General features: G+C 43.1%; 18 protein-coding genes, 1 long non-coding RNA gene and 1 other non-coding gene across 28 annotated transcripts in view; 9 read left to right on the forward strand and 11 right to left on the reverse strand.

Moving 5' to 3' along the window:
- The window catches only part of LOC8061798 (uncharacterized protein At5g39865), a 1,176-nt gene extending 684 nt beyond the window's left edge, over positions 1–492 (reverse strand). The window contains exon 1 of the mRNA XM_002441202.2: positions 1–492. This exon is cut by the window's left edge and continues 684 nt beyond it. Within this exon, the coding sequence (XP_002441247.1) occupies positions 1–369 (369 nt within the window). The 5' untranslated portion in view covers positions 370–492.
- Positions 477–3,267, forward strand: LOC110430302. 7 transcript variants are annotated; one of them, XM_021447784.1, is made up of 4 exons: positions 477–837; positions 963–1,021; positions 1,375–1,504; positions 2,096–3,059. In XM_021447784.1, the coding sequence occupies exons 1-4, from the start codon at positions 541–543 to the stop codon at positions 2,108–2,110; spliced, it is 501 nt and encodes a 166-aa protein (XP_021303459.1). In that variant the 5' UTR covers positions 477–540; the 3' UTR covers positions 2,111–3,059. The 7 variants fall into 7 exon arrangements, 6 of the variants coding, with proteins under 6 accessions (XP_021303459.1, XP_021303457.1, XP_021303458.1 ...); XM_021447782.1 differs by lacking the exon at positions 1,375–1,504 and having other exon boundaries at positions 478–837; positions 2,096–2,238; positions 2,586–3,267; XM_021447783.1 differs by having other exon boundaries at positions 478–837; positions 2,001–3,059.
- On the reverse strand, positions 4,672–4,743 carry TRNAG-UCC. Its single transcript has one exon. It is a non-coding gene; the product is annotated as a tRNA-Gly (tRNA).
- LOC8061799 (protein G1-like7) lies at positions 22,231–23,714 on the reverse strand. The gene has a single exon (XM_021447124.1). The coding sequence runs from the start codon at positions 23,434–23,436 to the stop codon at positions 22,663–22,665; it is 774 nt and encodes a 257-aa protein (XP_021302799.1). The 5' UTR covers positions 23,437–23,714; the 3' UTR covers positions 22,231–22,662.
- Positions 30,619–36,830, reverse strand: LOC8061800 (translation initiation factor IF-2, chloroplastic). Of its 2 annotated transcripts, none has more exons than XM_021447222.1 (13): positions 36,653–36,830; positions 34,550–36,006; positions 34,435–34,467; positions 34,199–34,312; positions 33,942–34,091; positions 33,753–33,851; positions 33,603–33,665; positions 33,368–33,523; positions 33,172–33,237; positions 32,313–32,549; positions 31,959–32,234; positions 31,526–31,714; positions 30,619–31,277 (listed from the first exon to the last, which is right to left on the reverse strand). In XM_021447222.1, the coding sequence occupies exons 2-13, from the start codon at positions 35,930–35,932 to the stop codon at positions 31,116–31,118; spliced, it is 2,928 nt and encodes a 975-aa protein (XP_021302897.1). In that variant the 5' UTR covers positions 35,933–36,006; positions 36,653–36,830; the 3' UTR covers positions 30,619–31,115. The 2 variants fall into 2 exon arrangements, with proteins under 2 accessions (XP_021302897.1, XP_021302898.1); XM_021447223.1 differs by lacking the exon at positions 36,653–36,830 and adding an exon at positions 36,161–36,234 and having other exon boundaries at positions 30,672–31,277.
- LOC8061801 (probable methyltransferase PMT23) lies at positions 39,153–43,672 on the reverse strand. The gene is made up of 8 exons (XM_021447435.1): positions 42,743–43,672; positions 42,023–42,172; positions 41,404–41,674; positions 41,156–41,266; positions 40,863–41,034; positions 40,455–40,712; positions 39,784–39,978; positions 39,153–39,695 (listed from the first exon to the last, which is right to left on the reverse strand). The coding sequence occupies exons 1-8, from the start codon at positions 43,412–43,414 to the stop codon at positions 39,488–39,490; spliced, it is 2,037 nt and encodes a 678-aa protein (XP_021303110.1). The 5' UTR covers positions 43,415–43,672; the 3' UTR covers positions 39,153–39,487.
- LOC8061802 lies at positions 44,131–49,192 on the reverse strand. 2 transcript variants are annotated; one of them, XM_002441206.2, is made up of 9 exons: positions 48,758–49,192; positions 47,342–47,583; positions 47,198–47,248; positions 47,027–47,100; positions 46,669–46,931; positions 46,360–46,428; positions 45,117–45,175; positions 44,940–45,041; positions 44,131–44,519 (listed from the first exon to the last, which is right to left on the reverse strand). In XM_002441206.2, the coding sequence occupies exons 2-9, from the start codon at positions 47,553–47,555 to the stop codon at positions 44,383–44,385; spliced, it is 969 nt and encodes a 322-aa protein (XP_002441251.1). In that variant the 5' UTR covers positions 47,556–47,583; positions 48,758–49,192; the 3' UTR covers positions 44,131–44,382. The 2 variants fall into 2 exon arrangements, with proteins under 2 accessions (XP_002441251.1, XP_021303111.1); XM_021447436.1 differs by lacking the exon at positions 48,758–49,192 and adding an exon at positions 48,010–48,032.
- LOC8061803 (zinc transporter 5) lies at positions 54,457–57,387 on the forward strand. Its single transcript, XM_002439899.2, has 3 exons — positions 54,457–55,240; positions 55,335–55,484; positions 55,928–57,387. Exons 1-3 carry the CDS (start codon positions 54,566–54,568, stop codon positions 56,231–56,233), a joined length of 1,131 nt encoding a protein of 376 aa, XP_002439944.1. The 5' UTR covers positions 54,457–54,565; the 3' UTR covers positions 56,234–57,387.
- LOC8076986 (protein FAR1-RELATED SEQUENCE 5) lies at positions 64,951–69,212 on the forward strand. The gene is made up of 8 exons (XM_002439900.2): positions 64,951–65,010; positions 65,222–65,287; positions 65,365–65,466; positions 65,891–65,950; positions 66,042–66,125; positions 66,209–66,280; positions 66,375–68,868; positions 69,112–69,212. The coding sequence occupies exons 1-8, from the start codon at positions 64,951–64,953 to the stop codon at positions 69,210–69,212; spliced, it is 3,039 nt and encodes a 1,012-aa protein (XP_002439945.2).
- LOC8076987 lies at positions 69,256–71,413 on the reverse strand. Its single transcript, XM_021448181.1, has 9 exons — positions 71,405–71,413; positions 71,182–71,316; positions 70,702–71,087; positions 70,426–70,603; positions 70,261–70,359; positions 70,033–70,164; positions 69,847–69,953; positions 69,563–69,746; positions 69,256–69,482 (listed from the first exon to the last, which is right to left on the reverse strand). The coding sequence occupies exons 1-9, from the start codon at positions 71,411–71,413 to the stop codon at positions 69,465–69,467; spliced, it is 1,248 nt and encodes a 415-aa protein (XP_021303856.1). The 3' UTR covers positions 69,256–69,464.
- On the reverse strand, positions 71,546–72,320 carry LOC110430141. The gene is made up of 4 exons (XR_002447405.1): positions 72,257–72,320; positions 72,109–72,183; positions 71,983–72,028; positions 71,546–71,747 (listed from the first exon to the last, which is right to left on the reverse strand). It is a non-coding gene; the product is annotated as an uncharacterized LOC110430141 (long non-coding RNA).
- LOC8061804 (abscisic acid receptor PYL4) lies at positions 83,383–84,755 on the reverse strand. Its single transcript, XM_002441208.2, has one exon. The coding sequence runs from the start codon at positions 84,293–84,295 to the stop codon at positions 83,645–83,647; it is 651 nt and encodes a 216-aa protein (XP_002441253.1). The 5' UTR covers positions 84,296–84,755; the 3' UTR covers positions 83,383–83,644.
- Positions 89,897–92,195, forward strand: LOC8061805 (dehydration-responsive element-binding protein 2D). Its single transcript, XM_002439901.2, has 2 exons — positions 89,897–90,193; positions 91,318–92,195. Exons 1-2 carry the CDS (start codon positions 90,114–90,116, stop codon positions 91,952–91,954), a joined length of 717 nt encoding a protein of 238 aa, XP_002439946.1. The 5' UTR covers positions 89,897–90,113; the 3' UTR covers positions 91,955–92,195.
- Positions 92,961–95,553, forward strand: LOC8076988 (cation/H(+) antiporter 15). Its single transcript, XM_021447732.1, has 2 exons — positions 92,961–93,948; positions 94,080–95,553. The coding sequence occupies exons 1-2, from the start codon at positions 92,980–92,982 to the stop codon at positions 95,382–95,384; spliced, it is 2,274 nt and encodes a 757-aa protein (XP_021303407.1). The 5' UTR covers positions 92,961–92,979; the 3' UTR covers positions 95,385–95,553.
- Positions 97,737–100,237, reverse strand: LOC8076989 (exocyst complex component EXO70B1). The gene has a single exon (XM_002441209.2). It carries the CDS (start codon positions 100,067–100,069, stop codon positions 98,066–98,068), a length of 2,004 nt encoding a protein of 667 aa, XP_002441254.1. The 5' UTR covers positions 100,070–100,237; the 3' UTR covers positions 97,737–98,065.
- Positions 107,327–108,506, forward strand: LOC110430312 (PRA1 family protein B2-like). Its single transcript, XM_021447813.1, has 2 exons — positions 107,327–108,184; positions 108,293–108,506. The coding sequence occupies exon 1, from the start codon at positions 107,510–107,512 to the stop codon at positions 108,161–108,163; it is 654 nt and encodes a 217-aa protein (XP_021303488.1). The 5' UTR covers positions 107,327–107,509; the 3' UTR covers positions 108,164–108,184; positions 108,293–108,506.
- Positions 112,217–124,878, forward strand: LOC8076990 (protein RETICULATA-RELATED 5, chloroplastic). Its single transcript, XM_021447816.1, has 12 exons — positions 112,217–113,309; positions 113,461–113,670; positions 113,764–114,024; positions 115,529–115,615; positions 115,737–115,793; positions 116,935–117,164; positions 120,323–120,452; positions 121,187–121,717; positions 122,178–122,285; positions 122,472–123,017; positions 123,552–123,674; positions 124,417–124,878. The coding sequence occupies exons 1-12, from the start codon at positions 112,416–112,418 to the stop codon at positions 124,585–124,587; spliced, it is 3,348 nt and encodes a 1,115-aa protein (XP_021303491.1). The 5' UTR covers positions 112,217–112,415; the 3' UTR covers positions 124,588–124,878.
- On the forward strand, positions 125,014–128,373 carry LOC110430313 (aldose reductase). The gene is made up of 9 exons (XM_021447814.1): positions 125,014–125,494; positions 126,122–126,172; positions 126,260–126,333; positions 126,432–126,519; positions 126,777–126,983; positions 127,082–127,153; positions 127,308–127,367; positions 127,477–127,653; positions 128,031–128,373. The coding sequence occupies exons 1-9, from the start codon at positions 125,354–125,356 to the stop codon at positions 128,118–128,120; spliced, it is 960 nt and encodes a 319-aa protein (XP_021303489.1). The 5' UTR covers positions 125,014–125,353; the 3' UTR covers positions 128,121–128,373.
- Positions 135,385–136,622, forward strand: LOC8076991. The gene has a single exon (XM_002439905.2). It carries the CDS (start codon positions 135,747–135,749, stop codon positions 136,305–136,307), a length of 561 nt encoding a protein of 186 aa, XP_002439950.1. The 5' UTR covers positions 135,385–135,746; the 3' UTR covers positions 136,308–136,622.
- Positions 137,688–139,943, reverse strand: part of LOC8076992 (WRKY transcription factor WRKY24) — a 2,940-nt gene continuing 684 nt past the window's right edge. Inside the window, exons 2-5 of the mRNA XM_002441210.2 lie at positions 139,909–139,943; positions 138,840–139,471; positions 138,583–138,753; positions 137,688–138,493 (exon numbers count right to left, since the gene is read on the reverse strand). The exon at positions 139,909–139,943 is cut by the window's right edge and continues 187 nt beyond it. Coding sequence (XP_002441255.1) covers positions 138,019–138,493; positions 138,583–138,753; positions 138,840–139,471; positions 139,909–139,943 — 1,313 coding nt within the window. The 3' untranslated portion in view covers positions 137,688–138,018. The remainder of the gene's footprint in view (positions 138,494–138,582; positions 138,754–138,839; positions 139,472–139,908) is intronic.

Raw genomic sequence — 139,943 nt, forward strand, 5'->3', positions numbered from 1 at the left:
CACCGCGCGGCAGTCCTCGTAGGTGCCGCGGACCACGCGGAGGGAGGTGAAGTACAGCACCACCCGCCCGCCGCCCGGTGCTAGCTCCTTGCCGGCGGCGGGCGGGGAGGACGGGGAGTGCTGGAGCGTGCGGAGGACGCGGAGCGCGGAGGCGGCGACGCGGATGCGGTGGAAGACGCGCGGCGACGGGGAGACGGCGGACGGCAGGGCGGCGGCGGCGGAGTCCGGCGCGAGCAGGGACCGGAGGTCCTTGAGAGACGGGTTGGGGATGGAGAGGCGCGGCGACGCGCCGGCGGCGGGGACGAGGGCGGTGGAGGTGGAGGCGGCAGCGGGGTCAGAGCTGCGCGTCTTGACCCACGACGGCCACATGGGGAGATGCGGTGCGGTTGCGCGGACTCAGGCGGGAAGCGCGTCGGAGACGGACACGGTGGGGAGTGATGCGCTGCTTTGTGTTGCTCGCCTCGGCTCGGCTTGTGTCGTGTCGTGTCGTGCGGTGGGGGTGGGGCGTGGGTTTTATGAGCAGAAGCCAGAAGAGATGGGATGGGCTTCCGTCCAACCAAAGCCCACCGAAACAGTACAGTTGTTATCCATTCGACTCGTTATTCTCGGTCGCTTCCACACCGCCGCATCGCTGCGGCCTCCGGTCTTAGCGGTGCCTCCCCAGTCCCCGGCGGCCGGCGCTGCGTCCTCTCGGCTTCATCTCTTTCAGCGCCCCTCTTCGCAGGTCATGTCCTCGTACTTCGTTGGATTAGCGACACCGGCGCAGAGAAGGTGTCGCTGGTGCGCTGCAGAGGAGCAGCCACCAGATCAGAAGAGGACGAGAGCCAGAGCCCAGAGGTGAACCTCGCGGCCACTCCTCATCTTTATCTGAATTATAGTAAGCCCCCATTCTCTATTCTCTGATTTCCACTCTGACTGTCTTCTAAATTGGTGAACGATCTGTGTGTTTTTGTGCGATGTAGATCATACAAATGAAAAAAGAAAGAGGTGGATCTGAAATCCTTATGACAAAAATCTTCAGGTGCTTGCATGACCACAATGATTCAAATGGATTGGAACTTTGGAAGTCCCTTGGGCCGTGGCTTAGTTATGAGCTAATAGAGGACCATTATTTCATATAGTCTGCCCACCTCAGTATTGCACTTCAACTTTTAGTTTTATCTTCAGTTCTTCATTTCCTGTATTAGCAAGATGCATGCTTCTATAATTTTGGCTATACATAGACATAGATACATAGTTCCAATTACCCAGAAATAAACATAGCTCCATTTCACATCATAAAATCACGTATAGATTATGCAAACCCCATCTGTTACTGTGAGTGCTCAGCAAACTAAATTTATTCACATCTCCTACATTGCAACACCGGGACAGGTGGAGGAGGGTGGGAGGTGGGGGAATCTACAATGCGGGAGGAATACAGAACAGGCAAGCATATGTGACCCATGACTTCATGAGGGAACAATCTGGCCTGAGGAAAAAGAAGAAGAAAAGAGGAGAGCTGGTAGATCTTGATCCGATGGCTAACATTTGTTGCCTGAAAAGAAAACTTGAAAAATAGGCATCTGAATTTGAGTAACTCCCAAATTTATTTTCCCTACAGTCTCATATTGCAAAGAACTTACCAGCTTTATAACTGTAGTGATCGTCTATTCTATTTCTACGATCAGGAGTAGTTTCTATGGCAGTGATCTTTTATTTCTGCATCTATAATCAGAAGTAGTAGTGTGCTGTCTATGTGATGTATATCCTGTCGACCTGTCCTGTATGTCTCTATTCACTTCTGCTATCATCCTCACTTTTGGTGCTTACTTATTTTACTTTTACTGACTTTAGAGTTTAAACAATCATATTTGATTGCTGATTCATGTCTATAGTATTAGTTTAACAATCCCGTTCTTATTACTGCAGTCCTGAACAAAGTTTCTCTTTTATTATTATCCATAACATCTTTTTGTAAACAGACAACAGACATACAACTTGGTTTTGCTGTTTTCCAGTGCACAATGTGTTGAACCGCTCGCTTAACTTCTCAACGCCACTGTGCAAGTCCATCTGGTATTCTGAATTCTGATGGCAGTGACACAATGACTAGGTTGATCAGCTCTAGCTACATGATGAAGCACCAGCAGCTTAAGGTGTTCCTTTCCATGCTGGTTACCACAGGCACTGGTGTTCGAGTAGCCATCTATCAGTCTACGTGGTTGTTTTCCTACAAACGAAGATTGCATCTGCATGGTATGAAATGCTCGAGACAGCATGAATTCAAATACCTCCTGTCCATGAGATTTCTTGCTTTTCCATTGCATTTTGAGAAATTTAGGCTAGAGCTTCAGTCCTGTATTGTCCATTCAATTTGTTGTTATTTTCTCTTGCCATGCCTTTATGCTTCTTGGACTTGGATATTGATACAGTTATAACTAACTACTGACACTGACCTTGGAAGCCATTTTGAACTAAAGATGCAGGTTTAGTTTATAATTACTGCAACTAACCAGTTTATAACATCTGAAGTTTATTCATAGACTCCTCTGTTGCAGTTTATAACATCTGAAGTTTAATTTATAGACTTCTCTGTTCAACAGAGCATCGATGGCATCTGAGTATTTGTCTATGATTCTGATCGTGAAACTAATGGTGCCTATTGGTGAAGACAGTTGCTAGTGATGATAACTCCATCATAAACTACTTGTCTCCAGCTTGAGTATTGACTACGGATAACTTGAGTAAGGGAAGAAAAGTAGAAGATCCCAGTTGTTTGTTTTGCTATGAAACAGAGTCTAGTTAACCTCTCTTTTTTGATAGTGTAGTGGCTAAACAGCTTTGGGCTACTAAATCCAAGCTGCTTAAAGTAGAGGTTGGTTGTAGGTTTGATTCTATTGGCAAGATGTGGTTTAATAACAAGAAACTCCTGATTCAAAATTGCATTTCCTCTGGAGCTTTGGAAAGTTAGAACTGGACTTTTACCAACATATTGTTGGTCTTGCACAAAACTAGCTAAATTTGTGTCTAGTCGACAAAACAATGGGACCTTTCCTTGGCAAACTCTTTGGTTATAAGATGCGGTGCGCTCCAAAGTGTGTGGGCTTCATTGCGTAGAATGGTGTGATGGAGAAGTTGAAGGAGGTATTTTGGGAGGGTTTCAAAACAAAGTTGCTGGGGATGCTCTGTTTATGCTCTTGTTTCATTTTACCTTGTTGGCTGGCTTGTAAGCTGTTCGACAGCCTTACGTACGTTTGCTGCTGTAAGGGTCTTTGCTTTGTACTAGATGTTAAGTTGTTTGAGGCTTGCTGTTCTGGTAGGCCCTGTGTTTACTTTGACGCTGGTTAAAGGTTTGAACCATAAACCGTTATGGTTTTTTGACATTAACTGAAAAAATAGTTCATGTCCTCCTATCTCCCCAATCTCCTTCCAGTCATGTACTCTTGTATCCAAACTAGCCTTAATTTTATTTCCATAAACCTTTTGTTTGATCTCAAACCTTGAGCCTCGTTGGTATGAAAATGGCAACAACAGAATAGAGGCATGGTTTATTGTCACATGAAAAAGGAGAAGTCGGATCCCAACGGTTTGTAGATAGACGGAGGCAGATCACCTGTACAGCTGCAGCCTCCGAGGACCTTTTCGGACATTTGCGAGGCTTTGTTTAGTTCCCAAAAAATTTGCAATTTTTCAGATTCCCCGTCACATCGAATCTTTAGATGAAGTATTAAATATAGACAAAAATAAAAACTAATTACACAGTTTGGTCGGAATTGACGAGACGAATCTTTTGAACCTAGTTACTCTATGATTGGACAATATTTGTCAAATACAAACGAAATTGGTACTATTCACATTTTGCAAAATATTTTGGAACTAAACAAGGCAACATATCTGGGCTGTGATACCTTCGGGACCAGTATCATAACCTAAAATCCTGAAACACTAATTTTGAGTGCAGCTTTGTTCAATAGTACAAATATCAGGCCATGCCCTATTCATGCTTCAGCAAATTGCAAGGCCACGAAACCATAAGGCCTGTTTAGTTCACCTCGAAAACTAAAAATTTTTAAGATTCTCCGTCATATCGAATCTTTCGACACATGCATGAAGCATTAAATATAGACAAAAATAAAAATTAAAAGCACAGTTTACCTATAAATCGCGAGACGAATCTTTTGATCCTAGTTAGTCTATAATTGAACAATATTTGTCACAAACAAATGAAAAAGCTACAGTAGCGAAATTCAAAATCCTTTCGCATCAAAACAAGGCCAGATCTTCAGAACGGGAGCAGGTTCCTGCTAAACATACACTTCTCCTATTGAAGCACTTCGTGGATACACAGAGTTGCAGACGACCGTGATTAGTTCAATCTTTCTCATTTGGCTACACGCAGAATCCAGTACAACTTTTTTTTTTTTGAAAAAGGATGAAACAAGAAAGTTTTTTTTTTTTGAAAAAGGATAAAACAAGAAAGTTGAGTGACTTGCTGGAAAACAAAAAGGGATTGCCTGAAACACAGGGCCATAATGGTTCTGGCCCAGTTAGTATATTACATATCTTTCAGCCCTCTCTCGTCCGTTTGCACGCAGCTAATGGGAACCCATGGAGCCTGCTTGGAGGCCCGTGAAATGGAAATGGGCTGGGCTAACCTACACGCTCTTTCAATGCGCGAAAAAAAAAGATTGCGTTTGCCGGGAGTCGAACCCGGGTCTATTGCTTGGAAGGCAATTATCCTAACCGTTGGACTACAAACGCTTTTGTGTTATCTTGGCTTACAGACTCTTAATTGTCACTACAACAGTAGAAGCAGTAACGTCTGCTAAGCTTTAGGATCGCCACTTTTTTTACACAGAAGATGCCAGAACCAAAAGCAGACAGTGTAGACTTGTGAAAAAAGCACGCAGCTTTTGAGAATATATGGAGGGAGCCTTTCACTGTTGGAAAAGAAACCTGCCGGCTCCTAAAAGAAATTCCCCTCTAAATGCTGCTGCTTTCATGTACTTCCGCAGTTGGGCTTCAGCAGTAGCTTTACGTCCGCCGTCGGCCTCGAATGGAAACTGTTGATACCACCCTTCCAGGCCTCCCCTCCTCTGCTATCCCATCTTTGGCGCGCCCCTCTCGGATCTAATTTAGTTCCGAATTTTTTTTTTTGAATTTGATTATTGTAATGCTTTCTTTTTTATTTAAGAATTGTTGTTCAATCATAGACTAACTAAGTTTAAAAGACTCATCTGGTAAATTATAGATAAAATATATAATCAGTTATTTTTTATTTATATTTTACATTATATATATATGACGAGAAATTTTAATTTTTTTTGGATTTTAAGGTAAACAAGCCTCAATCATTCGAGGGTGAACCCACCTGCGCCGCTGCACGGAGATGCCCAGGCCGTTGCACGTCCAGTCGTCAAGCAAAGCACGCCGGCAACGGCAAAGCACCCCCGGGCCCAGATCAGGTGGCCACGGGGCCACCATCGATCCCAGGGCCCGCCGCCTCGCTACAGCGTGATTCCAATTCCGTAGTCCACTAGCATAGCATCACCTGAGCTGCTGCTGAATGAAAACCGTGGGTGCATGCAGAAAACAGGAAACCTCTTCTCAAGAATAGTAGATGGGACCCCTCGATCAGATTTTATTATTTTGCTGTGTTGCTGTCCCAGTCACCTGGCTGATACCCGAATTCGATTGGAGCCGTCGTCATCCGTGGCAGATCGCACACCAAGTGCCGTTCCTGCTGTAGAATGTTTCGACTAAAACAGTGGACAACACTATCTTGCTCTTTTAGCAGATTGTTGTGAGGAATGTATGATAGATATATATGTGCATGGAGTGGACAGTTTCGCCTGTTGTTTGAGACCCTAGCTTGTTGTCAAGTCGCTTGGGCGATGTGATTTAATTTGCAATCTAGATTCGGGATTAACACTGGCGCCAGTAATTTTTATTTTTATTTTTTGATCTGACATGCATGGAACCCTATCGGCATTTCTCGATGCTTGAAAAGGCAGTGGCGATTACCGCGCGCTGGTAATGTCGCTGTATAGCAAACTGCATATGCATAATATTGTTATTTATTTTTGCAACGCGTGCATTCTCGTGTGGAATTAGTAAAATAGCAGCCTCTGTCTTTCCAAACCTAGCTCGACGACCTCATCGAAAGTGGTCTTGAATCACACGGCCGGGCTGCCGTCAGTACTCTCTGACGTTCGATCCGTGACTGGACGGGATCACGATCGCTAGCAGTACAGTACGTAGTACTGACCTGTGGCTCATGTCAGTGGGTATGCAGACACTCCTCCCACACGGCCTCACCGACGCGTACGTACAACGTACCCCGTACCGCCGTACGTACAACTGCACGTTTCACGCTCGGCACGCGCGCGTGTTCCACGTACACTTGCATGCGGTACTACGGTGCACCAGCAGCAGCACGCCGGTCCAGTCAGATCACCTGAGGTTGAGAAACTGGTGCCCGTGCCGACGGCGACGGCGTACCGTGTGTGTTTCCGGCCGGTCTGTTCGATCGCCTGTGTCCGTACGTGTGCCGGGTGCGCGCCTCGATCGCCGGCATGATTGTCCTGCTGTTGTCCTTCTGTGCGTATCACTATGCTGCACCGCATGCTGCTTGAGAGAGAATGTGGGGGTAATTGTGTGGCTGTCCTATTAATCACTCCCAATTTTTTTTAAAAAAAACATAGATATCGTCTTTTTAGCAGTTGGCCAGTTTTAAAAACAATAATTTTGTTTTAATTTTTTAAGTATAAACACTCTTTCCATTCGCAAAAGAATGCAATTATGGGATCCACGTTAGTCAAACTAACTCAATTTTGACCAAACTTACAGTAAATAGTATTAGCATTTATGTTTCCAAATAAATTTATTATAAAAATATATTCTATAACTAATCTAATGATACTTGTTTTGTATTATGAATGTTAGTAATTTTTTATATATATTTTGTCAAAGTTCAAACTGTTTAATTACTCAAAAAAATGAGAATTGTATTCTTTTGTAGACGGAGAGTATATGATATGATTAATAATATTTATTATTTTGGTAATATTATGTTTTTTTCAATATACATTTGACTTCTCAAGAGATAAGATTTACAATTGAATTTTTCCAAAGGGTTGTCTTTTTGTTTTTGAAGTTTTGACATAGTGTGTTGTGGGGCATTATAATATGAATGGATGGTTGGCACGGCTCGATCCATGCGCGCAACTCCATCATGAAAGCTCCAAAGAGTGTTCTCAATTGCACATCATTAATAACAGGACGGAGTATAACCGTCGAATGTGCAATTGCTACTCTTCATAATCCCAGGTGGCTCTTTTTCTCTAGTTTGATCATTGCACAGAAATGAGAAGCTAGTTAGAGTAATTTGTTGAGCTACGAGTGGCTACCAGAGGCAGAGGGCCGGTGAAGGCGGTGATCAAGATGTGTTGATCACTCAGACCAGGTGTTCTGATATGCCATAGCACTAGAGTAGCTTCCACAGTATAGCCGACCAATAGAGTAGTGGAAGTTGAGCAGTCTATACATACTCCCTCTGCCCTATATAGTATAAAAACATGAGAACTCTAGTTTAAACATCAAGAAACGTATTTAATTCTTTTTCAACACACTAGTACCACTACATCGATGTACGTGTATTTAGAGAGAACATATCTAGTTGGGACATAAAGAAAAACTAGTAGTTAGGTCTTATATATTAGGACGAATGGAGTAGCACTATGTCTTAGCTAGCTACTCCTTGATTCTTTGTTCTTTGCTTTGGGATGATGCTGTTTGGAAGACGACCCTGGCCAAAGCCATCATGAATCATGATCCATCACAATGCCAGCGCTCCGACGGCATCACTGGTGGTGAATCATCTTCCATAGGAGGTCTGATGAGCTTGACTCAATGTCGTCGTTCCCATTCGGCTAAAGTCTTGTTTACTTCCACCTCAAAATCTAAAAATTTTCAAGATTCTCCATCACATCGAATCTTTAGACGCATGAATCGAGTATTAAATATAGACAAAAATAAAAACTAATTGCACAGTTTAGTCAAAATTTACGATACAAATTTTTTGAGCTTAGTTAGTCCATGGTTGGACAATAATTACCACAAACAAATAAAAATGCTACAGTGTCGCGATTTTTTTTAACACGGCCTAAAAAGAGCTCCGATGAGATCAAAAGAAAATGGGTTCCGATCTTTCTTTTTTTCGTTAACCTCCTCGTTCAAGCCAGTCTCAATGCATGTTTCATGATAGTATTATACACATTAAATAAGGTGCCACATAAGCAAAATTGTTGACTTGACAGGGTCATTAAATGAAGGAGTTTCATCACTATGAAACTCATGTGACTCGGTTACCTAGTTTATAATCTTGGTAACTGTGCCATAAAACTATACATTAAGGTCAGTCTCAATGTATGTTTCATAAGAGTGTCATACACATTAAATAGGGTGCCACACATAAGCAAAATTGCTGACTTGGCAGGGTCATTAAATTAATGAGTTTCATCAGATGAGAGAGAAGTTTCATCCTCATAAAACTCATGTAGCTCAGTTACCTAGTTTATAGTCTTGGTAATTGTACCATAAAACTATGCATTGAGACTGGCCTAAGACTTACTGTCAATCCTTTCTGAGGTGACGCATTTATAAGAGGAATTAGCAAGTACTCCCTCCATACCTAAATTTTGACGTCCTAGACTTAAGATGTGTTTTCGTAAAAGCTGTCGTCGTACGTCCGCCGTTATTTTTAGGACACGATTGCCCTTGCCCTTGACCACCTGTAGCGCTCGCCAACGAGGCCAACTCCTCGTTTCGCTCACAATTAATTGCTCGCGTCAAAGTTCCATGCATCAGACCTTTGGAATCCCTGCGCCACCGTAAAAAAAAGTACCCCAAAACGCGCGCCACGCCCAGACCCAGCCGAAACGCATGCAGGCAAACAATGCCAACAAAACCAAAACCAAACCAAAACCTGCAAAATACGTGGCCACAAGGATTCGAACACTGTTGGCCTGACTAACACCTCAAAGTACTGACCATATGAGTTAAGTAACTTTCTCATATGAAATGCACCCGATAACATATTTAATAGGGGTAGACAAGGAAAAATACACTCTAATTAATGACTCTTTGGTAAGCATAATAATGTCCTAAACGTCAATTAATCTAAGTACGGAGGGAGTGCAACCACACGTCCTTTTCTGAAGGGAAATTAATGGTAGGAGTAGTACTTAGCATACCACCGGTACACGTTGATTCGACTAGACGGGTAATATCTCGATCGATCATCGTCCAATCGACGATTAAAAGGATTCATTACAGTATTCATACATACACCATGCAACTGCAAGAGATATGGTTGTACAGTAGTACGTACGTACTGTATATCTGTATCTCTCGACAGTGTTGAATGTGCTGTCGCAACTGTGTGATTGACCAGCAGGTTTATTCGTGGGAGTCGTGTTGTTATCGGATTGGCTAGCTGCGGCCGTACCCCAGGGGTCCTTTCATCAGCACTAAAACGTGGCAATGTCTCTCGCCAACATTTCGTGTCGAGCTAGGACAGGATCCAATTTACTGTATGTGTCGTCGTAACAATGGACGACATATATAGCCATAAAACACAAGCTGTACGTGCATGCATGCACCGGGAATCTAGCTAGGAATAGCCCAGCCAGCGTATAATCTCTGTAATAACTGTGCAAACGAGTGCAAAAAAAGGTTGTTTTCTTACAGCAGGTGCTAGTCATAACTTGCCAGCCATCAGATTTCAGAAACAACGACAACCCGTCGTAGTCTCTACATATATAGAGATCGAGAGACGAGACAACACGACGGACGGGTCGTTATTCATGTGTATATTATATGGATGCATGGACGCGTACCAATTTTTAGCGCCGACAGGATAATGCCATTTACCGACAAAAAAATAGTTTTTTATTTTTCCTGTCGGGACCCGACAGAAAAACTTCGACAGGCCTAGCACGACAGGGAATAAATGTTTTCCTGTCGGGCAAACTATTTTCCTGTCGGTTTGTTATTTGCCTTGTCGGTTGACCACCCACAGAAAAAATTCGTTGTCGACAGGTTTAGAATCATTTTTTTGTCGAAAGGTGACGACAAGGAAAAACAAAAACCGACAAGGAAATACATTCTCTGTCGGATGGGGAACGACAAAAAAACAAAACTTACACCGACAGGAGAACACTTATTTTTTCCGTCGACCTTAGCCCGACAGAAAATAAAAATTTCCCATGTCGACTCTCCACCGACAGGAGAATTCAAACAAACTGACAAAAAATAAAAATTTTCCATGTCGACTCTCCACCGACAGGATAATTCAAACAGACTGACAGAAAATATGTTATTTGTAATTGCATTCACCACACCAGAAAAGAATCTTATTCACAATTCCATACTATTCAGCTAGAACACAAATATATTGCATCAATTTGTCATCATTCACATGACATACAGATTAGAAGCCCACAACTAGCATCAATAGCTACAATTAAGATGCTCATAGTTTTTGCATCCACAGCTACATAATAAGATGTCCTAGGTCTTGCATCAACAGCCACACAAATAAGATGTCCATAGGTCTTGCATCTAATATTTTTACAAAAGCAGTAGTTGATTTCTCTTCCCAAAAACTGGCATCAACTACTTGGCTGCACCTTTACTATCTAAAGGTTAGCAGTGGCATGTACCAACAGCTTCTACAAACATTTGTAGGAATACCATTCTTTCACAGCAAAGATTAAAGTATTACTCAACCAAGTGAAAGAAAAATGCTCCAGTATGGGACCCTTGTTCTTATAAAATAGTATCTTTGTGAAAAAGAAAATGCTACACCAATATGGACACCCAAGAGCATTTCCATAAATCACATGGTAGGCATACAGATTATAACATTTCATTACTTGAATGCAACAAAAGATGAAAAAAGGGATAACTAGCTTAGCTTTCAGTTTCTTGGTTCAACCATTCCATCAGACATGGGAATAAATACAAATTAATAAGCAAATTAAGCATAACACATGGAGAAAGAAACAAGATTTACCTTCTAGGAGGAAAGAGAAAGCTGCTCCGGCTCCTTCGTTGTAGGTTACTCGCACTCCTTGTTGTGGCCTCCTCCACCTACGCCTCTATCACGAGGTCCTTCAGCTGCGGGCTCCTCCAGCTGCAGATTTCCCGTCGCGTTTATACCGACAGGAAATTTTCAGTTTCCAGTAGTGGCGTTTATTTATTAATTAATTAACCCAGACATGAATATTTTGCTAACATGCATTCGTCAGTTCGTCACACCACATCTAGATCTTAGTTTTCGCCCGTCCATGCCACCGGTACGCTCACGGTGCAAGTCATTGCTCGTCAACACACGCTTACCCGGCCGGCCGCCGCTATGACGGATAGGTACACAACGCAGCCATCAAAAGCGAAACCTCGCACGACGACGACGCGCGACTACACGTCTACAGCACCAAGTCTAACCAAAAGAAAAACGCCTGTTCATATGAATAGGCCCTGTTCAGTTCACCTCAAAAACTAAAAATTTTTAAAAATTTTTCATCACATCAAATTTTGTGACACATGTATAGAGTATTAAATATAGACGAAAATAAAAATTAATTATACAGTTTACATGTAAATCGCGAGATGAATTTTTTAAATCTAATTAGTTTATAATTGGATAATATTGTTAAATAAAAACGAAAATACTATAATATTTAAAACCAAAAAAATTTCAAAGCTAACCAAGGCCTATATCAAACAGCAGAAAAGCTGCCGGCGGTGAGCGAGGACGATCGCGCGGCACGAGACGTGATCAGCTTCGTAGCCACTCTATCTCACCTTCCCACCTGGCCACACCTGGGACGGCACGGGCACGTGGCACACCCGGGGCCAGCCGCGACGACGTCCCCGTCGTCGAACGAGACACAGACAACGCGCGGGACATGGGGCTCGAGCGACTCGGGTCGGTCGGTCGCCAGGCCCATGCGCCCGGTGGCCCACCAGCGCTGATCATCATCTCCCACGTTTCGACTTCGGCTTCGACGTCCAGACAGCTTTGTGAGCAGCCAGTCTCAGAGTCACAGTCCACAGTCCACACTAAGGACAAACTGCAAACACGGTAGCTTAAAAAAAAGGTTCACATTATCTTCCTTATTAACTCTTACAAAAGTCCTTTTTTCTTCCTAAACTCCAAAATCAGGTAAAACAACTTCCCTAACCCTGTTATAAGCGGGTTTTAAAGGTGGTTTTATTTTTTTCTTTTTAATTTATTCTGGCTGAATCTTTAAAAAATCATAGCGAATCATAGAAAAATCATAAATATAGAAAATCTAATTTTGTTGGATTCCACACAAATAGATCTACACGTTGAATATATAATATGATATGTTTTAGTATAAAGTTTTTGCTACGGCTTTAGATCTATATTTTTTTGTAATCAAATGAAATAATTCATACCTGCAGTTTCTACGGTCTAATTGTGTTGAAATTTTTATAGTGGACTAATTATTGTATGCTTAAACTTTATTAAAAATTTCATACCCGATGAATCATGTACTAGTTTAGTTATAGGTTTATGCTTATTAAATATAAAAGTTGTTTTGCGTGATTAATTGGATGAGTTAAAGTACAACCATACAAAGCCTAACCATGTTGCCTGCTGATGCTGATGGAAATTAAAGTAGTGCGCGTGGAAATTAAAATCCGAGCACCTTCCGCCTGTCCGGTGACGTATGTGGTCGGGCTCCGGGGAGAGAGAAGCGCGCCAAGAACACTACTGAAGGTGAAACGGCGGTCGCACCCGCCGCCGCCGCCTAGGCTCTTGCCCGTGGTTGCCGCCAGCCATTTGCATGTATGCGCACGGCCTACAGCTGAGGAAAAACACACCCGCAGGACGTATGTACCTACACCTGTTCGCTGGTACGAAAAACCATAACTAAAAATAATGTTTATTAATTTATTGTGAGAGAAAAATATTTTTAAGCCAACGGGTGCACCCAGCCACCTCCCACCAGCGCTGGAGACCAGCACGTTCTCGCGAGTGGTTCGCAGCGGGCGGCCATCCATGCACTGCACGGTGCACGCACGGACGACGACGCACGGGCACGGCACTTCCGTCCGTGCACTACGTACGTACGTACCTATGATCACCTGCATGCCCCATCAGGTTACCGTGGACCGTACTGCGCTCCAACGAGTGTCGCCACGGCCGAGTCCGTCCCATATCGACCGGCCGGTGTGTACGAGCGAGAGCCGGCCGTAGTGAATAGTTGTGTGGTTCGGCAAAGCCGTCCTTAAATTCTGAACTGATGGGGTACTGATGAATACGCATGATCGTAAACTAAAAAATTCCTCCCGGTGAGAAATCGATAGAAAAATAGTATATACCGACAGAAAATGAGAAAATTAATTTTCCTCTCGTATACGAACAGAAAAACACCGACAAAAATAAAGCAACAGAGAAATAAAGTTTTTCTGTCGGTGAATGAATTTCTCTGCTATTTTTTTTTGTCGGTGTGACAGTGTGAGGTCGACGTAAAATTATATACAGGAAAATTCCATGCCACCAGCTCTAGAATTATTTTCCCTATCATCACTGACCGACAGAGAAACTGATGTCCACCGTCAGAGAAAATAACATTAGTTGTGTTGGTTCATATATTTTCTATAAAACAATGCACTAGCTAGCCAGTCGACCAATTTAAATCCATAAAACAATCTCAAATTTAATAACAATCTCAAATCTAAAATAACATTAGACGTCTTTCACCATTGTGAAATCTAGGGCACATCAAGATCCAGGTGCACCGGTATTTTGCACACGGTTAGAGTAGCCTAAGCAGCAATGCGCACACACACACACTCTATATCGAACGTCCCTCCGTCCTAAATTATAAGCCATTTCAATGTTTTTAAAGAATCAAAATATGTTAAATTTAAACAAATTATATAATAAAACAGTAACATTTATGATACCAAATATAGAATCCTTATTAATTATATTTTCATAGTATTATTTATATCTTTATAATTTTTTTATAACTTTTGGTCAAATTAAACTTGATATTTTGACTCTTCAAGAAAGTTATAATGATTTATAATTTAGGACGGGAGAGTATATTTCTTTTAACAAAAGAGCAAAGTGTGCAACGCGTGAATAAATAAGTATATATGTTCGCTAACGTCGGTTTTCGTTACAAGCAAATTCTTTTTTTATTTCACTTTTTGTTCTTACTAGCAAAATATGCCCGTGCGTTGCTACGGGAGCAAATAGACATTTGTAGAAAAATGAGCACTTTGTTATATTTATTTGTGTTTTATCCTTTGTATTAAAATTGACAACTTTTAAGCTTTTACAACTGACTTTGAAGCAGACTGTCTATATATAGTTTATATACATACTCTCTCATTGAAAGGAGCCTAATAAACTTTTGAATTATAATTTTTAGATTTGATTTTGATTTTATATAGATTGTATAAGTTTCTGTCAATTTGTGCATTGTTCGTGAAAAGACAAGAAGCTAATAACAATACACTTTTTATTGGTAAGCCGAAGTCTATATATATCTTGAGATTGATTTTTATTGTGCGTTGCAACGGGGGGAAAGCATCAAATGGCCATAGAAAGTTATGACATAATGTTACATTCTATTTATGTTTATGTTTTTTATAAAATTTAAAGTCTATAATTTATTTTATTGATAACCATGACATCTATGGTATTAAATAGTTGATATTTAAAATAATATGTAGCTTAGAGACATATTTATTTAATAGTAAAAATAGAAATTAGTCAAACCTTCTCTTACTTTAATATTACCTCTTCATATACCTTAGTATTATATTAAAAATAAGAAGTTTGTTGGTAGCTTTATTTTTTATTTAGATTAGGATTTCTATAAAATATGATATATTAGTTAAATGTATGTAGATTATAAACACATGGACTTATAAAGTGTTCACATAACATAACAACACATCATGCAAAGGTAGTGTAAGCATCCTCAAGCATAAATTTAGTTAAATTAGTAAATTATTGAGATATACAGGAATTATGCTAAAACTTTTACCACAAATCAAGAATCACATTAAATAGGCTATTATAAAATTTTCATAATAATTAGAGCAAGATAACTACAATTTTAGTTTTACACTAAAAAGCATAGGCAAGCATCTACCAACAGAAAAATATACTAAAATTTATGATTTTTTTTTTGTTTACTATATGGATCTAAATATATGGAGCTAAACAAAATTTGTTTTACAATTTTTTAGATTTTTCTATGAATTACTATATATTTATTAATTTTATAGAAGATTTTGCATTAGGAACCCTAAAAAAACTTCTATTCTTTTTCCTCTTCTAGTCTATTAGGATTTCTATAAAATATGATATATCAGTTAAATGTATGTAGATTATAAACACATGGACTTATAAAGTGTTCACATAACATAACAACACATCATGCAAAGGTAGTGTAAGCATCCTCAAGCATAAATTTAGTTAAATTAGTAAATCAGTGAGATATACAGGAATTATGCTAAAACTTTTACCACAAATCAAGCATCACATTAAATAGGCTATTATAAAATTTTCATAATAATTAGAGCAAGATAACTACAATTTTAGTTTTACACTAAAAAGCATAGGCAAGCATCTACCAACAGAAAAATATACTAAAATTTATGATTTTTGTTTACTATATGGATCTAAATATATGAAGCTAAACAAAAATTGTTTTACAATTTTTTAGATTTTTCTATGAATTACTATATGTTTATTAATTTTATAGAAGATTTTGCATTAGGAACCCTAAAAAAACTTCTATTCTTTTTCCTCTTCTAGTCTATTAGGATTTCTATAAAATATAATATATCAGTTAAATGTATGTAGATTATAAACACATGGACTTATAAAGTGTTCACATAACATAACAACACATCATGCAAAGGTAGTGTAAGCATCCTCAAGCATAAATTTAGTTAAATTAGTAAATCAGTGAGATATACAGGAATTATGCTAAAACTTTTACCACAAATCAAGCATCACATTAAATAGGCAAATGTATGTAGATTATAAACACATGGACTTATAAAGTGTTCACATAACATAACAACACATCATGCAAAGGTAGTGTAAGCATCCTCAAGCATAAATTTAGTTAAATTAGTAAATCAGTGAGATATATAGGAATTATGCTAAAACTTTTACCACAAATCAAGCATCACATTAAATAGGCTATTATAAAATTTTCATAATAATTAGAGCAAGATAACTACAATTTTAGTTTTACACTAAAAGGCATAGGCAAGCATCTACCAACAGAAAAATATACTAAAATTTATGATTTTTTTGTTTACTATATGGATCTAAATATATGGAGCTGAACAAAATTTGTTTTACAATTTTTTAGATTTTTCTATGAATTACTATATATTTATTAAATTTATAGAAGATTTTGTATTAGGAACCCTAAAAAAACTTCTATTCTTTTTCCTCTTCTAGTCTATCTATGGGCCGATTGTGGATGAGGCTCTTCCAAGAGTCTATCTATAGATTGGCTGATGAATTTGCACTTAAGCCCCTGTACTTTCTTTAATTTTAATATGTTCTAATATGTATAGGAGATTTTGTATTAGGAACCCTAGAAAATTTCTATTCTTTTTTTTCATCCTCTACTAATTCCAGACGGAAACGGACATATGGAGTGCGGATAGGTTGGCAGAAAAAAATAGGGCAGACTAAAATTTTCTCCTTTTATAAATAGGTATAGATTAGGCAGTGAGAACAAAGGTCACACGACCATGGGGTGTATATATATAGATATGCCGCGCTAACGCTGACACAAATTCTTCTAGAGTTCCTATTCCTATATATATGCTCCCATAAAGCGTCCGTACCATGTTATCATAGCGCATAATTTCAGAAAAATAATTAGAAATGATCGGTGACATGGTCGGAGACCCCACAATTAAATTCGCTCCTGAAATGTATATGAGTGCTCGCTGCACTGGAGAAAGAATCATTCTGCCCCAACCCTGCTAAACTTTGGGCCAATGGCTATTATTCTATAGTCTTGTATATCTCTCTCTCGTATAGGAAGCTATCATATGTGTATACTATATAGTACAGTACTCGCGACATATAAATAAAATCAATAAAAAATAAAATAGTACACACAACATGCATTATTATTATCCTGTACTGTTTCCTATATATGTGCTAAGGAATTTACAGGGAACCTACAATACAAAAAAAAAGCGTGACAGTACACAGTAGTCTATTAATTTGAAAGGATAGTAATGGGCGATCAACCAGTACCACTAATAAATTCCTACTCGTTAATAATTTATTGGATTACACATCTCTGTCAAATCTTAGGGGAAAACAATAGAGCCAATGAACCACTAGATAGATTGAAGTAGAAACCAGAAGCATAATGGAATGCATATAAGCATGCATTATTACTAGTTGGATTTGCACATACATGCATGTGCAGTGGTTTATTATTGTACGTGACAACAAACAAAAAAGTAGAGAATGATGCGTAGTCATCAGCGGTGCGCGCAGTACTCAGTTCCTACACTATATATTTGGCTCATCTCAATGGATTATATTTGTGATAAAGAAAATAGTGGAAAACGTAACTGAATAAAGTGTTTGCACCTTAGAAGAAAATAGCCAAGGGCATATTTGTTCCCAAATTAACAGATCTGATTATTATTTAACTTTTGAACCTTAATGGTTGTTAATCATGATTCACGCCAAAGTGTGATGTGCACTGTTTTTGCTTGATTTTTATATGGATTTTTTGAGCAACGAGCGCGAAAGCCATTGCATGCATTTTTCTTGTTTGATTTTCCATGCATATTCCTTTTTGTAAGGCCTTGTTTAGTTGGTGAAAAATTTTGGGTTTGACTACTGTAGCACTTTCGTTTATATTTGATAATTATTGTTCAATCATAGACTAACTAAGTTCAAAAAATTCGTCTCGTAAACTATAGGTAAACTGGATAATTAGTTATTATTTTATCTATATTTAATGCTTCATACATGTGCCTAAAGATTCGATATGACAGAGAATCTTGAACAAGGCCTAAACATACTTGATCCAAATACTTGAGATTAGCATCAAATTATATGTTAAAAGTAAATAAACAAGTAAGAAGGTGTTTATGAAATCATTTTTCTCTTGTCGAGCGCATATAAAAATACCTCCCTTCTTTTGTATTGTATGAATATGTATTTATGGAGCATTTCGAAGACAAATCTCATGTAATATAGCTATATTCTGGATAATTTTGAATACATTAGTAGTCAGAATTTGAAAATAGTTTGATGTCACGGATTTTAGATCATCAGAGCAACAATGAATAATAAAGAATTACTAGTATTCTTCTCCTTATAGGTGCTACGGTTGATGGTATCTATCTATCTTATATTAAAATAAGCAGATACGATCTTGTCTTATATTATAATAAGCGTAAGATAGCTGCTCAGTCTCACCTGCATCTCTCTCTCTCTCTCTCTCTCCAAGCAACATAGTACAGCGGAATGAATAAACTAACAAAAAGGCAATCTAGCTACCAACAAAATCCAATCAGCTAAGGAATCAAGTGGCTGCAAATACCATGGGGCTTCAAAAATCACAGTTCGTTCCTAATAGTGCCTGATGTAATAAGGCCTTGTTTAGATGTGAAAAAATTTCAGATTTTGCTACTGTAGCACTTTTGTTTGTTTGTGGTTAATATTGTCCAATTATAGACTAACTAAGGTTAAAAGATTTGTCTCGCGATTTACAGTCAAACTGTGTGCAGTGATTAGTTTTTATTTTCTTCTATATTTAATGCTTCATGCATGTGCCGCAAGATTCGATGTGACAGGGAATCTTGAAAACTTTTTGGATTCCAGGGTGAACTAAACAAAGCCTAAACTATAGCAACGTAACTGATCTCAACTCATGAAAGAAGCATCATGATATGTAGGGTCAGCAGACTGCTGTCATCCTCGAATTCATGAAGAAAAAAAAAACGGTCACACAGGCATTTCGTGTAGTAGGATATGCACTGTAGTTGGTTGGGTCCATATTGCCGCACAGAAAGCTGTGTGCATGTGTATACCCATGCAAGCTCCAACACAGTACCTCATTGTACTGTTTGCACCACAATCTCCACACGCTAGCTGCTGGTTCTGAAAAATAAGACGGCAGCAGAATGTGGAAGCGTTACCAAGCTTTTGCGCGCGGTTCCCATTCATACAAGAAATGAAGAAACCCATACGATCGATACTTCCTTGCCTGCTGCATATGTCCATATATATATATATATATATATATATATATATATATATATATATATATATATATATATATATATATATATATATATAAGTCAGCAACCACGCGACAGGCTAGCTAATAGCGTATACCATGCTGATCCATATGATTCAATCACCAGTAAAAGATGCAGCTAGCACTGCCATCGGTCGACATTGCACTATAATACTATATATATAAATAATGTAATTAATCGCGTCTAGTATATGTTGCTTCACTAAACAAGCAAACTAACAAATTCGACTAGCTAGGAGTACCTCACTAGCTAATACTAATCAGTTTGCTAGTAGCAGTAATCATTTTATAAGGGAAAAAATATACAAAGAGATGGAAGGACAGGAAAGAACAAAAGCGAGGAAGGGGGTGGCTTGTACGTTAGCCCTATATATGCGCAGCGAATTGTACGGGCGCAAATTTTTATGTCACGGCCCAATCATCACAGATCGAGAATCCAATGATGCCTGTCGTCACTGCCTCCAAGAACAATTCCTCTAGCTAGGCTCTAGCTAGCGTCCGTACACTCCACTGTGCCGTATAGTAACAAAAAGCTATATATATAGAGTACTCAAAGATACTACTAGAGTATATATATTCAGTCGAACGTTGCAGCCACGGGCCGGATCAAATCAGAGGAAACAAAAGCACAAGCAACTCAGAGGTTCCTCAACCTCTTCTCAAAGGAAAGATCTCAAATCCTAAAGATCCCCAGAAATAGGAATTCTAAGGCTCATGAGCTAGCTAGATCTGCTCTCAGATTACAAAATGCTTGTAACTTAGAGATCCTATGTACAAATGACAATCATGGAAGCAGCTACCCGCTGAAGCAGGAGCTGTGCAATGTAACTTGGGAGAACATCTCCTTTCTAGCAGCTTATTGCTGCCAATAATAAAATTGAGATCTTGTCAAAAAAAAACTTGTTTTGCCACTCCTTATATATATCTAGTCTAGCTATATACCTATATATATAGCTAGCTGCTTACACTTTTAATTATTGGATGAATAATAACAGGCAGCCAAGATTTAAAACTCTGTCGAGCTTCCGATCGATCGCGATCGATCGATTGATCAACAAGTGTGGTCTACCACGCATTGATTCCAGACAAGACTCGGCATGCGAGAGAATTGAAAGCAATGACACGGGTTTCTGTGAGCATATAGCAGGCAACAAGCTTGCACGGTGGTGGGTCATCTCTCGAATTGAAGCGAGCTAGATATGCATATATGTTTCGTGAAAAAAAAATGGGCCGAGGAGGCCAAGTGCAAGCACAGTGCTCAGCCACAGTGGCGGCGATCGAGCTGGAGAGCTGGTCACAGAGGCCAACGGCCGACGGCGGCGGCTGCTGAATGCTGACGAGGAGGGGGCCACGCGTGCATGCAAAAGACAAGGGTGAGGGATTCATTCGCTTCCTTTTCCTCGCATCAGGCACTCGATGATCAGCAGGCAGGGCTAGCAAGCATAGCGTGGGGGCCGGCGCTGCTGCTGGCTGCTGGCCCACGCCGCGCGCGCGTGAGAAAGTCACAGGGAGAGGGGGAAAAGGCTAGCTACTGTTCTTCTTCCTTCCTCTCTCGGCTCTGTACGTCTTCACTCCATCTCTTTCTCCTCGAAAAAGAAACATGGCTGCAACAGACCGGGGAGGGGAATAATAGTCGAGCTGAGAACGGCAACCGGAAAAAAAGGGCTGCAGGAATGAGGTAGATCGGGGCCAGATCGGGAACGAATGCGATCGGCCTTCATCAGCAGGGGTTCAGACTTCAGACTTCAGAGAGGGAGAGAGAAGATATGCATATATATATGCATCTTGAATTCTTAATACTCGGATATGTATTTTTTCCTTCTCTCACAAGAGTTTGTTTGGATATGTATCCACCTCAATCCATGTAAAAATTTAATCTGAAAAAAAAGAGGAGAAGCATCAGCTGAGACAGTGAGACAGCAGTGTGCTGGGCTAGCTATAGCTGCTGACCGTGTGTGTGCGTGTGCATGCATGATTTGGTGATCAGTGGGGAGTGAGATCTTGCAGAGAGAGAGAGAGACTGAGAGAGAGAGATAGTATAGCGGTGGACGACGCGCGCGCGTGCGCACGTGTGGTCAGCGCCATGGGCCTGAGCATGCAGTCCAATCGGGCGGGGGACCAGCAGTGCGCGTCGCAGATCTTCTTCCTCTCCAATCCATCCGATCGAGCTCGCGCCCTGTTTTATTTAAGACCACGTACAACGCCGCCGCCGCCAGGAGGACACACAAGCCAAGCCCCACGGTCCACCACCCCAGCTAGCGTGCTGAGAACTGATCGACCCCTGCCTGCGTGCATGGCCACTTGGCAGCAGCAAGCTAGCTCCGATCCGTACTTCTGGGCTTCTGGCCATGGCGACTCCACCATCATATCATTCATCAACGCCAACCAACCGCCTTATCCTACTGACTCTAGCTACTGTCAAGTGAGCTCTGAGAGCATGTGTATTAAGGTAGAAATGCATGCAGATGCAGGCTAGCTAACGAGAGGGACTGGATATTTTTGGGATAGAAATTAATTGCTGGCAACAGTGTGGATGGATGTGTATTCAGCAGTGTTGCTAGCTAAAGCTTTGCAACTGAGGGCACACACCATTGATGCAAGCCTTAAATTTGCACCTATTATTTGCACAGTATAAGCACAACACGGAGTTAAGTAAGATGCATGAGGTGAGTACCATTACTTTGTACTGCATCTCGACACTGCATGCATGTTTATTTATTATGTAACTATCTATATCTGCTCCGATCCGTATGTAGCAAGAACTATAGAGAAATAGTAATCGGTCAAAGAAGCTAGATGGATGGATATATAAATCCTGTGCTAGCTCATCAAACATGTACATGAAGATCTCAAGTTTGCAATTAGCCTCAAATAAAAATCTTGCTCTTTTAATTATCTCACTCACCATGGGTACGCATGAGAGAGACATGGGCAAGCAACAAGAGTACAAGACCTCTCTCTCTATATATATTAATTCATTCACTTCCTCCGATCCTGGATAGATACTACAAACTTTTGCCAATTGACATGTATTATTATTACTGACTGACCATAGTAGCCGTCTAATTCAGCATAGTGAAAATGGCTCGAGTAGAGAGCATGCAGCAAGAAATCCAGCAAATTAAACAAAAGGGAGAAAAAAAAGCATGAGCCCAGGCCCAGATGCGGTTTGTAAAGAGCAAGAACGATGGTGAAACCAAATGGCAGAAGAAATATATAGCTCAAATGTTGCAAATTAAAGCTCGAGGTATAGCGAGAGACGTACAGAAGCAAATAGACATGGTTTGCAAAAGTGATTCTACTATACTCGGGATGTGCTGGTCGGTGCAGCAGCAGCAGCAGCAGTGGTGCCGCTTCCCTGGCCGGTGGTCGGTGCAGCTTTCGTCGCCGCCGCGCTGCCACCGGACCCGTCCCCGGCGGCACCAGCCTCCCGTGCTGCTGCTGCGGCCGAAGACGACGACGCCTCCCCTGAGCCCGCCGCCGGCTGCTTGCGCTTGCGGCTCTTCTTCTCGTAGGGTATGCCCCTTGCCTTGGCCTGCGCGTCGCGGACGTCGCGGAGGTAGATCCGCACGGCGCGTGCCGCGAAAGGGTTGGACTCCGGCGCGTGTCCGCTCTCCTCGTACGCGGCGCGGAGGCGGCCGATGAGCGCGTCGAGGGATCCCCAGGCCTGGCGCAGCGGGCACGGGCACGGCGCCGGCGGGTTAGGCTGGCCGAAGTAGGCGCACCCGGCGGCGTGCACCTTGGTCTTGCCGAACTGGTCCAGGTACTTGAGGAACTCGATGACGTGCGCGCCGCTGCAGCGCGCCAGCGTCAGCGGCGGCCGGTGGTTCCGCAGGTACTGCAGGAACGTGTTCCAGTCCCGACGCTTCTGCGACTCGTACCTGCTGAGCTGCTGCTGCGGCGGCGGCGGCGCCTGGTGGGGCTGGGCGGCGGCGGCCTGCTGCGGCTGCGCCTGAGCCAGCGGCTGGACCTGATGGTGCTGCTGCTGAGGCGGCGGCGGCGCGTGCGCGTCGTCGTCGCCACCGCCCCTCGCCGCCGAGGACGACGGCCCGGCGGCTGGCCCCGAGGGATCCATGCACACGCCGGCCGACGCAGCTGCTGAGATGCTTGCTGCTCTCCCGGCCCGGGGCCGGGGCCGGGGCGCGGGCGTGCTAGCTAGCGCGCGATCGTGCGGATCAGTGGAGACGCGCACCGCACCGGCCGTGTCCGGGGCGGGCGCGGGGTTGGGTCGCGATGGGATGCGGGGGAGAGCGACGGGCAGTGGAGTGGAGAAAGGGAGGTGAACTGAACGACGCTGCTGCTGCTGCTGCTGCTGGCCTGCTATACGAGGGAGGAGGAGAGGGAGCCGAGTGAAGTGAAGGGGCCGGGACGGGGACGGAGGCGTGATGGCGACAGGCGGAGGCGCGTGGAGGGTGGGGGCCGGCGGCCATTCACGTGGTGGCCCCCCGCCCAGAACACAATTCCGTTCCTTCCGCGTCTCTCTCTCTCTCTCTCTCTCTCTCTGCGGGCGTAGTAGTAGGGTACGTACGCGGCGTATAGGTTTGGGGGATTCATGGGATCACGCGCGTACGGCCGCGCGTATGGGTGAGCAGTGCGCCGGCAGTCCCGTCCCGTGGCTTCCGCCGCATGTACTGTATACTACTACCGGTCTGGCGGTCTCTGCCGAGTCGCCGGCGGCCCCGGTACGGTGGCATGATTCGAGCGCGTCGTCAGATGTGGCTAGCGTTCATAGGTCCCCGGCCGGTGTGGTGGTGTCTGCTGTGTGTACCGTGTCATCAGTGTAATCCAGAGCGCTTGTCGGACGAGCATAACTATGATGATGAGCCCTGTACTGTTCCCAGCTTCGCCTACCTACACTACACACTACACATTCTTCTAAAACCTTTTTCTCTTTTATTACAAACTGCTACTACAGCAAGCAGCAGGACGTTGTTTCAAGCTTTGTATTATTTCATTCCTTTTTTTTTCCTTATTTGCACTTTACTACCTTCCAAATGGAAATCTTTTTAAATTTATTACAATGATGCGCACGCTAGCCTTCCGATATTTTTATTTTTTTAGATTTAGATTTCAAATTTTAGCTAACCGGCCGGTGTTTTGCGCAAGTTGGATTCTGCGAGCAAACGACCATCAGGTTGTACAGGGAAAAAAATGTTGTTTGTACACACTACACAGACGCTAGCTGCTCACGCGCTATATATCCTGTTTATTTTAACTCCGCGATCCATCTAAATCTTTTGCGTGTCTCTGTTTATCAAACATCTTCGCGCTAGACTTCAGGTGTCACTTTCCGAGACCAAGTTTTTGCAATTTGATATATCTGAGCAGGGATCTGTTGCTGTTAAAAAGTAGAGGCTCGTGACAGTAACAGAACTATACTATACCTGTGCACGATAAACGTTGCTTTCTTCTGAAAGCGAGTACAAGATACGAGTGATATTGCTTGCTACTTTGATTAATAATATAGGGCATTTTGATTTGATATCATCTTTCTGTAGATCCATTGTGATTTGAGCTTTTCTAGCGGTGAATATAGTATATTGCCCATTTTTATTGCTGAAATACTTTAACTACGAGTAACTGTGAAGGTACTCCGGCCCGCCATCCAAAAAAATTTATCATTCTAATTCAAAATTTGTCCTACAGAAAATTCTCATTGTATCCTCTAGACAACTACTCCCTCCATTTTTATTGAGAGGTCCATCATATATCCACAGCTGGTGTTGTTCGCCTTGTTGCCTCTCTTGCTTTCTCCTTAATGAAATACGTGCCTTGCACGATCTAAAAAAAAATATTCTCCATTCCGATGGCTGCATGTGGGATCCTTATTATAGCTACATACACAATTAACTAAGCTAAGAGCATCTCCAAGAGACTTTGTATATTCTTCCTAAATGCTAGGAATAGCAATTTTGGTGAAAAACTACCCTCCAACAGCTTCTCTAAATGGTCATCCAAATATAGCCATTGTCTATTCCGGGGTTTTCGCTAGCCAAATATAGAAGACGAGAATGACTCTCTAGAGTGCGCATGAGATTTAGCAAAACTGTTGGAAAGTAAAAAAATATAGAAAGCATTTTTTATGCAAATGGCTCTCTAAATAATAATTTAGAGAGTGAGATTTAGAAAGGCTCTTGGAGATGCTCTGAGCATCTCCAAGAGACTCTCCATATCCTTCCTAAATGATAGAAATAGATATTTTGGTATTAAAAAAAAATCCTCCAACAGCTTCTCTAGCTAGATGGTCATCCAAATATACTCATTTTTTTATTTCGTATTTTTACACTAGCCAAAGATAGAAGACAAGAATGACTCTCTAAACTATGCATGAGATATAAAAAAACTGTTGAAGAGTGAAAAGATATAGAAAGTGATTTTTATGCAAATAACTCTCCAAATGATGATTTAGAGAATGAGATTTAGAAAGGCTCTTGGAGACGTCTAATAAATACAAGTTCCATGGTCATTTGTGTTATTACACAGTCTGTCAACACACAGTCTGTCTATAGTTTTCTACGAAAAGTTTTTTAGGACCGCAGAAGTACCACAAGTATGAATTGGTCTTATATCTCCTATTTCATTTAATCTTTTTCTAGATTACTATGTTTTTTCTTAATAAAAAGGCTCATTCTAGCCACAATGTATCTTCTCCTTTTCCTAGGTGAACATGAGTTCAAGGCCTTGTTTAGCAATGCTGCATCTCAGAGCTCAAGTGTACTATAATCTAGCAAAAAGCCACCAACCATAAAAAAACCAAACTCTAAACAATTAGGAGCCGGTGAAGCTATTTTTTTTCTTTCTTCACCGACTCCTAAAGCCATTGCTACAATATGTGCTATAGTGGAATAATGGATAAGCTAGATCCACCACTACTGGTTGAATTGAGACGTTTTCTATCATTTGGTTCTGGGACAAGGTAGGATATGGGACATGACCATCCAAGCTTTTAAGAATAGGATGATCCCCACTTGTTTGTATAGTTAATGGAATGGGATAATCTTAGTTTTTTGTTTGATAGGAGGGACAAGGAGAGATGGAACATACTCCCTTCATCCAAAATAGTTGATGCTTTTGCTATCAATCTAGGCATACATTTTGTCCAAATTCATAGCTAAGTGTCAACTATTTTTGGACACAGGAGTAATGTGTTTCTTGAATCTGTCTGACATTGTTAGCCTTCCTAGTGCTAGAACTACCGACCATGGACAATGACACAAGCATTTGATCATCAAGCAACTCACATCCATGATTCAGCCTGAGTGGCAAGAGCTGCATGAGTTGCTTGTATAGCCGATTGGTGAGCAGCCTTCAAGGGCTGAGTCAGATTACTAGTAGTGGCAACCGCACCTTCCATGCTTGTTGGAGAAATCTATCGGCCACGGTGAGTTCTAGATCAATAACTGACATTCAAAGGTTTCTTGATCTCTTGCAAACCTATTTGCTTACCCATATTCACAAATCCATAGCATGAATGACTGGAACCAAAGTGGAGAGAGATAGAGAGATGAAGATTATGTTCATCAAGACCTCAACCTCAAGCATCAATGGTGCGCATATTCATGGTGCTCGAAACCTCAATCAAGATAGAGCGCATTAAGTGCACGTAGTGGTCGCATCCAAATAGGAGAAGCAATAGACCTCGATGGAGATGTATTATAAGACCATGAAGAAGTGGTAGGTTTGCTTATGTAGATGTAGTGGAGGAGGCGCTCGGTGATTGAGCTAGGTGGGCACAAAAAGGGAATCTAGAAACAAACGCTCACACTGTCTAAGTGGGACAAACTGGTCTACTGTTTATCTGGGGATGAGCTCATGCGATGAAGGAAAGGGAGTATTCCCTATAAGGGGTAGATCCATCCTAGAAGACCTAGTACCGAATACCATTATGAAGGAGGACATCCCCACTTATCCCTATCCTGCTATATAACACCTAAGCCATAGGGCGAGTAGCCTTAGCATGTTAACACACAAATCTTAAGGCCTTGTTTGGATGTAGTCGTATTCACATCAATCCACATGTGTTGAGGTGGATTGGAGTGGAACTTGAACTAAATTCCACTCCAATCCACGCTAACACACATGGATTGAAGTAAATACGACAACATCCAAACAAGGCCTAAAGGATATCATATCCAAAAAAACATCGAGTGTTGAAACCAACACTAAAGCCCTAGTGAAGAGCATGATTTTATAAATAATTACTAAAAAATACTAACTAAAAAATATACCAATAGGAGCACTTTAAGGACACAAAGAACCAAATATCTAATTCCTCTAACTATTTTATCTAACTAAACTTCCTAGCCAACATTGCAGTGAACAATTAAATTGTCCCTTTATAAATACTAATACTTAACCCTAAACTGTAGAATCCTAAAAACCTACTCATTTCATCATTACATTCATGCATCACCCACTCATTAATTCATCTACCATTTCATGTGAAAAGGAGGGAGGGGTTTGGGTGCACTCATGGCATGGTAGTACAAGTAGAGGATGATCTAACCCGATAGTGGTGGAAGTCAGGAATGATCCATTAGTGGTGGATTAGAGAAGATTCGATCGTTGTAGAGGAGGAACATACGATGGTGGTGGTGGCCGCAACATCATAGGAAAACAAGGCCGTCACAGTGAAGGAACAAGGCCGATATGGCATAGCCAAATAAGGTGGCAAGGCCATAAGGCATCAGTGTGGTGACGTGGCATCACAGAAATGTGGCCTATTTCAGGGACAGGGTGGTAGGTGGCAAGTAAGGTGCTAGACTTAGTGTTTTGAAATGGAAGAGACAAATATAAGGTTCTCTAATGTAGGGTTGAGTTAAAAGTGATGGAGTGATATGAAAAATCCAGCACTTGTGACATTAAAGAGTTTTGTGTTATAATGAGAACCATCACTTTTGACATAGTAAAAGGTGATGCCTTTCGTTAAAGATCATCACCAGCTTACAAGATAGTCTGATTTTGAACCTTGAACTACGAAACTAGGTAACAGGTGCCTTCAACTATCAAAATCGGATGAATTTGTCCCTTTTTGTTAGTTTTAAAGGTGATTTCGATTTTCTAAAAAAATAAAAATACAGTTTGACCTCTAAAAATTCATAATTAATTTATTGTAATTTAGAAAAATATGAAACTAGTACCAATTTTGTTCCAAAAGGATTATGTATGGTGCTCTATTTAGAATTATTTGGATCTTAGTTCTATGATGAAAAATCAGACTATCATGCATGTAAGTTGGAGGTTGAAAATGCATTTTACCCTTTATTTTTTATCGGTGACGTTTCAAAAGGGCCCGTCAGGCCGTCACTATGTATTTTATTTAAGCTTAACGATATCCGTGTACAGTGACTGCTCCACGTATAAGTTGACTGATAGCCTTTTTTAAGAGTTAAAGGGACGACGCCCCAGTGCATTGCATATATATATATTATGCATTTCAACAAGACCAGAAAATAAGTAGGCTGAGTGGCTGGTGGATCAGACTCGAGTATAGCCCATTGTAATGCCAGTCAGTGCAGCAAATTGGACTCTCTGCACTACGAAATGGAAGTGCTAGCTTCTGCTACATACTGTTGAGTGCCATTTTCCTTCGAAGTTAAGACAGGGACCGCTGCTAATCTGGATCTAATCTGGGAGAACCTCGCTGAGAAAGAACGATTACCTGGGAGCAAAAAAAGTTGCTGAAATACAGACATTTTGTCAACGCATTCACCGCACGAGGGTGTACCATCTCAGTTTAGCAGCCTCTCGCAAATCCAGCAGCATGTTCTCAACGAAGAGACGTGCGGTTTCGCTTTGTTTCCATGGCAGCCAACAAACCATGGTTTTAAACAGGAAAAATGGGAATTGTTGGCGTCAGATCTGGACATAGTGTGCTATTCTCTCCCTCCTTTTCCATAGGATGACAGTAACTGCATTGGATTATTAGTGGAACACTGCCAACTCGATGGTGTCCTTTCCTTAATAAAGTAGTCAAACAGTTGAAATATTAGGCGAGACGTCCATGTCTGCATTTTTAGTCCTTAACATTCTCGACAATACTCAAGAGCCTATCTCACCTGGGAGCTGGGGCTAGCTGAAACATTTCCATGAACTTCAGTTCCACACATGCGCACACGTGTCTGGCTGAAATCTCTTGCTTCGTCTCCTTTTCGGTCATCTCCGTCGAACAAGCAGAGGGCACGCCCGTGTACTGAGCTAGCTAAACCACTCAAGGCTAGTTAATTAATTTATCTGATGGTTCATTCACGCAGGTTATTAGTCGAGAGACAAGAGCCTAGATATATGTTGTTCATTCATCACTACTCCAGGAGCTGATTCATCACATGAAAGTTCACCAGATAGCAGCGAGATTCCATCAGCATGAGTGTATGCATATGCATGTACATGCATGCATCTCCTAGGCTAATATATATAGCGCCCTTTGCGGCGCCAACAAAGGGTTTTCCTGTTCAGCGTTTCAAACGTGAACCTTGCTGGCCATCATAAGCAAAACAACAGTACTTGGTGCGTGCCTGCTCTTGGAGACGTCAGTCAAATACCTACGACGGACGGACGATTCCCCTAGCTAGGTTAACCTCACCTTTCTATCCTGAAGCGACGAGGACGACGACGACGACGATGGATGGAAAGCTAATATGCTGGCTGGCTAATATTTGCAGTGTCCCGATTGCGATTTGCGCGTACGTCATAGATCCTCCGAGATCAGTTGGGCCGGATGGCGATCACTAGCTTTAGTCTGCTTTCTCTGAGCACTAGCTTGATTGATGCTTATTTTACTTCGCAAATACGTACGGCTTCTTAACCCATCTGGACTGTAAATAAGGGGAGAAAAGAAAACCTCTGCCAACGCTGATGGACAAGTCTCCCCCCTGATTACGACCGCGCGCGCGTGGCAGGAATGCGCGTTGTTCAATTCTCCATCAGGTGCCGTCGCCGTTCGAGAGGGGGGCGGCGGCGCGGGCGCGACACACCGGCCGCCGCCGCCCGTCGGGTTCCGGAGGCGGAATAGATTTGAGTTTGACCGTGAGCACTGAGCAGTGAGCTAGCTAACCTGCGTCCTAACTGCAGACTGCTGCCTGACGGCTAACGCTATGCACACCGAGGCCTGACGTCAGGCAGTCGGGATGTGTAGCGCTGAGCGTCAGAAGCATATATAGCCATATAAATACTACAAAACTAAGCTTAATTGGCTCGAAGATTGTAGCAAGGAACGAGAAAAGTGACAATAATAGTGCTCCAAAAGTTCAAGAATATATATGTACTGTAAACTTTTAGTGGACTGTTGAAGGCAGATTCTGTAGTAACAAATTAGTAGGGCAACCTCGTTCCCATTTCTATTAACTCTATATATCTATCATGAAGAGTATGAATGACGGTTCAACAATGGCGGCGGTGTCGCCGTTGCAGTTACATCTTGTGTAAAATAAAATCAATAGTTGCAAAACTAGACACCCGTTATCTACCTGTCACTATTAGAGGCAAACTAAAAAGGGTAAAACAGCTGATCCCATCTTCTCTATGTACATCAACTTTCAGCAGCAGATGCAGCTCTGGCAGGCGCGAGATGGTCGTCGAGCTCAGACACCGGTGCTGTAGAATTGATCTTCATATATGTTAAGTCTGTACAGCAACATGCTTGTTATTCTTCAGAACTTCGACCAGTGCCCTCCAGATTCGTTGCCAAAAAAATTGTTGGCCACAGGCTGCTGCTGCAACTGTTAAACCACTTCTTTCTTATCAGCGTTGCCAATTCTACAGCTGGACACCTGCATCCTTGAGCGCGGCAGTCACGGTTGCAGAGGCCTCCTCGAGTGTTCTTGCCTTCTTCACAGTATTGAATGCCTCTACGATGTCACCTTCCTGCCATTCATCGAAGTCATCTACCCCAATACCACACTCTAGCCCAGCACCAACCTAGTGGAAAAGGAAAATTCCAGTTCACATTGTTAGCACTGGTTGTAGTCTCACAGTACAAACAGAGGATGCATGAACATAACAAAGTAATTCTGTATCACTAAGATAATTAGTTTTCCCAGTTCAGAAAGTAATTTTTGTTTGTTCAATAGTCAATACAAGATCAAATGTGCATCTTTGATTAACTTATTAACCAGGAAGTGAACTGCAGTATGAAGATTTGAAGACTCGGAGTGTAAATTCCATACCTCCTTTACAGCTTCTTTCACCCTTCTCAAGGAATCAAGCGAACCCACATATACTTCTTTCCCTTTGCGAAGAACCCGAACATTACAATCTTGAACAACTTTTCCTGTAGTAATCATGCAGCCTGCCACCTTTCCACTGCCACTACTAAAAACAGCTCGAACTTTTGCAGAACCAATTGGTACTTCCTCCTGGAGAAGAAACATGTATTCAGGATAAACAGAAAAGTAGCTCACTAAAGTTACTCAGCCTTTACAAAACAGAAAAACTCCCAGTTAGAATCCTAATGGAGAAATTAATGAATACTCATTTAATTGAAGGATGAAGAATCTATCAACTTTGGAAAGATGTTGAACTACAATTAATGATGACAGCCCATTGACTTTATGGACTTCTTTCGGTCAACTGATTTAAAATCCCAAAAGTATCTGTTACCTCAGCAGGTTCAAGAAGACCTTCCATGGCATTCCGTAAATCATCAATCAAATCGTAGATCACTTTGTACAGACGAATTTCAACACTTTTCTTCTTAGCATAGTTTTTAACTGATCCTGGTGCTCTGACATTAAAGCCAAATATAATTCCTTCTGAAGCAACAGCCAGATCAACATCGCTAACACTCACATCTCCTGGAGCTTGAAGGAGGAACCTCAGAGAGACATTTTCTTGTGGTAGAGCTTGGATGGCTTGCCTAATGGCCTCGATTGTACCCTATTGATCAATCCTTAGTATTTTCAGAAAGAAAGAACCATTATTAGAAACAAAATGTTTACATATATCACCCACTACCTGAAAATCAACTTTAAGGATAACATTTAGCTCATGTGTATCAATTCCAGTTTGCTTCGCAGATGAAACCGATGCTGCAATAGATGAAAGCGTGACTTTTCCTTCCCCAGCTTTTGCAGATATCCTTTCTAGCCGCAGTGCTTCAGCACGCTCATTCGCCCTTTCACGTGCAACATCAAGGTTGTCAACAACCTCAAATTCATCACCAGCAAGGGGAACATTATTGAGGCCAATAACCTATCAAGAGTTTTTGATAAAAAAAATCAGGATGCTTATATCACTGCTGTTCCATGAGCGTTCAACCATTGTTTAAAGCAAAAGGAATCATCCTTTGAAGGTATAATGCAAGCTTGAAACACATAGGTACTCTACTATTTTTGTTTTGTCACACTGCTTTGGAGAATCCATGACTGACACAGAGCGAATTTCTAAAGTCCAGGCTTATCCACTTGAAATCTTTTTTTTTAGGAACAGCGGGGGAGCCCCCTACCTTATTTTATATATAAATATGAAAGAAAAAAATGTACTGAGGTGTAATTCATAACAAATCTGGCATTTAGTCCTCAATAAAAAAACAATTAATGCAGAAAAATAAAGCAGAGTTATCATGGTGATATATGTCAGTTATCAAGATCCAGTTTTGTTGTTCCAATAACCTTATTTTAATAAAGGAGAAACATTCGGTGCATTCTCATAGTATAACTTTACATGACTCATATTCACAAGAGCTAATGTATATTTTGCGGCAAAAGCAAGTGAATGCAATTCTAGTATGTACATAAAACATAAATATGTTAGAATAAGAAGAGTAGGAAGGAATCACAGAAGAGAAAATTGAAGAAAATAGGGAATGAAAAACCTGCACGGCATTGGATGGTCCTGCTTTGTCAACGAGCTTCCCACGATCATCATACAATGCACGGATCTGTCATAATATAGGTGTGATGTTATATACCAATCAATCCACAAATATGTGTTAGATTTTGTTTTTCTAATGCTACATTGTACTCTCAACATATTAACAAATGCAATGAATAAGAATATAGGAGACCAACCTTTCCATAAGCTTCACCACACACAATAATATCAGCTTTGTTTAGGGTTCCATTCTGAACAACTAAGGTAGCAAGAGGCCCTTTGGCCTTGTCAAGGCATGCTTCAATAACAGTGCCCTTCGCATTTCTATGTGGATTGGCCTTTAATTCTTGCAACTTCAAATTTGCAACAAAAGAAAAGGTCAAAAAAGAACTTAATAGATTGCTAGAAAACATTGCGCAAACAGAAACGTACCTCTGCAACAAGCATGACAGTCTCTAGAAGTTCATCAACATTGTCCCCAGTAAGAGCACTTATCTGGTAGATATCAAATAAAATGGCTCAAATAGGTAATAAGATACTATACTATTGAACTACTGTTTTAAAATTGGCACAATCAGCAACCTGAATCATTGGGGTGTCACCACCCCACATTTCTGGCATGAGCCCAATTTGGGAAAGCTCTTGCATAACTCGTTCTGCATTAGCTCCCTCCTTGTCTATCTGCTTCCATGTGAGTTCAATGAATTCTAAGAAGGGGCTCGTAACAATTTATACCAATGGAGAATACAAGGAAATGATTTGAAAAGGGACCTTGTTTATTGCTATTATAATTGGCACTCCGGCGGCCCTTGCATGTGCAATTGCCTCACTTGTTTGTGGCAGAACACCATCATCCGCAGCAACAACAACAATACAGATATCAGTTACTCTAGCTCCTCTGGCTCTCATTGCACCAAATGCCTGACATATCAAAGAATTAAGAATGGCAATGTCATATGCATAAATGTACATACAACAGAAAAGGGTGAAGTATGGAGTACATGACAACAGAAGTTATATTTATATACCTCATGTCCTGGAGTATCCAGAAAAATACAGGCTTGAGGGTTTCCATCTACTGGTACAAGAACCTGATATGCTCCAATCCCTTGTGTGATACCACCAGCTTCAGATGCTACCACCTATAAGGAACTTGGGTTAGATCAATAATTGCTTAGGAATTTTATTCAAAATAAAAAATACAAAAACTTCCATATATCACTGACAGGAGTAACACATCAAAGATAAGCTATTATAAGTTTACCTTGCTCTTGCGTATATAATCCAACAGAGTTGTCTGCAAACAAAAAATAGCAGCGTCATACAACCAATACTTTAGAAAAGTTGAGAGTTACAAAACGTAGCATCAGACTTGGTACCTTCCCATGATCAACATGTCCCATGATAGTCACAATGGGAGGTCTCACTTCCAATTTATCCAAATCTTCCTCATCAAGGAACTCCTTCTTCTTCGCCATTTCCTCCACTTTCACAGGACCACTTTCTAGTACTTCAACATCATATTCCATGCAAACCATCTTAACCAAATCTTTATCCAGAGTCTGAACATTGTCAAGCATAACTCCTCTCACCGATAAGAATCGTAAAATTTCTGATTCACTAACTGCCAAGTCATATGCCAAGTCCTCAATCAGCATACCTTCTTCACCAACTTCAAGGATCTCAACTCTGACTGGCTCTTCAGCTTGCATAGCCGAGAGCCTTGCAGCCCGGCGTTTTGCCTTGCTCCACCTCCTACCCTTGCGCACTGCAACACCAGAAATTGGCACATCAGCAGTATCCTCATCAACTAATCCATCATCATTGGGCATACGTCGCCGGGAACCAGCTTGTGTGTCTGGTTTTTTGCGACGATCAACTCTGACTTTTGCTGGTGGGCCTCGCACTGGTTTTAGAGGATCTAACAATTCCTCAGGTACAATCGGATCAACTGCTGCCCTCTTGGAAGCAAATTTATCAATAAGGATGGGTCCTTTTTTCTCCTTTGATGTATCGGACTTGACAGGCCGACGAGGAGGCGGTGCTACAGAAGGTTTAGATAGTAGCGGAGGGGCAGGTTTCGATGGAGATGACACTGAAGGTTTAGCTACAGGTATAGACTGACTCCTACTTTCAGTTCGTGGTTGCTCTCTAATGACCTTACGTACAGTTGGCACAGGGTTCCCCTTCCGCCATACACTCTTCAGTGTTTTTGTCTTCCTCGAATTCCCACCTTCCTCCACTAATGTTGGTCCTGGACCGTTATTCGGAACATTATTCTGCCTTGAACTAAGGTTGCCACCATCTGCACTACCAAAGCTCGAGGCCTCAAGCTTCTCCGCCTTCTCCAATACAGCGTCCAATGACTCCCTGACCTTCTCTCTGTCATCTAAAGTTGCTCCTGCTGACTTCTGATCAGGCAGTGATGCTGTTCTCATGCTCTCCGGTGGTCCATTTAGCTGGACTGGCTTCTGTGGTGGTACTGGCTTCTGTGGCGGCTTCAGAAGGAGATCATTGTCGTCATCAGCCTTCACACTGACACTCCCTCTTGACGAGAACTGAACACCCTTCTCCTCAATCAGATTAGTGATGACCATACACCTGCAAAGCCTCCCAGGCTCATACTGCCACCGCCTTATGCCGTCGAACCCCGTGAAGCTGATTCTTGTGACCAAGTGCGCCCTCCTTGCAGCAGAAGCAGCCGGGAGTGGGCCAGACCTCCCATTGCTTCCGAGGTTGGTGACAGAAGCAGGAGATGCCATGGCAATATACTCTTAGCAATACTGCCCTGCACTCATAAATGTTGAGAACACAAGGTATTTGATAGCAGGGCTACCTGTTGGAGAATCAAATACAAAATCAAATTGTGTAACAAAATTCAAGCTCACTTAACAGACCCAGAATAAAATGTGTGGCTAGGAAATTTCAATTCTAAGAGAATCTGAGGAAAGACCAAAATTTGAAGCAGTAATCGAATTCAGTGAACACACCAGATAAATACCCTTTCTCCTAAATGCTTGTTTGCGAGCGCACAGTATTTGCTTATGGACTGCACACACTGGACGACAAGGGGAAAAAATGTGAAAAAAAAAAATTAAAGAGGCCGGTTAGGCGGTGCAGGTGACGTGGGCGGCCGCCGGAGAAGAGAAGGCGGCGTTGCGACGCGGGAGCCGGCGGGAGGCGGGGGAGCTCGAGCCGGAGACGGAGAAGATGCTGGGATTAGCGGCGGCTGCGGTGGCGGCCTCACGGGCGGCGGCGAGGGCGGCGACGCCTGACTATCCGAGCCGGGCGGGCAAGCGGCGGCGGCAGCGGGGGAGCGTGGTGGAGGGAAGAAGATAAGATATAGAGAGAGGAGAGGTGAAGATTAGCAGCATGTGTGGGCGTTTCCGCTTGCACACGCACGCGCGCTAGTTGAGTTCGGGGTGCAGGGTGCAGGGAGCTCGTTCCGCACACCAGGAACTGAAGGGAAAGGGCGGGCGTACCTAGCGGACGATCGTCGCCGGCGAAGCGCAGATGAAACCTCGCCCAGCGCCGCTGCCGCCGGCGAGGAACCGGGACGTGAACCACTACGGATTGGGGAAGTGTCCTTGTTCCCGAAAAACTATCAGGAGAGAGCTCTCCCGATTGGCTTATCGCGAGGGCCACGCCAGAGAAATGGGGGCAGCCGCGGCAGGCTTGAATGGGTGGTGATAAGGTGGCAGTGGCACGCCGGAGAGCCACTCAGCATATCTGCCGTGGTTGCTTTCTGGCCTGGATTTTTTTTTTCCTTTTTTCTTTTTTTGGTTGGATTAAGTGAATTCACAATAATACTGGACCAGATTGTATGCGTGTAAGAGTACACTTTAATTTTCAGTGAATTAGGACTCTATTCGCTTGTATAGCGAATTAATAATGTTTTCTCTCCCAACAAATCAGCGAATACTACTTTTAGTTCAAAGTAGGAATATTCAGTGAACTAAATCGTCAACAAAACATTTAGTGAAACTATAGTTATTGCAAATCAAACAAAATACCATTGAGTTAACCGTAACAAACTATTCACGAATTATTCATGTTCACCAATGTTGCTACTACACTATGATTACAAAAATAAGCATCATCAATGTTGCGATTAGTTCATCACCATTACCAAAATAAGGATCGTCCGATAGCATTGTGTTATATTGTGTGTTAGACAGCAGAATATATGTTGAAGTCTTATGTGGACTAGCAGATGATCCAGTTGCATTATGGTCGGGCTCGTTTGTTAGAGTGCACAGTATGATCCAATGGTTTTTTAATGGGCAATAGAGAAGCTAAGCAAATTAGAAGAGGGTGCAATGTCTTGTAGGCCAGAAAATTTAAGTTGCAATCATGGTGAAAATTTAATTCTAGTATTGGTATTTAAAATTGTTGTGGTGCATCCACACTCACAAAAGCTACAACGTAGCTTCATACCTTCACCACTTTTAGTGGATCTGGTGGATCATCTAGTGGCACTTGCAACGACTAGTTTACCTTGCATAGAGCTTACTTATATCCACTATATGATCTAACTTGAATTGTACTAGTGAGATTAGGTGAGGATTAGAGAAGCAAGACAAATAGGACCACCAGATGATCTAATCCTCTTTTATGAAGCACGATGTTGCGTTTCTTTGAAAACTTTTTTCAATGACTTCAATAGGTCATTTGGAGTTCTCTCTAATCCAAGATAGTTCCACACACATAGGAAAGCTTTGTGTAGGGTTCGAGGGAAGTTCAAGTGAAGAAAAGTGCTCGAGACTTGAGAGTTCCTTAGTTTGCATCCTTTCGATCTCATCAAGTGAAGAATGAAAACCTAGTACTCTTGGAGTTTGTCCGCTCCTAGATAGCTTGGTGGAGGATCAGGTCTCCTTTCTGACGGAGATCTATTAGAATGATTTTAGACATGTGCTTAATTTAAGACCTGCCAATCCAGAGTGGATAGTGGGTACTCCTAGTGGATCTTGAGCCTTGGTGACTCAAGGTAGCAAACATGAATTAGGTTGTAGTGGCAACTACTCGATACCATAGAAAAAAACAATTGTCACTTTTCCACTTTTTATTTTCATGAATTTTAGTATCACCTATCTTATTGTGTGTGTTAATCATTGCGTGAATCTTATGATACCAAAATTTACATGTTTTTTGGGACGGATGGAGTATTTGCTTAGTATGTTTCTCTAGCTAGTTTCCCTTATGCATATCTTCTAAATAAGGACATGGTCAGTTTTATTGGTCTAAGGACTCGTTTTTAGTGTGCTTTTATAGAAGTTTAAGGCTAGTTCTTGCTTATGGGTGAAGTAGTGTATAATAATATATTAAAGTTTGTTAATTATTTTTAAGCCTTAATTTATCCTATCTTGAGGCCATTCATTCGATCTCTACATTTTTGTCACAGTAAAATGTACGAGTCTACAATTATACCGTTATAGCAAAGCATTGAGCGAAAGATAATTTTAATTTGAAGAATAAATATTGTTTTCAACCAAACCATCCAAAATACATTAAAATAAAATTGTTCAACCTGTAAATTTTGTAAGCATCGATCAGTGACCGATACAAAAGGATCATGTCTTGAACACTGATGAATATTAGAATAATTTACATACCACTACTTTGTAAAAGCACGTTAGCCTAATACAAGTTATCCTTAAGGCTTTCATATGCAACTTTGACATTATACAGCTTTGCCTGTTAAAAAGGAGTCGGTTTTAGGCTGCAATAGATTAATAAAAAGGAATTTTACCATAATCTTGACAATGGACAAACAATTTTCTAGAGTTATCCCTGGAACCCTAATTCATATTCTCCTCTCTCTCCTCTCCTCTTTTCTCCACCTCAGCATTTAGCCAGCTTAGAGCCCCAATCTCTTATTATACTTGCTATGGGGCACCAACCAAACTCCAAATGCACCTTTGTCTATCTGCGGGTCAACAGGAGGTGCTCAATACTAGGTTTCACATCCTGGGAGGCGGGAGCTTACTAATGTCAGAATGTACTGGCATTACAGAACCATGAGAAGGAGTACAAGGTTATTTCAAAATCCTTTTGTTCAGTGTACAAAAGTTATGGATGAGCAAGTATACAAAACACGTTTCATACCTTTGTATGCATGTTCTAAAAAAAAGATCCCTTTGTATGCATTTGTCAGAACGTGACTACTGCTATATAAGTTTATAACATCCTTGTTATTATGCTTTTACATAAGTAATAATCTACATTGGCTGTGTTGCAGAAAGAATTAATTTGATCAGAATTCAAAGAATCAATAGAATCATTGATTGTTGATGACTCCCCTGAAAGTATGATCTGTGTCACCCTGACGTGGAAGATGGTTTGCCGGGCCGCCAGAAACTCTTTCTAGCAACAAGAAATTGCTGTTTCACGATGACAGTTTCATAGTGCAGAGACTTCAGGATTGGGCGCATCTTTTTTATCATCTCTAATGTGTCTTTCAACACAAACCATCTTCCAGGTCTCAGTATTCTGTCGATTTCAACCACCACTTCAATGAGGTCACACCTAAATAAAAGACACAAATATCACTGCAAGTTTCTGACATAACCGCGGGTGCACAAATAGCAGAAGGTATAAAGGAGCGAGAATTCACCTATTTGTAAGACTTCCAATGAGATTACTCATGTGGAGAAGATCATAGGTACGAGGGTAGGTGTTGAAAGATTCGCACCAGTCATGATATGCCCCAATCAAACCTCTGTTGAAAATAAGTGGCAAGGTATCTGGCTGCCCAATTGGTGCAACATTCATAACCCATAATGGTCGATCAATGAGCGCTGCCGCAAACCTGGTTCAACAAAAGAAGCTTGATTAGCATTCCCATCATGAAATGGAGTCTCCAATTAGTTTAATACCAACTGATTGTTATGCAGATCAGCATGCATACAAAACAGTAAGATCTTTGATATCAGTGTAACAGTAAATTTATTTATGGGTCCTCTGCCTTATTGACTTTGCAGTAAGTCAGAAAGTAATAGAATCAAAAAAGGAGTAACCACTTAAGACACTGCTGAAGCATAAGTTATCCTAATTTCACTAACAAAAACTTTCAGATTGAAAGGCAGCACCCTGCTTTATCAACATATGCTCGGCAGATCTGCCAACCATTAAAAAAAAGGAGACTGGAGTGCAAAAATCTCATGTATATATAAGAAACAATTGAAAGATCTGGCAAGATGCTGTACGAGCATTAATATTTCCACGTCATACAAATTGTCTTTAACTATATAAGAGAAGTAGCAGTAGAAATCTGTCTTTACATACCCTCCAAAACCAGCATTCATGTCCATTACATTACGAATGCTTGACCAATTAAGTGGGAAGTCACTGAAATATACTTCTGAAACGAGCTGTTTCCAATACTTTGTATCAGCTTCAAACTTCTCTTTGTTAGAAGCAGAATCATCAGGTACACTTGCATATCTAACATCAAGTCTTTCGGGCCATGGAACAGGCCAGCTGTATCTTTCATCTGTACTGGTAATGGTAGTTGTGAAAAGGCAACTATCAAGAGGAGCATACCTGCAAAAGCAAAAACAAAGGGCAATGGTATACATGACATTAGATAGAAAGATTGAATGGCAATCATGTTAACGCTATTTGTCAGTGAAAGTTATAATCAGAAATACGCATTTGGAGGCAATAAGACAAGTTTAATAAGTTGTGACCTACCAAGGAAAACGTGATCCATCTCTCTCGGAGCACAGAGGGGGTTCATTGGTCTTCCTTTCAGCATAGCAAGAATTCGATGCCGGCTTTTGATATATAACAACTCCAATTCCATTGACAACTTGAGATTTTACCACTGTTCTCCAGCAGATTGATTTAGTCAGAGTAACCATTGCTGTACAAGCAGAATCGGACAATTCAATTAGCATACAAACATATTTACCAAATGACAAAATTCAGATAAAATCTCTAGGATGTTTGTATATTCTCGATAGAATATATGACAGCCTACGAACCATTCCAGTCATCTTGGTCTCTTTTCTCTTGACGGTAGACAGGGGTTGCAGACCAAATGAAATATCCTCCAGGCCTTAGTACTCTATTAAGCTCCAACAGTGGTTTTCCACCTGCCATTCCAAGTGGAAGGTTAATTAAACAAAAAAATCAAGGAAAAATAATAATACACTTTACAAAACAGGACAGAAAATATAAATACTACATTATTTTAGTTTTTCTGAATATTGTGAAGAAATAGAATACTTGCCATTTGCATACCAATGGACCCTGCACCTTGCACAGTGTACAACATCGAACGTATTATCAGGAAATGGAAGCTTTTGTGTTCCAATTACAGCTAGAAATGCTGGAATTCCACGCTCCAGTGCAAACTGTATCTGAGCCTCATGCTCATCTTTTGGGGCAAATGACATAGTAATGACATTCCTGTCAAGCAGGTATCCACCAAAGCTGGCAACTCCACATCCAACATCCAAGACAGTTCTTGTGCGCCTTCCCCATTGAATGTCTGGCATAATCTAAAGATGAAATTAATCAACAACAAAGTTACAAGGAGATAGAGAAACAACAGCAAGTTGTTAAACTGATGGCAGTGGCATAATACTTGAGTATAAAATGACTAAACCCCCAGCATAAGAAATTATATTTAGCAACCCAAGCATGCCCTTTATGTTCAACCCTGACCAGCAAAGACTCAAATGGCATTGAACAGACTGAGCAGCGAGCACCAGCAGTGAAATTGATCAAACGATGCATGTAACTCCCGGTGATGCATGCAACTCACTTGTCTATCAAAGTACTTAAAGAACTTCCTCTGCGGAGTTAAGCTGTCCCAACATAGAGAAAAGTTATTTGGTAATGTTTACCTGTTCAACGAACTGAATGTATCTTCCCACACCATCTTTGAATTGAGTTCCACCTCCAGGAAAAACTAGATAATCGCCAGACCTTGTAACCCAGTTCTGATCTTTCTTATACTCCACCAGCTTTGGGTGAGGGACGTTGTTGTACCAAATCTGGATTTGCAGTTAAATGAAACACAATCAGATAGTCAGCCACCTAATGGCATCGTAACCCAAAAAAAATGCAGGACAAACATCATTATAAAGAGGAAATTTACTAACTATCTTACCAAAGGATGCATTAACTGATATATCAGATTTGAAAGTAGCCCCATAAGTTATTTACTTATTTATCATAGAGTCCATGTGCAGAAAGAGTATTCTCTATCTAGAGATTCCAGATCCCCAAACGTATACACTCACTGTGCTGCTTAAGTATAGCAAGTAGCAACTTCCAAAAACAGAGAACGTCCTTAGTCTGTAGTGCAAATCGAGTATTCTAATATGAGAATCAAAAGTTTTTTGGTGGGGTCCCGATCCATGGTCTATTAAAATAACACTAGCACCGCTAGCAGCCCAACCAAGCAAAGTAACCATTGTCATGATCATGATTCATGAATGCCAAATCATTGTAAGCACCTCGAACTTATTATAAGCGAATAAACCAGAGAGGATCAACAACCAGAGCCACTTCCCTCCCTTATCGACAAAGGCAAGCGACGGTGGCGCGGGGGAGGTCCTCACCATGTCACGGCTGCCCGGCCACGGCACAGGCGTCCGGTACCCTGCGGGCAGAGGCACCAGGCATCTGGGCCGGGGCGCCAGGGGGCAGTGCCGCTCCCGGTGCTCCATGTGCCGCCTCGACCGCAGCGCCTTGATCGCCCGCACGTTGTCGAGGCACGGGATGTAGTCCGTCGACGACACGCCCCTCCCGAGCCTGCTGCACGTCTGCCACCTCACGCTCACCGGCGGCACCTCCTCCTCGTCCCCACCCTTCTCCACCGGGGCGACGCTTGTATCCGTCTTCCCGTCCGCCCCGCCTCCCCCGGCGGCGTCGCTGTTGTCGCCTGCTCCCGGCGAGCCGCTGGCTTCCTCGGCGGATGGTTCAGATGCGCTACTGTTGACATCGGCTTTTGTGACGGCTGGTTGTGATGCACTAGTGTCCTTCTCCGCTTTGCCGGTGGCGCTCGAGCCATCTGGTTCCGAGTGAGGTGGGCTTTGCTGTTGGGGAAGAGGAGGAGGAGGAGGTGCGAGGGAAGGGGCTGAGGCGGAGAGACGGGAGGGGAGGAAGGCGAGCGATCCAGGTGAGGGGTCGAGGAAGAGGAAGGCAAGGACGAGGATGGCGGAGACGAGGAGGAAGAGCGAGAGCGAGAGGAGGAATGGCCGCCTCGCGCGGTCGGAGGAAGGGACGGCCATCGCCCCTCCGCGGCGGGCGTCACTGGTGCGCCGTGAATTGTGATCTGCAGGCCTTGGGGAGTGGAACCAACCGGAGGAGTGAAAGAAGAAGGCGGCAGTGGCGGGTGGTGGGGTTCGGCGGCCGGGTGGGCGGGTGGGTGGGTGGGTTTGGAGTGGAAGCGGACCGTCGCGGCCACGGCTGCTGCGTTGGCGCCTCGGCGGCCGCGGTGGAGGATGGCGGGCAGGGAAGGGGATGGTGCTGGTCGTTCTCCGATGGGGTGGCATGGAGCTTTTGGTTTGTTTAAGCTTATTTTATTATTATTACTTTTTTTTTCCTGGTCATGAGTTTGTTGCTACACCACTGCGATCTCGAAGGTCCTCAGTTCTGACTTGTCAACAAACCGAAATGATGAGTAAATTTGAGTTCTCCGTGAAAATTAAGTCGGCCAATTTATCGAGTTTAACTAATCGGTTGTTTTATGGTAAAAAATAGTTTGGACCATCTAGCTATGCTACATCAGTCAGTAATTTATGATTTGCTAATCAGTTTTGGCTCTCGGTTTGTGACTTGTTACACCAATTCACCCAGGATGTATTACTCGATCAATCATTGGTGGCAGAAACAAGGCGTACGTACTATACGTTGGCTGGTCTAAAAAATTATGGTTAAAATTACTGTTGGCTGTTTTTTTAGAAAAAACAATGTTAGCTGAAAAAAAAATACGGCTGATAAGACAAATGAAACAACCGTAAATGGATTTGCTTCGCCTATAATCAATAATCAGTCACCGGATTACCGGACTCATGGTCACACACCTGAGGTTAGTAATGTCGGTCACCCTTTACATCTCAAGCTGTCAGACAGTCGCTAGGAAATGTCAGAGCCTCTAGAGAGAGAATAAAAATGCCATGCTTAAGTGCAGGACCTAAACAAAAGCAAATGTTCCTGGGACAAAAATTCTGTGACAAAACAGTTGGCACATTGGAAACTATCTGATTTGCGATTGTGCACGGTGTTGACGCTGGTCCTCCTTCAACTTCTCCCTGGGCGAGAGCTTGTCGCCGATCAGTGTGACTTTCCAGCAGTCTGCTTGAAGTATGAAAACTGAACCAGCTTTTGGTACAACTGCAGGTTCCAAAGTAGTAAGTTGCTTAGAAAGTCTACAGTTAGAATAACAGAATTTCACATGTGCAAGAGATATCAATATCGGCATGCCTTTGACAATAACATGTCATTTGTTTGTAAGTTGTAACGAGATGAAAAATCATGGCTGCGTGAACCTCCGATCATGAAAGTTTCAGATCATGAGCCGTAAAGGTGTTTCGTTCAGAACAAAGGCTATGGATCACAAACAATTATTTCACAACTCAACAAGTATCCTATGGAGGTAGAGCTATAGAAGAATGGTGGCATTTACAGTAGATGGAATCTAGCAATAGAACAAGGCTGCTTATAATCACTTTAAGGGCCATTTTACTACACAAAATAAAATACAACTAATGTAAGTGATTCACAATACAGCACCAGAAAGAGAAGGATAGGTACCTCGCAAGCGGTTGTCCTCGGATATAATTCCAAATGTCTCTGCAGTATCCCGAATCATGATGCCGTTTACACCTTGATATGAAGCAGCTTTGCATTCTGCCACTGGATACCTCAAAGAAATGTAAGCATGATTGAATTTAAAAAAAAGTTAATAAAGTAAACCAGCATATGGATCACCTATTAGAAGGGCCCCGTGAAGATCTGCTGAAAGGAGGTTTTCAGACAATTTCTTTTTCCTGTGGGGAAGGCAGCACATGTAAGTAGCTCATATAGGGTACAGATTACAGGAACAAGCACAATGACAGGGTTTACATCCAAGTTTTCCAAAAGATCAAGTCGGTCCCCTGCTCTGAGTGCGCTTGTTTTGCACTCAGGATAATCATTGCTTTTCTTGTTTGTTCAAATCTTCAAACTCATTAATAATTCATAAAACATTATGCTTATATGGTAACAAATGACTTGGTACTTTTAGTTTAGTCCCTGTTGGGATATAAGTGAATTGCCCACCTCTCCTTATCAGCTTAAGCTTTTGGGTTAAACTGGTCGGTGCATGCAGATGCAACTCAATATGGTACCAAAGCCAGAGGTCTCGAGTTCGAATCCTGGTTAGCGCAATTAAACAAAATAATTGTTGCTCGCTCCTATTCCACGTCTGAGGCCTGAGGGAGCCACCACGTAAGGGGGAGTGTTGGAATATAAGTGAATTGCCCACCTCTCCCCATCAGCTTAAGCTTTTGGGTTGAACTGGTCGGTGCATGCAACTCAATAGTCCCTACAGTCAATAAATTTCAGTTCAAGAACTACTAGGGTCTTTGAGTGGTCTCAATGTAGCTTATATAAGAAAGCACATTTTATTGTACTGTATAAAGTCTGGAAATCAGTGTAACTCTTAACTATTTGGTACAGTAGATATATTGTGTTAAAATCCAACATGTTATATGATCAACCTATCACTATAGCACTCTAAACAGAAACAATTCAATATATGTTTTGGTGTTAGGGTGTGTGCTTGTTTGGGTTTGTATTCTAAATACTTTCTTCTCATTAATGCAATGATCCATAGATGTCCTGCCTGCGTATTGAAGGGGAAAAAATGGTTCAACTGGAGACAGTAGCGGAGCCAAAAGCTTTTAGGAGCCCAGGGATCCTCATTATGCAAAATTATTTAGCTAGCAAAATACAGTATTCTTCTTTGATATAAAGAAAATTTTCTTTTGAACTTCACCGACGAGCCCGGCCGATGTGGCTCCGCCACTGACTAAAGAGTTATAGCAGCAGAACATTCAAAGACTAACTGCCTTTTATCTTGTTGAGTTTCAGTATAACACATGGATTTTATTTACCCCGAAAAGACGTAAAGAATAAAAAGGCAGATGAGAGGTACAAAATAACAGACAGAAGGATTATTGTGGAGTCATACGGGGTTACTTTCATAAGCTCTCTGATATAATCCTTCCACATCTCATGCATTGGTTTATAGAAGTCATACCTGCAAGACCAAGAATGTCAGGTGCTTGTGTAGACTCCAAAGTTTTTTTTTGAACGTTAGACTCCAAAGTTAATAAGAGTATTATTTAGAGATTTGAGCAAAGATATAAACTTTAGTTTCATTCATTAAGAAACGCTGTTTTATTCCCATTCGTGTAAAGTGAAGAAACCAAAAACGGTCATGTTTTTTGGTGGTGAGGTATCAACCTATGTGAGTATGGGCAACCACAACAAAACTTACTTGTGGAATGTACCATCTAAATCAAATGAACCACATTTCTTATGTTGTTTCAGAGACATGTGCCTTTTTGATCGCTTTGAATGAATCAGCAAAGATCTTGCTTGGGCATCCACTAATCTAGGACCCCTCTGAACATAATTATCCAAAAGGATCCCTTTTTCCAGCTTCAACTTTTTGGCTCCCTTTGTAATTTTCCCAGCATCTCCGCCTTTCTGAATTATGTCATATATAACACTGTGAACAACCTCTGTGCCATCCAAATCCTAAACCAAAGTTCACCATAGCGAATATTAGAGATTGTAAAATAACATATAACAATAAATTTTATATCAAGAACCCATACGAGAGGAAGATTTACCGAGACACCATCTTTGGACAAATTGTCATGAAAGGCACAAGAAAGTTCGCCATACACAGGATTGATTTCTTCACCTACAAAGTTCAAAGTATTTGTTGCACAGGTACACAGCCATACACTTGATACATGTGCACACATAGAGAGAGAGAGAGAGAGAGGTAGGTCGGTTACTTGAGGATGCAGAAGGCTTTTGTTGGCGATTAGAACTGGAAAATGCTACCCCTGAAAAGCAGCAGCAGCAGCAGCATGATTGAAAATGCTGATAAACAAAACCTTGCCTGACTGCATAAAAAAGAATAATGAAGAAAACAAAACCTTTATGAGGAGAAGGCTGGGCATATGTTTGACGAGGAGTGATTTCTAGACCTTTGTCTTTCCTTGGTGCATCAAATTTACGCTTAGGGGTATTAAAATTGCTCTTCTTCTGACTCTTAACCTGTTCATCTTGCAATTTCTTAGCTTTTGCAGCAGTATACTGTTGCTGAAGGGCTTCCAACGTGCGTTTTTTCTGATCAGAGATAGTCGACATTGATCCTTTAGGAAGCCAATACCAGATACTGAAACAACAAAAAGCTATACCTTAACATGGCAACATCCCAAAATATTTGAAGCTGCACGAGCACAACAAATGTCTATAACTACAATTGGATACTGAAAAAGTCTACTCCTTCCAATCACAAATGTAAAAGACAATCTAGCTTTGTTCTAAGTTAATTTTTGTAGCTTGAACTACCAACATGTAAAAAAACTCATACAAATTAGTAATATAAGCTGGACGTTTCTAGATTCATGATGAAATACACTTCCATAAAAATTATTGATCATAGATGCTATTTAACATAATATGCTTTCATCGATAATACAGTTTCATGATAGATTCTATTTAAGATAATATATTTTTATCAATATTCAGAGTTAAATGCAGACTATCCTAATCGACTTTGATTAGTGACCGTGTAATTGGAGCAAGTACCAAGTAGTACCTTAAAAGTGTGACAAACAGTCCAATATGTTTGCAAGTGCATAGCACACACCTTAACTGACACCCAACATGACAACTGGCAAATGATCATAGTCTCATACATAATATTAACCAAATGGCTACGGTGGCTGTGGACCTAGCAAATCGAAGGGAATATTGTCTCAGTAGCACACTTGGTGAAGAGGTTTTGCTAGCATACTACTATTTCAGCTGTAGCTGTATATGCAATTTTAGCACTATCTATCTCCTCTTTGTCTCTCTCCGTTATATCACTCTATTAATTGTGGAGCCCCTGCACCATAAACACATGTTTCGATCTGAGACAGCTCCTCTGGTGTGTTATTTCATCAGTCTCCCGCATGCCTGCAGTTGCTCCTGTCCAGGGTTTGCCTGTTGCTTTTGATCAACTTTAGCTGTCCCTGATGGATTCAGCAGCATACCAATGATCTCTGGTCACGATGATGGTGGTGGTGGTCAAGCTAAAGAAAACCTGCTCTTTTAAGAGAAATGGGGATATGCTTGTCAGGTTGGAGATGAGGACGTTGCAGTAGTCATGGTGCTATGGACATTGGGTCAGAGCGCAGTGGCAGACCCAGGAAGGTTTTTTTTTTCATATGCAACGCCACAAAATTCAAAGAAAAAATTGAGTAAAATGGCTCACAGTTTCAAAATCACAGATCCCGATCTAGAGAAAATCAAATGCCTAAACCATAAAGCCACAGCCATCTGGAAAAAAAAATTAAACTCACCAATTCACGCACTGGTCGTGGGCCGTGGCCGCTGCCGCTGCCGCTGCGGCGCTGCTTGAGTGCCGGCCGTGAGCCGTCCGCCGTCGGGGGCTCGGGGCCTCGGCTCGGGGGTCGAGCGGAGGGGACAGCTGGACCGGAGACGGACGGGAGCGAACGACGGGAGCGCCTGTGCGGGAGCCGGGGGTGGACGGGGTCACGGGAGCGCTGGCGCCTGGCGGACCGCGGCGGCGGCGGCTCCTCCTTGCGCTCCGGCGCGGCGGCGCTCGGCCGCTCGCGAGTCGCGAGTCCGAGTCGCGACCTGTGCGCCTGTGCGGCTGCGGGACAGCGGGATGCGGACTGCGGGAGTCGGGGAGACGGGGACGTGACCTGTGGAGCGCTCGCAGAGCCGTGGTGGGCGGGGACCGACCGCCTGAGCCGGCAGGGCGAACGGCGGATGGCGTAGTGGCTATCTTGGGCGGCTGGCGCCTGGTGGCTAAAGATGTCAATGGAGGCCCGCGACCCGATGGGTATTTACTCTATTAGGGTACCAATATAGAGTGAAACCAGTACTCATGGGTACACAAACGGAGCAAACCCTTCACCCATTGGGTACGCGGGTATGGGGACGTTCTAGTAGTCCCCATACCCATTTACCCATGGGTGAAAAATACTCAGCCCAAAACTAAAAAAGCCCACCAGCCACTAGTCCACCGACAGCCCATACACTGAAACCCTATGTAGTGCTAGCAAAGTACTACTCTGTACTACGTGATTTGTATGGACAAGGAACTATTATGGTGTTGTGACTAGTGGTTGCAGCAGAAATTATTATGTTGCTATTTGCTAGGTATATGGTGAGATGGCTATGTGACGATGCTTGTGAATTGCTACTACGTGACTGGTGCTTGTGAATTGCTGATGTTTGGCGGGTATGGGTGACCCGCCGGGTCTAATTTACCCACCCGGGTATGGGTCTGGGGAAATTCTTCCACTCATCACTGTATATGGGGATACCCGTGGTGTCATATTGTTGTCACGGGGATGGGTCTGGGGAGTTCATACCCGATGGGGATTTACCCATTGCCAACACTACTGGTGGCCGATCGGTGGTGGTCCGGTGGACAAGCAGCGGCGCAACGGTGTGGTGGCAGTCAGTCAGTCAGTCACCTGGGCGAGGCGCTGGTCTCTTAGTGTTGGGCCATTGCATATGGGCTACATGGAGGCATGAGGGATTATTGGGCCAATGACCAGGGCGTGGGTTCTAGGGGCCTAAGGCCAGGTCTGACCTAGGAAAGTCGATGAACTCACGGAAAGGGACGGGGCTCAGCCGATCTCTAAATCGGTATCACTCATTTTGAAGTTACTCGTGTGTGATTTCGGACATTCTCGCCTTCACCGATGTGTGATCTGAGATTTGTCAACACAACTTTTAGCTGCCATAAAATATTTAATAAGGAGAATAAAAGACATTGCTGTCTCTACATTTATCTTCACCTCCTACATACTCACCAAGTCACCATGCATGTGTGAGAGAGAAGCTCATGCTATTATGGTTGGGTGAGTAGATATGACAATTCCGAGGAATTAATTTCAGTAGATTCCGTGTATAACTATCCTAGGTCCTAACTAGTAACTACTTGTCACCACCTAGAATTGCATTCTTTCTTGGATAATCTTCTCATCCTACGACTACATTCTTTTACGGCCAAAGTGGAGGGAGTATATAAAGTGGGCATATAATATTGGGTTAGAAAATTAATAAATATAAGATAGAAAAGAAGATATACACAATTTTGATTTAGATGAGGACTTAAGTCTATCCACCAAGGTATAACATTTACGTCATTTAAGGCCTTGTTTAGTATTTAAAATTTTTCAAGATTCTCCGTCACATCGAATCTTTAAACGCATGTATGAAGTATTAAATATAAATAAAAAATTACTAATTGCATAGTTTGTCTGTAATTTGAGAAGTCCATGGTTGGACAATAATTATCAAATAAGTACAAACAAAAGTGCTACAATGTCAAAATATAAAAAGTTTTGCCAACTAAACAAGGCCTAAGTTTTATAAAGATGATATTATCTTCTAAAATACTTCATTAATTATTATACTACTTATCTTTGTTAAAACTATTAAACGGTGAGCACGCAAACTTACCGAGCAGCGAGCCGATCGTCCTGACGAGCTGTCCACTGAGCCTACCACGCAGAATGTCCATGTGAATTCTGAAAAACTAGACGTGGTTAGCTGCTGAATCACGACCGTGTTGTTGCGTTCTATCCAAACGGTGTCGACATATCCCTATCAACACAAGCTTTCTATGCTCGCTTGACCCGAAAAATAAATGGAGTCTCAGCCTCTCAGGTACACGGAGGCGTAGTGGCGTACATGATGGAGCACCAATCAAACATCGTATCATGGACCTGAGATGATTGGGTTATGGGGCTTTCGGCGATGGGGCGTTGACCTGACGATCATGGGCTGGAGATGATGATTGGTTATGGGCTTTCGCCGATTGGGCGTTGACCTATGGAGGAGCAGCATGCAGCAGCAAGAGAGAGCGCCCAAGTGAGGTATGGTACGGCAAGAGGAATAACTGGGTTCGTATTTCAACAAGGGTTACCCCGGAAAGGGCACACATTCAATACGCTAGCCCATACAGGACATGCACATACTCGCACTCTGTAGAGTACTGAAAGGACAGCCATCCATCTAAGAATTTGTTTTATTGTATGAAAAGTCATGACTGAAAGTATTCTTCGTTAATTTGTTATGAGAAAAAAACACTGCTGAATAATTGACAAATAGATAATATCAAACAAATAGGCTCGTCTTGGGGCAGAGTGTCACCTCGCTTAGCTCCCCAACTGACAGACAGGACCGCACTAGGGCTCAGCAATGTCACCCCGCATGGCTAAGCACTGCCCAAATCCCGTCCAGCCTGATGGATGGGCATACAATCCCAATCACTATGGTTTTTTGTTCTAAATAAAATGCTATTTCATTTGCATCTATAGTTTTTTCTCTATGAATATTTATATGGTTTTGCTAATTCTGGAAGCTAGGAAATACCTAAACCCAAATTTCAGATACTAGAAATATCAGGATACTATTACAATTTTTTGATATCAAGTGTGGAAAGACCAATTTCTTAAAACTCGAATTACCCGAATTTTGGGTATCAAATCCTAGCCCTAGATAGCCTAGTCAGGGCACTCACAATGCAAGACTCTATCACAGAGTCCAAAACAATTAATTATATATTATTTATGGTATTTTGCTGATGTGGCAGCATATTTATTGAAGAAAGAGGTAGAAAAAATAAAACTCCAAGTCTTATTTAGACTCTAAGTCCACATTGTTCGAGGTAATAAATAACTTTAGACTCTATGATAGAGTATGCATTGCGAGTGCCCTCATGCAACCTTGCCTAGACAAGCAACCAAACAAACTATTTAATCCATGATATTTTGTGGCTCAACTTTTGTACTCCCCTCCTCCCAAATTATAAGTCATTCAAAGCTTTCCAAGGTTGACCAAATTTATATAATAAAATAATAGTATTTATGATACATAATATATATCATTAGTTCTCTATTAATTATATATTCATAGTATACCTATTTAATGTCATAAATCTTTGTATTTTTCTTTATAATTTGATCAAACTTGAGATGTTTTGGCTCTTAAAAAAGTTGAAATAACTTATAATTTGGAATGGAGAGATAGTAATAATTAGCCTAATTCTTTTGGTTACAAGAGATGAAGCTAGATTGATTCCTTTATATAAAACTTGTCAATAAAATGAAGCAGTACCTACCGAACCCCCCATGTAATAAACTGTGATTATCTCGCTAAACAGCAAAACTACGAAACAAATTTGTTGTGGATTGCAAAAGGAGAAAGGTAACCTTAACAGTTGCATCAACTCCACTTAAAAGCAAAAGGCTGGTGTGCTTTTTTATTTGTACCAATCGTGAAAGGGTAGCGCTGCTGTTTCTGTTGCGGGAGCTTCTGGGCAGAAGTAGTAAAAAAAAAACTATACAAAATGGCCAAGTTTTAGTATAGTAAACCACTATATACGTTACATATACCGCCACTACATTACAGTACAGATGTTACAAAACCGTCTGATACTAGTGTAGATCATCATGAGAAGGTCTACCGGCCTCATGTTAGATAACACACACATAATGTCGACATTGTGGCAACACGTTACACATGCCAAAAAGTCTTCTGTATAACTGTTCCCCAAGACATTAGAGTTGCTAGAGTATCCGGGTTGCTGTACTCTCTTTGACTCTTTGTCCTAGTTTATTTGATAGGTTGAATACATCGAGTCTACACATGCCACCAGATGATCAGAGCCGCTAATTCCGGTACGGTGGTATTGCGGCTCCGACCGAAGCCGTGTCAAATGGCCATCCATGAAATGCCTTCGGCGAAAAAAATTCGTTTGAGCCAGAGCTGTTTTTCCATTGGACTAGCAGCGTAGAACCCTGAAACATAGTTTCGCATAACTTTTTACAAACTTAGCATAAATTATAACAAAACTGTAATTAGAACCATTTTTTGCTAAACGTTAAAAACTCGTTTGAGCTCCAGATCTGCTTCAAACGAGGAGCTAGAGTCAAAAGCTTTAAGGACTTCCCCAATGCAGGATAACACGAACGTAGGCTTCAAACAAATACAATAGACCACTTTATGCATGTGTTCAAACATTTAATGTGACGAGAGTTAAAATTTAACAAGACAAATTAAACGGGGCCTAAAACTTCCAACGCTAAGTGCAGGCAGTGGCTTTAGGCTTTATGTCGCGCAGCAGTGCATCAGCGCAAAGTAACATGGGAACATCGTCTCCTAAAGATGGATGACATTTCTTGTTACAATGTGTTCTCCAATAGATGCCTGCGACCTTTGTCAGATAAGCCTTGGCAGAAACGTTTGACTGACAAGCCGTGATAGAAAGTACGATTTATTGTGAGAGTAAAACACTATTGAATGGTTGATAGATTCGGCTGATAAGCTCAAACGAACAACTCAGCCACTGTGGCAGCCTGCAGGACTACTAATACCAGCGAACTGGATTCATCTTGCCTAGCTTGAAGACGGGGCAGCACGCCATGTTGGAGCAATGGGGAATCCCTAAGGAGACTGAAGCCATACTAGCTGGCCCTTAGTCCATTTTCGGTCCTTGATTATTGTCAAACACTCCGTACTAGCGTAGTACCACGTCGCACTTTCTGAGCTATCTGATCATTTAGCGTAAAGTGGATCGCTCCACGTAACGTAACAATCAGACTCGTAATCTGTTTAGGACTTCAATAAGGAAGGACCACGGGAAGACGTTGAAAAGCAAGCAGGCGACGGGCAACCAAACCGTCAGACCTCAGAAGCGCGCGCCTCACCGAGCTGCGCCTGAAAAGCGCCTCTCAATCGTGAATCGTCACCCCGTCAACGTCAAAGAACTGGCGGCCACCACCAGTACGGTCTGTAAAAATGACGCCGTGGTCGCGGCAGCAGCATCCTTCGTTGTTGTTCCGCTGCTTTCCAAACGATCCTGTGCTTGTCCGCGTGCGCCGAAACATTGCTGTCTCAGACGTAGCACGGTGATCAGTCCGGAGCCTCGGCCGGCTTTCCCGTCTCGTAACCCCTGGATTTACGCGGCGAGCCCCACGCCCACGGGTACAAAACCCTCGCGCCCTGTGACGAAACCGAGCCCGAGATCGAGCGCATGCGCCCGTGCTGCCCAGTGGCCAGTGCCACCACAGCCTCCGCGCGCCGCGCCACGCCACAGTGCCGCGAGCTAGCCGCAGGCGAAAACGATGGCCAAGCTCGCGGTAGTCGCGGCCGCGCTCTACGCCATCCTAGTCCTGGCGGTCTCACTGCCCGTTCTCGTCACGGCGGCGGAGTGCGACTGCGGCTCGGACGACGCCGCCGCGGCGGGGCGCCGCGACAAGGCGGGGGCGCTGCGGCTGAAGGTGGTGGCCATCTTCTGCATCCTCGCGGGTGGCGCGGTGGGCGCGGCGGTGCCGTCGCTGGGGCACGGCAGGCTCCCCGCGCTGCGGCCGGACGCGGACCTGTTCCTCGCCGTCAAGGCCCTGGCGGGCGGCGTCATCCTCGCCACGGGGCTGGTGCACATCCTGCCCGCGGCCTTCGACGCGCTGGGCTCGCCGTGCCTCGCCGCCGGGCCGTGGAACAGGTTCCCGTTCGCCGGGATGGTCGCCATGCTCGCCGCGGTCGCCACGCTCGTGGTGGACACGGTCGCCACGGGGTACTTCCGCCGCCGGACGGTCGCTAGGAGGAAGGCCGCGGCGGCGGTCGGCGACGAGCCATCGTCGTCGGAGCTCGGGCGTTGCGACGGCGGGGACCTGGAGGCGGAGGCCTCCGACGACTCCGGCGCGCACCACGGGCACGTGCACGGGATGTCCGCGCTCGCACCCGCGCCGACGACGACGACCGTCGACGACGAGCTCGTGCGCCACCGCGTCATCTCTCAGGTACTATACGGGACGCCCAGCCACATGCATGCACGTTCCACGATGCAAACGAAGGTTTTAATTTGAGCTGCTGTCGTGGGATTCGATCGATCAGGTGCTGGAGCTGGGCGTGGTGGTGCACTCGCTGATCATCGGGATGTCCCTGGGCGCCTCCGACTTCCCGAGCACGGTGCGGCCGCTAGTCCCGGCGTTGACGTTCCACCAGCTCTTCGAGGGCATCGGCCTTGGCGGGTGCATCGTCCAGGTGAGCACGCTGTTGTTTTCCAATTTGGATGGGACTGGTTTTTAGGAGTGGTCGATCAGTGTCTTTGTCCACAAAACTACACCATCAATTGCAAAGGGTGGAGTCGTTGGCTTTAGCACTCAGCAGAATCTACCAATCCTCCACAGAAAACGTCGCCGCATCTTCTTGTACCACATCTGATTTTTTTTTTTACTTTTGTTTTTTTTCCTTGTTCTTTTAAGGACTAAAGGTCATAAAAAGTTGTCGACAATAGTAACTGGGCCGGAACTCCTCGGATAGCCTCATATCGGCTAAACATGAGTCAGCCCATGTAAAAAATGTCACTCGTGGTTTTTGTCTTCGGATTGAATTTTGAATATGGATGCTAGTGTCAGTGTGTGATTCCTAAAATAAAACAATGTTTAACTAGTGTGATGACAAAAAGATTTCCTCTTTGGTCACAGGCCAAGTTCCGCCTCAGGTCAATGTTAGCGATGGCAGTCTTCTTCTCGCTGACGACCCCGATCGGCGTCGCCATCGGCATCGGGATATCGTCCGTGTACGACGAGACGAGCCCGACGGCGCTGGTCGTGCAGGGCTTCCTCGAGGCCGCCGCCGCGGGGATCCTGGTGTACATGGCGCTCGTCGACATCCTCGCCGAGGACTTCATGAGCGCCCGGGTGCAGAGCAGTGCGCGCCTGCAGGTCGCGCTCAACACCTCGCTGCTGCTCGGAGCTGGATTGATGTCCATGCTCGCCATCTGGGCTTGACCACGTACAACAAACGTATTTAAGCTGAAGCGCAGCGAGTGGATCGTAGTTTCGTTATAGGTTCGTGTTCCAATGGATCAGGCGTTTTTTAGTTTCGAATGTGTACAAGAAGCGTAAAATTTATGCAAGTTCTTAGGTGCCGCCAAGTAACCAATGACCAGCCGTCGAATCCTACTAATCGGAAGTCTGACAAACCATTTGGATAGCCACCATAGAAATAGTATGTGCCTCGTATAGAAACGGTTGTGAAGTGAAGTCATTTTTTTTCTATTAAAAAGAAATATTAACGGTGATTAACTGTGGAAATATATATTTTCTTCCTGTGCCGTTATTGGGGAAGTTTCCGAGTGTCTAGGACTTCTGCTCCACATTCTTTGGCCTAACAGTTTCAGTTCTAAGCATTTTATTCATAAAAAAGGTTGAATTTGTGAGAGCATATAAAGAGTGCGACATAAACTAAGTTTTTATAAAACTGTTTCATGATGGAGTTTGTGAAGTAGTCCAAAGCACTCTCTTAGTGCCACAAGATGTTGAAATAGAAAAAAGAAGAGTTGATCCCTATTGGGTTAGGGGAAAAAACAATAATAATCAATAGAAAGTCTCTAAGAAACCTCCATTCTTCATAATATGTACCACTTTCATGCAATCTGATTGGATGATTAATCGGTTGCATCCTATATGTTGCGTTAACATCAATCTCTTTTTCAGCGCATAAGTCTCCGCCATCGGTGCATCAACAAGATGTGGCACAAAACTATGGGCTGCTGCTAAAACACCACCCGAGCAATCTCTTATAATAGAACCAACACTACTGCAGCCACCATTTTCATCAAAATCAGCATCAACGTTCACCATGACTTTACCCTCTGGAGGTTTTTTTCATCCCTGTCTTAATATTGAGCTTTTCTTCGTCGCCAGCTTATAGTTGGTTAGTGCCACAATGGCCATGGTGGACCTTGACGGTCGTTGGACAGTTTCTCCATGGATTATTGTCGACGCTCCCACCATATATACCAGGCTGCTGTGATGACTAACTCTGCAAATCCCACCTTGAGGTTCTAGATTTGATAATCCCTTGTGAGAATTTCCTCGAGAATTGCACAACCCGATCTGTCAGTTATAATTAGGCATTGTATTTTCTCCTCGATTCTCAACGAATGCCACACTTGTGTCGCTCGTTCACATGCAAAAATCATGTATTTAATATCTTTGGTAGCTGCAATATATGGTGACTGCAATATTATATGGAGTGGTTTCTATGAGATATCAATTGAATATTGTAGCAAGGAGGAGAACGAGGTGGCTCATAATTTAGCTAAAAGAGCTCGGTAATATAAGCAAATTGTACTTGGGTCGATAAGCCCTCTAGCTTTATTCTAGGCTCTTTGATGAACGATGTAAGAGCATCTTCAACAGTTATGCAATTGAAATTTGCCATTTGTTGAAGTTTGCCATGTCCCTAAACGTTTTGTCAAAGGAAAAATAAGTTCATCTCTAAGTGTTTGGCATTTTTTGACTTGGCATTTCCTAAAATAGTGGACCCAACTATTTTTGTCTGAGAATCTTTCATCTTCGCGGGAAATTCTCTCGCGCGTCGCACGCGCGCAATTCCTTCGCCCGTCACCGCCAATTCTCTCGCGCGTCGCGCGGCCGTGTTCATCCCGCAAGTCCACGTTGCCGCTTGGTCCAGGTCGTCGAGATCCGATCGAGGCAACAGTCCCAGGTAGCACCACGACATCCAGGTCCCAAGGCTTCCGCAAGGAGGGCTTCGAGGTCGCCAAAAGAGGTCGTTGCTTGATCCAGGCCGGCGACATCTGCTCGAGGTAGCCTCGCGTCGCTGCAAGAAAAGGAGGCGGCGATGAATCTCCTTCGTCCCCGCGCGAAGAACGGAGGCGGCACGCAAAGAAAGGAGGCAGCGCGCGGGAAAAAGAAAAGAGTCGCGCACGGGGAGGAGTCGTCTCGCGGGAAACTACCGCGACGTGGGGAGTACGGGCACGACAAGGAGTCCAAGATTCTCGGGATATCAAAACTGCCAAGATATTGTGCCTATGCAAAAATGACAAGTTTGGTCCATCAAATGCCAAGTTTGACAAAATGCATAAGTCAAATACAAAACTGTTGGAGAGCAATTTTTAAGGTTTTTGATAAATTTTAATAATGCAAAGTCTAATTACATAACTGTTGGAGATGCTCTAATATCTTGAATGAATAAAGTTCTGCTGTATTGTTTCAAAAAAATAGAAAGTCTCTAATCTTCCCTTTCTGAAAGGAAGAACAAAAAAATATTTTTCCTTTTCTGTAGGGATGGCGGTGGTGAGTCCTCACTGCTCGCACACGTGTTCTTCAAAAGGCATCCAATCAATCGAAGATTGCATCCGTCCAGAGCTTGGTTGGGAGAAAACCAGTCATCGAATCAAGAAGGAAGTTATGCAGGGCGGCGAGCGTGTGCTTGAGAAGAAGCCTGTAGTAGAGCCATGTTCAAAGGGGACAGCCATGGAAACACAAGGGAATCCCAAGGAAAAATCAATGGTTTCATGAAGCCTACAAGCGTGAGTAGACTTCGTTTCCCAATGAGAAACAACTTCTACCAATCTTCGTCTCTCTTCTCCTTAATTCTACACATCATGAAAATGATGATATGATAGTCCAATTAGTACTATGATCTATCTCGCTTTCAGGATTGGGACCGCCCTAAATGATAAGCCAATGACTATTTCTAAAACTCCCACTTAATCAATTTTGTTCTTGATTCTTCATGCTAATATCATGTGACGATGTCCATTAGGTCAGTCTCAATGCATGTTTCATAAGAGTGTCATGCACATTAAATAGGGTGCTACATAAGCAAAATTGCTGACTTGACAGAGTTATTAAATGAAGGAGTTTCATCAGATGAGAGAAGAGTTTCATCTCCATGAAACACATATGGCTCGGTTACCTAGTTTATAGTCTTAGTAACTGTGCCATGAAACTATGCATTGAGACTGGCTTTAGTCTTCTAGAAATTCGTTGAATAACGACAAAATTGAAATATTGATTGTTGATATTTTCTTGAATATCATGTGGGCAAAGATAGAAGCACACACATATTATTGTGCGGGCCTCATCAATTGATCTGGTGAATGCTCCATTGCGTATTTTTTTGCCATTTCTTTGTTGTTTCAACTTGGGTATTAATCAAAATTTAACCTTCACTTCAGGACACAGCCCTTTCAAGACAGAAGACATGTGACTGGAAAAAATATTTAAAAAACTATTATAATATGTTTAACACATCTTTAACACACAATGTTAGTCCTAGGCTTGTGTTGTCATCTCAGTCAAAAAATAAAAGATATAGGTCATGAACACATGATTCTTACACTATATAAATATGATGATGCATATATATTAGAAAACATTGTCAAGTTCGTCCACCATACAACAACTATAGATAGGTGGGTGCAAATTGATCCAACATCTTGTAAATTGTAATATGCCTAGCTTATGCATGGACTTGGTGTTTTTGTGCATATATATGGTCCAAACATGGCATAGGCGTATATTTAGCCACCGTGGACGTTTGAGGAGTGAGGACAGTATAGGGCTCATATTCACTTGGACGAAACAATCTCGGCCCATTCAACCTTTTGCTCGGCTTGCTCTGCCGCTCATATTCCTTGATTTGACGATGGTCAGGCCCACTCGCTTGGTCATCAGCACACTCAACGTCACAACAACCACCCACAATCAGCTTAGGTCCAACTGGCCTCGTTCGGTTGAAGGGGAATGTGCTCTATTCGAGCAGAATTCGTTATACAATTTGAATACGTTTCAGTGAACAGGAATTATTTCTGGTCGAGATTCAGCTGAAACGAACGAGGTAGCACGCCTACATGACAGGTCTGGCCTTTCGCATTTGGAAGCGGAGCAAATGTCACGAGACGGGTTCTCCATGCTAGTAATCACTTGAGCCGTTGATGACGAAGCCTCGTCTCCAAAACCCCTCCATCGCTCCTCCTAAATAAACATGTGCAATAGCCTTCTACCCTTGATTAGGACCAGACAGGACATTGAGCCGATAAAGGTATGAAACCATCGGTTCTCTGATTCACTAGTTCCACCATTAAAAATTAGTTCAACTATTTGTTAGATAGCTTTGGACAGGATAAATTGAACTATTCCCAAATACTTTCAACCAGTATGATATAATGGTATACTCTATTATATAACTAGCCTCTAACTAATCTACCCAGAAGTCTACATCATGTACTCCAAAATCATCATACGTTTGTTGGCGGTTCTTAAGTCTAATAATTCATTCGTCAAAATATAATAAAACAACTACATTACATAATGCGTTATAACATGGTGTGTTTTAATTTAACAAGTTTCCACAAGTTTTGGTGCTCTAGAGTTGTTTTACAAGACATATATATATTGAAAATGCGCATAAAAAGATAATGTGTAGAGCAATTACAATTTGGTACAAAAAATGACTTAAATATTAATTTAAATATTCACCATTGCATTCAAATGCTGTAATTGAGTGTACCATTACGAAAAGCTTGTTGGGATAATTAAGATAGATATATTTTTTTGTCTAATTTGAAAGAAAATATAAAGTTTTGGAATTAAAAAATAGTGCCAAAAGTCAACACATCCATGTAAACCCAAAAGTCAACCCAGCAGGTTCGTCGCGCATGGGACGTTCGAGCGTGAGCAGCGGTAGCAGCAGCCCTGCGAGCCCACCGGCAGCAGGCGCACAAACGTAGCCCAGAATGACGCTGGCTGCAGGCGTGCCAAGCACCAGACCCTGCCGGTTCACTTGTTTTATGAGAAAACCTCTACAATCAGATCATTCCTAATAGCAATACTTCTGTCGACCTTAATTTTGGGATCTGTCTACCACTCATTCGGTTGATTTGGTCTATTCTATCATTCGGTTGATGAATAAGGCCAAATCAACCGAATTCTGAACACACCCATAATCAAATGAATAAAGACATCAAATCAACCGAATTTTAGTTCAACTGATCCACATCTAACGGACAGACATAAATCATATGATTACATACTTCAAATATAGATAATCAGAAAGAAATAAAATTAACAAAATCCAAAAGATTTTTCATATGATACAATCAAATAACAAAAAAAATTTACAAAAACCCAAATGTTTTCTATGGGAGCCAAATACACATAATAATTGCCATATACTTCACAAATAACAAAAATAAATTTCAAACAAACAATACCAAATTTACATGACATTGTCACAAACATTTACACCGAAATATTCAATGTAAATACCAAAGAAGAAAACTGTAAACATAGTTAGAAGACAATGTAAAACCAAGCATTTGCCAAATATTTAATTGCATAACATTATTTGATGTCTAATCATTAAAAATCAGAGATGACCAACAATACATAATTAAGGAAAAAAACTGAAAACACTAGTCCTTTTCAAATCAACACCAAATCTTTCATGGCTTCCCAAATCTGAAGAGAAACTAATTTCAAGAGCTAAAGTAAACTTCTATATACAAATGCACACAATACATAGATCATTTCGATCAAATAAGAGTATAAGACAACATAAGGTGAAGCATACCAAAATTTAAGCATATGTGCCATCGAAATGAAGGGAAGATGAAGCAGCAGCATAAAGAATCTAACCCGAACAATGAGAATGAATAGCCTTCATAAACTCGGTTAAGAACAAGAACAGACAAGTTGAAGCTCCAAATGAGGCTTGTGCAATACTTATAATGAGCAAATAGCTGCAAAATATAGAACTATGATCAACCAGAGAATGAAGCAAAAATTAACCAAAATTACAGTAGCAAAAGTTCCAAATCCATTCATGATTGGTTTTAACTGATCAATGAGACTGAGCAGCTAGTGATGTCAGAAAACAAAACAAAACATACTACACAAAAATCATAAAATAAATTTACAAATAAACAATAACAAATTTACATTAAGATGTACAAACATTTACACCGAAATATTCAATGTAAAATACCAAAGAAGAAAACTGTAAACATAGTTAGAAGACAATGTAAAACCAAGCATTTGCCAAATATTTAATTGCATAACCTGATCCAATTTTATGTAGTTGAAACATTATTTGATGTCTAATCATTAAAAATCAGAGAGGACCAAAAACTAAAATAAAGAAACATAGTAATTATTTAATTGCATAACCTGATCCAATTGTATATAGTTGAAACATTATTTGATCTCTAATCATTAAAAATCAGAGAGGACCAAATACTAAAACAGATTTCAAAACTTGAAAAACAATATCAACAAAAGCATTTGAAAAGAACTTTAGGGCAAAGATGGTGACCTGGTACAAATGAGGACCAAATAATCAAACAGATGCAAACCTTGCTAAGAAAATGGCACCTATACCCAGCTTACATCAACCTGTTCAAAAAATTACATGAAGTAGTCAAATGTAAATATAGAAATATGATATAGTAAATAATTTTACAAGAACTTGTAAACCTAAGAAGAAGTCAAACAACTTACTGTATCATCTGCACAATGACCAAGTACAATGATCATTACTCAATGCATGGTGATCTCAAAGCATTGACATAATTAAGGAGTAGATCAGAACCACCAATTTGTACTATCTTCAGCTCAGCATTTGCCACCATAAGCAAACATATATACATAAATAAATATATTTCTTAAAAACATTAATAAAAATAAAAACTGACTTGTTCCAGAAATTATAACTTGTTCAAATTATTACAAACATAACTCAACAGTAAAAAAATAAGATCCACATACATAACTTCAAACATATTGTTCTTCATAACATAAAAAGCCATCCTACTCGACAAAAATATTAGAAAGGAAAAATCTGGCGGCAATCTTCACTCTGATATAAGTCTTCTTCTACTGGACGAACACTAATACTCAAAACACGATAGAAAGACATCTTTTCACCAGCAACCTCAAATGATCTACCAGCCATCAAATTTGCATCCTCTTCTCCAGTTACCTTGACATACACCGTGGCATTCTTCGAATCATAGGCAAACTTATACACAGAAAGGAACTCACGACCACGATTCTGCTTCACCACACGAGCAACTAATTTAAGCATGTTACCACTGCGCAAACCTTTAGCAGCAATAAGCTGAGATTGATCTCCAACATCTAAATCCAGATTATCCACAACAAATAAAGAGACTTCTTCATCTACTAAAGTAAATGGTACAGCAGCTTCAGGAACAATTGAATTTTTTGCAGAAACAACCTAGAAAAATTTTGTAAAATAAATATAGGAATTAAAACAACAAAACAATCAAAAAATGGTAACAAAAGACATAATAATAAAAAAGCATACCTTGATCCTTATTGGAATATCCATAAAAGCTTTGCAAGAGCCACTCCTATATGAAATACTTTGAACTTCAAATACTAAAACAACAATATCACCAACTCCAATAACCCACTTGCGAAGACGAAAAGGAATATGTTCCAAGGGAACTAGAACATAAACAAGACCATCTTTATCATTAACACAAAATTTGCTATCATTGACAATCGTTCGCATCGTTGATGGCTTGTGCTCAATATATTTCAAAGCGTGAGCAACAGTAGACACAGGATCAGCAACAACCTTGTTAAACTTAACAGCTATTAGACGAGACTGTTTGCCAGGAGTCAAACCAAGAACATCTATGACATAATCAGAAACTTCCTTGCTTTCAAAGACACCAGTGGTTGCCATCTAAATAAAAAAACAATATCAGTAACCCCAGTTATCTAAACAATAGACCATTAAGCACAATTGAAAAAAAAAACACACAAAACTATGAATTATGACATGACACCATAGAAAACAGCAAATTAAAACATACCTTCCACAATAGATAACCAACACTTAACCTTGAGCAAATAGAACTGCATCAAAATAATAGAAAAATAAATGATTTCAGATCTCAAAGAAAAAAATATATAAAAGAATAAAAAATACTTCAACAATCGAGTAATTATAGAGAAATGAAACCACAAGAAAATAAAATAAAATGGAACCCCGAGAATAGAATAAAAAAAGAGAAGAACAAAACAAGAACGAAAAGATTAAATGTCAACTAGTTCAGAAACACATGTAAGATCTAAACAATACTTTTCATCTAAACACTTACTTGCAGGGTCCAGAAAAGATGGAGAACAACAAAGAAGAAGGCTACAGAAGACAACAAGAATACTCTGAGAGGAAGGCAAAGAATTTATAAAGAAGGGAATGGGACTCAAAACGCACATACAAATGGTCGTGCACAAAAACAGCAAAGGGAAACGGTCCATACCCTAGGAGTAAATTCAGGAAGACCAAATGGAGAGTGAGATACGATGGAAGGGTGAAGGGTGAGACCAGTTAATACGTCAGGGAGGGAGTAAATGCAGAACCACCAACAGGTAACTGACAAAAAAAGGCCAAAAAGGTCTTAAAAGGCCATGTACTGGACAAAAGCCCAAAAGAAAGCCCAATAAACAAAGAGAAGGGGCAAAACATAAAAAGAACAAACTTGCCCTCCAAGAAGGTCAAAAAGCATCTGTAAAAAGGAGAAGGGGCAAAACGAAAAAATGATACTTACCTGCCCCTACAGAGCAACCTTATCGAGAGGTACCAACCACAAAAAGCAGATCTAACGAGAGGACTCAATTGAAGGAGGATCTGACTACGGGACTCAAAGGAAGGAAGAAGCATGGAACCTCCAGATCAATCCACGCAGCTTCACCTACAAAAAGATGGGGACAAAGCACAGGTAAGCAATCTGTAATAGAACAACATAAAGATTGAAACGAAGTTCCCTAGCAACCCTTGTGAAGAACACTTCTTTCAACTAAAACAAACCTAGAAACATCAATAAAATCATTATGATACCAGAAAATTAACAAAAAGTGAATAACAATTTCAGAATTACTTATCTACATTACTATATTGTCTAACATCTTTTAAATATATGTTGATTGCAGAATCAAATGGGGGATAGAAACAAGGACAAACATAAAGCAACATCAATACAAGACAACCAAGAGCAGGTAACTTCTCAAACATTAAAATTCTAAAAAGAAGGATGAAATACTGTATAAAACTCATTTATACATAATAAATGCAGGAACAATTTGCATACCTTACAATGATGGGATTTGAACAATCATCTTCAAGGCATCCAATCAACGAATGTGAAGACAACATTGTCCAGATGTACAACTTCCAGGTACCAAATTTACATATTCAAAACAAAAATATAAGCTACCAACAGCTTATATAGCAGATCAATTATTGAATACAGACACAAGATGGAACATCAAAAGAGACAAATATTACACAAGATGAGAGATCTAGAATGACAGAATTCAATCCATACATCCATCATTTACAAGGCATAAACATGGTAAGACCAAACTCTATTCCTAGCCATAATATAGATATATATTAATAACATGACAAAATAGAAAATAAAAAATATAATTATGTTTTAAATTTTAGCAGGAAAGCTTAACAGGTCTACTAATGGAGCAAATCAGGAACTCCCAAGAAGAAGTATTTTCATTACAGTCCCAAATTCAATAACTTACAACTTGTTTAATAGTGTAAATTCATTGCATTGCTAATATAAATATTTTTGCCTCATATTTCAGTTTTCTCAGGAATTGCAGGGATCATATACAAGAATGTTGTTTGGTCCAGATATCTATCAGGTAAATTATATGACAATTGTACATATACAAAATTCAAAAACTATATTAAAAATAGTAACTCATCCATAATCATATATGCTAATTAATGCAGGGAAATTTGGATCTACACAAACCAGTTTCAAATTTTTGTACAGGAGAAGAATATGAAATATCTAATGCACCACAAGGACAAGAGGTACCATAAAACATAAATATTACACTCACTACAAAAAACAAAAAAGAAACTTACCTTGATTGACATATAAATCAATTTTGCAGATGACCATGGAGAATATAAACAGCAATCCTGGAGACAACAATGATGTCAACTACTCATTTTCAGAGCATCAGGTAAGAATATTCATACATCAACTCATAGTACATATAAAAATATAGCATGAGAAAGAAAACCAAAAACAGTGACTTCTTATAATAATATATGCAGGACAATGACATTAGCAACAGGGATGAAAACTACTCAACTAAGATTGAAGAAAGTCAATGGCAGAATGGACTATTCAGTAACATGCAACTACAATGGATCCAAGAAGCTGAAGAGGTTGAGCAACAAGATTTGTCAAGTGCAGCATCAGACCTAACAAAAACAATGGCAGAATCATCAAATACACAACATGAACCACCTGAAGAAGTAGACACTACAGAAGGCAACAGTAGCCAGCTACTAACAGAACAAGAGATAGATGAATTTATAATGAGAGAACAGATAGCAGCTTCAGAAGGGAACAACTCAGAAATCAATAGCAAGTATACGCCACAGCTAGGAATGCAATTTGAGAACAAAGAACAAGCTCAACACTTCTTCAACTTCTATGCATGGCTAGCTGGGTTTCAAACAGTAGTAGCACATGTTGCAAGAACTACAAGCAAGAAAAGAAACAATGAGATCACCAAACTCACAATAAAGTGTCATAGATATGGTAAAGCACCAAAGAAGAAAACTACAGAGGAGCAGGAAGGTGAAGTGGACAAAGATATAGGAAAAATGAAAGGTAAGAAAAGGAAGACAAATATAGCAGAGAAAACAGACTGCCAATGTGTTATGGTCATTAAAGAAGACGCTAACATATGGAAGATCATTAGATTAGATTTGGATCACAATCATGAACTCTACCCTGGACAGAGCAACCAACAGTTTAGTGGTCATAAATATATGACTGATATGGAGAAGTCACTTATAAGGACTCTGAATGACAATAACATTGCAACAAGACAGATGATCTCTATAATATCATACCTCAGAGGAGGACCCACAGCATTACCAGTGAAGAAAAAGGATATCAGCAACTTCAGAACAAAGATTAATAGAGAAATTAAAGGAACAGATATGACCAAAGTGCTAGACAACTTCAGAAAAAAGAAGAGTGAAGATCCAACATTCTTCTACAAATTTGAGCTAGATGATGAAAATAGAATGAAAAATATTTTTTGGAGAGATGGATCATCACTAAAATATTATGCAGACTTTGGAGATTGTGTGAGCTTCGACACAACATATATGACAAACAGATACCGACTGCCATTTGCACCTTTTGTAGGAATTACAGGACATGCACAGACATGTATATTTGGATGTGCTTTCCTAAAAGATGAAACAATAGCAACTTTCAAATGGCTGTTTGAGACATTCCTAGAATCCATGGGAGGCAAACACCCACAAACTATAATAACTGACCAAGACAAAGCTATGAAGACAGCAATAGAAGAAGTGATGCCAAACACAAGGCACAGAAATTGCCTTTTCCACATCAAGACCAAATGCTACTCGAAGAACATTAAAGTTTTTGCAGCTAATGATGGCCTATATGAGGAATTTGAAGACATAGTGAACAACTCTGTCACAGAAGAAGAGTTTGAGAACTTGTGGAGAGAGATGATCAGGGAAAGAGGCTTAGAGAACAACAAGTACTTGACAAAAATGTGGGAAACAAGAAAAAGATTCATACCTGTGTACTACAAAAATGATTTCTTCCCTTTCATCCAAAGCACCTCAAGAAGTGAAGCAACAAATGCTAGATTCAAACAGAATGTTGGACCAACCTATAGTATTAACAGCTTTGTGGCAGAGTATGATCGCATAGTGGACAGCATTGAGAGAGCAGAGAACCTAGAGGACCACTATAGCAACCAAAAAAGACCAAAGGAACTATTGTATGGGTACACATTTGAGAAACAAGCACAAGAGTTATATAACAGGAATATTTACAAGAAGTTTCAAATTCAACTACAAGCTACTTCAACTCTAACTTACAAGGAAATCGAAGAAGGGAAGCAATTCGAAGTCTGGCAAAGAAGTAACCAAGTGTACAAGGCACAACGAATTAGGAGGTACATAGTACTAACTAACCTCACACAAGGGAATGAAGACTTCAGTTGCATATGTGCCAAATTCAGCAAAGACGGAATCCTATGCTCCCATATCCTGAAAATCATGATAGAGAAGGAAATTAGTGCAATACCAGATAAGTATATAATAGATAGATGGAGAAAAAAGGACATGAGATTGATCAGGAAAAGAGTAGAGGAAACAACAATTGCAACAAATTCATTGCTTAGATTCAATGTACTATCGAGGAAATCAGCAGCAATGAATTCAAAGGCAGCTAAGACAGAAGAAGCAACAGATTACCTTGTAGCAGAAATGGAGAGGATCAACTTGCACCTGGACAAGTTATTAGCACCAAAAAGCATTGGAGAAACACAAAGTGAACCTATAGCAGATGAACAAGTACAAACACAAGGACTCAAAGCATATGAAGACAATTATACACAGAACCAGTTAGAGGACCCAGAAAGAATACAAAACAAGGGCAGGCCAGAGAAACCAAAGAGAATGAAAGCAGTTATAGAAGAAGCAAAAGAAAAGGCAAAGAAAAAAGAAAACAAGAAGAAGAAGAAACAAACAACAAATGAAAATTCTGGTACCATATATAACAGCAACTCCATATCATTGCTAACATATTGCAATTTAAATATATAAGACACAAAATGCATAAAACAAAAACATTCATAATCAAATTATCAGGTCAGCTACTAGATCTGCATTTTCATGCTACTTTTCAATTTCTATTTTACTAAGTTGCCATATTACCTGTTAACATATTTAAATGTGCTCACTTTCAATTTAAATTACCATTGTTGTATACTAACTTTTAACCTAACAGGATCACCAGTGAAGCCAAACTCCAAGAGATTCAAGAAGTCAACAAAGACCAACAATGATATAGAGGCGATCAAAACCCAAAAGGAGAAAGCAAGGAAGTGAAGACCATCACAATATAAAGAAGAAAAAGAAGACACGAACAATATCAGCAATATGTATTATAGTATTAGACTTATCATATGTAACAATTACTATGATGTGCAACACAGCACAAGCATATTGTAAGGCACTTCCAAAAGTACTACTTCGCGACATACATCATTGGCATATCGAATGTCGAGACAGAATATGAATTCCTATACAAACTACGAACAAAGTTTGATGAGACTAAAACAAAAAAAAATGGCCCAATAGCTACTCTGAACCACCTTCCTGTAAAAAAACAAATAAAAAATATAATAAATTAAGAGTAAGAAAATGGGAAAAATAAAAGTACAGAGCCAATAGAATACCTCATTCAAGTCAAAACTAATCACAGGGGTCTTGTTTCCGGTATTTCTTGGATTGAACAACATCTCATTTGCTAATTTGATCCTTATGTTTACAATGTCATCACTGCTGAACAGGGAAAATAGACTTGACCTTGGAGAAGTCCAATGCTCGAGGAACATCATAGCATAAATTCCTGAATCAACACTGCATAATAAATTTAGAAAAAACAATTCAATTATCTAATATAAAATAAAAATAAGAAAAAAATCAAACAAATCAAAAGTAATAGGAAAAAGAAACATACTTATTTTCTGCAGATTGCTTAGGCACACTTGGGTATAGAACACCATACTGTTCAAAGTTCATTTCACGCTTAACAAACTTGTTCCACCAAAATTGAAACTCTGGGATCTGGAGCAAAGTAACAAAATATATTGAACAAAACTTAAGAAATAAAAGAATAAACAAAGCCAAAGACAAAAAATATTACCATCTTCGCCCTAACATATTGCTGATAAGCGTGAACTTCTGAATAGTATGAGTCCAGAAACACAAATTTCTTATCCTTGATGTCAACAACAAATACAAACCAATGATCTTCATAAAATGTAGGGAAATACAACTGCGGAAACAATGACACATTTAAAAATCAAAATGTAAAATTGACAACAAAAAAAGAATGATTGATAATTAGAATAGGTTAGTAAGATTAACATACCATATTTGATTGAAAAAGTGGCCTCGCCTTTGAAGAACGATCAAATGCTCTCATCATCACATCACCGGCAACTTCATCATGATCTTTCAGGAGATTTTCCTTAGAAAAAAATATAATAAGAACATATGAAAACAAAAAATATTTGAAGTAACAAAAAAAACTTACTGAGATATTTGAAAAGAAGTAATGCCGCTTCGAAATATCTGGATGCCCATCAGGTCGGCAAAAAAGATGATAGCAAAATGCAGCAACAACAAAATTGTTGACTTTACCACCTGGCTTCATTGATTCACCAAGAGACCAATACGTACAACGAACACCTCCAAAGTACAAAGCATCAAGACTACATAAAACAGAAAAAAAGCACTACTCACCTAAATGATATAGATACAAAAATTATCAAAGCACAAGATAAAAGGTCACAAAGAAAAAGAAGATTACTTGCTAGAACGTGATTGGGCCAAACGACAAATAGCCTCATAGTTTGCTATTTCTGATTTTGAAACTTTGAACTTATCTCCAGTTACATCATAATCATCTATAAGAACTCGACTTGGACGAACCATCCTTCTAGGACCATGAATAGGGATCTTCCCACCAGTTGACGAGTTCCTGACCTTGAAATCAGAACGATTCGCCAAGCTTTCAGGATCAATAGAAGAATCAGCAGGAAATCCATGAGTATTCCCAAGGGAAATAGAAGAAGTCTGTGAAGTCATTCTCAATTTCCCAAACTTCAAGTTGTATAAATCATCTGATTTCTTAGTGTCAACTTTAACAGTTTCAGCAAACGATCTAGAACCAATACAAATAACTGGGGAAGAATCCTAAAAATTAAACATCAAACACATGTTAAGAACCAATAAAACAAAAAAATAAAAATATACAAGAAACCAAAAATAAACAAATAACAAAACTAACATTATGATCAGAAATACGAGCCCTCTTATCAGAACCATTACTACTATGTAAAACATTAGACTTCCTAGGTAGATTTGGAGTAATATGAGGAGATCCATCAACAGTAAAAGGTATAGTCTGCATCAACACAACATCCTACAAAAAAACAAAAATATGAAATTGAAAAATAATCACAAGGTACAACAAAATGATTCAATAAAAATATATGAATCAAATCACAAACTAACCTCATCTTTGGTATTCTGAGATCCATGCAAAATACCTTGAGAAACCTGTAAATAAAATGTCACGATCCTAAAAAAGGCTAAAAATCAATAGGAGATTATAAAAAATTACCTTAGAATATGCAAGTCTAGAACGATGACGAAAAGGACTTGGAGAAACAGAATCAGGTACAATAACATTATCATTGTCAAGATAAATCACATCTTTATCTAAATCAGAAGATTTGCCACGAGAACCAGAACGAGAACGAACATTAGTAATATCACACAATGGGTTGTCAACAGCAACATTCGTAACACCAGGCTTAGACTTGAACTTTTGACTTAGAACATCTGAGCTACCTACAAAAAAGATAAAAAAAAATAACAACATGTACAAAAACTACAAAAACAATTCAAATCTATACTAAATGAATGCCTTCTACATACAAAACTAAATACAAAACAAAATAACCTGACAACACATATGAAACAGCAACATTGCTTTAAATATTCATGCAAATACTTCAGACATAAATAAAGAAACCATTTTATGGGATGTTAACAAACTACATAAAACAACAACAGAAAAACTTACTCTTTCGTAGGTTACGCATAGTCTCATCCAACTCAACATCGATAACCTGAAAAAAAAATAGATTTGAAAAAAATAAGTGTAGATTCATAAATATTTTGTAATCACAGAAAAAAGGTAATTACATACATTATCAGTACCAGAGAACCCAACATTCTTTTGAGTTGATCTTGATGAAGATGGAACAAAAGCATTCACAGGTACCTGAGACAAATAATAAAGTAAATAAATAATTAATAAGAAACAAAATAATGGAAAAAATACTAAAAAAACAAACCTTAGGAGCAACAACATTAGGTTCTTCTGGAGCACCATCAGAAATAGAATCAGCAACATTGGGAGGCACCGCAGCACCATAAGAACCAGCACCATCATCAACAGAAGGATCAGTTTCAGCAATAGCCTTCATAATATCAAGAACAAGATCCTTTGTTCTAACATCAGTTTTACAAATATGACGGAACATCTTTGCAAACATATCTTGAAATTCTTTTGAAACATTTCCAAGAGAATTGATATCCATGTTCACAGATAAACCACAATTAAAGCAATGCTCATCAATCAGCTTTGATATTTTCAACTTCAAACTAAAAGGAAGTTTACAGCCAGAAACACTTTCCATCTTGGCGCAAAACTCAGAGTCAAGATCATCAGCACAACCAACTGAATTAAGACGAACAGCCTGAAGAAAAATTATTTAAAAATATAAATCAAAAATCAACTAAACGAAACAAACAGATAAAACAAAAAACCCAAAGTAAAACTTAAATAACCTTGTAGTAGCAAGTTTTCTCAAATTCAAGCAATGGTCTGTAACCATAAACACCAGGAGATTTAAGATCAAGACTACAATAAAACTGAATCATATCTTGCTTCCATACAGAGATTCGAGGAATAAAGTCTGCAACTTGACGTTGACGAAAGTCAATGTGATCCAAATAAACAACCTGACAAGATAAGAAATTGAACAAAATAAAAATAAATAACAAAACCAAATGATACATACCAAAAAAATAACCTGACAACATTTCAGCTTACCACAAGGTAGTATAAGCAACCACCAAGACCCTGACAACGTTTCAGCTTATCACTCTTTCCCCTATTGAATGCCTTTATATGATCCAGCAACCATTCCAACACAAAAGCACACCACTTGAAATCCTTGATGTGATCAATATCTTCGAAAACACCAAAATACTTGGGGCTAGGAACAATATTGGTATTTGGGCATAAAAAACTACTCAAAGCAACTACCAAGAAACATATCAACATGTCTTCATTAGATAATTGTTCATTACTGATCAACTTATCAGCAAAAAAGGACACAGGAGGGATCCTATCCTTTCCAAACTTGGATAAAACAATATCCTTGCCAATACTTGAATCAGATGGAAATGCTCTGGTACCCAAAGGAAGATCAAGAACGAAATGAACAGACTCCTCAGATAGTGAAATAACCTTTCCATTGCGAATAATATCACCAGACTTGGAATCAACTAAACGTGCAACCCAGGTAGCAAACTTATTAGGCACAAAACACTTATTGAACATCAACAAAGAACCAAAACCATAGCCATCAATAACAGCCTTCTTTTCAGGGGAAAGAGAAGATATCACATTCATGAATGCAGTCGGAGAAAATCTGGTGAAACCATCATTACTCTTCTTCACAACTTTCTTCTTTTTAGACTATAACAAACAAAAAAAAAGTAAGCAAAATACCTAATTCAAAATAGTGAATAACAACACTATTAATAACTAAGAAAATAACCTTATGCTTCATTGCCATCTCAAGCTTTCTCTTCATATTCTTCATTTTCTGCAACTAATTTTTTTAAAAAAAAATAAATATAGACTAATACAGATTTGATTCAAAATATAATCATAACATTTAGGGAGATTTACTACAATTGTCCAATACTGATACTACATTGCAACCCAATAGAACAACATATATAATAAATCTAAATAACAAACTCAAATAATTAAATACATATATAAATCAACTTACATCTTTTATACATTTCTCATACAAATGATGGTCCAAACTTGAATTGTCACTAGAGGAATCATCCTGAAAAAACAATGAATAATGAATAAAAACATTAAAACATATAATAATAAAATAATCATAAACAAAATAAATAAAAGAAACAAAGATTAAAATAACTCACTTCTCCAACAAGCTGAGAATTTGAAAGATATTCACAGGAATCATAATCCATATAAGGCAATTGAGAACACTGCACATCCTCTTAAGAATCAGTTTCAGAACCTCCCGAACTGGATGAATCAAGTTCTCGAACCACCCTTTTCCGAACCATCTTCAAAGCAAATAAAAACATAAATTGAACCCAAAAAACAATAAGAACAAATTATATATAAAAACTAAAGCATTAATCAAAAACATAACTAAACAGGATCACACTACAAATAAGAAAACTAACCAATTCAATGCATCACCTACATCTTAAGTAATAACCTTCTCAAAATAAACTTAAAACAATAATTACTCAATATAATTACTAAAAACCATACTTGAAAAGAACTGTGCCTATTACAGTCAATCTAAAAAGGGCAAACATGACTAACCTCAATAAGCCTAACCTGAATTAATCCAAACCCTAAAAAACATTAATCAGTCAACTAACAAATTCCATTAACCTAATCTAATGAACAATAAACCACTAAGCAAACAAGATCCAAGCAGGTAGTTAGCTCTCAGTCAACATGCAATGACCAAGGCAATGCAACGCATGCCCCCATGATAATGAAGTACTCTGTACTCCTCCTCATCTTGTTTTTGACCTGAACGGCTGAACCAGTGAACCAAAACCACTTCAGATAAAGAAGCAAGGGGGCATCGAATCCCCAATCATATGAAACAACCAGACAACTCATGCCTGCTGCTCCCAATCTGCATGCTGCGAACCCAACAAAAACCAAACCGCAGAATAAAATCCCCAAAACCTAATAGCTAAAACCATATCTATATCAAACACTATCAAACCAGAAATCAACAACAGAACCATGAACCCAACCCCTACATCGCCATTCCTATGGATTTGAAAGTTCCCCAGACAATAGCCACACCCACACTCAAATTAAGCAGGGATCTACACCGATCCACCACATAGCGATGTCTGAAATTAATCGCAAAAATAAAAGGAAACTCCACCGAATCAGGCCCGCGCACACACAAAAAGGACTACAACGGAACATCGCATCCATCACCATAAAAAGTGAGATTCAGACAAAAAAACTTACAAAAATCCACAAGCGAAAGAACAATAACCATCCACACAACCCTACCAACTAACACCTTCCAAGCAAAACTAACCAAGATGGGAGAAACAAGGACGAACCTGCGAAACCCTAGAAATCGCCCGTCGCGTCGCCACCGAGGAAGACGAGAGGACAGGAGAGAGACGAGACGGATAGAAATGAAAGTGAGAACGGGAAAACGGAGCGGCCACTATCGGGCGCGAGTCCCAAAAAATTCAACATAGGCGCCGACAACCTGGACCCACAAAGACAGACACACAACAAACCAAAGGCTAATCTGAAGCCACGCGGCAGATCCAACGGCCCAAAATTCGGTTGACCCAAACACAGGATTCAACCGGTTGACATATAGCCTTTTTGTAATTTTGATAAAAGAACGCAATGGCTAAGGCCTATATCTGCAAGCACAGTGCAATTCAACACCGAGGACAACCAGCTACATTTTCATTTTTATTTGACAAACATTGTCTAATTATGGAGTAACTAAGCTTAAAAGATTCATCTTGCGATTTACAGGTAAATTATGCAATTAGTTTTTATTTTCGTCTATATTTAATGTCTCATGTGCCGCAAGATTCGATGTGATAGGGACTTGAAAACTTTTTGGTTTTTAGGGTGAACTAAACAAGGCCTAGTAGACGAAATCAAGTTCTTATTGGCTTCATTTTTTTCCCTAGGAGTGTGTTTTCATTGATAGATAATGTAATAGGGTCGCTCATGAATTGGCCGTGCTGGGTTTTATGTGTAATGAGGATGAAGAGGTGATCACCAACTCTTTGCCTGTGTATATGTTATGGTTGCTAATGATTTGTTAGCCGATTAGTAATGAAAGAGGTACTCAGATTAAGGCTTTGTTTAGATGCAAAAGATTTTGTATTTCGCTACTGTAGCATTTTCGTTTGTTTGTGGCATATATTATCCAGTCATAGACTAACTAGGATCAAAAGATTCGTCTCACGATTTACAGTTAAGCTGTGCAATTAGTTTTTATTTTCATCTATATTTAATACTTCATGCATGTGCCGAAAGATTCGATGTGACAGAGAATCTTGAAAAACTTTTTGGTTTTTGGGGTGAATAGTTCCCAAAAAATTTTACAGAATTTTTCAGATTCCGCGTCACATCAAATCTTTAGACGCATGCATAAAGTATTAAATATAGACAAAAATAAAAACTAATTACACAGTTTGGTCGGAATTGACGAGACGAATCTTTTAAATCTAGTTAGTACATAATTAGATAATATTTATCAAATACAAATGAAAATGGTATTATTCCTATTTTACAAAAAAAAATTAAAACTAAACAAGGGCCTTGTTTAGTTCCGAAAAATGAAAAGTTTTTGGAACTGTAGCACTTTCGTTTGTTTGTGGTAAATATTGTCCAATCATATATTAACTAGGGTCAAAAGATTCGTCTCGTGATTTAGAGTCAAACTGTGTGATTAGTTTTTATTTTTGTCTATATTTAATGCTTCATGCATGTGATGTAAGATTTAATATGACAAGGAATCTTGAAAACTTTTTGTATTTCGGGTGAATTAAACGAGGCCAAGGTCTAAAAGAAAAATCGCCGCGGAGATACGATCCGTCCGGAACCGTACGCGCACATGCGATCTTCCATGTTTGTGGCAGCGTACTACGCTTCTACCGAGGAAAATCGCCTCGCCACCGTACGAGATTTGCCCTGCAGCCGCTCGTGGCGCAGGCGCGCGGGCCGGGCAGGGAGCGCAAGTGGCCACGGGAGATTCCCTCGGGGCCGCCGCGGACGATCCGAACGAGCAAGGAAGAGGAACGCCCGCCGCCTGCGCTCGCTGGCGCCGGGCTGGCGGCTTCGAACTGGAAGCCGCGGCGCGGAGACACACAGAGCGAGAGGCTGCCATGCCAGGCATCCAGCTGCACTACGTCGGCACGGCGACGGGCCGACGGCCTGCCGGTGCCGTAGTGGTTGAGCTGAGCCGCTGCTGATGCACGCGGCACGCCGGAGCGAGAAAATGGTTATTATAGCACTGCAATCGTTTGGTTTCGTTAGGATAGGACTTCTAATATGGATTTTGCTAAAGTAGGACTGCAAATAAATTTGTACAAGCTATAATAAAATTTAATCCTTTTAACCATATTTTCCATCTCCTAAATATATTTATTTTTTCATAATGACCATAGTGCCCTTGAGGGAAAACGATTGATCGATCGACTCACCTTCTTCTGGTTGAAAAAAAAAGATCGACTCAGGCCCTGTTTAGTTCCCCACCTAAAAATTTTTCATCCATCCCATCGAATCTTTGGACACATACATGGAACATTAAATGTAGATAAAAAAATAAACTAATTACACAGTTTAGTTGAGAATTGCGAGACGAATCTTTTAAGCCTAGTTACTCTATGATTAGCCTTAAGTGCTACAGTAACCCAAATATGCTAATGACAGATTAATTATGCTTAATAAATTTGTCTTGCAGTTTCCTGACGAGCTATGTAATTTGTTTTTTTATTAGTTTTTAAAAACTCTCCCGACATCCTTCCGACACATCCGATGTGACACCCAAAAAATTTTCGTTCCCAATCTAAACAGGCCCTCAGTATCTCTTCCATCTTTTTTCTGTACGTGACCGGCTCTTCGGCTACCGTCGCCTCCGCCCGTCCTTCCTGCTCCCGCCACTGCCCTTCCTCCTCCACGTCGCAGTCCTTCTTCCTCCACGCCGCGGCTCCACTTCCTCCTCCACGCTGCTTCCTCCATGGATGGAGGAGAGCCGCCGCCCACTGATCCAGCACCGCAGGACACCACTGGAGGCACCGCCCGTAGGAAAACCCTAGGCGATGGGCTGGTGGCCGCGACTGTTGGCTTTGTGGCCGAGGCTCCTGCTTCTGGTGGCCACGTCGTGATCACGGCTGCTGCTTTTGGAGCCAGCCAAGGAGGCCAGCCAGCCAGCCAAGGCGGCCAGCAAGCCAGGCAAGGCAGCGGCCAGCCCGGCAAGCCAGCCAGTTAGAATGTATCTTTTTTTTTTACGGCAAGCAGAATCAATCAATCGTTTGTTTTCCAGAAGGGCACTATGGTCAATAAGAAAGATAGAAGATGTAAAATATGGTTAAAAGGATCAAAATCCTATTATAGCTTGTACAAATTATTTACTGTTCTATTTTAGCAAAACCCATGTTAAAAATCCTATTAGCAAAACCAAACGATTGAAGTTTTGTAATAGCCATTTTCTCCGCCGGAGCTGTCAGCCTTTACGATCGACGAAACAAAAAGCACAGCCGATGAGGCGGTCACGCATGCGCCAATATCAAGTCCGTATACCGTACGTATATACTATGGCCTTGTTTAGTTCCAAAAAATTTTGCAAAATCGACACTGTAGCATTTTGGTTTGTATTTGACAAAAATTGTCTAATCATGGACTCACTAGGCTCAAAAGATTCGTCTCGTCAATTTCGACCAAATTGTGCAATTAGTTTTTATTTTCATCTATATTTAATACTCCATGCATGCGTCTAAAGATTCGATGTGACGGGAAATCTAAAAATTTTGCAAATTTTTTTGAGAACTAAACAAGGCCTATACGGATAAGATACGTAGTAGTAGAGGAGTACATGCTTTGGAGTACTACTGCCGTATGGCGCCAAGTTGCGCCGCTGGGGTGCCAGTGTGGGACGGGGACGGTTGGTTGCTCGAGATTCTCCTCTCTTTCAAAAGCTCGCAACTTGGGCAAGCAGGCCAAATCTGAAGCCTTGGCAATGGCAGTTGGCTGTTGGCAACTGGCATTCGCGCGCGAAGAAGGCGTGTCGATCTCATCCGGGTGGGGGTGGTGGTGTAAAGCGGCACGACGACCCCAACTTGGCACGCCCGAGTTGCATTGCATCGCACACCGTACGCGATGGCGCAAGCAAACTTGTCAAGGAAAATCGAATCGCGGGGGAGGGAGGCCGTCGTCGTCGCAGCAGCAGCACTCCTTGACCGGACGGGGTCGGCAAATGATGGGCCGGTTGCAGCCAACTTGGCCAAGTAGCCGCCGCTTAGAGTAACATTTATTCGCGCCATGTCGCGAGCTTTTCTGTTTTGTTTAGGACAAGTGCATGCCCAAGTGTGCTAATTTGTTTCAGAAAAAAAAAATCGAACTTGGCAGACCACATTACCCTGCAACTTAGTGGGGGTTTCACCAAGATGTTATGCACATTTATTAGAGCGTCATATCAGCAAAACTGTACTTTTTCCATGAAACGAAGAGGAGAAAGAAGTAAGTAGTTTCACCATGGTGAAATCTCGCGGGTGTTGTTTCCCACGCGGTGAAACGTGATGAAATCCCCACTGAGGGCTAAATCGTTTCACCATCTTGCATGTGATCCAATCATTTTGCAGTAATTAAATGTTTTGTCCAGCCTAGAAAACGTCAAGGTGAAACTCATACATTGTGGAGGTTATTTCATTATTCGTTTCATTGATGCCCTATCAGCGGATTTGTTTTGAAAACAGTGCATTAAAACGGGCTACTGAGACTGACCTTAGGTCATATGCATAGCTAGTAGTGCAGCATGGCATGATGCAGTCATTGTTGAGAATTGAATATATGTATTTTGTTTAAGCCTCGTTTCGTTTTCAAAAATTTTCAAGATTCTTCATTGCATCGAATCTTTGACAGCATATATAAAGCAATAAATATAGATAAAAATAAAAACTAACTACACAACAGTTTGTCTGTAATTTGCGAGACGAATCTTTTAAGTCTAGTTAGTCCATAATTAAACAATAAATGCTATAGTAGTCAGAGCTAAAATTTTCACGAACTGCAATACATACATATAACTACTATTTTAACGCGCCGGAAATCCCTGCCTCCTCCGCATTCCGGGCACAGTTCATTACTCTTTGTTTTCCTTTTTTTAAAAAAAATCTTTGTTTTTTTGCCTTTTTCACGGGATTTTTTTCTTCTTCTTTTCACGATTTTTTCTCTCTCAAAAAATCGGCGCAGCGTCGCGTGCTCATCGTGCTAGTACACTTAAGATCAATAACCAATACCAATTAAGACCACAGTGGGACATATATATGTATGTATATGATGCATCTAGCTAACTAGCTTGAGTACCAATTTGTGCAGTAATAAAATAGGTAAAGGAAGTAAGAAACTGCTACATCGCTCGATCGGTGGCATGGAGCTACGGGAGACAGTAGACTGTGGAAACTAAATGTGGGCAGAACTAAAGGTTTATTTAGGGTTACTCCCTAATGTCAAAGTACTTCCTCACTAGGGCCTTGTTTAGTTCCCACCAAAATTCAAAAAGTTTTCAAGATTCTCATCACATCGAATTTTGCGGTACATGCATGAAGCACTAAATATGGACGAAAACAAAAACTAATTACACAGTTTGTCTGTAAATCACAAGACGAATCTTTTGACCATAGTTAATTTATGATTGAACAATATTTGCTACAAACAAATGAAAATGCTACAGTAGTGAAATCCAAAAAAATTTCACATCTAAACAAAGTCTAGGGATTTGAGTTTCATTGGTAAAGTTCATGCCCTAAGAATACAATCTTAATGGTTGAAAACACAACAAAAGTGCAGTAGCAGTGAGCACGGTCCTTGCCTTGCATGTTCCAAAAGAAGCTTCTCCTATGGTCCTATAGAAGCCATACCAAATGGCCTATGAGGAAATGATTTTCTCTTCTGGCTCCCGTCCAGCCCCACATGATTAAAAAAGATAGGTGACCTTGGGATAAAATGGCTGCGTTTTCTTCGTTTGGCCGATAAGCCAATAATTATCAATTGATCTCCCAATGCAAGTAGACCTAAGACTATCTCCAACAATCGTCATCCAAAATACAAGAGCCATTTGTCCTTTGGGTAGCGCTACAGGTAAAAGGTTCCATACCTATTTTTAGTCTTCTCCAACAACAAGACCTAAAAGACAACACTCTCTGCAAATGGGTCTCGAGGAGAGAGGATACCCAAATTTGGGTTATGCCTCTCCTGATAGCCAAAATAGGTCTTCTATATGGGTACTCTGTTAGAGGCTATAGGTATTGTGTTGGAGACCCATTTTAGGTTTGGGTTCCCAAATGGGTCTCCCTGTTGGAGATAGCCTAAGGACGGAGAATCAATGCAATGCAATCAAGTAGCTAGGTGGCGTTTGTGAGTGTAGCTTCTCCCACAGGCCACAGCAAACATCAACGCCACCACCATGAATGGCGCCAGCAGCTTATGCATGGCCAACAACAACTGGCTGCAGGAACAAAGGCGAGCAGGGTGGTACGTCCGCACGTAGTACGTGCGTGTGGATTCCCAAATCGGCCAGGGTGTTGTGCTAGTTTAATGGCGACATGTACGCCCGCCGCGGCTGCCTCTCGATCCATGGCTGGCACCAGGTCAAGCTCCACCAGCTGCATCTGCATTGTACCCCTTGACCCCCCCTCGCTCCAAGCTCTGGGGCCGGCGCACCGGCCGGTGTCAGGACAAGGCCATCGCGTGTGAAGAAATCTGAAATCCTCCGGCACCGGCAGGGAATCCTAGGGCTCGCGCTCCCAAATTCCTAGTACGAAACTGCAAATTTTTAGGCCTTGTTTAGTTCGTAAAATTTTTTAAAATTTCCCGTCACATCGAATCTTTGATCGCATGCATGGAGCTTTAAATATAGACAAAAATAAAAACTAATTGCATAGTTTATCTGTAATTTGTGAGATGAATCTTTTGAGTCTAGTTACTCCATAATTGCACAATATTTGTCAAATAAAAACGAAAGTGCTACAGTAGCCAAAAACCTAAATTTTTGCCAACTAAACAAGGCCTAGTCACATCGTCGCGAACAAGGTGTTGTTCCAGGTTGCCAACTGGGTGGCTTGCTGGCTGCGTGGCGACCTGGTCACGAGTGAAAGTACCGTTTACTGAAAAAACTGTTGAATAACAGGTAAATTTAGCAAATAAACTTAAACGAACATAGCGAATATGTTTTATAGGGAATTTTGCGTTGGGTGGGTCGCGTACTCGCGTGCCTTTTGCTTCTGTATGTGTTTTTTCTCTTGAATTTTAGCTCGTCAGGGCATGTTGAGATGCTGCAAGATGCAAGAAGGGCTGAAGGCGCTCAGCGAATGGTAGGGGTGCTGGGCGCTAGGGCAACTCATGCCTAGTACTACCGTACGAGCCAATAGACGCCACTGCACGGATCAGATGCGTCCTCAAGATTGTTTGACGTGCACGCACGCGGATGGCATGGCACCTGAGACAGAGAGTGAGAGATCTCTCTCAGGATAAAGAATAAAATTTAGGCCGTCCTCTTGCTAAATTTTAATCATTTTAGTAGCTAAACTTCCAAACACACTAATTAAAAAAGAGCTAAAATACTTTAGTCCCACTAGCTAGTCACCTAAAAGTAATTAAAATAATTTTAGCTAGCTAAAATTTAGCAAACGGAATCAAACAAGCAAGGGGAATCAAACAGAGCCTATGTCTTGAGGGAAGGAATTGCGAGGTCAGATGATTAAGATAATAACGGTTGTGACGCGAGCACTGTTGATCTAGATTTTTTTCCTAGACACTTTAATTTGTATCCATGATTTTGGCTGCACATGATTTAAGCCGGGATACATTCCACTTAGGAAAAAAAATTAATCCATTGCATGGTGAATCACATATACAACAAGGGTTAGATGTTACTATCTCATTTCTAAATATATATGACGTTTAAACAAACAGGTTAGTTCAAAAATGAACCAATTTGCTTATTCTAATAGAGTGTTAGAGGTGCATGTTCTAGGCATATCAAGCCTGGATTGACAGTATACCCCCCCCCCCCCCCCCCCTCTCCCCCCGGACGTAGCCGCCACTATAACATGTAATAGATTACAAATCGGATGGGGGTAAGAATTAATTTTGTGGTTGCTTGTGTTTGGTAAAGAAAAAAAAAGAATATAATGGTCCTTAATCACTAGGAATGCTCCCCCATCAACCATCAAGCAGCCGTTCAGAGCTCCATGTGCATCTGTTCTGTACAACTAGTTCCAGACTGATCTCATGAATTGACCACCTACCGATTTGTCCTCAGATTCCCATAAATTTCTCTGCAGAAATGGTGCTAAAGTCGCAGGAACACACGACAAATTTGCATTGTTCCTCGAGTAGCGATGATTTCCCTATGCCAAGAGTGAGCTTAGCTATTAGACATCTAAATTAAGGGTTGTTGTACATGTATGTGAATAAGGGTTAATATCAGGCAACACCCATACAATAGTTTGTACTTTGTGTCGCAAAAAAAACATAGAAACACAAGCTAAATCATCCTAGAACCACGAGTTCATGGACCGATCGATCTCCCCGGTAAGGGCAAAAGAACATCATGACGAAGTCAAGAAACAAGGTGGCGGCCGGCGGCAGCGCCCAGCAGGGCGCTCTAGGCGAGGGCCAGGGCGAGGCGCTCGGCGGTGCGCGCCAGCGACTGGAGGTTGCAGCGCACGATGGTGTCGACGAACACACGCGTCTCGTCCGCGGTGTTGCCGGGGGGCACGTCCACCACGTACGACTCCACGACGACGGTGCCGCCGGCGCCGGCCTCGGCCTCGTGCACGGTGGTGACGGACCGGTAGTTGGCGAGGCGGTGCTCGCCGCCGACGACGCGGAAGCTGAGCACGCGGCGCTCGTCGTCGAGGATCTCCAGCCGCTCGCGGCTGCTGGTGGCGGGGAGGCCCGACACGACCCGCACCTCGCGCACCGACCCCACGGCCACAGTGGCTCCGGCTCCGGCTCCGGCGCCGCCGCCGCCGTCGTCCACGAGGCGGCAGCTCCGGATGAAGTGCTTGTACGCCTGCGGGCGGTCGAAGCGGCGCACCACGGACCAGACGGCCCCGACGGGCGCCGCGATCGCCTGCACCACCGCCGAGCAGCACTGCCCCGCGCGCGCCGCGTGCTCGTGGTGCCGCGCCACCTCCGCCGGCACCGCCGCGCACGACGCCCCGTGCGACGCCGCTACTATCGCCGCCTTCGCCCCGCCGCCGGTCACACGGCTGTGCTGCTGCGGCGACGGCCTCGGAGCTGTGTACGGCATTGCTGCTGCTTTGCTTCCTTGCTTTGCTTTGCTTGCTCCTCTCTCTGTGTGTGCCGCCGGACACAGACACGCCCTGCCCCACGCCTCAACAAGGCTCAAGGTTCTTTGGCTGGGCTCGCTGCTCCACAGAGGAGGAGGACGGACGGACGGCGGCGGCCAAGCGAGGAGGGGAGGGGATCTGGAAGCTGGTAGAGCTGGAGGACAGAGGCGGTTATATACCTGGGACGGGACAAACAACTGGGGTGGTGGTGGTGGTGCCGGTCATGGTCACTCCCTCCTCGCAACTTGCCAAGGCGGCAGCACACACACACACACTTGCCATTACTCTACTGTGTGGCCTCTCGCAAGTTGCAGGGACTAGTAGTTTAGGGTCACTTGAGAGAGTTGCTAGTTTTCTTCAGCAGAAAGATGGCGGTTTGGCTACCGGGCTTGGGGTTTCCAATGGGTGGAAAGCTGGCCGGATTAGGGTGGTGGTTGGGGCAAGGGGGGCAGCAGAGGCAGTGGCCAGTTGGTCAAATTAGAATTGGAGGAAAGCGACGCGCGCATGGCATGCCCATTGGCGAGGGAATAAAGAAGATCGCCCGGGGGGATCGATTTATTTGTTGTTAAGGTTGGTTGATCTTGTTTAATGAGCCAACTTGTGGGGGGAGGGAGAAGCAGGTGTATGTAACAATCAATCACGCGGATTGTCATTTGTACTGCATGCGTCCAAAGGGATTCTTCGATTTTTCGACCTCTACTCCGTGTGGTGTGTGCCGCGCCATCCAAAAGAAAAGGATCCATGGCACGCACATGAGGGCAAGGGTATGGTAAAAAGTTGCCAGACTTGGCATGGTCGTTCGATCGGAAGATTGTTGTTTAGGTCAGTCCGGCCGGCCGCCGGCCACTTGTAGCTCGGCGACGGTAATGCTCGTCGTTTTTGGCAGAGCTGGTGGTGGGGTGTGGTGGTTCCGCGCCGCGTGAACGATGCCCCCACCGGAGAACCGGGCGCGAGTGATCGTTCCATGATCCGTCCGTGCGGTTGTCTTCGTCGCGTCTCCCGTGTCCAGCGAGGACTTCTACTGCCCAGGCCTGGGCGCCTGGCTGGACAGCAACCGACCACCTTTTGCATCGTGCTGTCGTAAGTACAGTAGCTCGCTCCCTCTCCTCTCTCTCTCTGCTCGGCCTCGGCTATATGCGTGCGGGGACGTCCGGCTGCGGCCACGGCCCACGGGCCGTCGAGAACGCCAAGACGTTCCATCTGATGATCTGATTCGGCAAAAGCAGCCATAAACACTGTACTACTACTATTTGTCCACTTCAAAAACGCCAGAACGCACAGGGGCCCCGGGGTTTGCTTGGATCGCGTCAGTTCCGTACTGCTTCGTCCCAAGTGGGATGAAGGATTAGGATTATTAGTTGGAAATTTTGTTCTCCTAAGAATTACTACACCGTGAGAAGGTAATTTTTATAGGTAAGAGGAATAAAAAATGCTAGAAATTCATGTATAAACTTAGACAACTTGTAGCACATGGCTGATCAAAATTGCAATTACCTGTATTTGATCTTTAACTTGTTTGCCCGATTGCAACAAGCTTTAGTTATAATTTTCTATCAGCATTCATACTCACGTTAGGTTTTGGATTTTAGCTTAGATCACGTCTTCGAATAGTCGTCGTTCGTCGCTTTATGAGACCACGACTTCAAGTGCTTAATCGTAGATCCGCTCTTCATTTGAGTTGCGTTCTTTCGAGTTATTGGTTCTATTTGATCATGCTTGCTTTATGCCTATATAGAAGCATCACATGCCACATCGTCAGTGGGAGGGAGAGGTTTTCCATCAGGTGTATATAGTTGGGCCTTGTTTAGTTCCCAGAAAATTTTGCAAAATTTTTCACATTCTCCGTCACATCGAATCTTTAGACTTATGCATGGAGTATTAAATATAGACGAAAATAAAAACTAATTGCACAGTTTGGTCGGAATGGACGAAACGAATCTTTTGAGCCTAGTTAGTCCATGATTGGACAATATTTGTCAAATACAAACGAAAGTGCTACAGTGTCAATTTTGCAAAATTTTTCGGAACTAAACAAGGCCCATACTCCGTATTGTTAATTATACTCTTCTTGTCTTCTAAGTGCATTGGTGCAAACACAATTTAATGTTTCGGCTTAGTGATTTAGTGGGGTCCTCGCTGTGGGATGAGATAGAATTCATAGTGGAGATTGACTTTCTAAGATATAGATATATAGAGTAAGGCCTTGTTTACTTCCTCAAAAATTTTGCAAAATTTTTCAGATTCCCCGTCACATCGAATCTTTATATGTATGCATAGAGTATTAAATATAGATGAAAATAAAAATTAATTGCACAGTCTGGTCAAAATTGACGAGACGAATCTTTTGAGCCTAGTTAGTCCATAATTGGACAATATTTGTCAAATACAAACGAAAGTGCTACTATTTCTATTTTGCAAAAATTTTTTGGAAGTAAACAAGGCCTAAGCAATATTCTTTTCTATAACTGGATATATATTATAGAGTACCTAATAAGAGCAGCTCCCACAACATCTTAAGTACTAGCTCATAGAATATTGTATATTCAGGCAGAAGAAGAGAGCAGTGGCAGAGATTGACAAGAAAACAAGAGGAGGCCATTATCACTGATTTCTTATTTAATATGCATATTTATTAATTTTAACTATCAATTTAATAGTTACTTAATAGAATTTTCAATTAGCAAGGAGGGGCCATGGCCCTCTTTGGCATGCATGTAGCTCCACCGGTGAGAGATAATGGTAAGCTATCTCTTCGTAAAGAGCTAAGCTCACACACTCTCGTATGATTTATGTGTCTATATGTTTACACATTTTTTCTACATTATTATGCTACTTTATGTTTATATTTTCCTAAGTTCAGATGAGTTAGCAAGTTGAATATATTGTTTAGGGTGCCTTATTATGTTAGAAAATGAATAGAAAGATAAAACATAACGCTAGATAATTTTATTAGTTGTAAGTATGACGCATGAACTTTTAATGTCTGTTTCTTTTAAAAATATAGTGTGTGCTAGAGCACAAGTTCTTTTAATTATCTAAGTTTGAATCTCAGACACGATATGGGTACATTTTCTCTAGTACCAATTTTGGGGTAATAAGAAATTAAAAGAAAAGGATATAAGAAAAAGTCTGACCGATTGAAAATAGCAGGAGAAGATCATGTACAAAATGGGTTCAAAGAACATGGAGTCAGAAATATCTAGATCACACGGACTAGCTAACTAAAAAATAAATCAGCTGACCCTTTTGTCTTTCTGCCATTTTTCTTTCCAAAAAAGGTTGCGTCAGATCAAAACATTTCGAAGGCAGGTACAATGGATGCTTACAACTAAGCGCACATCAGCCTGAAACATTAATTGCTGCAAATACAATGTTTTCAGCCAAAACAATGATATCTTGTCGACCCAACAATGCTACATTATTACGTCAGACAATAATCGGTTGGGAAAACTCTCAAACAATTCGGCGATTTCGTTCTTTATCTTGTTTTCAGGTTGCATCCTGATTGAACTGATTTCTTTCTCTCTTTTTTTTCAACACTCCCGAAAAGTCAGAAAGCGCTGTGCAAATGGTTTTAGTTATACTAATAGTGATAACACACTGGACAATTTTTAAAATTGGTGGTGATATCACAAGGATTATATACATTAATTAATAATTTCTTAGTCGTAGCTAGCTGAAAGTTTAGACATGATCTTCGCGATGATATTTCCTAGTAGACCTCACCTAGCCATGATAGGATCTGCAGGTTGATGGAGTCGCTGCCTACGTGCGTGATGCCATCAGGTCCTGTAACGCTGTTCCAGTGGAAGAGCACACCCATGGACAAACACAGGGACGTTGACATGCATGCCCTGAGAGGCTTAACTATTTTCTTCCTAAAAAATCATACTAGTAATTAGTAAAGATTATTTTTTGTAAATTACATAGTGCAAACATAGAGGTCCGCAAACATATGCATATCCATCCCTATAAAAACACATGCAAATTATACTTCTAAGGGCATTTCTGAAAGGCAAAGATTGCAGATTTCGAAATTAGATAACTCGTTGACTCGTTGTTAAGGGACACATCGCTTATTACTTAAAAAAAATAGTGCCGTCAAATCCTAGAGTAATTCTAAGAAAACAAGAACACCCATGCTAAAAAGAGGACCTGAACACATGTAGGTCGATTCCAACAAAAAAATGCAGTTCACATAATTGAATCTTTGGACGCATACATTAAACATTAAATATAGATGAAAATAAAATTTAATTACATAGTTTGTCTGTAATTTACGAGATAAATCTTTTGAGCCTAGTTAGTCCATAATTAAATAAAATTTGTCAAATACAAATAATAATCCTACAGTAGCCAGAACCAAAATTTTTCATGAACTGAACAAGGCCTAAGCATGATACTGGTGGGGTACATTTAAGAAGCAGCGCTGACCAATTACCATTTTTTTTAGCAACCATATTTTGTTTCTAATTTTTTTGAGCAACCGTGACACTAGTGGGGTACATTTAAGGAACAGCGCTGAGCTATTACCTTTTTCTGAGCTGTATTACCTAATGATCTGTTTTGTTTAAGCACTTGCTAAAGTGGCCAGAGATGGGCCGCATCAAATGGGCTTCGATTCAGCTTATATAGAGTTAATGGTCAAATGAACCCACGACGGTTTATGCGCAAATTGCTGTGCTCTACACAAGCACGACACTTTCTTTTTCTTTTTGTCGTTTTTTTTTTGTAGAAAAAACACATCCAAGTATCCAACAGTTTGGAAATTACCCCTTGAGACCTCGACAGGAAACCTGCCCAAAACGGAACGCGACCGACCATGCTGCGATAGCTACATACAGAGGGGTCGTCGGGTCCAGTCTCGACTCTCGCCAGAGCCGCCTGCACACCGAAAACTATTTTTTTCCAAGATTCTTAATTATATCAAATTTTATGGCACATATATAGTGCATTAAAAATAGATAAAAAATAAAAACTAATTACATAATTTACCTGTAAATCATGAGAAAAATCTTTTAAGCCTAGTTACTTTATGATTGGACAATGTTTGTTAAATAAAAACAAAATGCTACAGTACTCCAAAATAAAAAAAATGGAAAATGAACAAGGCGATAGTTTCCAAAAAAAATTATAATTTTTCTTGTATTTCTCGTCACATTGAATTTTGTGACTGTAGATAAAAAAATAATTAATTATACAGTTTATCTGTAATATATAAGACAAATCTTTTGAGTTTAGTTAATTTATAATTAAAGAATATTTAACAAATAATAAAGAAGGCCCTCACGAAGAAGAAGCGACGACGCGGGTCGTGGGTCAAAGCGAGCGATGCATGGCATGGTGTTGATCTGCTGCCTCTGCCCTGCGGGACCACCTCCTTTCTACCTCTTCTCTTCGCGTCGAAGGCTCGCGCTCGTCCGTGGGCCCCACGGCCAGGCTAGTGGCCACGTCAATCCGCAAGTACGGACGAACCCTTTCTCCACTGCCTTCCCCCGCCTGCCTGGTTGCCTAGCTATATAGCTAGCGCTGTTGCCTTGGCCACCAAGTAGGCAAGTGCCTGCCGCGCCTCTCATTGATTACTAGCGTGCCCCCTCCTCACCTGCTGCTGACCTTTGATCGACCAGGATTTCCCCCGTCTTCCAGCGCAAGCCACACTGGGAGTAGTATATTATAATATAATAATAGGCACAAGGGGAGGGGCCGCGGCCAGGGGCGGAGAGGGAAGTGGTCGATCGACGATTCCACACGGTTCTCCTGCTGAAGAAAGGAGGAGCCATGGGAGTGGGACTGAAGAGGCAGGAAATGTGGCGGGCGGCGGCGGCGGCGGCGGCGGCGGCTCCGGCTCCGACGGCGAGGTAAGGCGAACGATCCCCGGCCGTTGGTTCGCGTTGCTCTTGCTTGTCCTTGGTTCGCGATCCCCTTTTTTTTTTTTCCGAGGCTGGGTTGCCGATCGGCCTGGCGCTGGATTCCCGTTGCGCTTCGATTTGGCGTCGCCTGCTCTGGTGGGTTTTACTTTGCGGCCCGTCCGAGGGTGGTCTGACCTGATCAAAAGATCGGCGCTGCTTGATTGAGTCCTTGGTGTGCGCATTGTGCCGTTCTGTTTTCGCTCTGGGGGTTTGGGGCTCGTGGTATTCGTCGGTATTCCTCTCCGATGATGGAAGGACCTTACTACCTTAGCCTAGTCTAATCTGAACTATGTTTGCTGTGGGGCGTATCTGGAGAACTGTGCGTACAGTTTGAGTACAGAATTTGATGGAGGGACATAGATTTCTCTGAAGCAGTTTTTTATTGAGAAATGGGTGAATTTTTGACTGGTGATTCATATTCTTAGTGTTCTTACAGTGAATGTGGAGTCCATGGTTTTTTAACCCATTGTCAATTTTCTAAAAAAATCATTCTGCTAGCGATATCTGAAAAAAGTTGGAGCAATGTAGTCTATTAAATTTATATCAGATTATTTAGTAACCCCCCTCTCCCTGAATTTTGATGCATTGTTCACCTGGCAGTAGCATCTGTGTCAGTAGAGATTATATTCTGTGAAAAAATATTTTAGCTTATAATTCCATCGCATCAGTGTCACTGGAGGTTACATTATGTGAGATATTTCTGCTTAGTTAAGCATGTAAAGCTTCAGATTGAACTCAGTTAAGAACTCTGCTTCTCCTTTGCAATCCTACTGATGCTGTTAAGAACTCTGCTTCTCTTTTGCGATCTTACTGACCCCTGATGGTTACGCACGAAAACAGAGCAGGTGGTAAATTCTGCTTCACCTAGGCCATATGCATTTTACATTGTAAGAATCCTTAACCAGTCTATTGAAGCAACAAAGCAAAGCATATGTGGCAGGGTCCAATTGAATCTTGATGATACATTCCTGCTGATAAGTTTTTTATTTCTTTATGTAACTAATCATGTGACATTGCCATGGTTAAGTCATATTGGTTTGCACTAATGATCAGAGATGTGTATTGTCGTGCAGCGCAGCAGGAAGGCAGCAAGCCGTCGCCAGCAACAGTGCCACCGCCAAGCCGTTGGCCGAAAGGTTTCGGCCGGCACAGCGAGGGATGGGTGGCCCAGACAACGCGTGCCACAACTTCCGCGGTGTCCGGCAGCGCCGGTGGGGCAAGTGGGTGGCCGAGATCCGCGAGCCCAACCGCGGCAAGCGCCACTGGCTGGGCACCTTCGACAACCCCTTCGACGCGGCCGTCGCCTACGACCGGGCGGCCGTGTCCATCCACGGCGCCCACTACGCGCACCTCAACTTCCCCGCGGACCACGCCGCCGCGGCGCCGGCCCAATGCCATCCATCGTCCTGCTCTGCCGCCGCCACCACCGCCGACGTGTTCCAGGAGCACGAGGCAAAGCCAAGGGTTGCCGCTGCGCTGGGCGGCGGCGCAGTGACCGTCAGCCAGCAGCAGCCGCAGCAGCAGGGCACTCCATGGATTTCGCCTGATGCTCCGTTCGGCGACGACTCTCATGACATTGCCATGTACCTCGATTTCGATGCGGTATCCGACATGGTGCCCTTCTATCCTGGCATCAAGAGAGAGGATTGCCAGCATCAGGTATTCGACGCCAACGCCGTTCACTCGCCGGTGTGGGCGCTGGGTGACTGAAATGCTATCTGAGGCAGGGTGAGATGGAAACTTTGGTGACTTCAGTAGCATCTGATGGTTGTGGCATGATTAGTAGTGGAATTTAGCTTTGCTGCTAGTTTCTTTAGAATTCAGATTGTTTAGCTAAGCTAGTAATCAGTAGGATTGTAGTGATCTGCTGGTGGAATGCTGTACAGGCTCAGAGATCAACCTTTTGTTCCCGATTACTATGGAATTTACTGATGCACCTCATGTCGTGAAATGCTGATTGGGTAATTGGTAGGAGTAGTACCTAACAACCTTTTTTGTGGCATTAGTGTTGGCTGAATTTTTTTACATTTGCTCTGAAGCGTGTTTCAAATCTACTTATACTCAAAGAACACGGTCACAATGCTCCAATCCTACCCTCAATGGGTTATGGGTTACCCAATCCAATTTTAGATTTACTATTCCTGAACTCACGACGCACCCATATTTATCGCAAAACCCATCTTTATCGCAAAGTCCATAAGGTTAGTGCTCCCCAGCCACAGAAATTGTACCGAACAACCAGAGCTCGATAAAATCTCGAGGCTATGAAGTTTTAAAACTTTTTTTGACATGTCGATCATTCCTCTCCCCTTCTCTGTCTCTCGCTCCACTCCACCGTGCAAACCGCCATGGAAGACACAGCCTGACGAGAGGGGCGCAGGGCAAGCATCGGCGCCGGCAGAGACGCAGGGGCGATGGACGACGGCATCAACTGCTACGTGGTCCCGCAGACCACGGGCACCGGGCGGAACATCTTCCAGGGCGGCAGCCCACTGCAGGAGTCGCTGCCGCTGCTCGGCGTGCAGCTCGTCCTCATCGTCGCCATCACCCGCGTCCTCTACTTCCTTCTCAAGCCGTTCAAGCAGCCCCGCGTCGTGTCCGAGATCATGGCACGTCCATCCTAGCTCGCACTTTGCAGCGACGACGCCGCCATGAACGTTCTTCATCAGCTTGATTGAAACGTACGTGCTGCTCCGTCTGATGTGTTTCAGGGCGGCATCATACTCGGCCCGTCCATGCTGTCACGCAGTCCGGCGTTCAAGGAGATGGTGTTCCCGGCGAGGGGCGACGCGGTGCTGCACACCGTCGCGACGTTCGGGCTCATGTACGCCATCTTCCTCATCGGCGTGCGGATGGACCCGAAGCTCGTCGTCCGCTCCGGCAAGAAGGGCGTGATCATCGGCCTTTCCGGCTTCATCCTCCCGCTGGCCATGACCACCGCGGGCTTATCCGGCGCCGCCATGGTCTCGGAGCCCGACGTGACGAGGCGTTCCACGTTCCTGTTCGCGCTGGCCACGTCGCTCTCGGTCACGTCCTTCGCGGTGCTGTCGCCGATCCTGTCGGAGCTCAGCCTCCTCAACTCCGACCTCGGCCGCACCGCCATGTCGGCCTCGATGACCACCGACGGCATCGCGTGGCTCATCATGGTGGGGTACATCCTCGCCGAGGCGTTCCTCGTGTCGGCGGTGACGTCGCTCTGGGCGTTCCTCTCGGTGGCCGCGCTCGGCGCGCTCATACTGTTCGCCGTGCGCCCGGTCGCGCTCAAGGTGATCGAGCGCACGCCGCCGGGCAAGCCCGTGGACGAGAACTACGTCTTGTTCTTCCTCCTCATCGTGCTCCTCGTCGGGTTCTACAGCGACATCATCGGCACCAACTCGTTCCACGGCGCGCTGATGCTGGGGCTGGCAATCCCCGATGGACCGCCGCTCGGCACCGCGCTGGGGGAGAAGATTGACGCCATGGTGTCCGGCCTGATTCTGCCTCTCTACTACGCCATGACCGGGCTCAGCACCGATGTGTGGTCCCTGCATTGGGGCAGGCTGCAGCTAGTCGTGCTCCTCGGATGGTTTGGCAAGCTGGTCGGCGTCATGGTGCCGTCGCTGTGCCTTGAGATCCCCCTCCGGGACGCCGTGTCCCTCAGCTTGTTCATGAGCTCCAAGGGCATCGTTGAGGTCATCACCTTCACCTTCTTCCTCACCAACAAGGTGATCGCCGAATCATACAACAGCTCTGCAAATGGAAGCATCAAATGCAGACACTAGTCAGTTCTGCAAGAACTCTTTCAGCGCCCTGGTATGCTCATCAAATTGCTGCATTTGATCGGTTCGGTTCGCAGTTGATCGGCAAGAACTCCTTCAGCGGCCTGATATGCTCGTCGGTGGCGATCACGGCGGTGTCGGTGCCGGTGGCGGGATTGCTGTACGACCCGGCGCGGCGCTACGCCGTCTACAAGCGGCGCACCCTGCAACACCTCAAGCCGGACGCCGAGCTGCGCATCCTGGCGTGCCTCCACGACGAGTCCCACGTCCCGGGGACGCTCGCGTTGCTCGAAGCGTCGCACGCCACGCCCCAGACGCCCATCGGCCTCTACCTCCTGCAGCTCGTCGAGATCGCCGGCCGCTCCGCGCCGGTGTTCATCCCGCACAACCCGCGCCGCAACGCGTCTCGGATCGGCGCGCCCAACGCGCCGTCCACCGACTTCGACCGCATCATCAACGCCTTCTTCCGGCACGAGCTCCGGCGACCGGAGGGCGCGGTCTCGGTGCACCCGTTCACCACCATCTCCCCGTATTCCTCCATGCACGACGAGGTGTGCCGCCTCGCCGTCGAGAAGCGCACGTCGCTGATCCTCCTCCACTACCATAAGCACCACTTGCTCGCCGGCGGCGTGCGCGCCTCAGTCGGGCTCCGCGTCGTCAACCGCAAGGTGCTGGAGGTCGCGCCGTGCTCGGTCGCGGTGTTCGTCGACCGCAACGCCGGGAACGTGGGGCTGTCCAATTTCATTCCGGCCCCGCTACAGGACTACTCAGGCTCTTCCACGGGCAGCAGTGGCCTCTCGATGATGAGCGGGCCACAGTTCCACGCCGCGGTGGCGGCGCTCTTCTTCGGCGGCGGCGACGACCGCGAGGCCATGTCCTACGCGGCGCGCATGGCGCGCCACCCGGGCGTGACGGTTGCGATCGTGCGGTTCCTGCCAGCCCGAGGCATCAAGGACGACCCGGCGGATCGGCGGGTGGACAACCGCGCCATCGAGGAGGTGAAGGCGCTCGCGGCGAGGAGCAGGAACATGCAAGTCCGGGAGGAGCTCGTCGGCGACATGGAGAAGATCGTCGGGGTGCTGAGGGGTCTCGACAAGGCCGGCTACGACCTAGTCATCGTTGGCATGAGGCACAGGTGGTACCCGGTGATGCCGGCGAACGGGCTGTCGGACTGGAGCGAGTGCCCCGAGCTTGGCGTCATCGGCGACCTCCTCGCGTCCTCCGACTTCGACACGCCCTACTCGGTGCTCATCATGAAGCAGCAGGACCAGGCTGGCCTGAACGCCGCTGTGCCGGGAGCCCAGGACGAGTGGCACGGTGCACTGCCGCCGGGTCGGCAGCGAACCATGTCGACGGCGGGATCTAGCATGTCCAAGCGATAGGACCGCGGTAAACAACCCTTATGTCATCTTACCTTTGCGTCATAGAATTGATACATTCACGGATTGACCCCTCTAGTTTCTAGGACTTGGTTCAAATAGATTTTCAGATTGTTCTTTGGAGATCCTGTGTACAGTTCAGGATTAGCAAGGTAGTTATCATTCCAGTGAAGATTTTTACTGTTTCTGTTAACTATAGTAGCATGAGCTGCACTGCACAAATCATGAAAAAACATTCCTAGAGGAAACCTGCATCAGCACCTATTATACTTCATAGAACCCAATTCGTGGTAAAGAAAAAAACCATTAACATAACATTAGTAATGCTGGAAGGACATACAAGGGTGATGCAGACATGGAGAATCCAAATGCATCCCGATAGAAGTTTGACAGTCGGGATCGTTGTAGTTTAGAATCAAGGCATGCTACTGTATCAACTAATCATAAGCAGAATTTTGTCCTGCTCCTAGTTATCAACTAATCGTCCCGATAGAGTATGCAATGCAGCAATATAATACTACATACATACCCGAAAAAATCAATAAAGATTTAAAGATTAACCCAAATGACAAAATGACCCTGGATATATCAAACAAGTGACATTTTGAAAATTCATTTTGTCTACAGTTCATCAGTTGAATGTACCTAAAGTAAAATCAGACAGAGAGCCTCCTACGCATGGCATACCTCATTATTGCCAAAATGTTTGACCAGTGTCCAATAACCTTTACCGCAGCAAAACCATCATTCCTATTACAACAGAAACTCATTGCAAGATTTTTGCTTGATTACCTGGACCCCAAACAGTAGAAAGCATGAGTAATACTAACCAGTAGAACTTTTGCCGATAGCACGATAAAGACCTCATGTCAACATTCATCATTTTTCTTGACAATGTATCTTGTGTTGCTCATCATAAAAGTACTGTACAGTGAAATATGAATGATAACCAGAACCCGCATGCAGTGAATGCGTCGGATTTCATCATAGAAGTGGCAAGAATCCAGATTATGTATGCTACAGTAAATCCACCCCTGATTTGCAGGAGCAATCAGCATATATAGCAAATCGACCTGACGGCTAAACCTCACTCAGACAATTGGATTCTGATGCCTGCACAGTACACACAGCCTTCCACAGCACTCTACTGAGAGCGGAACTACACACTTTTGAAGCTCTGTATTTCCTTATTTATTTCATGATAAAATAATTTACATATCATATCCACAGTAGTCCAGGTCAATTTTCATGCATGAGCTTTCGACACACTAGTATGAGGGACTAATTAGAATGGTGGAACCATGTGTGACAAAAAGCAGATAAAAATCGCCTTAAAAGCCCCCTGTTTCTGGTGGAGGCATGTTTGATCTTCTAAAGCGATAAAAAAACATGTACTGCTTCAAAACATTCATTATATATACCATTGCATTGCATATCAACAAGAAAGTACCATGCCCTGGGGGCGACGCCTCAAAAACCATGGTCAGAGGTCAGTACTGAAAAGTCGGAAGATCTAGAATATTGTTCACTTCTGTATTAGGGGAACATCACTCGATTTCCAGAGTTCACAGTGCTCTAGTAATTCAAATATCAACCGCTATTGATGTTAGACAAACTTAGGTTGCTTCTTTTCAACACAACTGACGAAGCACATAGATTGAATAGAAGAGCTTCAACAAACAAGAAAATGTGATTCTATAGGGAGGTAACACCAAGCTAACTTCATGAAGCAGCATGAAAGTTTAGCTGTATTTCTATGACCTAACCTTCTTGGTTAGTTGGTTCTAAGCCATTTGAAGACAAACACTGAAATGTCATAACTGAACTACACATATATTCATTCATTCATTGGTTGGTTACTCATAACTTCAGTAGGGTGGTAAAAGTTGCAGATTATTAAACATAGAAACTGAAATGACATGTTTTCTCCCACTCTTTCAGAAAGAAAGGAAAGAGCACAGTCAAATAGCAGTCAGTTGTGCAGGATATTTGTGATTTGTAACAGCACCAGTTACTAGACTAAAGATCGACCTATCATGACCACAGTTATCATGAGTGGACATTTATGCATAATCTATTCACAGTGAAGCTTTAATTTTACTTCATATAAGCTAGCAGTGATGAATTTTCAAAAGGTATAATGGGTAACAAGCTTTCTTCAGCCTCACCTGGTGACACAGCAATTCATCACTGCTTCCATATATCTAATAGATGGAAATGTTGTGGCCTGCGACTCGGTTTCATGGTTTGACCTCCATTTTGAGCTGCAGATACTCTAGCCATCATAGAGTTAGATCATCCACAAAGTTATCACAGGAAAAACTTAGAAGTTCAAAAGGTTGAGCACAAACTTACTGAATCAAATATTGAAATCCACACATAATACTTAATGGGGTTAAATTAAAGTAGTGCTCGAAACAGAAATAGAACCCTAATATTGTTACAAAATAATCATGCTACTCATTGATACAGACACACCTACACACATATACAACATTTGCCAAACTGAATAACTTTCTCATGGAGGACAAAAACAGTGATGCACAGTTGTAATTCGAGACAACAGCATCACCATATGTGAGTACAAGACATTAACCACGAATGGAGAATCCATGATAGCATCTTCACAAGTTCAGAAGGGCAGAACCTGCAGTATAACAGGCTACAAGGCTGCATATCATTTGTCACTTTGCTGCTCCTTCAAACAAGTGCTGGATATGGGCTACAACATCCTCTGGAGTGTATTTGATGTACAAATCACGCCCGGTTTCAGGAGAAGACTTCAACTTGGCAATTAACGAGGCATAAACTGGCATCACTGTCTCCTCCACGGCTGCCCTAATGTCCACCCTTAGCTGGTCATCTGCTATCATCCATTTTGACTGTGCTTCATAGATCTCCTCGAAGTATGTATTAAACATACGCAGTTTCTGCAGCATTGCCTTGGCTGGGAGTCCACCAATGCCTGGACTACCAGTCTGCAGCACAGATGTAACCTTGCCCCATGTTGTCCGCTGATAATCCATGCTCCAGCGGCGAACTCTAGTTGTCATCTGCTTGATCCACTCATCACCAAGTAAAACACCCAGCTCACTGTCATTCACCTTCTGTATGATGTACTTGCCATTATTCATCAAGAAGATAGAAGCAAGAGACGGATCACGGTATATCTTAGACTTCGTATCCAAATTCTTTTGAAGAACATCCATGATCCATGCGATGTGCACAGCAAGGGATGATGTGGGGCGGTCAGGGTCAACAGCCACAGGCGCACCTCCATTAGCACCAAAGTCACCTTCCATCACCTCTTCCAATGTCTGCCTCGACCCACACGCAGCACGGAGATAGTTCATAACATACCGAGTGATAGGATGTATGACGCCACCTTGGGCAGCAACTCGGGCAGGGTCACGGCGGATGAGATTTTCCAACTCCATAAATATACCTTTGATAGAGGACCCCAGTGTGTTGCACATCGCGGAGACCTCCGCACGGAGTGCAGCAGAGTATGGGTCAGAGAACACAGGATCAAGGTCGGGGAGAATGTCACGCACAGCCTCGTACATGTCAACGACGCGGAAGAGGCGCTCCGGCGCGCGGCTTGAGGAAGAGATAGCGTCACCGAACGATATGAGCTGCAGAGCCTGGGTACGCACGGCGGCAATGAAGGCAAGATCGCCGAAGGGGGCGAGGCCGTCGAAAACACGGTCGCATAGGCGGCGCTCACTGGGAATCAGGATGCGGAACACCATGTTGAAGGCCGGGATCCAGCGGGCGATGTCGAACTCAAGCTCCTCCCAGGGTGAGGCATGAACCTCCTCGGCGGTGCGGGAGCGGACGCCAAGGCGCGCAACGCTCTCGTCGACAAAGCTGCGGCGCGCCGCGGCGTAGGCCTCAGCGCACTCGCGGCCAAAGCCGGCGTCCACCATCCTCCTGGCGATCTGGTGCACGTTGGCGATGGACCCCGGGGAGAGAGCATCGATCACGACGTCATAGTCCGTCACCGGCTTGGCGATCGGGATAGGCTCGTCGCCGTAGCCGTCCCCGCCTCCGAAGTCGTCGTCGTCGTCGTCGCTCCCGTCCGATCCGAACCCGCCAGGCACCACGGGGGCGGCGTCGTCGGGGCGCTCTATGAGCGCCCTGAACTCGTCCTCCAGCCGCGCCATGCACCGGCTGAGCAGCTCGTCGGCGCGGTCGAGCAGGACGCGGTTGGTCCCCGCGGCGTCCAGCTCCTGCACGGTGCCGATGAGATCGTCGACCGCCTCCAGGAACGCGTCCGCGTCGGCGGAGTCCGCCCAAATCAGCCGGTCCATGGCCACGAACTGCGAGATCTGGCGGTCGAGCGCGCGCACGGTCCGCTCCATGGACGTGATCGGCGGCCTCGGCCCCGCGGCCGACACCGCCGCCGCCGCCACGGGCGGCGGGGGCAGCGGCGGCGACGTCGGCATCGAGCGCTCCCCTACAATTCCTCCCCCTCCTCCTCCTCCTCCGCCGCCGCCGCCGCCACCACCGGACGCAGCGGCCGCCGCCGCGGCGGTGCGCGCGGCGTAGAGCTTGTCGAGCGAGAGGCGGCCGTCGTAGTTGGAGAAGACCTTGAGGATGTCCTCCGTCATGGTGTCGCTGCTCCCCAGCGTCTGCACGATGTGCTGCACCGTCGCGAGCAGCTTCTCCTCGCCATCCTCCGCCATGGCTCCTGGGTCGGGGGGCGGGGGCGAGACGGCTACTCCCGCGGCCGGAACGGCATCACCCGGCGCAGGCTGGCTCCGATCTGGATGAGGGCTCCACGCGGCTTCTGGAGGTGGTTGTGAGGGGAGTAGACGAGGCGAGGCGAGGGGGGGAGGACTTCTCGCTCGGGAACGCGGTGGCGTCTAGCCGAGAGCGACCGCGCGTGGACCAGCGGCCGCTTGGTAGACTGGTCAGGGTCAGTGGTGACTGGTCCGGGACGGGCAGCGCTCGAGTAGCAGTGCCGGGTGCGCGGCGTAACTTGCGGCGGGCGTTGGATGGTCCGGTCACGGACGGTCGGATGCACGGGGGCCCTGCTGACGCTGATGGTGAAGAAACGGCGTGGCCTCGGGGGATGCGAAAGGCAAAGGTCGTGCCGTGTCGTGCGTGACAAATTGACAGCGTCGGCGTGGCACAGCCGCTTGTCTGACAGGTGGGTTTCAGACGGGAAAGGCGGGAACGGCTTTCTCAAAACTCCAAGCTGCTAGACTGCTAGTAGTCCGGCTCCACCACGTTTGGGACGAACGACGTCCCTCCGGGAGAGCGTGCCTGTTTGGTTCCGGTTCATCTCTATTCTGCTGTTGTTTATGAGCAATTACAGCAGTATAAGCCTAAAAACAGAGTCCTTATTTTTTTATTTAGAGTAATCTCTTTATTTTTGGGTGTCGACTTTTCACTTCAATAGCACCACCAAATAAAGGACTCTAAATTCAAATTAGGAGACAATGACATGTTGGAATCCATTCATCATTGAGTTAAATCTTTCTTCCTCACATCCTTCATACACAGTCTAGGACGCAAAGGAGATAAGATATCTCGATGCATTGGGTCAGCGCACGAGTGGCGGGGAAGGGGCTGCACCCATGTTTGTCATATCACAGACTGGTCGTGGGGAAGGGAGGAGTATTGTCGCTACCGCGCGGCCGCATGAAGGGTAGGCTCGACGATTATGGTTGGGGCTGCTTCCGCACATCGAGGAGGGGCCACTCTCAGCAGAGGCGACGAGGACGAGGCCTAGTGGTGGAGGTCGGGGGTGGAGGGAGGGAGCACGACAGTGGAGATTGGCGCTGGAGGGAGGTGTGCGAGCTACGTCTGTACGGTGTGGGGAGGTAATGGCCAAACCATGCAGGATGGGGCTGGGGTGTTGGGCCATCACGAATGAAGTTTGCAGGGAAGATTTGGGTTCCCACCTTAAAATAGGGGCTCTAATAGAGCTCTGTTAGAGTATTATTTTTAATATGGGTACCTATATTTAGCTATGGGGTTCAATTAGAGGCCCTGCTGAAGTTACTTTTAGGGTCTGGATCCTGCTAAAATGCACTACGATTTCTACAAACGGGAGGGAGCGAGCTAGAAGAGCTTCAATTTGGTGGCTATGGCGCTCCGCCATAGTGCTGCTATAGGGCTAAAGTCGGAGCCATCGGAGCTCCACCAAAGAGGCCCAAGGCTTCATAACAGAACTCGCAAGATAGATACTTGCTCTAAAAAATAGCTTTTATTTTCACTCGGTATACAAAGACTTGGGAGATCAATTAAGCGTCGTGCTACTGCAGTTGTTGTTGTCACTCGTGAGAGCAAAGAATAGTAATATGGCCGTAACTATTAGCCGAATGGGTACAGAGGCTTAGAAAAAGAGAGTAAATACAAAGAAATAAAGAAATATACTCATATACACATCGATATAGGAAAAGCAACCTCGATGATTTGTTATAAGAGAAAAACACTGCTGAATAGCTGACGGATTCAACAGACAAGCTCAAACAAACAAGCTCCATCGAGGGCATTAGGCCTTGAAGTAGCCACAAAAGACATTGGCAATACCCATTCCATACAGCATAATCGGTGCTCCCTATGATTGTGTTGATCATCATGTATCTTTAAGGATTTGATATCTGATTGCCAACGCTGATTTTGAGGACTATCTCTGGCAATGGTTGAAGGACAACTCAATGTAGCTGATGCTTTGCCACTTCTAAGTCTGCTATCAAGCAGAAGAATAGTGCTCTGAAATGCTTTCAACTCTATCTATCTTGAAGAGATCTCTAGTGAGCAGGTGCACGTAAAATCTTATGCCAAATAAAAATATCTTGGATACCTGTGAGGACAGTTGGAAAAGCACTAGACCAACTAGATTTTGCACCTCGAACACATGTACCCGCCAATGCTGATTTTGAGGACCATCTTTGATGATTGTTGAAGGATAACTCGATGTAGTTGACGCTTTGCCACTTAGAAGTTTGCTATTAAGCGAAAGAATAGTGCTCTCAAACGCTTTCAACTTTATCTATCTTGAAGAGATCTCTAATGAATAGGTGCACGTAAAAACTTATACGAGATCAAAATTTGTTGGTGTAAGTGCATTAAGCCACTTAATGTGTTTTGGATGATTGAATGACAACCATGATTAAAGGAACTAATGATCTTGCTGAGTGTGTAACAGGGAAAAGCTATCTCACAGTTATGTGATCCAAGTTTACAAAAGCCAAAATTATGTATTGTTGTATGAAGCAATCTAGTTCAAGCACAAAACAACAATGCAAATGGAATTATTGAAAGAGGCTTCTTTATTGTGAAGATAGCTATCACTCATATGAAAGCAAAAATGAAAAGTATAAAATTGATTGGATGATTCAAAGCAACATATGACTTGAAGACTTGAGATGGTGAAGATAGCAAGGAAAGGCTTCGAGGTACTAAGCAAGGGTAAAGGGCAAGCGACGGCTTGACGACCGAAAAACCTAGCTCGGGTGAAGAAGGAATTACTTGCATTTAGTTGAGGTACTAATCAAGCTCTAAGGGTCATGTTGATGTGGAGGATCAAATCTACTATTGAAGTAGTTAATGGAAATGACTTGGTACATTTGGAGTCAAATCTATCTATGGAATGGAACCAAGTCATGTGCTCAAGATGGCTATGCTCAAGATGAAAACAAGTTTGACATGATGACATCCTCAGCTTATCAAGAATTGAAAGAAAGGCTTTGGTTTGATGGAAGCTTCTCAAGTGGTTTCAATTTGATTTATCTTTTGATCTTGAGTTGATAGGAAAGCCGTACTATTAAGAGGGATGCATCATGATCATGGATTAATACTCTCTAGTGCTCAAGTCAACCCATGTGAGGTTTTAGAGAGACTAACCTGAGAGTTGAACTCTTTGTGCACAGGCCGTGCATACCGGACGCGTTCGGTATGAGTACTGTTGCGCATACTGACTTTTTGAGTTGCGGTGACCAGGGAGTTGTTCCAGTGCGCGTCAGCTCTTCCGGTGCTCGTCAGTAGTACTGACTTCTCGGAAGTTCCGACGTAGGCTTCACCGTGGTAGGGAGTAGCAAGCTAACAGGGGTAAGTCTTTTGGCCTCGATCATATCGGACGTGTCCAGTATGATACCGGACGCGTCCGGTATGGCCAACGGCTAGTTAACGGCTAGTTTTGAAAACTGTCTTTAAATACCCCTCAGCCCTCCTCTTTGAGGGCTGCTGATTCTACTGGTTTGGTGACACATTGCTGAGCTTTGCTAACTCTCGACAACCCTCTCTTTGTGAGTGTTTGGTCTAGATTGACAAATCCTTCTTGTGGGTTGAAAGATTTTCGGTTTTGAGAGCAAGCCACCACTTGAGCACTTGAGCATATTGTCTATTTCGTGACTTGCATTTGTTACTCTTGGACTCTTCAGTCCTAGACGGTTAGGCGTCGCCGGAGAGCACCCAAGTGTTTGTGGTTGCCTCGGATTGTTTGTGCAGGTCGGATTTCGCCTCCGCAAGGGAAGAAATCATCTAGTGGAAGGAGGAGTTGGAGTTGGAAGAGACTCCGGCTAGAGTTACCTTCGCGGTATTCTCTAGGGAGGACCTTTGAGCTGGAGTGACCTTAGTGGTATCCTCTAGGTCATCGAGTGTCTTACCCGTAGCCCCCTCAACGGATATTAGGTCTCTACGGAGACCGAACTTCGGTAAAACAAATTTTGTGTCTTATCTCTTGTGTGAGCTTCTCTTCAGGGTTCTAGTATCATACATACTGTGATTGAGACCCTTGCAGGGAGAGGAAGAAGTTTCACAGCACAAGGATTGAATATCCTCTGCTCGTGAATTCCGGACGTGTCCGAGTTGGACAGCACAGGACATCTTATATAAATTGTATTATCTGTGTTGGATACCTTTTTGTAGGGTGTTGTATTTCTATACATCATCATATAAGCTGTGTGTAGGTTTTGGAGGAGCTGAAGAACAGAAACAACTAGGTGTTGTGTGCTCGTGTATCTCGGACGTGTCCGAGTCGATACCGGACGCGTCCGGTATTTGCGAGTTGTCAATAATATTTCTTTCTGTGATCTAATCTCTGTGGTGCAGGTGTTAGACTTATTTAATATTGTTTACAACTGTTTCTCTAATTATCTTTGTGTGGAGTTTTTCATTTGCGTGGAAAACTTTAGTTCTAATCGTTTCCGCATTTTAAGTTGTAAATTTTCAGAAACGCCTATTCACCCCTCTCTAGGCACATCCTTGGTCCTTTCAGTTGGATACTTGCGAGGACAGTTGGAAAAGCACTGGACCGACTAAAATTTGCATCTCGAACACATGTACCTACTTTGTCCCTCCCTTGCGGTAAGAGGCCTAAGTTGGACGCGCTTTGGCCAAAGTGGGACCCACTTGGGAGGAACCAATATGTGGAGTCGGGATCCACACATGAATGCCACGCGGTGCCACAAAGATCAATTGCTTATTTGGATCATCCAAATATGCTTTGAGATTCGTGTTGTTATGCTTTTATCTATTGTTTTTATATTTTTTTCCACTGTTTCACACTCTTTCTCCATTGTTTCACATATCTCGATGCATAATAAATGGTGCGGAGAAGCAATGTTGTAGACATAAAAAAACTGCTTTCAAGAAAGATTGCTCTCGTGAAGGAATGGACCAAAAGAAATGCAGCATATCGGGCACACCAACCTCAGCTCCCTCAGTCATCTCCGACGGATCTGCTCGAATTGCAACATGGCGAGCACTGAATGAGGCAATGGCAGTGGAGGCATCCGCATCCTAGGCCCCTTGAGGAATATAAACTCAGGAACTCAAACTAAACCGATGCAGGCCCACTAGGCCGAAGTGGAGACAAAATCCACGGTAGACCAAGCCAATACGAGGCAAAATCGGCCGACCCCAAGGCAATGGTAAAAAAAGCCCAACCCGAGAAGATGAGAGCCTGGTGAGCCGTGAGCGGCGAGGAGTGACTTGGATTGGAAAAAGGTCCATTTAGGTCCCTTAACTTCGATAGAAGTTTGTTTTTTACTCTTGAACTCTGAAACCACGTAAAATACATCTTTCAACTTTTAAAACTCTGCACGTTATATTATTGACCTGATTTTGAAAGTGGTTTTGTCCTTTTATTTTATTTATTTGAGCTGATTTTTTTGAAATCATAGTAATTTACATAAAAATTATAAAATAGAAAATTTAATTTTGTTGGACTTCATATGAGTAGATCTACACATTGAATATATAATGTGATATGATTTAGTATAGTTTTTCTGCTGTAGCTTTATATCTATGTTTTTTTAATAATTAATTAGAATAATTATAGGTACAGTTTCTATGATCCAATTTTGATGAAATTTATATGGTGGACTAATTATTCTAGTAAAAATTTAATACTCACTGGATCATGTATTACTTAGTTATAGATTTATTTAGGTTTATGTTTGTTAAATCTTAATAAATCTATAACTAAGTTATACATGATCTAATGAGTATTATAATTTTATCACAGTTTTAAACATATAATAATTAGCACAACATAAAAAATTTACCATATTGGACTATAGATACTGTAGCTATGAATTATTCTAATTAATTTTAGAAAAATATAGATCAAAAGTTACAACAAAAACTTTATACTAAAGCATACTATATTATATATTCATTGTGTAGATCTACTTAGGCCCTGTTTAGATTTGAAATTTTTTTGGTCAAAGTGGTAAAATTTTTTGTGGTCAGAACACGCGAAAAATTTTGGATGTTTAGTTTGACAATTTTTTTTTCTGACACAACTTGGGCTGCATGCATTTACAGTTGTCATTGCTGAGCTTCTATGGGAGTGCGTGCACAGTTGCAGCCCAAAATTTTTGTTCCAAAATTTTTTGGCCCCGTTTAGTTCCCAGGCCTCAATTCCACAATTTTTTTTCTTTAGGCCAAAAAAATTTCAAATCTAAGTAGGCCCTTATCTAAAGTCCAACAAAATTAAATTTTCTATTTTATGAATTTTATGCGATTTACTATAACTTTTTAAAGATTCGGCCAAGATAAATAATAAAAAAAAAGACAAAGGTGCCTTAAAAAACCGCTCATAACCATGTCAAGGACATAATATGTACGGTTTCAAAAAGTTGAAAAATAGTTTTTTGTCCGATTTTAAAGTTCAGAGATGAAAATAAAATTTCACGAAAGTTAAGGAATCTCAAATGGACATTTTCTACTTGATTTATGGAGGGCCTTCATTTCGGCGCTGAAGAGGATGACCATCCAAAGCCACGCACAACCAAGGAGCGACTTCACTGAGTCACTGGTTTTAGTGATGTGATCCACCAACTTAGTCTCGTTGACATGAAAATATGCCTTGCAAATTATTTTAAAAATCATTTCTTAACCCACAAAACTTGAGAGTCTTAGATTCCTTTTAAGAATCTGTTTGACATAGCTTCTTACATGCAGCTCCTACACCAACTTCACAAGAGTTATTTTTTCTCTTTGTTCATAAAATGAAGTTGGGGCTAGAAGAAGCTACGATTTATGGTTCCTTGGATTATGTAGTGAGTCTCTAGGATTGCAAAGGAGCCCGTCCCAATGGAGCCTAGTATGGGTCTGTTTGGTACAGTTCATAACAATTTCATGAGTTGTTGTAAACTGTTTTGTTTTGGCCAAACATTTATTTCTAAAACAGTTTCATTGGTGAAACTTTTTTTCTTCTTCTATCATAAAGACATGAGTTAGAATGCAACTGAAAAAAGTAACTTGTTATAACTCTCTTCTTTATTTCTCTCTTATGCATAAAGTAGTTGGTGAAGCTATTTTATTAAAATTTTTTTCTAAAACAGCCCAACTTCATCTAGAAATTTGGTTATGAAACTATTTTGTAGAGAAGTAGTTTTACTATTGAAACAGGGACAAACATTTCTCTAGACTAGAGTACTAGACTAGACACAACGTGACACGTTCCCAACACATTGTGACAGCCCAACCAGGCAACCACGGAAACTGGCAGGCAACAACACATCTTTTTCCCTGTTGAAGGCGAACGCAAAACCGCAAAGACAACACAGCACCAGCCACCAGCAACAGCAGCGAGGTTTCCCCCAATTCCCCATCTCTCCCGTAGGCCGTAGCAGAGCACGCGCGATTCTGAATCCCCCGTCGCCATGGCCTCCGCACCGACGCCGCCGCCCCTCCTCCCGGTGACCAACCCGGCCCCCGGATCGTCCCCGGCCACCACCGGAGGCTCCGATGCGCCGATCGCCACGCCGGCTTTCCGGCTCTTCCTGAGCCGGCTCTCCGACTCGGCGCGGCGCTCGCTGTCCGATCGCCGGCCGTGGGGGGAGCTCCTCGACCGCTCGGCGTTCTCGAAGCCGGACTCCGTCTCCGACGCCACCTCCCGCCTGCGCCGCAACCTCGCCTACTTCCGCGTCAACTACGCCGCCGTGGTAGCCTTCGCGCTGGGGGCCTCCCTCCTGGCGCACCCCTTCTCGCTCCTCATCCTCCTGGGCCTCCTCGCCGCCTGGTGCTTCCTCTACCTCTTCCGCGCCTCCGACCAGCCCGTCGTCCTCTTCGGCCGGACCTTCTCCGACCGCGAGACGCTGCTGGGGCTCGTCGGCGCCTCCTTCGTCCTGCTCTTCTTCACCTCCGTCGCGTCGCTCATCATCTCCGGCCTGCTCGTCGGCGGGGCCCTCGTCGCGGCGCACGGCGCGTTCCGGGTGCCCGAGGACCTCTTCCTCGACGAGCCCAACGCGGCCACCGGCAACAGCGCGGCCCAAGGGCTGCTGTCATTCCTTGGCGCACCCGGATCTGGGGTTTGAGGCGGCGGACGGCAAGATCCGGTAGGCTTTTTGGGCTCGACGAGTTCGTATTAAGCTGGAAATTGTGTGGATCTAGTCTTGTAGCAGTAGCTTATTGCTTCCCCTGTTCCTCTTCGTGTGTACCTTCAGATCTACTGGCTTAGTGATGGTTTCGATTGATGCACCGGCTTCTGCGCAGATCAGCAAATTTATCGAGAATTTCACCCTGTGGTTGAGTTTAGTGCCAAGTATTTGAGTAATATGAGTTTGTGGTGTCAGACTTTTAATATGGATTGTATTGTATCTTCATTTCTCACACAGTGATGATACGTTAATATGCTTCACTCGTTCAGTTGTTCCATTAGTATTTCTTTGTGCTATACTTGATATATGCTTGTGGAAACTTGTGACAATTTCTGACCATGAGTGCTGCGGGGTGGCATGTGGTATGATATATGTTGTTAGCTACTGTATGTCTTTGCTTTAAAATCATGCTAGAGTATGAGAAATTGTTTGATCATCTACTATTGCTTGAACTTTGTCTTGTTAACTGCTGATGTTGTCTGAAAGATTTTAAAGAATGGACAATCAGTTCCATAGTATTTTTGTGATAGTGCCCTGGTTTTTTCTTTTTAAAAAAAATTATAGAATCCCATCATTAGACAAAGAAACACTGGTGTGGCAATCCTTTTGAGCTGGTCTTTTATTGATTCACACCACTATCAGATTTTGTTCTAAGTGGGAAAATTGTTGAAATTTTAAGATCAAAACGAGAAAGATAATAAACTTTTAGGCCTTGTTTGGATGTAGTCGGATTCGCATCAATCCACATGTGTTGGAGTGGATTGGAGTGGAACACATGTGGATTGAGGTGAATCCGACAACATCCAAACAAGGCCTTACTGGGATCGGACCAGTTACTGGTTTCCTGTTTCTGAAATCTGGTTATAGCTGTATACCTGTTATCTTATGTTTACTTTCACCGGAGATGTCCAGGAAACTTTTGACAGATGGTTTCTGAAATTATGAGCTGTATGTATATTATCTTTTGTTTATTCTCCTTGGAGTTATGAACTTGCTAACTTTACTTGGTACTGTCCTTTATTGTTTAGGGCTTAAGAGATGAAGGAGCAGTAGTGCATTACTCAGTTTTTTATGACCACTTGATCTTTAGCCCATAGCAATTGACAAACAGTTCTAGTTGATCTCGACTTATCGCAAAATAACAGATTTCTTGTTTCAGAAAATTACATCCAGAGTTTATCAACTAACATTTTGGTGCCAAGAACCTTGTTATGGGGTAAATATTCCTACCCATTGTTATTAAGATTGGAGTTTCTACTGCATTTGCATTTGCATTTGCATGGTAGATTGTCTCACTGTCGGCCTCCAGATATATCAAGGTGGTCTGTATTTTTCATGTTGACTATGCAAGATACTGATGACTGGGTTTGCTTAGATGGAACTGGTGGCGTGTAGTATCTTGCTAACAGTATTATGTTAAGTTTGCTGCTGAAAATCATACTACCCGCTGCAAGTAATTAATCTGCGGCACATTGATATGATTTGCATAATATTTAACGAAAGATGCAAAATGGCACAATTTTGCAGCAGCGCTGTCTTGTGATGTTTGTCGGTAATGAACACATTTTTCAGTCAGAATCAGCATTACTTTTTAGTCATGGAATAGTGTTTTCCTCTGATAACATCTCAACATCAACATTAATAGTAGTCGCAGAAACCATAAGCCGAACAACCCTTTCGCTTATTGAACGTGACCTCAGTATGTGATTTATGACAAAATAATTTTCTGAGCTTGCTTTCTTGCAAGCTTGTGCTCTTTTTGTTTTGGTGGATACTTGTGCTATGCTTGGTTTTGGTTATGCTGGGAACATGAATTGTGGTGGTTGTATAGACAGCATCTGGAATAGAGGGTCAATTTTGATCGCTTTTACTTTCTCGGTCCCAATCGTTTTGGTGTATCTAGTCTAGGTGCGTATATTTTGTTATGCATCAATAATTCAATCGGAAATGATTTATTACGAGCGTGCAAGCCCTGAAATTGTGGCATGCACATTTCACCCGTTGTTCGATCAATCCCGCTCGTGCTCCCACGGTTCGATCCCGCTTCTGCACCCACCATCATTTTAGAAAAAAAGGCACCCATCGCTATAGCGGCCCTTTCTCCCACTTATGCTTGCCAAAGCTGTTTTCGTCTTTCACCTCCCTCCCCCCTCTCTCTCTTACACACACAAACAAATCTTCGCGTGAGGTTTTCCCGACAGTCGTGGAGCTCCAACTTCGATGACCTCCTCCTGGCGGTGGCCACCTGCGCCCATGCCACCACCTAGCCCTATGTGGTTGCTCCCTCTTTCCCCTTTGCCATATCTCTCCTCTCTCTCTCTCTCTGGTGACATCCTCACTGACGTTGGACGAGCATCTCCCTCGTGCCCTCCTCCCTGTGTTCGCGCCCCCGTTGCCTCCTACCACCTCCCACGCGCGCGATCATGGCTGATGCAGCGACGTCGGATCTACCGGATCCACGGGGCAGGTAGGCCTCTCTTCCTCCTCCTCCTCCTCCTCCTCCTCCTCCTCTCTCTCTCTCTCTCTCTCTCTCTCTCCCCTCTCCTCCTGGATCTGCTTTCTAGGGTTTCAACGAGATCTTCCCTATCTTCCCCAACACTGGTGGACTATAGAATGGTTGGTCGGGGGGAGGCAGGTAGACTAAGAGGTGGGATTGGGAATGGTCGATGGGTGGCTTAGGGGAGCGGGCAACGGTAGGGGCGGGCGGGTCAGTTCGGGGCGGGAAGGCTCGCCAGAGCTGGAGAACATGGCGGCGGTGGGGGAAGGAAAGAGGGTGGCTATCATGGGCGCTAGGGCATGGCAGGGCGGTGGCCGGCGATAGGGGCGAGGGGTGCCAGGGTTGGGAAGAAAAGATAAGCTCTGCTTTTTTCTTTTTTTGGCAACCAAAATAATTTGTTCCTTGGAGTGTGCAACAGAAAAATTAGAATTTCTACATGCATACGCTCTAGTAAAGTACTAATTCTATATATACACAGTGTTTAAATACACAGTCTAAATTATTTATATTTTGAAAAAGTATTATAATTTAATAGTAGCTGCTAGTTTTTTAACTCGGAGGCTCCAACCGGCAACCAAATAGTTGGCACTAGAGCCGGTTAGCAATCATACTCGCCATCGCCTACTTACCTCGCCATGGTTAAAAAAGAACACTCGAGTAGTCACCGCAGGACGAGTGTCGTGATGAGCTGTCGATGAGGTTAATCGCTAGAATAGGAGAGTCATGGGGGGCTGACGACGAGGGCCACCATAAGAGAGGAAAGTTGTGTCGGGTTACTAACAATGGCTGCTAGCTGTGGGACGATAAGTCTACATAGTTTAGGCTGTCGAAGGTTGTGTTGTCATTGGGAGTGAGATCAGTCGGAGTGAGAACACTGGTGTTGTTGATGAAGAAATCATCATCTAATCCGTATTGATCTTCACCTATTTTTTCGTCCATCTCCTCTTAACTACTTTGATATTGTAAAGTTTCCTTCCTATCTCGTTTGTGACCCGCCAGACTCATGATCTAGCATTGATGGATGCTGAATATGGAGTCCAATTCTAATATATATTGATTCATTTGTATATAATTAAATCGAACCCATGACCTATGTTCGTATAAGTTAAAACAACCTATGTTAAACAATGTTACGAAGTCTTATTCTTATATGTATTAGGGTTCAATGCAACATACAAATACGTTTGCTAGCTTAATATTAAAGAGTCAAAATTCATAACATAAATTTTATGCGTCCAATGACAGTACAGATTCTGATTTCAGCATATATTGAAACATAATCATGAAACAAAGTATATGTTTCGTCGCAACGCATAAGCATGTTTGCTAATATTACATTAATTAAGTATAATTAAATTTATTATTGGATATATTTTTATAATATACTATTTATACTACTTTTAAATTTTTAATTAACTTCAATCAAACTTAAATTAATTTTAACTTGCGACGAGGTAGTAGTAGTAGTACTATTGTAACTCGAGGCCCCACCTCTCCAAAACGCTCTCCGGCTGTTCCCCTTGCTTACGCATAAGGCATAACCGCGGCGGGGACACGCGACAGCATCCACCTCGCCGCCGCCGCCTCCTTCCTTCCGCCCATCGAGTCGACCGATCGATTGTTCGCGGCCTCCCCCTAGTCAGATCCCACTCAATCCCAAGCCCAAACCCTACCCACCCTTCTCAACCAGCGATGATGGCAGCGGAGCCCTCGCCGTCGGTTCCCTCCACCGCCGCTGACGACCTCGAAACCCTCGCCCTCGACTCATCCTCGTCGTCCGCCGCCGCTACCGCCTCCGCCTCTACCGACCCCCTCCTCCGGCCACCTACCTCCCCGACCGCCGCGAGCGACGACCACTTCGTCATCGACGACTTCCTCGACGAGGACGACTTCTCCACCACACCGTCGCCCAGCGTCGTCCGCCCGCCGCGCGCAGCGCGCGGCGATGCGGCGTCTCCAGTGTTCGCCAAAATCACCGTATCCGATCCCAAGAAGCACGCGGAGCCCAGCGGCGGGGGTGCCGCCGGTGTGATCCCGGGGTCCGGCAGCTACTTTTCTTACCTCATCACCACCCGTTTTGCTGGCGGCGGCGGGGAGGTCCGCGTGCGGCGGCGCTTCCGCGACGTGGTGGCCCTCGCGGACCGCCTTGCCGCAGCCCACCGCGGCCTCTTCGTCCCGGCCCGGCCCGACAAGAGCGTCCTCGAGGGGCAGGTGATACAGCGCCACGACTTCGTCAGCCAGCGGTGCGCTGCGCTCCAGCGCTACCTCTGCCGCCTTGCCGCGCACCCTATTGTTGGTCAGAGCCCTGATCTCCGTACGTTCCTCACGGAGCCTGGTGCCATCCCTGCCTTCCAAGGTGAGGCGCCGCGGTACTGGACTTCCACGGTGAATGCTGCTGCTCCGCTGGTGCCAACGAAAGCTGGGAGGGACTTGTTTGGGATGTTTAAGGGTCTCAAGCAGACGTTGGTGAATGGGCTGGTTGCAACAAAGCCTCCACCTGTGGAGCAGGAGACAGACACAGAGTTCCTGGCACACAAGGCCAGGTTCGAGGACTTACAGCAGCAGCTCACCACAACATCGCAGCAGGTATTGGTCAATTCACAGATCTTGTGAAATAGCTCAGTTGCATGTGTTCCTCACGATGCTTCCTCTTTTACATACATACATACATATTATTATGCGACGAATACAAAATTGCTCTGGCCAATCCTTTAATTTTTGTATTTTATATATGCAGGCAGAAGCGCTTGTTAAAGCCCAAGATGATCTTAGAGAAACTACAGGTCACTTGGGAATGACATTGATTAAGCTGGCAAAATTTGAAAGAGAGCAGGCAACATGTAATTCCCTAAGAAGACGGGCTGGTGAAATCCATAGTTTTGCAAATTCTGTTTTGAAGATGAGCAGGTCACAGATAAAATTAAACTCTGAAATTGTGAAACACCTGGTATGTTAATATATTGTGGACTCAATACCGGGAAAGTGTTTTTATCTTTTACTGGAATTATCTGACTCACTAACATTGTTTATGGCTTTGCAGGGTAGTATCCATGAATACTTGGAGATGATGATATCAGTTCATCATGCGTTTACAGATCGCTCTAATGCTTTACATTACGTGCAAAGCTTGTCAGCAGATTTGTTTTCCTTGCACACCAGAGCAGGGAGACTTGAATCTTCATCAGCAAGAGATATGGGGCATGAGTGGTCAACATATCAGAAGGTAGAGGGGTTGAAAGAAACAATAAGATCAGCGGAAGCAGCCAAAAGTGATGCACTTAGAGAATATGAAAGCATTAAGGTAAGTTGCCTGATTAAATGTAAATAATAATATTCCATCAAAAAAAAACTTAAGGAGCATGAACTTACCTAGGAAAATTACCTAAACATACACCTCATGGTTTTAGGTGCCGAAGAAGCGTGCACCTCTTAATTTTTAGCGTTGCAAGTTGAGCCGTGCTTTACTCTTGACACAAATTAGCACATCTAGCAAAATCTGGCATGATTAAATGTTGTTCTTATGATTATTAAATTTATATGCACGGATCTATATATAGGGATTAGAAAAACAGAAACCATGAGGGACAATTCTAATTGAAAGAAAAAAACAGATAGGAACAGACATCCCCTTGGGGCAAAAGAAACCCTGAAGAAACCTTGAATCTGAGTATGACAGATCAATACCAAATCCAAGAAGGCAAGAAGTAATCTAGGAAATGTGGCTGCTGAGTGTCTGTGAGCTTGTCAATTGTTTCTTGCCCTAGTGCATCTCGCTGTCACCAGTTGTTTGTTCTCACACCCCGCACTGGTTGATTCTCATCATCCGAGTCCCTAGAAGAACCTTGGTTCCCTGCTACAGAATCACACGTGGAGAGACATCCTTGTGTGAGGTCTGTGTGCTGTGGTGGGAGCATGGGGCCTTGTGTGTCTGCATCAGTGCACACATGGAGGGTGAGGTTATGGAGACTGGGCAATCTTGGAAGAGGCGGCGGAGATGGGTGAGGGCTCGCCCAGAACGTCGGGTGTCCAAGGGGACAGGACAATGAGCAGAGATGGGGATACCCTCCTCATAACCTTGTTCTGATGGGTATACCCCTTCTCTCAACTGGCAAAGAATTTTTCCCCATCCTTGGCCCATACTACCAGGTGTGGATTTGGGGAATGGGTATGGGTACCAATGACAACGGCACGATGCTACCTTCCAATTATATCATTTTAAATCTGGCAATTCTAATTTCTGAAAGCCTGGAAACTAGAAGGGTGCCTGGGGATGCTGTATCCAAATGGAGTGGTATTGAGCTTTTTTTTTTCTCTTTTAGCTTGAGCATATGTTGTGAGGTTATTCGACTGATTCTGAGAACATTAGGATATCAAGTCATATTTGTGGAGTTCAGGGTTTGATATAGAAAGTTATACTCCCTCCGTCCGTGAATACAAGGCGTAACCACTTTTTTGTATACAAGGCGTGTGCCTGAGGCCATTAACGCGCATGCAACATTTAACGCTGGGTCTGCTAATCTCCTCGCCTCCTACGCTGCATGCAGCACACCGTTCTACAGAGCATTCATGTTCTCTTTCGCCGGCGTGGAGTGAATGGGATGGCGAATCCTGCATGCACGCATGGGCGGCATTCAAAATGTTATCCTCGGAACACACCTAAATTAAATTGTTTATTGGTCTTAGTGCTGAAGGAGTTGCGTCTTCTATTCACGGATGATGGGAGTAGTACTCTAGGGATGCTAGGTGCCAATGTGCCATTATGGCTGTTACTGAAATTTGAAACCTTGTTGCCTTTAACAATGCAGGAAAACAACAAGATTGAAATAAAAAGATTTGACAAGGAAAGACGCCATGATCTCATCGAGATGCTGAAAGGTTTTGTGGTAACTCAGGTAAGAGGGCTACGTGTCCAGCAAAGAAAGCCATTTTGAGTACATTGTACATTTGCTGACGAAAGAGTTGAAATAATCGTGGTTAACTACATATTGTTTTGCTCTTCAATTGTTTATGCAGGTGTCTTATTCAGACCATTTTGCTAATATGTGGACAAAGGTAACAGAGGAAACAGAAGTATATGCAAACAGGAGCAACTGATATACGTATAGGGAGTGTAGAGTAGTTGATTTTGATCTACATTTAATTTGCTCCAACATCCAGCGACTACAACCATTCTTATTCTACCCCAGTTTTGCCACATTGGGTTGGTTGTAGTGCCACATGAGTTATGTGCGGTCGTTTATGTGCAGTCGTGAAATTGGGTCCCGACAGATGAGCTTCTTTAATCCTGTTAGCTTGACTGATAATCCAGGGCTAAAAGTACTTTATGTTGATTTGTTGTAAGAGAAAAACACTGTTGAATGACAGATTCGGCAGATAAGCCCCAACAAACAAGAATTTTACACAAGATTTTTTTGATGATAACTTACAGTTAATGTCCATGAGCATCACGCCACGTGTACTTATCCTGTTGTGTTCCTATCCTGTGCAGTAATGCACGGGTGTATCCTGGCATACTAGTGCAAATGGAGAACGAAGCAGCTTTTCAGGTTTCACTGTTTCAGTTTTCCACACATTGCTGGATGCTGACAGGGCAATTCCAGCAGAGCTTGTGGCTGTCGTCTTTTCTTATCCACACATCCTTCGCAATCTGCATGGAGTACTACCCACCTGTCAAGAACGCTCGGACGTTTCACATGAAACCTTACGAATTTGCCTCTCTCTGTCGTTGCCTGTGAATCGATTCGCAGTTTATCGAGACCGCGACACAGATTTCAAGTTTTCGGCTCTCACGACCAGCATGGCTCCAAGCAGGCCGCCAGCAATGCTGTCCCACGCGCCGTCTCGAAGTCCCGCCGCCTTCTTCAAACCGCGCCCCTCCTCTGCCGGCTCCCGCCTCGGCGCCAAACACCTCCCGGTCACCGCCACCGCCTCAACCCGCCGCAGCGTGTCCGCCTCCGCCGCCTCCCGCCGCGGCTTCCTCCTCTTCGTACCCTCGCTCGCCGCCGCAACCGCCGTCCTCCGCCCACTCGCGTCCGCCGCCACCGAGGCCGATGACGCCGAAATCCCGGCTCCACGTCCATCGCCCACCGAAGAAGAGCCCCTGTCCCCGCAACCCGCCGCGGAGGCGGAGGCGGAGGCGGAGACGAAGCCTGAGCCCAGCGAGTCGCCCATGTCGAGGGTGTACGACGCGACGGTCCTCGGGGAGCCGGAGGCGTTGGCAGGGGACGCGCGGGGGAGGGTGTGGGAGAAGCTGGCGGCCGCGAGGGTGGTTTACCTCGGCGAGGCCGAGCTCCAGTCCGACCCCGAGGACCGCGTGGTCGAGCTCGAGATCGTCAGGGGCCTCGCGGCCCGCTGCGCCGACGCTGGGAGGGGCCTGGCGCTCGCGCTCGAGGCGTTCCCCTGCGACCTACAGCAGCAGCTCGACCAGTTCATGGACGGCAGGTGCGGTGCTCTTCTCCTTCTGCGGTTTACTTTATTTGTTACCATGCTGATGAAATTGTGGGAAGTTCTGTTGTAGCTTTGGTTTGATACACACGATGCAGCTCGTCTCAAAAGAAAAAAGAATATATTGTGGCACCTCATGCCAATCAAGAGGGTTTTCTTTTCTCAATGAATCGGTTCCTCCAGGCATTACTGTGCATCAATTTGGATTCAGTCGACTTTATAAACAAAAAAAATGGATTCAGTCTCGATTTGCATTTAAATGCTCCCAGCCAGGATTTGTTCTCCAATACCCACTAAGAAAACCACTACCACTGCCCGTGAGGATTTTCTCTCTCACACACAGGAAAACCGCCAATCCTTCTATTAACAGAGTGTTTAACACTTTGTCTCACTCGGGAGAACAGAATGGGTTACATTCTTTTTCCCCTTTGAAGTGTACAAACACTGGTAAGGAAAACACAACAAAAGAAGGGGTTCTTTGAAATTTAAACTAACACCTCAACCCGACCTAGACCAAGAGCCTGGAGTTTATGGGCTCCAGCAAATTCCCAAAGTTTCAGGTCTCCCAAGAACAGGCGCCTTGCATTTTGGACTGAAGGAAGAGCACCCTCAAAGGCACACAAGTTTCTTTGTCTCCGTAAGGTCCAAGCTCCTAAAATGACAATGCTGTTGAAACCTGTTCTCTGTGAAGTATCAACCCGTTTGCTGACCTTCCTCCAATAATCCGCAAATTCTGCTCATTTTGTCTAGGAACCAATAGGATTTAACACTGGATGCCAAAACTGTCGGGCAGAAACACAAAGAAGTAAGAATGTGCTGGACAGTGTTTTTTTTTTTGAGGAATGTGCTGGACAGTTTCATCTTCCTGATCACACAGAACACAGTCATCAGGGTGTGGAAAACCTCTTCTTGCTAATCTATCTGCGGCCCAACATTTATTTTTAATGGCAAGCCAATTGAACACTTTGCATTTAGACGGGACCCAAGATTTCCATACTCTTCATCCAGGGTTAGAAAGTGATTGAACCATAGAAGAAGGCTTTGTAGCTGATTTGGAAGAGAATGAGCCGCTTGCCTCATGCTTCCATATATGTCGATCCTGATCCATGGACCATGGACAATTCAATGTCTCCTAGGATATTCCATAACTGCAAAAATTGAGACAATTCTTCCTGGGAAAGCCCACATTTTATATCTCTTACCCAGTCATGGTTAGCAAGGGCCTAGGCAGCTGTTTTAGTATTGATGCATTTGTTTGGGACACGAGCTACCACCATGGAAGCAAGATCAACCAAGGCATTGGCATGTACATGTAGATGTTAAGTATAATAGTAAGGGTGCTAGTGTAATCTCCTATTTCCTTCATTCCTAATTAGTAATTACAAGAAGTTTTGGCTGTTCTGGATACATAGCTTTTACTATGTATTTAGATATACCCTATGTCTAGATACATAGTAAAAGCAATATATCTAGAAAAAGCTAAAACGTCTTATAATTTAGAAACCCTAAACTAGTGTCTCTCATGCACAGTCCCCATTGGACCTCAATACATTTATCCATAAAAAAGGAGGGGGGTTGCCTGGATCTAAACCTAGAGTTTCGATACCACGTTACGAATAATGGAGACTAAATTGGACAATAGTATTGAGGCCCAATAGGGAGTAGAGACTATATATAGAGTATATGAGAGATACAAGAGGGAAACCCTAAACTAGGAGATTACACTAATACCCTTACTATTATACCTAAACAGTAGACAAGGATCGGACCAGAAGAAACTTTTTTCACCATTTATAATCAGAGAGATACTGAAATGGCAAACATCGCTCTCACTTGAGGCTAAATTGGAATGTCCAAACCCATACTAGGTCAGTCCACACTGGTTATCCTCAACCACAACCATGTCATCTGCAAATCCTAAGTCATAATATTTAGATTTAAGATCCCCAGGCTACCGAGGTTACATAGAAAAGCTATCCTGATTTTACTATGGCCTCACCCATTTAGGTATATTCATGATGACTAACAAATAGATAGGGATAGCTGAGAAACAAAAACGAACCATAGTAGTCCTTCCAACTAGGGAGGCGGTCTGCAATCTTTTCTAGTTTCTATGGGCATTAAGTCACCTTTCCTAAAATTTTTATTCAAAATTGGAAGCTCCAAATGGTGCAAGAAAATTGAGAAGTAGGGTAATGTGAAGTATCTCCTACCACTTCGAAAGCTACCTTCATCACACCTGATAGGGATCACAAAGCTTTTCTGCAAATTAGTGTATAGACCCGAAGCTTCTCCAAAGCAATCAAGAACCATTTTGGTGATTTGTAATTCCTCTTTCACTGGCTGTATGAATATGGCAACATCGTCTGCATATAAAGTGACCCATTCTCCAAATCTCCAGCCGAATGGTTTGATAAGGGTTGGAGAAAACTCTCCTCACCGGCCTTTTTGAGAAATAAACCATTAAGCACATCCATAGTTAATATGAAAAGCATCGGCGATAATGGATCGCCTTGGCTAAGCCCCTGCTGATGATTAATGGACTCACCAGGTTCACCATTCAAAATAGTTCTTGCTGATGGGGTTGTGAGGAGATTTGAAATCAAGTTACACCCGAGCCAACCGAAGCCCAAATAATGCAACAATTCCAACAAGAAAGACCATGAAAATGAGTCAAATGCTTTTGAAATATCCAACTTTAGGAAGAGGCTAGGAACCTTTGTCCGCTGTAACAACTTGATAGTTTGCTGAACCGTCATTTAATTATCATGAATACACTTATACGCTTATACACCCCCCACGGATGAAAACATTTTGATTGGATGAGATCAGAGAGTTGAGACGGGGAGGAAGCCTGTTAGCCAAAATCTTGGTCATCAGTTTCGAGAAACTATGAAGCAAACTGATGGGTATGTTATCACTCACATTGATAGCATTGAAACCATTATTGTAACAAGCATAAATTGTATGTTTGGTGCCTCATTAATAGTGTGATCTTTTATCATGAAAAAAGGGTGCTATTCTTTGCACTCATGGTTAGCTGAAACTAATTGGATTGGATGTTGGCAAACAGTTATATTCTATAAGGGAAAATGTATTTTAAGTAAGAACTTGACTCCTTTCAACAAATGTTGACAAGCTTATGCTTTATTTAGGATTGATGGCAGAATCTTAAAGTTATACACATCGCACTGGTCGCAGGATCTATGGCAGCAGTATGAACCTCTTCTGAATTACTGTCATGATACCGGAATTAAGCTTATTGCTTGTGGAACCCCACTGGAGGTGATTGTTAGCTACTTAACTTTTACAGTCAGTAAGCTAGTATGTGAATAATGTGGACAACCCTTTTTTATCAATAGCATACAACACCAGTGATTCAAGTCTTGAAATGCTTGATTCCTGGCAAAGTTTTTCCAGTATATCTTGAAAGATAATGCTATATATTTTGTTATATATTTTTCATTCTACATAACATGATACTGTCTCTCTGCAGGTTACTACACAGAGCTGCTTAGCAGGCATGCCATCAGCATGGTTCTAGTATATAGAAAACTCCATGCAAACTAGTGAAAAAGCCTTGTTTTGCACACTAAGATACAGTTTCTGTTATAGTGTTATGACTCATCACTCATGATGTGTATTCTGCTGAATGTGCATGTTACTGTTCTATACTTTGTGTTGGAGTATAAGTGAATTGCCCACTCTCCCCATCAGCTTAAGTTTTTGGGTTGAACTGGTCGGTGCATACAACTCAATAAGCTATCAAAGCTAGAGGTCTTGAGTTCGAATTCTACTTGACGCAATTAAATAAAATATATTTGCTGCTCGCTCTTATTCCACATCTATCTCTGATAGAGCCTCCACGTGAGGGGGGGGGGGGGTCTTGGAATATAAGTGGAGCTTTTGGGTGTTGGTCGGTGCATGCAACTCAATACTTTGTTTTAGGCATTTATGAGCTTCAAATGCCAATTTTCGTTAGTCAACTTGGTAGAATATAAGGTCTCTTTCTTGAGCAGGTGAAAAGAACTGTCCAAGCAGATGGGATTAGAGCTCTAAAAAAAGCAGAAAGAGAAGCATATGCCCCTCCAGCAGGCTCAGGATTCATCTCTGGTTTCATGTTTGGCTCAGGACGGTCATTGATAGACAAGCTCTCATCAATGGATGACTCTCTGTTTGGCCCTACGTCATATCTATCAGAACAGGCAAGAGTAGTTGATGATTATACCATTTCTCAAGTTATTACGAGAGAACTTAGTGATGGAGATCTTTCACGGTTGCTAATTGTTGTGACGGGTGCAAGCCATGTTATGTATGGGCCACGGGGAAGTGGTGTTCCTGGGAGAATATCTAAAAAGGTGCCAAAGAAAGACCAAGTTGTGGTACTACTTGATCCTGAAAGACAGGTTATAAGGACGGAAGGTGAAGTCCCTATTGCTGATTTCTTATGGTATTCGGGGGCTAAACCTTGCACTAGAAATTGTTTTGACCGTGCTGAAATTGCTCAAGTGATGAATGCTGCTGGTAGGAGGCCTGAAGCTTTACCTCAGGTTTGCTGCTTGATCTTTCTTCTGGCTCATTGCAAACTAAGTTTCTGTTTCCATGAAGCTTTAAAATTTCTTGTTGTCATAGATGCTAGCCTTTTATTTGAGAACATAAGGGTCAAGGAATACTGACCATGATTCAGGAAGAAAATCAATAGGTTGCATGCAATATTTTGTGTACGTTCGTATTAGGGTTTTCATTGGTCACTTGTATCCAGGATTAGGTCATCAATCTGTGCTGGGAACCAGTAGAAGGCAGGCCCTGAATATGCTTTGAGATCATGCCTTGAGAAAAAGTGGCTAATAAAATGTAGCTTATTATTAATACAGTAAAATCTTTCTCCTAATATAAATGCTTTTAATCATTGCAATAATATTTTTCTTCTGTTCGTAAAATTTTTCCATACTTGGTAGAAGCATATATTATTGAGTTTGACTAATTGAACTTTTGCACTCAACATTGCAGGATCTTCAGAAAGGACTAGATCTTGGTGTAGTTTCTCCTGAAATATTGCAGAACTTTTTTGACCTCGAGAAATACCCTGTTATGACAGAACTGATTCATCGATTTCAAGTACGATTATCCCACCATTTTCACTTTACTCCTCAGTCATCTCTCCTATCAATTTGATTAGTTGAGGTTTCTGAACACTCCTTGATGCATACACTTCTCTTGATTGTAAACCGAATAATTATTGGAAGCTAGTGATGTCTAAACATGGCTTAGACTGAATTTTGTTTTTAAAAACAACTTCTACAGGGTTTCAGAGAAAGGTTGTTGGCAGACCCTAAATTCCTTCAAAGATTAGCCATTGAAGAGGCCATATCAATATCAACCACTCTACTAGCACAGTATGAAAGGCGGAAAGGAAGGTTCTTTGAAGAAATTGACTATGTCCTCACAGATACTATTAGAGGATCTGTTGTTGATTTCTTTACAGTGTGGCTTCCTGCTCCTACTATTTCAGTCCTTCAGTATGCTGATGATGGTTCTGGTCAGAGTTTGGAGTTTGTCAAAGGCCTTTTAGGATCATTGCCAGATAATGCATTCCAAAAGAACATCTTGGGCCAGGATTGGAGTATCAAGCAAAGAATTGCAGCAGTGTTGGTTGGTGGTTTGAAACTTGCCAGTGTTGGTTTCATTTCTAGTGTTGGGGCTGGGGTTTCCTCAGATCTCGTCTATGCTGCCCGAGGAATAGTGAAACCTTCAGCAAATGTGGAAACAGGAAGGAAGAGAGCTCCTATATGGAAGTCAGCAGCTGTTTACAGTTGCTTTCTTGGAACATCATCAAATTTGCGGTATCAGGTAGTTTATGGAATAACCAACTTTTGATATGAAGACCTAGGTTTTCTAACTCTTTCTACCCGAATGGTATTGACGTTGTACTGATTTTTATTAACAATTAGCAATGGTTTTAGGTACTTCATACAAGTAATTTTACCTTTTAACTCCTTTAAATTTATTCCATAGAAGCATGACATGTTCAGCATTTTCAAACAAACCCAGATTTTTGCCAATTTTTATGTGATCCCAGCTCCTTTTGGTTCAACCATGGGATGTCTGCCCCTCATTTTTTTAAAATTTTGATTTACAAGATTGTGCTGTTGACACCATGGTTGAAGACTTCATCTTTTTTTTTTTTGAAAAAAAAGAATCTCTCTTACATATTATAGTTCAAACTATGACATATATCTAGGAATAGATCAAAAGGCCATGTCATGAAAATTTGATCTGTTTCCACTCTCCAGATCATGGAAATAAATTTAGTTTGCAAATCATATGTTACAGTAGTTTTGTTTTCACAGTTTATCTGAATTTTCTTTGCTAACTGTGTTGAAGATTATTGCTGGTCTAGTGGAGTATCGACTAGGAGAGAGCCTGGTTACATACTACAACCAACCACTTATTGCTGGTTTGTTGTCATTTGTAGCTAGGACACTGAACTCATACTGGGGAACACAGGTTGGACTTTTTCCCGTTTCCTTTGTTCTCTGCTGAGTATGTTTTAGTAGTTCTTTAAAGTTTTTTATAGTATACAATCATGATTGTTAAGATATGAAACTTGCAAAGAGTAAGGTTGTTAAATCTTCCCGCATTATGATTCATGTACTTTTGCTGGTTTGCTTATCATTTTAACTTCATGCACATAGAACAAGTGTAGATGTGATGATGTTCTAATTTTTTATGCAGTTCCTGTTCACCATATGCCCATATTTCTAACACTTACCACTTAAAAATTAAGATGTGACGATAAACAAAATGACAATATTTGGAAAGGAAAACCAACTTCCTAAGCAGTGACTGGTTTGGACTTAAAGGTAGTCCTTCTGCTTGCTCAATTTTCTTTGGAACATTTTCTGATATTCTATAAGGCAATTGTCATCAGCTCATTGTAATCGAAGGAAATTTCAGTTCATGTGTTATCATACTTAATATGCACAACGCTTCTATGCAATGGTTATCAGTTGTCCAACTAATCGTGATTAGTCACAACTAGTCTAGCTTATCAGTGCCATGGCGATTAGTTATGCACTATGATGATTATTCGTGATTAATTGGGCTGATCGGTGCCACGGTGACTAGGGTTTATCAGACGGTTTGAAAACATTTGCAATCTTAATGCTTTACACAAGTTAGTAGTGCTACAACGTAGCAGTGTATTTTCTCTGTCATCAGTCCTCACTGCCTATTCTTTTTACTGCAGCAATGGGTTGATCTTGCGCGGTACACTGGATTACAGAAAAGTGAGGAAAAGCCTCCTGCTGCTGAGGCCACTATGCCACCTGATTCAGCACACTTGGAGGGTTGTACGACTGAAGGACATGATTTTGATGACAGCAGCAATAACACCGATGAATCGACTGGTCCGAGCTAGTGATTTGATTACTTCATGGTGGCTGCGGATCACATGGCCTATGTTCATAGACAGTGAAAGTGGCCACCTTCTAAGAGATTGAGCCCTGTTCTTGCGATCACAAAGGGTGGAAATTTGAGGAAATACTAGTCACAAAAATTTGTGCATTTCCTTTTTCAGCGTTACCACTAGAGTGAACATAATGTTCTCATTTCTATTCCTAGAGTAAATATTGTTTGTACCATGTACATCTGTAAAAACTCCTGCAGCTAGCCCCTAATGGATGTGTAGCAATGAGGGCTGTAACTTTTAGCATTGCATGGTCGTAATTCTGGTCTAGGTTGAATAATGGCGATACTAGAAAGTTTGACAGTATAGTTCTCTAAAGGAAGGTTGGCAGGTCCGGCTGTTGCAAACGCCAAACGGTTCTCTCTAGAGCCAGATGTGTCTGAGAGTGAGCAAGTTATCCTCGTCATCTTCCGCCAAAATATGGTAGGTAAGAATAAGATAGTTTCTTTCTCGAAGAACTCCTTTGTTTTGTACTTTATTGTATCATTGGCCAGCTATGGGCTCTAGCATGTTCGTCCAGTGCACTCCTGCTCCGTGCATGAGAAAGAGGTGTCATCAGGCTGTGATGGCTAGCCATGTGTCCATGGATACTAATGTACGTGGCATCTATTCCTGGAGCTGTCTGCACATATATATAGGAGGTGCACTCATCTCACTTCTGTGCAACAAGCAACTTCTTCAAGAAGATAGGAGAAGGGAATTACACTGAGGTTTAAGAATGGCGAGTGCACAGGCAATGGGGCAAGGAGAACAAGATCACTTCGTTCTGAAGAGCGGACACACCATTCCAGCTGTTGGTCTAGGCACTTGGAGGGCTGGCTCAGATACCGCTCACTCTGTTCAGACAGCCATCACCGAGGTATAGCTGCATGCATCTCCTATTTACCTAAACTTTATGACTAACATATATTTAGGAAAAGGATTAAATTATTAAATAGGGCACATGATTCTTGTTGCCCGTAAGGCTGTAAACGTTGTGTAGGATAGTGTCCTACGGTCAGAACAAGCACGATTAGCTGTAAATTTGTGGAATTCTGATTTTAGTCACAAAGTTTGTGTTAATCATCGATAAATCTTATCTGCATCTTCTGTATTTGAGTATAGAATTACGTCCTTTTGCTGTGGGTCTGGGACTTAAGAAACAAAGATTAATCCACTTCATCCCGTCCTGATTCATGCTAGACAGGGTAGTGACTCATAGGCAGCAGTGCCCAAGTTACCCGTCTTACCGATAGATGTGGTAAAGCAATAATTTGCTCAAACTTTACCAGAAGTTAACAGCAGAAATTTAAAATTGTACATATTTTCTGAAGACTGAAGGTCTTTATTTATATGGAGGTGAACAGCCTAAAAGCCTTCACTGTTGTAGACTTGTAGCACTAGCTTGTAGCTGAAGGATTTGCCATACTAGTCCTGTGTATAACCTGAATTCCGCACAGCCTGGTTTTAATTCAGCAATGGAATCTGAATGTCTGATTACCTGCAGGCTGGATATAGGCATGTGGATACAGCTGCTCAATACGGAGTAGAAAAAGAGGTACACATCAAACGTAATCATATGTTTCTGTATTAGCCTTCCTAGTAGCAGGTGATAGTATGTCATAAAACATCCTCTGTCAACCAGGTCGGTAAAGGACTTAAAGCTGCAATGGAGGGTGGGATCAATAGGAAAGATTTGTTTGTAACGTCGAAGTTATGGTACTCATATGCTGATATGCAGTTGTTGTGCTGAATACCTATATATCAGTGAATATTACTCCAACATGCGAAATTTGATCAATATTTGACTGCTTCAGGTGCACAGAGTTGGCTCCTGATAAGGTTCGGCCAGCACTTCAGAAAACACTCAAGGATTTACAGCTGGATTACCTGGATCTCTACCTTGTAAGAAGCCAAAACCAATGATTTTTTATTGTTAGAACTTTCATACTGTTATCTGAATTTTGTATGCTGAGGGACAGATTAATGCTTATAGCGCCCATGTTCTCCTACGGTTACTGTAGCTACAGGTTCAGCTTACACTAGCCTGCTTGCCCTGTTATCTAAGCAGTGATTTGAAATTAAGCCCTTTTTATGCTTAAATGCAATATATTCTTTCTGATAGAACCATTATGCTCTCATTGACAAATGAACGCATGCAGATCCATTGGCCCTTCAGACTAAAAGATGGGGCGCACATGCCCCCGGAAGCTGGGGAAGTGCTGGAATTCGACATGGAAAGAGTGTGGAGGGAAATGGAAAGCCTTGTGAAAGATGGGCTAGTTAAGGATATAGGTGTTTGCAATTACACAGTTACCAAGCTCAACCGTCTGATGCGGTCAGCAAATGTTCCACCAGCAGTATGCCAGGTTTTGAGCTATTCAGAGTTGATCAATTGCTACAAGCCTACAACATGTTGAACAGTTGAAGTGACAAAATTGAACTCGAATTATACTTTTCTTGACAGATGGAAATGCACCCTGGTTGGAAGAATGACAAGATTTTTGAGGCCTGCAAAAAGCATGGGATTCATGTTACAGTAAGATTTCTTCTGAAAATCAGATAGGACAAAGTGATCTCCCTAATATTATGTGTATCTTTGAAGTAAAATCAGTAATTCTCTATCTTAGCATATTTTGATATCAAAACAAAAGGCACTTACCTTCTTGTATACTCTTTTTGTTGCTTTCCAGGCTTACTCTCCACTGGGTTCTTCAGAGAAGAACCTAGCACACGACCCCGTTGTCGAAAAGGTTCCTTCGCTAATCTAACGAACAATCATCGCACATATTTTTTCAGTTAAACCCAAGCTCCTAAACTACATGTGGTTTCTAAGGTCTCACTCCAGACATTTAACCACAGGTAGCCAACAAACTGAACAAGACCCCAGGGCAGGTGCTCATCAAGTGGGCCCTCCAAAGAGGGACAAGCGTTATTCCCAAATCGACCAAGGACGAAAGAATCAAAGAGAACATCCAGGTGTTTGGATGGGAGATCCCTGAGGAGGACTTCACGGTCTTGTGCAGCATCAAAGATGAGGTGAGTGCTGCCATGACTTTTTTTTTTGGGTTTTAGCAATAACTTAGCATGACTTATAGTTATTGGTATGTCCTATAGGTTATAAAGCTAAGATAAAATGGCCACTTAAACTACTACGGAAAATCTGCTTATCTGATATGGTAGACTTCTCGGCATCAACTGAGCTTGTTATGCCACTTTCGCACCAAATGAACATGCCCCAGCAGCCTCTGCAGGATAGTGAGATAATGCCATTTTTCACTCAAAAAAGAATTGGAGTTTCGAGATCGACGCACAGAGAATCGTTTGATCCGTTTTTCACTCAAACAGTCTCTGCAGCAGCAAGTACTCGTTTTTTTTAGAAAACCAATAGTGAACCGTTTTTGCCTGATCTGCAGAAGCGCGTGCTGACCGGAGAGGAGCTCTTCGTGAACAAGACCCACGGGCCGTACAAGAGCGCATCTGAGGTCTGGGACCACGAGGACTGAGCTCCGCTGCCGCTGCCGCTGCCGTGCTGCCGGATGCCTCCACCTGATGAACCCAAAAATAAAAGGATCCCGACGCCGATGCGCAACAGCGCAAAGCAGCACTCACCCCTCTGTCTGTCACCTCGCGTGCTTTTGTGAAAAGCAGCAGCCTCGCACAAGAAAGATGCAGAAGAGTTGTGCAACAACCCTCCTGTACTGTACCATAAACTGAAATAAGGAAAAAAAAAAGCGGTGCAGTTTGCCGTTGTGTTTTCCTGCGTGCTTCCTTTGCTTGCATTGCATTATTGCCTTACCAACGACACGCTGCTGTAGTTGGTGTTGGCACGATTGCAATTTGCAACTCGCAAGGCATGCTGTTGTTGGTGTAATGGTGTTGGTGCTGCAGGCTGCTGCGGCGTGGGATAGAGATCCACATCTCATGCAAATTTGCAAATTGCGAATTGCAGTCTGCACGATGCAAACCGCCGAGATTCAGTTCGACCAGAGGTTTTTTCTAGGATCGAAATGTGCTGTCTCGGTCTAGCGCACCAACCATTGTTTGGACCACTGAGAAAACGTTTTTATCAAACTGTATCTTGGTACTAGCACCACCATTATCATCTGCAGAAATAGCAGGGGCACGCATGACTCTGGATCGACAGGAGATTCCAGCGGCATGAACTGTACCTGTACGGTACGGCGCCCGAAAGGACGGGACCGTATGCACGGACAATTTTCTACGACGTGTTCAGGTACGGTGGGGAATTAATTTTGTAACGACGGCGCGCACATGGTGTCCCAGTGGGGCCGGGAGGGCAGTGACACAAGAACACAACGCCTGACTCTTTTTTTTTTTGATGAGAAACACACAATGCCTGACATGCCAGGCAGTCCGTCACGGCCCAGGTTGGCCGTGCTGTGTGGGCCCAGGAAGGCGCGAATAGAATAAGGCCTTGTTTAGTTCCCAAAAATTTTGCAAAATTTTTCACATTCTCCGTCACATCAAATCTTTAGACGCATGCATGAAGTATTAAACATAAACGAAAATAAAAACTAATTGCACAGTTTGGTCGGAATTGACGAGACGAATCTTTTAAGCCTAGTTAGTCTATAATTGGACAATATTTGTCAAATACAAACGAAATTGCTACAGTATCGATTTCCCAAAATTTTTTGGAACTAAACAAGGCCTAATAATAACAGGAGGGCCTGGCCGTGACCGGCCCAAATGTTAGCGCAGCGCAGTAGATTGGATCTGGTGGGCGTATGCCGAGGAGGCCGGTGCCGTCGGCCGCCCGTGGTCAGTCTCGCTCAGATGCTCCCGAGCCGGCGAAGCTTCGTCGTGCTTTCGTCCGCTCGTCCCTTGCTGCCTTTGCGGTCGTGTCGTGTGTGCACGTCCAGCTGGTTGAACCGCGCGCGCACTGTGGCTCCTGTTTGCACATGCACGGCGGGTACCTGCCGAGTGCCGATCACAGCAGATCTTGCCCAACACAGGGCTCAACTTCTTTTTTTTTTTTTTTTTTTTTTTTTTGAGATTCACAGGGCTCAACTTCACCACGTACTACACTACGTACTCCAGAGGAGGGGCTGATGAGGGCCCTTGAGACTAGTACTCCAGATCATGGATATTGTTCAATTTCTTTTTTATATCAACTTTGTGGCTAAATATTTCGAATTCGGGATCTATTGGTTTGGAGTAGGAAACATTCAAAAAATCTTTTTCAACAAATAAATCGACCTTGCATTTCGCTGCTAGACGATATAGGAGTCCAACTATTAGCGTAGTGGTTTGCTTGCAGCTCCAACGATCACTTATATGAGTTAGCTCTAAACATTTTTTATATTTAAATTTAAGAGAGAAAAGCTAGCTTATGATCAAGAGATAGTCATACACACATTTCAAGGTTATGCAAGGAAGTACTACCTCCATCCTAAATTATAAGTCATTACAAGAATCTTGGAAAGTCAAAACATCTTAAGTTTGACCAAATTTATAGAAAAAAATTACAAAGATTTATGACATCAATTAGATATACTATGAAAATATAATTAATGAAGAACCTAATGATACTTAGTTGGTATCATAAATGTTATTGTCCTATCGTATAAATTTAGTCAAACTTGAGATGTTTTGACTCTCCAAGATGGGAACATATCTCGTAGAAACCACAACCTTCGTGAAAGCCAAAAAAAACACGGCAAAAAGGCCGTTTAAATTCAACAAAAAAATCACACATGTAGATGATATGATGATACACAACCTTGTAAAATATCTTATCCAAACTCGAATTCATTTGTGAGATATAAAAATAATAAATTTTAAGTTAGAAAATAGTCCATGGGATTTGTTAGAAATTTTCAATCTACTACCAGTACTACCGGCTCTGTAGCTGTAGCAACGCATAGCTTAGCCTCAAACCTCGACATAGGACTTGTTGAGTTCCGAATTTTTTTTAGTTTTGGTTACTTTATCACTTTCGTTTTTATTTAGAAATTATTGTCCATATTAATTAGGCTCAAAAGATTTATCTCATAATTTACAGATAAACTGTGCAATTAGTTTTTGTTTTGGTCTATATTTAATGCTTTATGCATGTGCCGTAATATTTGATGTGACGGGAAATCTTGAAAAGGTTTTTTGTTTTTGGGTCAACTAAATAAGGTCTGACTGAGCCTTGTTTAGTTCCCAAAAAATTTTACAAAATTTTTTAAATTTTTCGTCACATCAAATCTTGCAGCACATACATGGAGCATTAAATATAGATAAAAGAAATAACGAATTATATAATTTACTTGTAATTTGCGAGATGAATTTTTTGAGCCTAGTTAACCTATAATTAGACAATATTTATAAAATACAAATGAAAGTGCTATAGTTTCAATTTTATAAAAAAAAATTGGAACTAAACAATGTTCAGTTTTCAAAATTTTTTGGATTTCGACACTATAACACTTTCGTTTTTATTTGACAAACATTGTCCGGTTATGGAGTAACTAGGCTTTAAGATTCGTCTCACGATTTACAGATGAACTGTGCAATTAGTTTTTGTTTTCATATATATTTAATGTACCGGGGTATCTTGAATTTTTTTTGAAACTAAGGCCTTGTTTAGTTCCGAAAATTTTTTGGTTTTCAAAACTGTAGCACTTTCGTTTTTATTTGACAAACATTGTCCAATCATGAGGTAGCTAGGCTCAAAAGAATCATCTCGCGATTTACAGGTAAACTGTGCAATTAGTTTTTATTTATGTCTATATTTAGTGCTCTATGCATGTGTTGTAAGATTCGATGTGACGGAGAATCTTGAAAAGTTTTTGGATTTTAGGGTGAACTAAACAATTAGCATTTTCGTTTGTATTTGACAAATATTGTCCAATCATGGACTAACTAGGCTTAAAAGATTCGTCTCGTCAATTTCGACCAAACTGTGCAATTAGTTTTTATTTTTGTCTATATTTAATACTCTATGTATGCATCTAAAGATTCGATGTGACGGGGAATCCAAAAAAATTTGCAAAATTTTTTGGGAACTAAGGGAGTGTTTGGGACTGCTCCACAAACTCTGTTCCATAAACTCTATTGTGGAGCAGCTCCACGAAAACTGGAGTTTGTGGAGTACCTCTTTAGGTGCTCTCACAACTCTACCCTTTTTCCTCGAACTGAGTGCGTGGAGCTGAAACCGTTTAGCTAAAAAACGTTGAACGGAGTTAAAAAAACGTGGAAAGACCGGTGACAAACACCCCTAAACAAGGCCTAAACAAGACATAGGCCTTGTTTAGATCCAAATTTTTTTTGGATTTTGACACTGTAGCACTTTTGTTTTTATTTGACAAACATTGTCCAATTATGGAGTAACTAAGCTTAAAAGATTCTTATCGTAATTTACATGTAAACTGTGCAATTAGTTATCTTTTTTATCTATATTTAATGTTTAATGCAAGTGCCGCAAGATTCGATGTGATGGAGAATCTTGTAAAGTTTTTGGTTTTTGGGTGTATCTAAACAAGTTCTGAAAAGTGAAAAATTTTCGGTACTGTAGCACTTTCGTTTGTTCGTGACAAATATTATTCAATCATGGACTAACTAAGATCAAAAGATTCGTCTCGTGATTTACAACTAAACTGTGTAATTAGTTTTTATTTTCATCTATATTTAATGTTTCATACATGTGCCACAAGATTCGATTTGACGAGAAATCTTAAAAACTTTTTGGTTTTGGGGATCAAACAAGTCCATAAACTAAAGCCATACTGGACGGACTGGATTGGACGGTTCATCCTGTCAGTGTCACCCATCCGAACCGCCAGCCGCAACGACATGCACCCACATGTAACAGCTGGCCAACGCGGGCGTGTGATCCGCGGGGCGCAATGCTATCTTTCCCACCCGGCGACCAAGGCCGCTGCGCCCAAAAGCACCGAAAGCCACAGCTCCCCGCAGATCCCCTTGCCGCGCCACCGCGAAGCAGTCGCCGCCGTCAGCCCCGTCAGCCGTCAGCCTGCACCACTGCGCGCGGCCGCCGGCGGCGTACCAGTACTCGTAGGGCTCACGTGCCGTGCCGCCTGCGCGGCGGCTAGACCAGCCGGGCGCGAAAAAGCCTGCGCATGGCTGCGGCCGGGCCTTGCGAGCTGATGACTGGCAGTGTCCTACGCCTTGTTTAGTTTAAAAAAAATTTGCAAAATAGTTACTATAGCACTTTCGTCTGTATTTGACAAATATTGTCCAATCATGCACTAACTAGACTCAAAAGATTCGTCTCGTCAATTTTGACCAAACTATGCAATTAGTTTTTATTTTCGTCTATATTTAATACTTCATGCACACGTCTAAAGATTCGATGTGACGGAAAATATAAAAAATTTTGTAAAATTTTTTTGAAGTAAACAAGACCCTAGTACACTGCCGTGTGGGTTGCAGGCGGCTGCCGCCGGGGGCCGGAGACGCCGGGACCCGGACGTGCCCAATTTGGCCGCCCCGCACCTGGCAGTGGCAGCCTTTTGGGTGTCGCGGTCGCCCCGCAGGCAGGCAGCTTCCCTGGCTCAACTTTTTTGACGGGTCCCCGATCCAGGGAGCTGCCTTTTCAGTCCGGTCCGCTGCCGTCTGTGGTCGGCGATGGGGAGTGACACGACACGACACGACACGCATGATGGCGCGAGGACAAGGAACAATCCGGGTTTGCTTGCTGCTACTGCCATTGCCATTGCCAATGCCATGCCACCACCACTACGGCACTACCATCCCTCCTGCCGTTTTGCGAACCTTGCCTTGGACGGCTTTGTCATTCATGGGCTAAGGCCTCGTTTAGTTCTGAAAAGTTTTCGGATTTTGGTACTGTAGCAATTTCGTTTGTTTGTAGTAAATATTATTCAACTATGGACTAACTAGGATTAAAAGATTCGTCTCGCGATTTACAGGTAAACTGTGCAATGAGTTTTTATTTTCGTCTATATTTAATTTTTTCATGCATGTGTTGAAAGATTCGATGTGACGGGGAATCTTAAAAACTTTTTGGTTTTCAGGGTGAACTAAACAAGGCCTAAGCTAAGGCCTTGTTTAGATACACCCAAAATTCCAAAACTTTACAAAATTTCTCATCACATCAACTCTTGCGGCACATGCATGAAACATTAAATATAGATAAAAAAATATAACTAATTGCACAGTTTACCTGTAAATCACGAGATGAATCTTTTAAGCCTAGTTGCTCTATGATTGGATAATGTTTGTCAAATAAAAACGAAAATGCTACAGTTTTGGATCTAAACAAGGCCTAAAGCACACGTTTTGGCGTACTTGCGCACGGCAGAAATTCGTTCGTGTTCCAAAACCTGTCAAAAGCGTCGAATGTTTGATTAGAGAAATTCGTGTGCTATTTTTGTCCTGGGTTTGCTAGGAATGTTCTCCGTGATAGCCGCAGCGCGACCAAAGATTGTGCTCGCGGTTTAATCCCTAATGAATTAATGATGATTGGAGGTGACAAGCTTTCCCTGCAGCTTCCTGCTTGAGTCGGGAAGAAGATGAGGGCCATGACCAGCCAATTAACCCCTGGAATTCGCATTATTGACCCACTAACCTAACACCTGCGGTTTGAATCTCTTGGGAGAGGGGGCAAAAAAAAAAAGGCACCATTATCAGCGACAGCCAGTCCATGCATGGGTTTTTGTCTTATTTGTGCTGGATATGCATGGTTGACGACAAACTGGCCGGATTCCAGCACTGCAATAATGCTAAACACATCAGCAAAGTGCATGGCTAATCTCAACTTTTTAGTGAGGCTGGCCGGGCTCTTTTTTTTCCCCCATTGAGTTGAGCATTCGAGTAATCGAGTTCATTGCATAAAGGGCATTTTCTCTATCTATTATTGAATATTATTGAAGGGGCAAAAGTTTTTTTTTGTACATCATCGCCGGCTCATAACTGTCAAATGGAGATCAGACAAAACCAATCTCTCACGTGTTGTGTAAGTTAGAGTAACGTGTTTCAAATACGGGCGTAGTCTGATTCTAAAGAATTATAATATAGAACGTTTTCATGTCCTGCTATTTTTCCCCATGCTCATATGAGTTAGACCACAATGTATATGTATGATGTATGGTGCAGAGTCCAATCACAAAACAAACTGGAACACTTCATGTGATCATTGATAAATTGGTGCGATTGGTTCCCCTCCTAACAAGACCCGGCCTATAGTAGGGATGTAGATTGTCTTTTGCAAGGCTTTTCAACCCCAACCACATATTATTTGGTTCCTATTTGCATGTGTCGTACAACTTTCACTTTCTGAAATACTCATTCCTTGCGAAGCTCAGTATAAATGAGATTTTTTTTTTCCATGAGCTTGGCTTGAAGGACTTGGTTTTGCATCATAGGACAGGCCAAACTAGTATTTCAGGCAACCAATTTAGTTGTGAATTCGTGAAACTAATCACTAAGCTTCTTGTATCCAAACGAGTTACAGAGCTGACATGCGTTTAGGAATCAGGCATACTACGGAACTATAACACATGATCTGATGGTTGAATGAATCTTCGAGGCTCTAGTTTTTCGAGTGACCATACAACAAGTTGTACATTCCACTACAACATACCAGCATATTTGCTAGTTTATGTAAAAGACGTACTATACCACAATAAAAATTGTATCACCTATTTTCTAATAAATTACAAAAGAACAAGAGGTTAACCTCTTAATCCAAAACCCTGTGTTTTTTTTAATTCTTTTATATAGACGGTCATGAATACACTGAAACAAAATTATGCTCATCATTAAATCAATTGGCTCATCACAACAAGAAAACAAAGCTTTCACTAGTACTTCAAATTTTCAAGCGTCTATACTGCTGTCATCCATTGGCCTGCTATTAAACCGTGCGCCACAATGTAACGGCTCGTTCACGAGAAAAAGAAATGTGTACCCATTGCATTATACTCACAAGTCACTTGAACATCCATGCACCATGATGGATGCCGCCCCGGCAAAACAGCTCTATATAAACCTCCGTCGTAGCCTTTCTCCGTGCCATCACCTCATCATAACTCTCTCCCCAGAAGGAACCGTGCGACGGGCATCTCCTCCCCCGTGTCAGCACGACACGACGCACCAGGCAGCAGCAGCCGGCGGCGCCGGGAAGGAGGGAGAAGTTGGTAATGGGGAACAGCCTCCGGTGCTGCCTGGCGTGCATGCTCCCCTGCGGCGCGCTGGACGTGGTCCGCGTGGTGCACCTGAGCGGGCACGTCGACGAGTTCAGCTGCCCCGTCGCGGCGGCCGACGTCCTCGCCGCGCACCCGAACCACGCGCTCACCGACGCGTGGTCCGCCGGCGCGTCCCGCAAGATCGTCATCCTTTCGCCCGACTCCGAGCTCAAGCGCGGCCGCATCTACTTCCTCATCCCCTCCGCCGCGTGCTCATCGGCGCCCGCCGCCGCCGAGATGAAGAAGAAGAAGCGCAGCAAGAGCCGCGCCAGCAACACCAAGAAGAAGGCGCACGGCCACGGCCACGGCCACCGGAAGCGCGGCGGGGCCGCCTCTGTGGCGGTGGCGGCGTCGCTGATGAGCACGGCGGAGCAGGACAACTATTTGCGGGAGCTCCTGTCGGAGAAGCGGGAGGTGAGCCTGAGCCACTACCGGCGGCGGCGGAGCGGCGCCCGCCCCGGCGTGTGGCGGCCGCGGCTGGAGAGCATAGCGGAGGAGGAGCCGTCGTCAGAGTAGCTCTCCCTCTGATCCACGAGTTGTTCTCGCCATTTCTTTGTCATTTCTCCATCTTCTGATGTGAATATCTAGAATCACCGGCCGGCCGCCGATGAGGAAGCGTTTTGGGTTCTCTGTTCTCTCTCGCGGCTTGGCTCTGTTCGATCCATGGTCTCCCTGTTTTGTGTGTGTAAGCATCTTCAGGGCTGCTTCAGCGCTCTTTGCCTCGGAAGTCGAGTGGAAACTGGAGAGCGATAAAAACACTGAGCGATTGTAAGATCCAAGCCAATCTGTACAAACAGAATTACTAGTTTGAGTTCATCTGGGTTTTGTTTATCTGCAAGTTGCTTGGCATTGTTGGGTTGTTGTGCTCTGAATCCTCGTGTTTCGCTGGGAGTGCGGAGGAGGCCAGGACCAGGAGTGCCGCACTACTGCTCGCCGGTCGCCGCGACGCCGTGGAAGATGACTTCCGGTCAAACTTAAGCCCCCCGTGCATCTGCCTCTGCAGGGCACTGCACCGGCGGCGACGTGTCGACGGCAGCAGCGATGGATCCGAAATCTGCGACCGGTTTGTCCAGCAGCTGCCCGACCAGCTTTATGCCCGGCCAGCTGTGAAGAATCACTCGCCTTCAGTATTTCTTCTGACTTCATGAGCACGTGTTAGCCCGGCATGGTCGCAAGTAAAATTTGACTCTTTTGTAGAACGAAGAAGATGCATGAACTGAACACTTTATCTGTTTTAGCTTAAGATCTTGTTTAGTTCACCCTGAAAACCAAAAAGTTTTCAAGATTTTCCGTCACAGCGAATCTTGTAGCACATACATGAAACATTAAATATAGACGAAACCAAAAACTAATTACACAGTTTAGCTGTAAATCACAAGACGAATCTTTTGATCCTAGTTAGTCTATGATTGGATAATATTTATCACAAACAAACAAAACAAAAGTGCTACAGTACCGAAAACTTTTCAATTTTTGGAACTAAACAAGGCCTAATTGTTAGAAGAAAAAAATATGGAACTAATAAGATTGAAATTTGAATGACAAGACTTATAGTCATGACATGATAAGACATGTGCTACAATATGACCACCATAACTCAAATTTACAATTAAAGGCATATTGAAAATATATGGAGAAAAACAAATATAAAAATATCGAATAATTGATAAGTTACAACCAAATAAACATCAGAATATCTACACATGTATTGTGTTAGAAAATGAAGGCACACACTGAGCAGTGGTAATAACTTTTATTAGTGTAGATATTAATTACATGAACTTCATTGATCCTAGTCTATGCAGAAACATAGTTTGTTTTACTAGTAACAGTAGAAATAAAAATGTACACAAAATCATGATAAAAAAGCATAGTGTATTTTTGACTGTACTAAGATACATGAACTGAACACTTTATCGATTAAGATCTAAGCACTTACAACAATTTCCTTTTGAAAAAAAAATGCAGTCAAACTGCTGAAAAACCATTTCCCCATGGCCTTACTTCCTACTATACAGCAATAATGTGATGTGTCCTACGTTTCTTGTACATGTTACAGAAGGCTACCCTGGCTGTCTACAGATGATGCCCGCAAAGTTGGGGCCTCCAAACAAATCAACAAAACCACTATAGATTGTGTACATAATCTGTGTCGAGTCAAAAAAGAATCACAAGTAGTGCGAGCATGTCCTGCCAATCGATGCGGCAGTGAGTGTGGTTCATCCGGTCAGAACAGGAGCGGCTGCTCAAAAAACATGTCGTCTCGTGGCTCGTCCTTGGCGTAGTACATCGCCTCGTTCGTCGTCGTCGTCTGCTGCTGCTGGTGGCTCGTGTAAGAGTACGCCGCCGTGCCCGCCGGGTGGCCGAACCCGGACAAGGCGAAGCCGCTCTCCGCGGCCTGCATCATCGGCGCGCCGCCGTGCAGGCCGCCGCTGGCCCCGAAGCCGAACCCATCGGCGGTCCGGACGAGGCCGCCATGCTGCTGCTGCTGCTGGTAGCAGCTCCCGCCGCCGGCCTGCTGCGGCATCTGATGCGCCGCCAGCGCGGCGCGGTGGTAGAGCGAGGCGCTGCTGCCGCGCGCCGGCGGCACGTCGTGGTTGTGCTTGCCCTCGTACGTGGTGACCACCGCGCGCGTGTCGTGGCACGCACGCTCCACGTGCTTCCGCACTGGGCACCCTGCAGTCGTGCACTTGTAGTAGCTCCTGCAAGACGTGCATGCATGCATGTGAGCTCACACGCGTCGAAACTCGAACGCTTCCGTCGTCGCAGCAGCCAGCAGTATAGTACGTACCTCGGGTTCGGGTTGCCCTTGACGACCTTCTGCCCGTACTTGCGCCACCGGTAGCCGTCGTCGAGGACGTCGATGTCGCTCATCGTTTGCACGACGACCCTCGGCTCCCGCACCGTCCGGTTGTTGCCGGACAACGAGACCCCTCCGTCGCCGTCGCCACCATCTTTCCTCCTGGGAAGGAACCGTAACACGTTAACACCCATGCTGCAACACGCACTGAACAGACTGCGTGTTCGTTCGAAAGTTCGGTGCCTCACCATCTCTTGGAGTCGGGTTCATCGTCGTCGAGATCGTCGGCGCCGGCGAAGTTACCGGCCAGCCGCGAGCTGACGCCGTTGATCTCGTCGTCGCCGCCGAATGACCCCGACGAGTTCTCGGGCGTCGCCACGGGTGTGCCGGACAGCGCGCCGAAGGAATGCTCGGGCACGGCGTCGCCGACGCTCTGCAGCACGTGCGACGCCGGCGCCGGCGCCGAGCTTGCGCTCCGGCGGGTGCTCTGCGGCTTCGGGTGGTTGTGCGCGCCCTTGTACACGATCTCCGTGACCTGCCCGTCCGGCGACCGCTCCACCTTCTTCTTGGTGGGGCAGCCCGGGAAGCTGCACTTGTAGTAGCTGCGCGGGTTCTCGCTCCCCTTCATATTCTTCTGCCCGTACTTGCGCCAGTTGTACCCGTCGTCCGACGACGGCCGGTTGCTCTGGCTCTGCTCGCGGAAGCAGCCGGATACCGCCGGCCCGGGAGCCCCGCCGTAGCCGCCGTTCCCGAGCATGCTGTTGTCAGGCTGCGCCGCCGCCGGCGCCTCGAATTGCGTACACGGTTCCTGGTAGGCCCATGGCGGCTGCTGCTGCTGCTGCTGCAACTCGCCGCCGTTGTACGAGTCTCCTACTCGTCCCTACATATATATAACAGTGCAGCGCTATTTTTAGACATCAAATACGTATGATTTAAACAATATAATGATTTTCGAATTAAAATGGACTTTGCTCTACTCGGTCTTGAGAATCGCTCGACATTATTGACTATCGTGAATTAGTGCTATAGTAGATTTGTGATCATTGAAAGCAACAGTTGGGGGCATGCATGCATGAGATCAACATCTGGCGTCATGAGAGATGTCCAAATTATCCAAATAAAGTTAAAAAAAGAACATGTCAGCATCTTAAAACAGGACACACATTAGTACTACTACAGTACTACAGGCGCTACAAGCTACAGGCAAACTGCTAGAGACGAGTGCGTGGACTTTCTTGACTGGAGTTTGCTTGCTGCCTCTGTATTCAGATATTCTACCGTGAAGTACTAGTTCATGATGTCAATCATATCGCTTACCAACGGCGCCATCAGCACTGATGACTGCAGATAGG

The sequence above is a fragment of the Sorghum bicolor genome, chromosome 9 (genome assembly GCF_000003195.3).
Source record: "Sorghum bicolor cultivar BTx623 chromosome 9, Sorghum_bicolor_NCBIv3, whole genome shotgun sequence".
Lineage (NCBI taxonomy): Eukaryota > Viridiplantae > Streptophyta > Magnoliopsida > Poales > Poaceae > Sorghum > Sorghum bicolor.

Coding starts and splice junctions, on each gene's coding strand:
- LOC8061805 (XM_002439901.2), top strand. CDS start 90,114: ATGGGAGTGGGACTGAAGAGGCAGGAAATGTGGCGGGCGGCGGCGGCG. Junction 90,194..91,317: donor GCTCCGGCTCCGACGGCGAG/GTAAGGCGAACG, acceptor ATTGTCGTGCAG/CGCAGCAGGAAGGCAGCAAG.
- LOC8076987 (XM_021448181.1), bottom strand. Junction 70,604..70,701: donor GCCCAATCACGTTCTAGCAA/GTAATCTTCTTT, acceptor TGTTTTATGTAG/TCTTGATGCTTTGTACTTTG. Junction 69,954..70,032: donor AATATGTTAGGGCGAAGATG/GTAATATTTTTT, acceptor ACTTTGCTCCAG/ATCCCAGAGTTTCAATTTTG.
- LOC8061804 (XM_002441208.2), bottom strand. CDS start 84,295: ATGCCGTACACAGCTCCGAGGCCGTCGCCGCAGCAGCACAGCCGTGTG.
- LOC8061802 (XM_002441206.2), bottom strand. CDS start 47,555: ATGTCGACTATCTCTGATCAGAAAAAACGCACGTTGGAAGCCCTTCAG. Junction 47,249..47,341: donor CCAGCCTTCTCCTCATAAAG/GTTTTGTTTTCT, acceptor GCTGCTTTTCAG/GGGTAGCATTTTCCAGTTCT. Junction 47,101..47,197: donor AAAGCCTTCTGCATCCTCAA/GTAACCGACCTA, acceptor TGAACTTTGTAG/GTGAAGAAATCAATCCTGTG.
- LOC110430302 (XM_021447779.1), top strand. CDS start 541: ATGGGCTTCCGTCCAACCAAAGCCCACCGAAACAGTACAGTTGTTATC. Junction 838..962: donor ACGAGAGCCAGAGCCCAGAG/GTGAACCTCGCG, acceptor TGTGCGATGTAG/ATCATACAAATGAAAAAAGA. Junction 1,022..2,095: donor CTTATGACAAAAATCTTCAG/GTGCTTGCATGA, acceptor CACAATGACTAG/GTTGATCAGCTCTAGCTACA.
- LOC110430312 (XM_021447813.1), top strand. CDS start 107,510: ATGGCCTCCGCACCGACGCCGCCGCCCCTCCTCCCGGTGACCAACCCG.
- LOC8076989 (XM_002441209.2), bottom strand. CDS start 100,069: ATGGCGGAGGATGGCGAGGAGAAGCTGCTCGCGACGGTGCAGCACATC.
- LOC8061799 (XM_021447124.1), bottom strand. CDS start 23,436: ATGGATCCCTCGGGGCCAGCCGCCGGGCCGTCGTCCTCGGCGGCGAGG.
- LOC110430313 (XM_021447814.1), top strand. CDS start 125,354: ATGGCGAGTGCACAGGCAATGGGGCAAGGAGAACAAGATCACTTCGTT. Junction 126,173..126,259: donor AATACGGAGTAGAAAAAGAG/GTACACATCAAA, acceptor TCTGTCAACCAG/GTCGGTAAAGGACTTAAAGC. Junction 126,334..126,431: donor TTTGTAACGTCGAAGTTATG/GTACTCATATGC, acceptor TGACTGCTTCAG/GTGCACAGAGTTGGCTCCTG.
- LOC8076991 (XM_002439905.2), top strand. CDS start 135,747: ATGGGGAACAGCCTCCGGTGCTGCCTGGCGTGCATGCTCCCCTGCGGC.
- LOC8061801 (XM_021447435.1), bottom strand. CDS start 43,414: ATGGCCGTCCCTTCCTCCGACCGCGCGAGGCGGCCATTCCTCCTCTCG. Junction 40,713..40,862: donor GATGGATCACGTTTTCCTTG/GTAGGTCACAAC, acceptor TTGCTTTTGCAG/GTATGCTCCTCTTGATAGTT. Junction 39,979..40,454: donor ATGAATGCTGGTTTTGGAGG/GTATGTAAAGAC, acceptor TTGTTGAACCAG/GTTTGCGGCAGCGCTCATTG.
- LOC8076986 (XM_002439900.2), top strand. CDS start 64,951: ATGGAACCTCCAGATCAATCCACGCAGCTTCACCTACAAAAAGATGGG. Junction 65,288..65,364: donor TACAAGACAACCAAGAGCAG/GTAACTTCTCAA, acceptor TAATAAATGCAG/GAACAATTTGCATACCTTAC. Junction 66,281..66,374: donor ACTCATTTTCAGAGCATCAG/GTAAGAATATTC, acceptor TAATATATGCAG/GACAATGACATTAGCAACAG.
- LOC8076988 (XM_021447732.1), top strand. CDS start 92,980: ATGCTGTCACGCAGTCCGGCGTTCAAGGAGATGGTGTTCCCGGCGAGG. Junction 93,949..94,079: donor CCTTCTTCCTCACCAACAAG/GTGATCGCCGAA, acceptor TTCGGTTCGCAG/TTGATCGGCAAGAACTCCTT.
- LOC8061800 (XM_021447222.1), bottom strand. CDS start 35,932: ATGGCATCTCCTGCTTCTGTCACCAACCTCGGAAGCAATGGGAGGTCT. Junction 34,313..34,434: donor ATTATATACGCAAGAGCAAG/GTAAACTTATAA, acceptor AGTTCCTTATAG/GTGGTAGCATCTGAAGCTGG. Junction 31,278..31,525: donor TGAAAGAAGCTGTAAAGGAG/GTATGGAATTTA, acceptor CTTTTCCACTAG/GTTGGTGCTGGGCTAGAGTG.
- LOC8061803 (XM_002439899.2), top strand. CDS start 54,566: ATGGCCAAGCTCGCGGTAGTCGCGGCCGCGCTCTACGCCATCCTAGTC. Junction 55,241..55,334: donor GCCACCGCGTCATCTCTCAG/GTACTATACGGG, acceptor TCGATCGATCAG/GTGCTGGAGCTGGGCGTGGT. Junction 55,485..55,927: donor TTGGCGGGTGCATCGTCCAG/GTGAGCACGCTG, acceptor CTTTGGTCACAG/GCCAAGTTCCGCCTCAGGTC.
- LOC8076990 (XM_021447816.1), top strand. CDS start 112,416: ATGATGGCAGCGGAGCCCTCGCCGTCGGTTCCCTCCACCGCCGCTGAC. Junction 113,671..113,763: donor CTGAAATTGTGAAACACCTG/GTATGTTAATAT, acceptor ATGGCTTTGCAG/GGTAGTATCCATGAATACTT. Junction 123,018..123,551: donor CATCAAATTTGCGGTATCAG/GTAGTTTATGGA, acceptor ACTGTGTTGAAG/ATTATTGCTGGTCTAGTGGA.